Here is a 142,219-nt window from a genome sequence, read left to right as displayed (position 1 = left end):
TCTCTTTTTCAAATGGTTATTTAAAAAGAAAAAGAAAATTCACATCAGTACTCAAAAACTGAGAAAAGAATTGGGCAGGCAAGCAAGACACAAGTCCATGTTTTATAAAAAAGAACATCACGTTCCTCATCATAGCCCAAATATATGAATGAGAGCAACTATACAGAGTTATCCATAAGAGAAGATTCAAATGCTGAAGTGACTTTCAGAATCATTAATGGACCTTCTCATATATATATATATATATATATATATATATATATATATATATATATATATATACTGTAGTTTGTGATATATATACTGTAGTTTTCACATCACATGACCTGCATTCTCAGATATATATGACTCATGAAAATTGAACTAGTGTCTTTAAAAATTAACATGAGATCCACTACATGTTACCTGAGAACACATTTAACAGCAGCCTGACTTCTCTTTCTATGCTTGAAAACTTACATTGGGAGGACTACTAGCAGCAGAGAAGCAAGGGATTGCTTTTAATAGAGTGCACACATTATCTATCTGTCTATCTATCTATCTATCTATCTATCTATCTATCTATCTATCTATCTATCTATCTATCATATTTATATATCACCTGATATCTGTATCTCTAGGCAGTGTACATAATCCAAAATACAATATAAAAACAGAATAAAAACAATTAAAACAATTTCACAGAATAAAACAGTTCAAAATTATTTTTAATGAAAAGCCTGAGGAAACCAGTGTATCTTAAGGGTCTTTTAAAAATGAATTAGAGATGGAGAAGCTCTTATTTTGACTGGGAGTGCATTCCAAAGCAGAGAAGGCCCGGTCTGGAATCGCCATCAGACAAGCCAATGGCAACCATAACTGGACCTCCCCAGATGATCTTACTAGGCGGCAAGGTTCATGACAAAGGAGGCACTCTCTTCAGTACCCTGGACCCAAGCCATTTAGAGATTTATAGGTAATGACCAGCACTTTGTATTTTGCTCAGAAACCTATTGGCAGCCAGTGCAGTTCTTTTAAAATCAGTGTTATATTATTTCCTTCAGGTTGTTTCAGAGACCAGTCTGGCTGCCACATTCTGTACCAGTTGTAGTTTCCGGACCACATACAAAGGCAGCCCCACATAGTCATTACACTAGTCAAGCCTGGAGGTTACCAGCATATATATCACTGTTTTAAGGACATTTCCCTCCAGAAATGGGCATAGCTGATGTATCAGCCAAAGCTGATAAAAAGCACTCCTGTCCAATGCCTCAACCTGATGAACCAGAGAGAGTTTTGGATCCAGGAGTACTGCCAAGCTATGTACTTGTTCTTTTGCTGGGAATATAACCCCATCCAGAACAGGCAGATATAAACCATTTTTTTCAGGTCTTCACTCTCCACAATCAGTACCTCCATCTTATTTGGATTCAAGTTCCATTTGTTATCCCTCATCCAGCCCATTACCACCTCCAGCAGGCATTTAGGAATGTTATGCCATTTCCTGACGACGCTGATATGAAGAAATTGATTTTGATACCATCAGCATATTGATAAAGCCCTGCACCAGATCTCCTGATGACCTCTCCCAGCAGTTTCATGTAGATATTAAAGTGCATTGGAGGCAGTACAGAGTGCTGTGGAACTCATACAGTAACTCTCACTTTGCAGAGCAACAGTCTCCAAGTGACACCATCTGGAATCTACCCAAGGGGTATGGAGCGACTGTAAGACAGTTTCACCCAATCCCATCTCCCTCTGGTGACTGAGAAGGATACCATGGTTGATGGTATTGAAAGCTGCCAAGAGATCCAAGAATATCAGCAGAGTCACATTCCCTCTCCTAACTGGAGATCATCCATCAGGCCGACCAAAGCAATCTCAACTCCATAGCCTGCCCAAAAGCTAGTTTGAAACGGGTCTAGATAATAAGTTTCCTCTAAGACTGTCTGGGGCAGAGAGGCTTCCACCTTCTCAATCACCTTGCTCAACTATGGGACAGACTTATAGCTGCCTAACTCTGAAAAAATATAGGGTTTTTTCCCAAGTTTGGTCTAATGATAGCCTCCTTAAGCTACACATTTGAAAGCTGCACATTTGGGAAGGTGATTTAAAGCAGGGAAATGCTGAGTGGGAAAAGAGTTAAGCCCCCCTCCCACCATTATTTCTCCATTCCTCCCTCCTAAAGTGGCTTTTCAAGCAAAAAGGGAGCTGTGGGATGGGATTACCATTACATACATTTGCGTGTATTGTGTAGTTGGACCCAGCAAGCTACACCCAGCTGATATTTGGAAAGATATAGTCAGTTTTTGTTACCAGTGGGATGTGTGGAACTTAAAAGACTACACCAATTCCCAAAGTGGAAGGTTGATTCAAATGACAATTTTTACTTGGCGGTGTCACCCCAACGTAGTTATTCCAGGGGATTTTGTGGCAGTCAAATCTTATGAAGGTTTGGATGCCTGCCAGTATTACAACTGATCATCTCTGCATGGCAAGGAGGACAGGCCTATCAATGACTAATGGTCCTGAGGGCTATAAACTATCTCCAGGTTCAGAGGCAGGATGCCTCCCAGCTGCATGGGAGCAATGTCAGGAGAGAGGACATGACTTCATCTTCAGGTTGGAGGCTCCCCAGGGGCATCTGGTGGGCCACGACAAGAAACCGATGCTGGACTAAATAGGCCTTGGGCATGATGCAGCAGGTCTGCTCTTTTGTTCTTATTGGCAGACTTCTGAGCTGATTTCCAAAATGTAAAGGAAAGTATGCCATTGAGTAAGTGTCAACTCCTGGCACCCACAGAGACCTGTGGTTGTCTTTGGTAGAATACAGGAGGGGTTTACCATTGCCATCTCCCGTGTAGTATGAGATTATGCCTTTCAGCATCTTCCTATATAGCTGCTGCCTGATATAGGTACCAGTGGGGATTCGAACCGGCAACCTCATACTTGGTAGACAAGCCATTTCCTGCTGTGCCATTAGGTGGCTTTTCCAAATTGTACTTGGCCACAAATCAAACTCACTAATCCACCGTTCTCCCTAACCTTTTGAATCAGGCAGGACTCTAATTAGTTCCCATAGCAGATGGCTGAAGAGAGTCAAGAAAGGAGGTATCACCCATGGAAAACTAAATTCACCATCACACAATTAATTTCTCTTTTAAAAAAATTGCTTCTTTAAAAGAAATTGGGGTTAGAAATTGCTCTTTAACTGGTTAAAGAGTCTCTGTCTCTTAGGCTGTCTCTGCACAAGCATTTTAAAACAACACCCCCAAAAAGCCTTTTCAGTTGCCTATCCACAACTGACCAGGCCTTGGCAACTCTGGTCAGCAGTTTTTCTATCCTATCTGTTTGCCTTCACCAGCCGAGATGGGTAAGCGCCCAGATGTGCAAGTTCAGAATTAGGTGACACAGAGAGAATTCTCAAGAGTATTCACACAAAAAATTCTAGCGATCATATTTTAATTAGAAACCGCCCAGAGACCCAAGCTTTGGGCAGCGTGAAAATATGTTAAATAAAAACAAACAAACAAACAAACAAACAAACAAATAAATAAATAAATAAATTGAAGAGAAATAATTTGATGAGAACGTTTAGACAATATTTCCCAATAGCACCCAGAAGGCTAGTCTGTTGTGCTTTAAGTGGGAATGAGACTGGGATCTTCAGCCTTCACTTCTTCATGCCTCCTTCTGGTAATAATCATGCCTCATTCCCTCTTCTCCCCCTTCCCCATCAGAACCTCTGTCAAAACTGCCACATGCTACAAAACCCACACTTTGCCACTGGGACACATTCTACAAAGTTATTAAATTCCCATCATTGCTTTGCTGACATACGTTCTGCTAAATAAATAAAGTTATGTTGTGAAAGGAATGTACAGATGAGCCAATTCTCCGCTGAGACAACATTTTCCTTTAAACATGTTTAGTTTGCTGAATATATGCCCCATATCACCACAGGCACATATTGAACATTGCAGGCACATAGAGAACTCAGGGCCCATACCATCTATTCCCCTGATCCTTTGCCCAATATCCTTTAATGTAGGTGACCCCGAAAGGCATGATGGTACAAGAAAATTGCATCATCTTCAATGAAATGCTGGACTTACCCATTGTTGCCATGCCCACTGCAGTAGTGAGCAAGATGCAGGCACCCCAACTCTTCATAACAAAATGAAAGGCAGATTTTGCTTCCATGGTTCCCACAATTCTCCCACCACTACAGCCATACAGTTGTACGCCTAGCCACTGCTACAGTGAGCATCTTGCAGATGATTCCTTTCCAGCTAGCATCACTCCTCTTTCCACATCCCTAGCTTTTTGCACCAACTCTGTGTGTTCCTAGCTGATTAGCTCCTTTGGGTTGGGGAGGTTCCTCCTTCTGCCTTGTCACTCTACAGGGTTTCCTGTGCTCGCTGTCAAACTGACACTGAAGAAAGAGATCGAGACACTTTGCACATTGGTTCCCTGCAAAATAAGTCTTTGCGAAGAGAAGCGCCTCCAAGCTTCGTACCCCAGTTTTCCTTCAAATCTAAGCTTCCTGGCAAAAAGGCAGGCTTGAAGGAAACGTAATGTTGGTATAGTAAGCATTTCACAGAAGTTCATAGAAATAGTTAAGGAGGCCTCTTTCATGGAAGAAAAGCGAATCTAAGTTATAGCTTGAAGACGTATTTGTGGTATGATTCCAGCCGTGTCCACTATTAATACTTTTTATGTTCTCTTGAATCAAGAAAAAGTGTCGTGGTAAAAGTATGATTACTTCTTCTGCTTTGGGGCTTCCCCAGTGCTCTTGCTGGCAGCATTTATCAGTACTGGAGCGAAAGTGGAACATTCTGGAAAAAAGCAAAAAGCTGAGTGTACACACAGACAGGTGGGGGAGGCTGGTTCCATGCTTCACATTACTTTTCGTGGGTGTTCCAACTTCAGAGTTTTCTCACACAAAGAAAAAGGCTTTTTTCACTTCAAATGAAAAAACTCAACATTACATAGCAACCAAAGTATATTTTTAGAATGAAAACACAGCATTTGTTCCTGCATGCTCTTTGTCAGGATAAAACCGATTCATGTGATAAGTAGTAACTGTAAAAAATATGAACTAGGATTAGTTTTACTGTGCTTGCTGTACTATAACTTGCAGCTTATTGTTATACATTTTTGATCCTAACATGCGTTTACCTTTAAGTAAATTGTTTATGAGCATACAAAGCTGCCTTTTACTGAGTCAGCCAACAAGAAACAATAAGATCCCCACCAAACTATACACTAACCGTGCAATAAAAAGTAAGCAACAACTTGATCCAGTGTAGTTCTATAATCGAAGATATTTACAATCTAAGATAAGACCCAACATGAACGAGTGGAAATCATATCAATGAAACTAAATATGTAGCATTGGAGGAATGCAGAATAATGTAATCTGAAACAAAAGTCCACACATCCACAGCGGTGACCTGGTGACCTCCGTTTCAATGTTTGTCTTTCTCAAGTGGAGAATGGTGTTCAAAAAGTGACAACACTAATCCACATGCTCCAAAGTCTAATCTTCAGAGAGAGACAAAACTCAATTGTTATCTAGGTTTTAATCTTTTTTCAATGAGAATGTCTTCCAAAGTTTCTCCCAGTACAAGGGTACCAAGATATACACCCACCTCTACTACTTCTAGAAAATTCACTGAGAGAATCAAGTTCTTGTAAGGTACAAAACTTTGACCCTTATCAAAGCCTTTTAAGGTCATTGAAAAATGTTAGGGATAAGTGCTCCCTACCCAGGTTCTGTCCCCAGCAGCATTTTACTGAGGTCGGAGGGAAAGCTGTCCCACCCTGCTGCCGCCTTGCACACAATCATTCTCCCCACCTCCTACCTTAATTGTTGCAGGCGCACAACTGAAAATCGGGAGCACATCCAGCTCTCCTACCCAGTCATGGTGCTTCTCCTATGCTGTCAGCCCAGCAATCATGTGAACAAGCCTACTGTTCACTTTCACCAGCAGCTTGCCTTTCTAACATTGAAAGCTGATCTGAATAAAACAGCAACTATGTAAATATGCATATTCAGAGTAATCACAAGTATGTGCAGTTCTCTCCTGAATACCCTTTCTTTGGATACTTGCCTATGTGCAGAAAATGAATAAAATAAATATATATACATACATATATATATCTGGAAGAAGGGTGATCCTAAATATGTATGCAAACAAAACAAAATGAAGATGTAAGCTATCCTTTAAAACAGAAAAACTCAGATCTGAAAAATCCTTTTGTTGGGGTTATTTTCTGGACAACATAAATAATATAATTTTCTCATATAGGAAAAATTAAATATTTCACAAAGTATTCCTGGCTGATTGTCAAGTCCTCTTGTGCTCTCTCCCCGCCTCAGTGGGCTCCTCCTTCTTTTCCAATATTGGAATAGCTGCAGCAGGCATGGTTACAGAAGATGCAGTGACATCATCAGAAGCAGCTGGTACCTCCGAAAAGTGGGGATACTCCAATCACCCTGTCAAATCACTCCCGCAGCATCTTCGCTTAACTCCAGTCACCTAAAGTTGCTCCTATCTGCTCCATACCATCACGTTTTTTGAAGTCCGCTCAGTCAATTTTAGATCCCGCTCAGGTTGAATCAGGAAGGCCTCACTCTGAATATGTGCACATGCACACTGCCTTGATACTGCAGCCCAGAACAAAACTCATTCCACACACAGATGAAAAAAATGATAAGAGAACACTGCTCCCAAGCTACGTACCTGATCTTTCAGAGGGAGTGTAACCCCATCCAGAACAGGCTGATCTAAACCATTTCTTGGGTCTTGGCTCCCCACAGTCAGTACCTCCATCTTTTTTGGATTCAACTTCAGTTTGTTATCCCTCATCCAGCCCATTACTGCCTCCAGGCAGGCATTTAGGGAAGTTATGCCATTTCCTGATGAAGTCAGCATAGAGAAGTAAATCTGGGTGTCATTACCATATTGATAACACCCAGCACCAAACCTCCTGATGATCTTCCCCAGCAGTTTCATGTTGATGTTAAAAAGCATTGGAGACAGTATACAGTCTTGTGGCTCCATACTTCAACTCTCGCTTAGCAGAACAACAGTCTCCAAGCGACACCATCTGGAATCTGCCAGAGAGGTAGGAGCGGAACCACTGCCACCCAAAACAATGCCACGCAATCCCACCTCCCTCAGGCGGTCTAGAAGGATACCATGATTGATGGTATTGAAAGCTGCAGAGAGATCTAAAAGGATCAGCAGAGTCACATTCCCTCTGTCGATAGCCAGATGGAGGCCAGCCAAGGCAGTCTCAGCCCACATGAAAGCCAGTTTGAAATGGGTCTAGATAATCTGCATCATCCAAAACCGCCTGGAATACAAGAGAAATCTAAGGGAATCCAAGGGAGAGAGTTGTGGTATGCAAGGACAAGGCAGTGGAGTGGAATCAGGAATATGAATAGTTTAATGAAGTAGATATTATGTACAGAAAGGCAAGTGCAGATTGCTTTTCAGTGCTCTTGCTGCTGGCTGGTTCTTTTTTTTAGCCCCGTCTCTACGCCAGGACTGGAATACAAATAACTAAAGCCCCATTCAAAAGCTGGCCTGGATCGAGGAATGGATTAATAAAAAACACCACAACAGTCAAGTTATTAAATAAGGTAGCCAGGAAAGCTGGCCATAGGCAGAAACACCATGGTACCCAGGGGAACTGGCTGAGCCTGCCGGATGGCGGCCCATGACCTGCCCCACTGGTGGACCCACAAGTGACTCTGTGTGTGTGTGTGTGTGTGTGTGTGTGTGTGTGTGATGTTACGTGTACCTGGACATGCCAGGGCTCCAGAGAGCTCCAAGAGAGCTCTCCAAAGAGCTCCAAGACAGCGTTTGCTGGTTGGGTGCATTTATTTCACTTCCTTTTCCTCGCTTTCTGTACATATTGCATCCACAAGGGAGAACCAGCATGGCTTCTGCAAAGGTAAATCTTGCCTCACAAACCTTCTGGAGTTCTTTGAGAGTGTCAGCAAGTGTGTAGATAAAGGAGATCCAGTTGACATAGTATCCTTGGACTTCCAAAAAGCCTACGAAAAAGTTCTTCATCAAAGACTCTTGAGAAAACTTAGCAGTCATGGGATATGGGGACAAGTACATGTGTGGATTGCTAACTGGTTGAAGGACAGGAAACAGAGGGTAGGTATAACTGGAGAGTCTTTACAATGGAGGGAAGTAAGAAGTGGGGTCCCCCAGGGATCTGTACTGGGACAGGTGCTATTTAATTTATTCATAAATGATCTAGAGGTTGGGGTAAGCAGCGAGGTGGCCAGATTTGCAGATGATACCAAACTCTTTCAGGTAGTGAAATCCAAAACAGATTGTGAGGAACTCCAAAAGGATCTCTCCAAACTGGGTGACGACAAAATGGCAAATGCGGTTCATTGTTGGCAAGTGTAAAGTGATGCACATTGGGATGAAAAACCCCAACTTCAAGTATACGCTGATGTGCTGTCAGTGACTGACCAGGAGAGGGATCTTGGGGTTGTAGAGGACAGCTCATTGAAAATGTTGACTCAATGTGTGGCAGCTGTGAAAAAGGCCAATTCCATGCTAGGGATTATTAGGAAGGGAATTGAAAATAAAACTGCTAATATTATAATGCTCTTATACAAATCTATGGAGTGGCCACACCTGGAGTACTGCGTACAATTCTGGACATCACATCTCAAAAATGACATTGTAGAATTGGAAAAGGTGCAGAAGAGGGCAACCAAGATGACCAGGAGCCTAGACCACCTTCCTTATGAGGCAAGGCTACAACACCTGGGGCTTTTTAGTTTAGAAAAAAAATGACTTCAGGGAGACATGATAGAGGTATATAAAATCATGGATGGTATGGAGAAAGTGGATAGAGAGAAATTTCTCTCTGTCTCCCATAACACTAGAACCGGGGGTCATCCCATGAAATTGATTGCCAAGAAATTTAGGTCCAACAAACGGAAGTACCTTTTCACACAACACATAATCAACTTGTGGAATTCTCTGCCACAAGATGTGGTGTTGGCTACTAGTTTGGATGGCTTTAAGAGGGGTTTGGATAACTTCATGGAGGAGAGGTCTATCAACAGCAACTAGTCTGAGAGCTACAGGCCACCTCCAGCCTCAGAGGCAGGATGCCTCTGAGTACCAGTTGCAAGGGAATAACAGCAGGAGAGAGGGCATGCCCTCAACACCTGCCTGTGGCTTCCAGCAGCATTTGGTGGGCCACTGTGCGAAACAGGATGCTGGACTAGATGTGCCTTGGATCTGATCCAGCAGGGCTGTTCTTATGTCCTTATGTAAGCTCATGTAGGGCGGAGTTGTTCAGGGTTGTGAGGGGGGTTACTATACACCCCTCCTTACCTGAATCAGAATTTGGAATAATCAGTTATCCACTGTGATGTTTTTAATGAGTTATTTGTGGACAAAATATCTTGTATTCAGGCTGACTTAGACTTGGATCCCACATCACTGCAGTGTCTGATGTGGAGACACATTTCCAACAACTCATCTTATGTGGTTAGGCTGCATCAGATCCAGTTTGTGACTCCTGAGGAGGTGGACAAGCTGCTTGGAATGGTACAGCTTACCTGCTATTCTCTTGAGCCTTGTCCAACATGGCTTATATTATCTGACAGGGAGGCTGTTGTACAAGGACTGGTAGGTATTATAAACACTTCTCCAAGAGAGGGCAGGATGCCTCCTTGGCAATCATTCACTCTTCTGAAGAATCTTGCATTGGATCCCTCAGAATTAAGCGACTATAGGCCTGTCTCAAACCTTCCATGTCTGGGCAAGGTGATTGAGAGGGTGGTGGTCTCCCAGCTCCAGGCAATCTTGGTAGAAACTGATTATCTAGACCCATTTCAAAATGGCTTTTGGGCAGGCTATTGGGTGGAGACTGCTTTGGTCGGCCTGATGGATGATCTCCAATTGGGAATTGACAGAGAGATTGTGACTCTGTTGGACCTTTTGGATCTCTCAGCGGCTTTCAATACTATCAACCATAGTATCCTTCTGGAGTTTCTGTCTGAGAGAGTTGGGGGTGGGAGGCACTGCTTTACGGTGGTTCTGCTCCTACATCTCTGGCAGATTCCAGATGGTGTTGCTTGGAGACTGTTCTTCTAAATGTGAACTTTTGTATGGTGTCCCCCAGGGTTCGATGCTGTCTCCAAAGCTTTTAAACATCTTTTTAACATCTACATGAAACCACTGGGAGAGATCATCAGGAAACTGAGTGCGGGGTGTAATTAGTATGCTGATGACACCCAAATCTATTTCTCCATGTCAACATCATCAGGAGAAGGCATAACCTACCTAAATGCCTGCCTGGCTGGGATAGCAAACTAAGACTGAATCTAGATCAGGCGGAGGTTCTTATTGCGCGGGGTTGGAACTCGGGAGATGGTTTTGATCTGCCTGTTCTGGATAGGGTCATACTTCCCCACTAGGAACAGGTACCCAGTCTGGGAGTGCTTATGGATCCACATAGCTGCCTGGTATCCCAAGTGGAGGTGGTGGCCAGAGTTGCTTTCTATCAGCTTTGGCTCATTTGCCAGCTGCATCTGTTTCATGAGATGAACTACCTCGAAATAGTGGTATAGACTGGTAACCTCCAGAGCTGACTACTGCAATGCACTCATGTGGGGCTGCCTTTGTACATAGTCCAGAAACTTCAGTTGGTTCAGAATGCGGCAGCCAGGTTGGTTTCTGGGTCATCTCGGAGAGACCATATTACTCCTTTGCTGATGGAGATACACTGGCTGCCAATAGGTTTCCAGGCAAAATACAGAGTGCTAGGTTATCTCATAGAGAGCATATTACTCAGATTATCTAGCTGCTGACAGTTTTCCGGGCAAAATACAAGGTATTGGTTATAACCTATAAAGTGCTAAATAGCCCTTGATATTTAAGAGAATACTATGAACTCCACCACCCATTGAGATAATCCGCAGGGACAGGCATTCTCTGTTGCTGCCCTGAAAATCTGGAATGCACTCTCTGTTGAGACGAGAGCCTCCCCACCTCTGACAACCTTTTAAAAGTCTTAAAAGACTTTCCTTTTCACCCAAGCCTTTTAATTTAATTGTGGTTTTAAATTGTTTTAAGGTTTTTACTTTTGTGTTTTATCTTGTTTTATGTTGTTGTAAGCTCCTCAGAGACAGATGGATGGATGGACGGATGGACCAATGGATGGACGGATGGATAAATAACAGGACATGATGATCTCATAAGCTTCCTTTCCTTGGGAAAGTAGGCTAGAAATCTGCAACTGAATATTATCAAGAACCCCAAAGCTGTGAACTGCACAGATAATCTATATATAAGATATCACACTGTATACTAGTCACAAACAGATAATAATAACAGACATTTCTTGACCTTTCAATATGCCACCGCAAAGTTGGAGCCAAAGGCTGTATGCAAGCAAAAATATTACTCATAACTATGCAATAGTTGCAGAAAAGCTTGCTGTGTGGGAGCTGTGGCTGTAACCTACAATGACATGGTTAACCCAGCATTACCACAGACAACCCCCACTCAGAAAAGCAACCATATACCAAGTCAGGCCATTGGCCCATCTGGCTCAGTATTATCTACACAGACTGGCAGCGGCTTCTCCAAGGTTACAGGCAGGAGTCTCTTTGAGCTTTATCTTGGAGATGCTGCCAGGGACTTGGAATGTCAGATGCTCTTCCCAGAGCAGCCCCATCCCCTCAGGGGAATAACCCCCACTCAAAAATCCAGGGAAGTGGTGGGCGAAGAAACATTTTTAGTATTGTGGCTAATGGACCGAGCTATGAACCAAGAAGCTCCTAGTTTGATTCTTGCCTGTGTCACGGACATACTAGGTTGCTTACGGGAGGGGCTAAGTGAGCATATGCTTTGCATGCAGAACATCTGAGTTTCAATTTCTGGCATTCCCAGGTAGGGCTGGGAGAAACCCCTGTCTGATACCCTGGAGACCTGCTGCTAGTCAGTGGAGACAGTACTGAGCTAGATGGACCTATAGTTTAACTCAGGATAAGGCAGCTTCTTCAGGTTAAACAGGGTTCCCTTCCTGTACTATAGATGTACTCTAGACTATACTATAGATGTATAGACTATATTATAGATGTACTATAGACCTGTCCTATAGACTATAGATGACCAGCTCCACATATGCTTACAGATTCCAGCTTTTAAGTAGTTTAAAAGTGGTTCTTGCTAATCGATTTCTACCCTGCAACAACTGTTCTTTGAGCATCACTAGCGCATGGGAACTAGCAGATGTGGTTTGAATCTTCTTGGGCGGGTATGGATGATACTTTGCGCAATCAGTCCACTGCATGTGATAAAGATGTGAGCACACTGTGTGAGCATGCATGTTTTTCTTCCACCAGCCTGCTGTTCCTTCATCATGTGGAGCAGGGCGTAACTAATATTAGGCAAGGGGAGGCGGCTGTCTGGGGCCCCCCACACCTCAAGGGGCCCCCCAGAGGCAAGTCACATGACTATATATTGTGAAGTGTGTGTGTATCACCGAGGGGCCCATTTTAAAATTTTGTCTCTGGACCCACTCCAGCCTTGTTACGCCCCTGATGTGGAGATGCTGTTCATCCAAATTGCCCCTCTACACACAGTCCAAAAGTAGGGATGTGCATGAAACCAGTTGGCCCGGTTCAGTTTGAATCTGAACTGAAACCAAACTGGACCGGCCCAGCAGCAGGGTCAAGGGAGTGCTTGCTCTCTTAACCGTGGCTAATAGCCAGGCTTGGGAGTGGGGTTAGGTTGGGCAGGAGTGCTGGGATCCACACAGATCCCAGCGCTTCACACAAATGGCCTGGCCTGGGCTTGGCTGCTCGTGAGAACAGCTTCTTTGTGTTGATGAAGCTGAGGTTATTCAGCAGGAAAACAGTTTAGTTCATCATGCAGAAAGTGCATCTGTGAGATTCTACTGTGTAGTTTAAAATCCTGTGCAGCTGTATCTCATCCTAGACTAAAGCAGCGGCTTATGATGACTCACCACAGCATCCTGTGCAAGGTGAACTGTTGCAGGGGTGTTTGAAAGATTCGATTGCATTGCTTATTCTGAGAAACACCCACACAGCATAAAGCCTCAATGAGAATTTCCTTTTGTGTGATTCCTACGGAAGACACTTTCAAAAAGAGCTGAAACTCCTGATCTAATTCTGGACGGTGCTGCAGAACTTTAGTGATCATATTTGCAGTGTCATGCTTATGAATTCAGCTCCAAGCGGTGTGGCACTGATGATGAGAAGAGCTATAGATGTCAAGAAGGATTGGCTGGCTAATTCCTCTCATAGACATGTGTCAGCAAATTGAGTTTCTGTTCTCAAAATACCCCTGTACATCTGCTAGGCTATTTTAGCAAGATGGCTAATTCCACCTCCAACGCTACTACAAAATGAATTTTTCTTCCAGTGACCTGTGGTTAGAATTTTGCTCTTCTTAACACACTCCCAAAGAAAAGGAAGCATTCAGGGGCATAGCAAGATTGAAGTGGGCCCAGAGACAAGATTTTAAAATTCTATCCCCCTCCCTGAAGCTCAGCTCATGAAGTAAAGAAATGTAAATGAGGTTGAATAGCACTGTAAATTGTGGATGATGCAAGTCATTTAATGGTACTAGAGAAAGACATGCTGTTCTGGTAGCTCCGGGTCTTAACACTCACATCAGTTTCGGAGGATGAATACAACTGAAGGAAGCCCGGGCGGGTGTGTGGTTGGTGGAGTCAGTCATGTGACTTGCCTCTGGGGGGCCCCCCCAGGGAGTGGGCCCCCAGACAACTGCCTCCCTTTGCCCTATTATAGTTACGCCCCAGGAAGCATTGCGATCAACAGGGGCTTGGTTAACAAGACCAGAAATAAAACCCACGTACTGTCGGTTAGGATAGCTCAGCAGCTTAAAGTCAGCTCACACACTCACTAAAATGGAAACACCACCACATTTGACATCTATGATGTACATGGGCATATCCCAATTGATTTGTAGGATCTTTGCCCTGCTTTTGAGGTGGAAGGACTGGTAAGAATGCATACTACGGTTGACAATGCGGACTGAAGCATTTCTGGAGATCCCGCCCCCCGCCAACATTTCCCCAATATTTTTCACAATATCTAGCCTCTAAATCTCCAAGAGTGACCTGAAGATAGGAACATAGGAAACTGCCATATACTTAGTCAGACCATTGTCTATCTAGCTCAGTATTGTCTTCACAGACTGGCAGCAGCTTCTTCAAGGTTGCAGGCAGGGATTTCTCTCAGCCCTATCTTGGAGAAGCCAGGGAGGGAACTTGAAACTTTCTGCTCTTCCCAGAGCGGCTCCATCCCGAGGGGAATATCTTGCAGTGCTCACACATCAGGTCTCCCATTCATATACAACCAGGGCAGACCCTGCTTAGCTATGGGGACAAGTCATGCTTGCTACCACAAGACCAGCTCTCCTCTCCATAGATTGATATTGATTCCTGGAAACTTCAGGCTTATCCTGGAAGAGAAGTGGGGAGACATGATATTATTTATTTATTTATTTATTTATTTATTTATTTAGCACATTTTTATACTGCCCTAACCCAAGGTCTCAGGGCAGTTCACAACAAACAAATACTAAAAACAATTTAAAACAAATAATAAACAATCAAATTTTAAAAAGTTAAAAAGTTAAAAAGCCAAAAGTTAAAAAGCTAAAAAGCTAGGGTAAAATGATAAGTCTTTAGACCCCTTTTAAAAGCCACTAGAGATGGGGAGACTCTTATTCCCACGGGAAGTGCGTTCCAAAGTCTCGGGGCGACAACAGAGAAGGCCCATCCCTGGGTGGCCACCAAATGACATGAAGGTAGCCACAGACGAGCCTCCCCTGATGAACATAGTGGATGATGGGGATCATGCATAAGAAGACGCTCTCTTAAGTACCGTGGGCCTAAGCTGTTTAGGGCTTTATAGGTTATAACCAGCACTTTGTATTTTGCCCGGAAACTTATCAGCAGCCAGTGCAACTCCTGTAATATAGGAGTAATATGGTCTCTTCGAGATGACCCGGAGACCAACCTGGCTGCTGTATTTTGTACTAATTGTAGTTTCCGGACTACGTACAAAGGCAGCCCCACATAGAGCGCATTGCAGTAATCAAGTCCGGAGGTTACCAGCAAGTGTACTACTGTTTTGAGATCATGAACCTCAAAAAATGGACGCAGCTGGCGTATCAACCGAAGCTGATAGAAAGCGCTTCTGGCCACTGCCTCAACCTGGGAAACCAGGGAGAGGTGTGGATCCAGAAGCACTCCCAGACTGCGTACCTGTTCCTTCTGAGGAAGTGTGACCCCATCTAGAACAGGTAGATCAATATCGCTTCCCGAGTGACGACCGTACACAATAAGTAGTACCTCCGTCTTGTCTGGATTCAGTCTCAGTTTGTTATCCCTCATCCATCCCATTACTGCTTCCAAGCAGGCATTCAGGGAGGATATGCCTTCTCCTGATGATGTTGACATGAAGAAATAGATTTGGGTGTCATCAGCATACTGATAACACCCAGCACCAAATCTCCAGATGATCTCTCCCAATGGTTTCATGTAGATATTAAAAAGCATTGGAGACAGTATGGAGCCCTGAGGGACCCAATATAAAAGCTCAGATTTTGAAGAGCAGCAGTCTCCAAGCGACACCATCTGGAATCTGCCAAAAAGGTAGGAGCGGAACCACTGCAAAGCAGTGCCTCCCACCCCCAACACTCTCAGACGTTCCAGAAGGATACTATGGTCGATAGTATTGAAAGCTGCAGAGAGATCCAAAAGGACCAACAGAGTCACACTTCCTCTGTCCATTCCCAATTGGAGATCATCCATCAGGCCGACCAAGGCAGTCTCCACCCCATAGCCCGCCCGAAAACCAGTTTGAAATGCGTCTAGATAATCAGTTTCCTCCAAGACCGCCTGGAGCTGGGAGGCCACCACCCTCTCAGTCACCTTGCCCAACCATGGGAGGTTGGAGACAGGCCTGTAGCTATTAAACTCTGTGCGGTCCAAGGCAGGCTTCTTAAGAATAGGTCTAATAATTGCCTCCTTTAAACAAGGAGGCATCCTGCCCTCCCTCAGAGAGGTATTTATAATTGCCACCAGGCTCTCCACAACAACCCCCTTACCAGATAGTATAAGCCACGTTAGGGAAGGATCAAGCAGACAGGTGGTAGGACGCACCGTTCCGAGCAGCTTGTCCACATCCTCAGGAGTCACAAACTGAAATTGATCCAGTCTAACCACACAGGAGGAGTTGCTGGATACCTCTGCATCTTACACTGCGATAACTGTGGAGTCTAAATCTAGATCTAGATCGACCCGAATACGAGAGACTTTGTCCACAAAAAACTCATTAAAAGCATCACAGCAGGCAACTGATGGTTCCAAATTCGGATTCAGGGGAGTAGGGGGCCCTACTAGACCCTCACAACCCTGAATAGCTCCGCTGGATGAGAGCCTGCGGAAGCAATACGAGCAGAAAAGAAACATTTCTTTGCTGAACGTATAGCCAGAGCATAGATCTTTAAATGTGCTCTATGTCGTAATCTGTCGGATTCGAGTCGAGTCCTCCTCCACTTGCGCTCCAGTCGTCTACCTTGCCGCTTCAGCTCCTGTAGATCTTCCGTATACCAAGGAGCCATTTTTGAAGCGGGTCAGAGAGGACGCTTAGGAGAGATCATGTCTACTGCCCTGGTGAGCTGATTATTCCAATTCTCCACCAGGGCATCAACCGGATTGCCGACAGGGCCAACATTAAATCCTTCCAAGGCTTCTTGGAATCCTATTGGATCCAATAACCTTTTTGGATGAACCATTAGAACATAAGAACATAAGAACAGCCCTGCTGGATCAGACCCAAGGCCCATCTAGTCCAGCATCCTGTTTCTCACAGTGGCCCACCAGATGCCGCTGGAAGCCACAGACAGGAGTTGAGGCTTCTAATAGTTGAGGCTTCTAATAGGTCCCTCACCCCTGCAGAGGTGGGACGCAACTGTGAGTCCGACCTTAACCAGATGGTGGTCCATCCATGATAATGGGGAGATCACAGGAGTCCCCACCCACGGAACACCACCCTGATCAGAATGAAAGATCAAATCAAGAGTATGACCAGCAACATGTGTCGGTCCAGAGACCATTTGGGATAGGCCCATAGTTGTCATGGCCACTATGAACTCCTGAGCTGCACCAGACAACCCAGTCCCAAAGTGGATATTGGTCCCCCAGCACCATAAGCCTGGGGGATTCCAACACTAAACCCGAGACCAAGTCCATGAGCTCAGTTAGGGACTCTGTTGGGCAGCGGGGTGATTGGTACACCAACAGAAGACCCAATCTATCCCTGGTCCCCAAACGTACGTACACACATTCAATATGATCAGACACTCTGATAGGGATCCTGGTAAGGGAGATATTATCCTTAAAGACCACAGCTACTCCACCTCCCCGCCCACACTCCTTCTACCCTGGAGAGAAAAGCTGGGCCCAAACTGGGCCTCCAGCCTCCCCTAACCAAGTCTCTGTGATACACACCAGGTCAGCCCCTTCATCCCTGATCAAGTCATGGATTACTTCAGATTTGTTTTGGACTGACCTGGAGTTACAAAGGAACAAGGCAAGGTTCTGCGGGTTGTTGGCACTGCTCCCCAAGGTCAAAGAGCTGGTAGGGCAGCCAGAAGAGGAAACAGCTATTAGGTTTCTGATTTCCCTTCCCCTGCACCGGCCTGCTGACCTGCCAACGTAACTTCTTCTATTCCCCACCACCACTGGAATAACTGCACCTAGACCAATGTACACGCCCTCCGATCTCCCTATCTCCAGACAGGCTCCAAAACATTCAAAACAAATCTTACCCAAGCCTTATCTCAGACGCCCCCCCCCCCCCAATCCAAACAATACTGACTCAGGGGGGATGGCCCTTGCCGCTCCCCGAAGTGGCTCCCCAAAGCGGTGACCCCCTTTGGTGCTGCCCCTTTGGTGACGGCCCCGCCGGTGGCGGTCCCGCCGCTACTGGCAATCTCCTAAGTAGCCCAGGGGTGGGCAGATGGAAGCCCAGGACCCCAGTCCTGCCAACACTCAGCTGTAACAGAGCTGGCAGGCAGAAGTCCCACAGGCAGGCAGGCAGCAGCAGATGGCAAACAGATGACAAACAGCAGAGGAGCCACACCCAGCACAGGCTCTCACCCTGTGCCTCTTGCTGATAGATGGTCTTGCTCCTCTGCTGGGCATGGGGAACAGGCAGCAGGAAGGCATGATAGAGGTCTATAAAATCATGCATGGTGTGGAGAAAGTGGATAGAGAGAAATTCTTCTCCCTCTCACATAACACTAGAACCAGGGGTCATCCCATGAAATTGATTGCCAGGAAATATAAGACCAACAAACAGAAGTACTTTTTCATACAATGCATAATCAGCTTGTGGAATTCTCTGCCACAAGATGTGGTGACAGCCAACAACCTGGATGGCTTCAAGAGGGGTTTGGATAACTTCATGGAGGAGAGGTCTAGCAACAGCTACTGGTTGGAGGGCTATAGGCCACCTCCAGCCTCAGAGGCAGGATACCTCTGGAGCAGTTGCAGGGAAGTAACAGAGGAGAGAGGGCATGCCATCAACTCCTGCCTCTAGGCTCCCAGTGGCATCTGGTGGGCCACTGTGTGAAACAGGACGCTGGACTAGATGGGCCATGGGCCTGATCAAGCAGGGCTGTTCTTAAGATTGGCAACCCTAATGGAGACTGATGTCCTCACTTATCACCCAAAGCAGATATGATACTGTAACTGCATACTTGTCAACTATGGGGAAATAGAGACATGTTGGCAGGTATGTAGGTGTGGTGACAGAAGGCTCTACCTCCCATCTTCCATGATTTATTTTTTAGACTACTTTTGTTAAGGAAAGTAAACTTATGAGATCATCCAGCATTCTGTGTTTGTGTCCGTGTGCTTGTGTGTCCACCCCATCAACTTCGCAATGCATGGACTAATATGGACAAAATTTGGTGCAGTTGTAGGAACACATAGGGACACCTGAATGGCATAGTTTGTGATGATGTTGTCACCTACCCTGATTCAATATGGCAGACACATAAACATTTGAAGTACAAGTGGACTAACTTGTGGACCATCTAACTGATTTGAACCATATTTGGTACAGTTGTAGTGAGTGACACATAGGGATACCTCAGTGCCGTAGCTTGTGATGATGTCATCCACCCCATTCAAGATGGTGGATACATGACTGTCTGAGGCATAGCTGTGCTAACTTATGAATCACCTAACCAATTTGAACCAAATTTGCTACAGGTGTAGAAACACATAGGGACAGCTCAAGGGCATAGTTTGTAATGCTGTCCACTCCATTTCAAGATGGTGAACATGTGAACATTTCAGGCACAAGTGGGCTAACTTCTGAACTGCCTAACCAATTTGAACCAATTTGGAACAGCTGAAGGGACACATAGGGACGGTTCAAGGATGTAGTTTGTAATATCATCTGCCCTGATTCAAGATGGTGGATGCGTGAATGGTTGAGGCATAATTGGGCTAACTTGAGGACTGCCTAACCGATTTTAACCCAGTTTGGTAGAGTTGTAGTGAGTGACACATAGGGACATCACAACATTGTCGTTTGTAATGATGTCATCCACCCCATTCAAGAAGGTGGATGCATGAACATTTAAGGCTGAAGTGGCCTAACTTGTGAAGATGGTAATTTTCAATTAAAATTATAGTGAAAGGAAAGTAGGCAGATTATTTCTTACCAGAACAACTTGTTAATGAGTTGACTGGGTACTCTACTTACAGTGAAGCCCCTGCCCCCCACCCACCTCTACAGAGCATGCCTCAGTTGCTGCCCCAGAGTGTCAGAGTTCCCTGTGGCCAGAGCTCTGCTCCTTGTGGGGATGCTGCCCTTTTGAATCTCAAGGAACATTTACACACATGGCTTTGTGGTGCGGGGCATCTGAGGGGTGAGTGAGCGTCACATTAGAATCATGTCATTTACATTTGGGGGATTATTGGGGCTGTTCCCATAGTTGTTGTTCCTCTGTGCATTCCCTGCGGATATTTTTTCTGTGCATGGTCACACAGCTTGCTCCAGTTTTTTCTCCAGCCAACTGCTTCCTTGATGAGGCAGGATGCCACACCTCCCTTTTTTGGAATGGCACATGTGTGATGTGCTTTCATGCATTTTTGTTAAATTATGGAAGTCAGGATTCTGCAAGAATGACTACTCGGAGCAAAATCACATGATTCTCTATCTCCCCGCATTCTCAACCTTCTCTTGGCTGAACTTTTGCCTGCGGGGTGTGTGTGTGTGTGTGTGTGCGCGCGCATCTGTATTGGAGAGCCTCCCATCCCAGCTATCAGTCACCTGCTCTCCTCCCATGGTGTTTCTGAATCTCTCATTCCCTTCCATCTCCCTTTCTGCAACATGTGCACTGGAGTGGGGGAGGAAGAGAAGGAGGAGGCTCAAGGCTGGGCTGGGTCTTGAGAAAGGTTGTCCTTGCACAATGAACCCCTTTCTTGATTATCTTTTGTCTTGCTCTTTGTTGCCCCCTTTCCCTACTCAACCTCCACAGCCTTTCATTGTCCCCTCAAGCCTTTATCTGGCTGGCAATTTCCCTCTTGGGCTCCCCACCCTGCTCTCCAATCATCAAGCCTATTGTATTTTTTAAAAAAAATTATGAGAGTCAGGGTTCTGCAAGAACGACTAGTCTGAGCAATAGCATGTGATTCTCTTTCTCCCCCGATTCTTAACTTTAACCACTGATCCTGCATCTCTTGACTTGGTTGATTTCTGCTCCTGCCTCCTTTTAAATGAGTTTTTTGTAGGGATGTCCACGAATGGATTTTTAAAAATTCAATTCGAGTTTGAATAAAATCTGACAGATTCATTTGAGCCATAATCTGACCCCCCCTGAATCACCACTCATTCAGTTTGGATCCTAATTAATCCGAATCCGAATCTGAATCGATTTGGGGGGAAGGGATTCCGCGGGGCAGCAGAGTAGGTTGGGTACTAGTGCCCAATGGGTGGCAGCTACCACCGAAATTTCAAAGAAATTGGCCAAAGGAGTAATTTTGTAAAGAATTTTTTGAAGTTTGCACATTTAAATTATCTCCCCATAGAAAATAATGGGGATTTCAGCAGCCCCATAACTCCACGTGGATGGTGCCAGGGTGACCAAAAGTGGGTTGCAGTGTAGTACACATGGAGTGCCAACCACCCCCCCCCCCAAAAAAAAACTACTAGCCCATGGGGTACTGGGTTTTGTTATTATTTTCAATTGTTGAGATGTTCTGAGTGGATTCTTAGGTCATTCTTCATTCATTTTGTACCAAAAAGCATCAGAGACTCTTTACTTAGGAAAAGAGGCAACTAAGGGGAGACATGATTGAGGTGTATAAAATCATAAATGGCATGGAGAAAGTTGATAGAGACACATTTTTCTCCCTCTCACATAACACTAGAACCAGGGGTCATCCCATGAAATTGATTGCCAAGAAATTTCATTTTTGGAGCCATTTCTGAGCCATTTTTAGAAGGGCAGTATATGAATCAAATAAATAAATAAAATAAATTAGGACCAACAAAAGGGACCCTCCCCACCAACATTTCCCCAATATTTTTCTCAGTATCAAGCCTCTAAATCTCCAAGAGTGACTTGAAGATTGATATTAGTTCCTGGAAACTTCAGGCGTATCCTGGAAGAGAAGCGGGGAGACATGATAGAGGTCTATAAAATCATGCATGGTGTGGAGAAAGTGGATAGACAGAAATTCTTCTCCCTCTCATATAACACTAGAATCAGGGGTCACCCCATGAAATTGATTGCCAGGAAATCTAGGACCAACAAACGGAAGTACTTTTTCATACAATGCATAATCAACATGTGGAATTCTCTGCCACAAGATGTGGTGACAGCCAACAACCTGGATAACTTCGAGAGGGGTTTGGATAACTTCATGGAGGAGAGGACTATCATCTGCTACTGGATGGAGGGCTATAGGCCACCTCCAGTCTCAGAGGAAGGATCCCTCTGAACAGCAGTTGCAGGGGAGTAACAGCAAGAAAGAGGCATGCCCTCAGCTCCTGTCTGTGGGCTTCCCAGCAGTATCTGGTGGGCCACTGTGCGAAACAGGTTGCTGGACTAGATGGGTCTTGGGCCTGATCCAGGACGGCTGTTCTTATGAGAATGCTGGCTGGGGCATATCCGAAACCCTGGCTTATTAAAAAACCAGCTGTGGTAAATAGAGGATGCCGCCCCACCCCCATAATCCAGACGAAGTTAAGATTCACATCTCAAATTCAGGGGAAACCAGAATTGCTCGAATGGCCGATGTGCAAACGTGCACTCTCTATTCTGGAAGAGATGAGATCTAAAAGCCATGTGTGTAAAAGTTCCAGGCCCCATACTGCTCCTGCCCTCTAAGGCCAGTTAATGGCTTCCCGGAAGACAGGAAGAGGATAAGAAGCTTCCTGTCTGAAGCAGACTTTGCCTCCTTGATGCTGGTGTGGATATTTTTGTCTGCTCAGCTCTTGTGTACCCCTGCGGCTGCAGTTCGACTGTTGTTTAGTCTCTGATAATATGTTTGTATCTTTATTGCCACCTAGTGGTGAATCCAAGGGGTCATAGTTGTCTTCATGTGCTTGCTTACAGGTGCAAAGTAAACTGTGACATACTTCAAAAGAACCAACTGTGGATGTCAAGAATCATGCAGGCTTTAAAATTGCCAGAACGCTTTACAATGAAGAAATCAACTCTGCCATATTCTTGTACAGCAGTTGCTTAAAAGCAAGCTATTGCCTCCATTCCAATGTCTAGTATGAATAACTGGAGGCTCATCATCATCATACATAATTCTCATAGCCAGCCACCAGCCATGCATAGGGATGTGGCAAGTCTATGCTTGCCGGCGAGGGAGGCAACTGATTGGCTGGCCGCCGGTTGGCTGCTGTAGGCAGTGAGGAGAGGCAGGCGAGGCGTCCACGCGGCCACGTTGGTCTGGCGGCGGGCCCGGCCACGGAGGCGGGGAGATGGCGGCTGCGGCGGTGGGTCTAGCCACGGGGGCGGGGAGATGGCAGCTGCGGCAGTGGGCCTGGCTGCGGTGGTGGGGAGATGGCAGCGGTGAGGGTGGGCCCAGCCGCGGCCGTGGGGAGATGGTGGCGGTGGGGGCGGGCCGGCCACAGAGAGGAGGCAGCAGCGGGCCGGCCACCAGGGTGAGGAGGCAGCAGGAGAAGGGGAGGGGATGGGCCATCTTGAAAGCTGTCCAGAAACGGGGCGGGGGGAGCGGGACGGGCGTGTGTCAGAGAGGCCCGGGGGAAGAGGGCGCAGAGGCTCCAGGTCTGCTAGTTAGACTTAATTATCTTAGCCAGCCACCAGCCATGCGTAGGGATGTGGCAAGGTTATGCGTTCTGGCAAGGGAGGCACCTGATTGGATGGGCGCCGGTTGGCTGTTGTTGGCGGAGAGGAGAGGCAGGCAAGGCGGCGACGGGCTGGCCACGTTGGGGTGGTGGTGGGCCTGGCCGCGGGGGCGCGGAAATGGTGTCTGCGGCGGCTGGCCCGGCAGCTGTGGCAGGGAGATGGTGGCGGAGATGGTGGCTGCAGCGGCAGGGAGATGGCGGGGGGAGATGGAGGCTGCAGCAGCGAGGAGGCAGCAGTGGGCCGGCCGCCAGGGTGAGGAGGTGGCGGGAGAAGGGGAGGGGACGGGCCGGCTTGAAAGCCGGCCAGAAACGGGGCGAGGGGAGCGGGCTGGGCAGGCAGGCGTCAGAGACACCGGGGAAGAGGGCGCAGACGTTCTGCTAATAAATCCATAATCCTGTAAATCAGGCTTGTTCAACATTGGCCCCTCTGGGCTGCTTTTGGACTACAACTCCCATAATCCTCAACTACAGTGGCCAATTGCCAGGGATTATGGGAGTTGTAGACCACCCTCTGCAGGAGGGCAGAAGTTGAGCAGCCCTGCCATAAATAGATTGCGTGCATTTTAAATGAAAGGAGGCTGTGTACAGAGAGTTCACATGCGCCGAATCATCACATGTTGGCATTTAAACCGTCATGCCTAGTTCGAATGACCGCCCCGCAAATGCAGAAGCAAAGAACAGAGTCCATGCCATGCTCCCCTCCAACTCCACTTTACTTCTTGCGAGTGATAAACGTGTTGAATTTTAACTTGTGTTGTTCAGTGTGGCGCTCGCTAATGAATGGGTTGCTGTCCCTCGGGAGGGAAGGGGAGCACTGAGGGAGAGCCCTGCGTCGTTGTACCCACATTGCGGGCAGCGGGGAGGGCGACAGCTGCTCCTGCGAGTCCGCCGCTCTTCCCTGTCTAGGATCCCCCGCTTCCCCCGCGGGACTTCTGCCCAGGAAGTAGGCGAGTCCACTGCTCTGGCTTCCGGGTTAAAGAGAAAAGTTCGGATCTTGCTTGAGGGCGCTGCTGAGTCTCCACCGGGGGTGGGGAAGCGTGCCTTTTCAGGCACTGCTTTCCGTTTAGGTTGCACTTTTGCAGCGCCCGCCCGCCCGCCGGCACTTACTCAAAGGAAACCCCTGTGGAACTCAGCGTGAATTTGCTTCCGAGTACGCATGTATACGGTGGGTTTTCTCAAGCCTCCTTCTGCGTGCTTCCACGACCTTTCCCCACACGTGTTACCTGCTACCTCCCTCAGCATATTATCGAAGAGCCTGCTACCTGCTCTCCCGCAGTTTTTCTTAAGGCAGGTTTTGCATATACCTGGGTGTGTGCACCGCGGCTAGTACAATGGTTAGGGCCAGAACTGGCTTCAATTCCCCATTCAGCCCTGAAACTTACTGGGTGACCTTGGCCCAGGCACTCTCAGCCCAACCTACCTGGCAGGGTTGTTGTGAGAACAAAATGGGAGGAAAGAGAACCATGTGGGCTGTTCTGAATTCTTTGGAGAAAGGCAAGATAGAAGTGTAATGAATAAAATTAAAAACGTTTCTTTGTTTGGCCCTTGTTATGGTTTACAGCAAAACGTAACAAAATGTAGTTTCCTGGTTGGCAGACACTGAATGAATGTTAGCAATCTCACATAAGATTGGTGGGCCTTTTGGGATAGTGGTGTAGTTGACTAGAGAGTTAGTTTGGGATGTGGGGATTGGGGGGGGTGCAGAAAGTGGTTTATGAATAAAATTAAAAACGTGTTCTACTGTGTGTCAGCCCCATTGCTTGTTAAAAAGCAATCCAAATGAGCTACAAGCTCCTGACTAAAACCTCTGTTGGTAATTTGTTTAATTCATTTTTTTATTATTACATTTTTATATTGCCAGGTTTGTTTGTTTGACCCTCATGATGGTTTACTGCAAAATGCAACAAAATGTAGTTTTCCTGGCTGGCTGGCAGGCACTGAATGAATGTTAGCAATCTCACATAAGATTGGTAGGCATTTTGGGATAGCGATGTAGTTGACTGAAGAGTTAGTTTGGGATGTGGGGATTAGGGATGTGCAGAAGTGGTTTGAATCAAACCTGGTTCAATTCAGACCAGCCCAGTTCAACCAGTTCAAGCTCGAAACAGGCTGGCCCCCCCAAAAGAGGGGCTGGACAAAGTTTGAGCTTAGTTAGACCAGTTCAGGATACTTGTTAAGGGGAACTAAAAGGGGTTGAGAAGGGGGGGGGCAGGTGGAAAGTCACCTTGGGTGCAGTGGCTCCTCGGTGGCAGTGGTGGCGGGCAGAGTGGCAGCTCCTCTAGGCCCTGCCAGCTTGCGCTCCTTTAGGCCCCCTCTGGCACCCCACCCCCCGCCACAATCAGTGGGGTCCTGGCTTGCATGCACAGAGGCTGTTTGTGTGACCTCTGCAGAGTCTACACATGCACAGAGGCCTAAACCAGGCCACTGTTGGCCTGTGCTGATTGCGGGGGAGCACCGGTAGGGCCTAGAGGAACCACCACCACCAAGGTGCAGCCGCTCTTCTCAACCCCTTTTAGTTCTTAGGGACCCCCCCCCCCCATTGCTTGTAAAGGGGAATTCTCACCCCTTTAAAAGCATCCCAAACTGGTTTGAGAGCACGAACTGAACTGCCTGCCGGATCGAATGAAACGGTTCGCAGACTGGCAGTTTGGTTCAAATACTGTTCAAATTTGAACCGAATCGCTCAGAAAGGTTCCATGCACACCCCTAGTGGGTATGGGGCCATAGCTCAGTTGTAGAGCATCTGCTTCTTATACAGAAGGTCCCAGGTTCATTCCCTGGTATCTCTAGGTAGGGCTGGGGGAGACACCTGCTTGAAACCTTGGAGAGCCACTGCCAGTCAATGTAAACAATACTGAGCTAGGTCGACCAATGATCTGACTCAGTATAAGGCAGCTTCCAGTGTTCCTATGAAGGCTCACAATTCTGTTTAGCTAGGAAGCTCACCTGCATGCCTTTGGGCAAGTCCTTGTCTTGCAGCCTAACCTACTCTAGTCTACAAAGAGGGTGGTGTCAGGACAACAGTATGATCCTGTGCATGTTCCTCTAAAGCAGCCTCATAGAGCTCAAGGAGGCTTACTGCGTAGTAAGCATGCCTTAGTATTGCAGCCTAAAACACTACTTACTCTTGAGTTCCTTGGATGAGTGGGATATGAAAGAAGGAAACATAACACACTTTTCAGCATCTGAAAGGGCTAAGCGTTTAGGACTGGTTGAAAATTGATGTACTCACTTGTTTGTGGATTTTCTTTCTGGAGTGGGGGGGAGTCCTTCAGTTTTATCCACTCTTCTGATAATTAATTTACTGTTTCTAAATAGGTTGTGTCTTGTTGTCTCGAATTTTATGCCCAGCCCCACTTTAATGTTCTATCTGACATCCATACCAAAGTGGTGATAAAGTGCATTAATACCATGGGAGATGAATCTGTGATTGCTTGTCCTGCTAGCTGCTACAGGAACCCTCACCCCACTTTCTTCTCTTTGATCAGCCCTCTTTTTTTGGAAACCTGGAGCTAAAGTTCTTTAAAATACATGACAGTGCTGAAGTTAGCTGATGAAGGATTGTGCACAGCTGTTTAAAGTCCATGGGTGACAATGGCCCAGTTACCAAAAGCAAGAAGGTTTCTGATGATTAGCTGCCTGCTGCAGAGACACTTTGCAACCAGAAGCAAAACTCCTACCAAATATGCTTCATTTTCTGAAGTTCTGCAGTTACAGGAAAAACAGTTCACTGAGATCTCCTTTCCTCTCCAAGATCTGGCCAGATACCTAGCTCCTAATGTGGACAGATCGTGCTTTCAGATTTTTACTCCTAGCCATGATGATATTTACAGAGCAGAGATGTTTTTTGTTCCATCACGTGAACATGCTATTGATTATTTTACTTCTGCCATTCGGATGGATCATACCCCACAATCATCACTGCCTGAGGTGAGGTCAGTGGCTTTATTCTTAAGAAGTAATTCTCTTGTGATTGGGTATTCATGTGGAAAGATGATGTAGTATAACCAAAATTACGTTACTTGAAATGTAGGGGTGAGTGGAGAAAGTTACTAAGTGCACACAGAGATGTGGGTTTTTTTGAAAACTGAATTTGAAAATGTTCAGAAATTTTTCCCCAATACAAATTTTCCTTCATTTGCATACAATTTGCTTTTAAAATCTCAGAAAATGTAGCTATGCTAATTTGAGGGCCTGTGCCCCCTCAAAGACAGGGGAGGTACAAAAAAACCGTTTAAAGGTTCACTTTTAAAGTGAGCATGCATACAGTAATTCCCATAATGTATATAAAGAAATCAACATGAATGTCTGAATAGGGCTGTAAAAGTGCAATGATTTAAATTGAACTTCTTCCCCCAGGTTTGCTTTTTAGGAAAAAGCAACGTAGGAAAATCCTCCTTAATCAAAGCCTTGTTTTCACTGGCACCTGATGTTGAAGTCAGAGTTTCAAAAATTCCAGTAAGTGGCATTTGGGGAAGTATTACATTAATTTTGGAAATCCAGTTTAATTGTTGAACTAAAAGCTGTTCTGTGTAACATATTGTTTTTATTCTGTGTGACATATTCTTCAGTCAAAAAGGTTTCTATCACATGGAGAGAATTCAGCTTGGAGGGAAAGGATTGGGAAGAAAATTCACTATAGCTGATGAAGATTATGAGGGCTGGGGGGAAAAAAAGGACTTAATATGAGTTCAACCAAATAAGCACATAGAACAAAGAAGAACTCACCATGATATAGTGGTCTGAGAAGTTATGATTTAAAAGTATGCATGAGTCTTAAAAGGCTTCTAGGTAGTAGGAGTGTAAAACATCTCTCTGAACACCAGAACATAAAGAATTAATATAAAGAAAGTATTTAATATGATATCAATAAAAACATCATATAAAAGGTAATGAATATCCATATCAAAAACATAGGTTCAGAAGAAATACTGATTGCGTGAACATTCAAAATAAACCTCACTACTGAAGTCTCCAAAGTGAGTACACCAAGAATACTATGACTTGCAGTTCAGCCCTCCATAGGATGTTCTAAGTTTCTGAATATCTAATACAGATGGGTGAAAAGTCCAATCAACTCTGAATGATGTAAAAGTACAAATGTAAAATCCTGTGGGATGGTGGAGTCAACTGTAGGTCACAGAAGAGAAGTATCCTTCCGTATCCAATATAGCCATGCACGTTTTGGCCTCCACAGGGCCTTCTTCAGTATAGGATATTCAGAAACTTAGAAGTGCCTGATGTGATAATGGGCTGGAAGAGGGAGAACAAACTGAGGCTGAATCCAAGTAAGATGGAGGTACTCATTGTGGGAGGTCGAGACTTAGGAAGTGGTTTAGATCTGGGAGTATGTACTCCCAGTACGTAGTCTGGTAGTACTTCTGGACCCAAACCTCTCCCCAATTTCTCAGGTTGAGGCAGTGGTCTCAATCTGATAGTGCCTTCTATCAGCTTCGGCTAATTCGCCAGCTACGTCCATTTCTGGAGATAAACAACCTTAAAACAGTAGTGCAAGTGCTGGTAACATCCAAGCCTGACTACTGCAATGCGCTCTACGTTGGGCTGCCTTTGTATGTCATTCGGAAACTGTAGTTGGTACAGAATGCAGCAGCCAGGTTGGTCTCTGGGGTTGCCTAAAGAGATCATATTACACCCATTTTAAAAGAACTATACTGGCTGCCAATAGGTTTCTGGGTATAATGCAAAGTGCTGCTGGTTATTACCTATAAAGCCCTAAACAGCTTGGGTCCGAGTTTTTTAAGAGAGTGCCTTCTTCATCAACCCCACCGCCTGTTAAGATAATCTGGGGAGGTCTGGTTGCGGTTCCCAGCAGTTCGGTGGTGGCAACTTGAACCTGGGACTTTTCTAGAGTTGCCCCGGGACTTTGGAATGCTCTTCCTAATGAAATAAGAGTTTCCCCTTCTCTGAATGTTTTTAAGAAGGACCTAAAAACATAACTGTTTAGTTGGGTTTTTTAGTTTATAGTTTTAAAGCTTTGGTTTTAGAGTTTTTATTGTATTTTAAACTGTTTTAATTATGTTAATATTTTAATGGTTTTCTATTGTGAACTGCCCAGGGACTTTTTTGTATGGGGAGTATACAAATGTACTTACTAAATAAATAAATAACCCGAATAAGACAAACATCTCTCAATTCTTCTCCAGGGTCACACGAAGAAAATGAATTTCTTCAAAGTGGGAAAATTACTTACGTTAGTAGATATGCCAGGCTATGGCTACAGAGCACCCAAAGATTTTGCAGAGATGGTGGAGCCATATTTAAATCAACGTCAGAAGTAAGAGAACTCTTAGAATATAGCAGTACAATTGCAATTTCATCTTAACTTGATGATGTAGGTGAGCGAAACAAAATTGTCATTTTATAATGTTATCAGTAGGAAAGTATGGTAGGTAACATGATACCATATTTTGATACATCTACTTAATCTTTGACTAGACGCAGTACTTTACAAATAATCTTGCACCATTCCGTATAGCAGGACTGCACAACATCAGCCCTCCAACTCCCATCATCCCTGACTATTGGCTGGGGATGTAGTCCAGCAACTGCTGATTGGGCTGAAGTTGTGCAGACCTGCCTTACAGGCAGTGGTGCTCTTTGGACTGGACTTCTGGGCGGAGGTCCAGTCCCCCACAGGCCTGGAGGGGCCTCCAAATGCTGAGCTGCCTACTAATTTTAAGGTGGATTTAAGGATTGTCCATGCAAAATGTGGTATCTCTCCAAGTCAGTGAGAAGTATCTTATTGAGCCTCTCCCCACTGCAAAAAAATAAAATAAAAATAAAGTGGGTTTGTCCCCCAGCTTTCCCTGAGAATATTCTGGTGTAAAAAATAGTGCATTGCAGCTTATCTGGTGGGGGCAGGGGGCAAAATGCCTATAGGTCCAGGCTCCAAAATTACCTAGATGCACCTCTGCTTGCAGGATGAATTGGAGTCCTATCCATCTGGCTCTATCCATTTCCAGCACAGCATCCCTCCAGTGGCTGTTGCTGGTGTTTATCTTATGTTTCTTTTTTAGATTGTGAGACCTTTGGGGACAGGGAACCACTGTGTGTGTGTGTGCACGCGCATTATAGATATATAAACTGCTTTGGGAACTTTTGTTGAAAAGTGGTATATAAATATTCATCCTATATCATATTCCTTGCAAATGACTAGACTGCCCCAGAGTGAACTCACTCATCCTATAGTATCTTGGTAATCTGAATCATCCTGTCAAATCAGAAAAGGGATTTTACCACAGATTGGGTAGAAATATGGGCTCTTGGCTACATTTAAGATTTGTAAATGGAGAATACACATTTAAATTTTCAGGTAACTGCAATTGGTCCCCCCCTCCCCCCATTACTGCTAAGCATTATGGTGAGCTGTGTTTACTTTCTCTAGCTTGAAACGGACATTCTTGTTGGTGGATGGCCTAGAGGGAATTCAGGAAGAGGACAAGATTGCTGTAGATATGTTGGAAGAATTTGGGGTCCCCTATGTTGTGAGTTATCTTTCTTTAAAAATAAAGGTTGTTGAAGTGCAGTGTATTGAACTGGTTAGACTCCAAGGCATGCATATATATATATATATATATATATATATATATATATATATATATATATGGATTAGTTGTTATTCTTCCACATTTTTGTCTTAACATTTCAATAGGAGATTTAAACTCTTGTACAGTATTCTGTTTTTGCTAATATTACATTAGAATGGGTATGAAGAATTACTTGCAGATGTATATCTTATTTCCGGCTTCTAGAAGACTTTAAAATACTGTGAGGAAGCACCAACAATAGCACAGCCAAGATTTTCAGAAGTTGTTAACGTGTTAAGTGTGCACTTGGGAGAAATACACACTGGATATGTAATTCTATTAATGACAAGTAAATATACTATATCATAGGTTTGCTGCTGTCATCTCCCAAAGTTTTACAGTATAGTACACTTATTCTGGTAGTACCCTGGATGTCTCAGTTCAGACATAATACAAAATTTAGTGCAGACATAATACAAAACTTTGGTTTGTTTAGCAAAACTGTGGTTTCATGTAATGTCTGAATCAGAGCCTGCCAACAAATTTTGTTTGTCTGAGGTCAGCAAACCAGGATCTAAATCCTTGGGTTGATGCTGGTTTGCAAACCACAGTTTGTGCTAAGTGTGGCTCTCCATATATCTGAATTCATAGATTTTTGAAAAACCAGAGTTAGGACTGTTGCTCCACCTCAAGAGGTTGCTGCATAATGGAGACAGGAGTAACTGATGAAGCTGAGTCCTGAACAGATGGGAAACAGACAATGGATTGTAAAACATTGTTTCCCTATATAAATGGAAGATCTGTGGGTTCTGTTATGGCTTCACTTTCCCCCCTGAACCCAGTAACTGATTTAGAGGGTCCACTGGCATGACCCAGTTAGGTTGTTCCCCTCCCCAACATGTTCCATTTGAGACCTCAGACTTTTTTGAAGGAGGGCATTCTTAACAGAATTAAATGCTGTATTCTCCCTCAGTTCGGAGGAGTGCATCCAAGGATGGGCTATGCCCTCCTACTAGGAGTGTGCACAGACTGGTCCGGGGCCATACAAAAGGCCTCCGGACCGGTCCAGAATTTGGCCGGTTCGGTGGGATGTGTGTGTCTTTAAGGGGGGGGGAATAGCACTCCCCCCCTCGCTGCTCTTCCCCCTCCGGTGCTGGACTTTCTTAAAACGTTCTTGGGGCGGCAGAGTTCCTCCCTGCCGCCCCTGCCCCCGTTGTTAAAGTTAGCAAGCCGAAAAAGCTGGAGCCACGCATGTGCCCTTTGCGACACACTTGTTGTTGCCGCTGGCGCACGCGCACCACATACGTCATTGTGGCGTATGCGGCGCCGGCGGCAGCGACGAGCATGCACCACAAAGGGCGCATGCGTGGCTCCAGCTTTTTCGGCTTGCTAACTTTAAAGACGACGGGGGCAGAGGCGGCAGGGAGGAACTCTGCCGTCCCAAGAAAGTTTTAAGAAAGTCCAGCGCTGGAGGGGGAAGAGCAGTGGGGGGGTGGGGTAAGTGCTATCTCCCCCTTAAAGACACACTCCCCCCAGTGCCGGACCACACCTCCGTGGTTCCGTGCACTTCCCTACCTCCCAGTGCTAAGAGACAGGACCAATCAGGAGAAGACACATTGAGCCTAGTGGGAGAGATCGCCCTCTCAGATTCCAGTCTTTGCCCTGTCTTGCTCGGAGCAGGAGCTGTATTTCTTTATACTCAGTGGTGCTTGTTGTAAGCCTAAGAGTCCGTCTCCTTCCTGGCCATTTTTCCCTTTGTCTATCTCAGCCGTGAGCTAGGGAGGGGAGATGGTGGATGCTGCCTGTGCTACAGGTTGCTTCTACCGCGCACCGCCGCTATCATGGCTGCATGGGCTGGCAATATGGAAAGGGAGGTGTCTCCCTCTCTTTCCGAGGACACGGTAGCCGCCTCTGCGTTTGATGAGGCATGGGCTCGGGCAGTAGTGTCCGCTTCTGCCACCCAAACAGAATGCCCGGCGGGGGATCGATCACTCCACAAGGCTCACAAAGTGGCAGGGAAAGCCGTGGGCAAAAGCATTCTGCCCAAGAAGTGGCCCCGCCTCAGTGTTGGCCAGGCAGAGCAGCCTCAAGCCCCAGAGGGTGGCGGTGCTGCTGTTTCCCCCCCGGCTGAGCCCTTGCAAAAGTCTTCTCTGCTGGCCTCAGTGAGCCCTGGGACCCAAAGGTCGGTGCCTGCCGGGGAGGGCCCTGGGAAAATGGATTCTTGCGGCCAGTCCAGCATGAGTGTAGCCACTGCGGTGGGGAAGTGGAGAAGGAGGTCCCTGAGCGCCTGCAGGCCGTATTCAGGCACATTGTGGTGGAGGAGTTGGGCAAATTGCTCCCGCCAGATGTTCCCACCAATGGCGCCGAGGGCCCTGTGCCTCCAACAGGGCCTGTACAGGGGTGTAGTGCACCTAGGGGGCGCTCTAAGAGCAAAAATAAAAAGTCAAGGTCTCATGCCAGGCACTCTTCCAGTGGGTCAGGCCGGGATTCTCCCCCCTCTCATGCCCCTATGCGACAGCTGCCTAGCTTTGGAATGCGCTTCCTAATGAAATTAGAGTTTCCCTTTCTCTGAATGTTCTTAAGAAGGGTAAGTCGGGCACAGGTGGACCAAGTGGAGTGGTCTCTGAACTCTCAGACGTTCAGCCACATTGTGGAGAGGTTTAGAATGCCAGTCATGGATCTGTTCGCCTCTCCAATAATTGCAAAACTTCCATGTTTCATGTCCTGTTTTCGATATCAGGGTGCAGAGGACTTAAACGCCCTCACGGCAGTTTGGCCAAGGGGACTAGTTTACACCTTCCCCCAACGGTGGTCATTCCACAAACTGTCCGCTGGGCTTGCGCACTACATGCAGACATAATTCTGATAGCTCCCGACTGGCCTCATCGCCCTTGGTTTTCCGATCTGCTAGAGATGTCAGTGGATCCTCCCATGAGCTTGGGGGCAGACCCTCTTCTCTGTCAGGGGCCAGTCTTTCACACAGAACTGGGGTGGATGAATCTGTTCGCCTGGAGGTTGAGCAGGGATCTTTGATTCAGGATGGGTATCCTCAGGGAGTGTTGGATACTATGCTGGCCTCTCGTAGGCCTCCTACCAAGAGAATTTATCAGGCCACCTGGATGGTTTTTGTTCAGTGGTGTAAGTCTCAGGCTCTTCTTCCCTTAAGGCCTCTGTGGCTGATGTGTTGGCCTTCAGTCTGGTCTCAAGAGGGGGCTATGCCCCAGTACTCTGAAACATCAGGTTGCTGCTATAGCTTCAGTCCTGCACACGGTGGGGATCCATAGTCTTGCCTCTCATCCCCATGTTAAAAGTTTTCTTAAGGGTACGGTTAATATCTGTTCTCCTACAGTCCACCGGTTCCCTACATGGGATCTCAATGTGGTTCTCACGGCGTTAACAAAGGATTCCTTCGAACCACTCAGATCTGTTTCCTTGAGGTTTTTATTTTGTTCTTCGTCACTGTAACTTCAGCGAGTAGGGTGTCCGAATTGGGAGCCCTTTCTTTGCGTAAGGAGCTCTGTCCCCCCCGCCCCATTATGTGCTTCTAAGGACCGATCCCACCTTTGTTCCAAAGGGGAACTCCCTTTTTCATAGAGCCCAGGATCTTATGTTGCCTTCGTTTTGCCCTCATCCTGCATCTTCGAAGGAGAGGACATGCATTCCTTGGACTTGTGCAGGGCAATTAGAATTTATTTGAAACGTACCAAGGCCTTCCACTGTTCTGAGTCATTTTTTGTTTCATTTCGCAACTGTACCTTGGGACAGAAGGTGTCAAATTCCACCTTATCTAGGTGGATTTGCCAGTGTATTAATTTGGCCTATACATCTCAAGGTCAGGTTCCTTCTGTAGGAGTCCTGGCCCATTCTACCAGGAGCACGGCAACCTCGGCTGCCTTTTCCACCCTAGCGCCCTTGGCTGACATCTGCAGGGCGGCGACCTGGTCGTCCATATCTACCTATTTATTAAGCACTATAAGATCCATACCTTGGTGTCTGCTGATGCTTTGTTTGGGTGTAGAGTGCTGCAGCAGGTAGTGCCTTCTTAGGACCAGCCTCCTCTCCCACCCGGGAGGTTTCAGGGGCTCTGGTAGGTCACATCCTTGGATACACTCCTCCGAACTGAGAGAGAATATGTTGGCACTTACCTGAAAGGTCATTCTCCTTGGGAGGATGGAGTGTATCCACCCCGCCTGCGTTCGTCTGGTCATTTTTTTCTGTTACTCTGTTCTGTTGGGCAGTTTCCTTTCAAGGTGGTCCGTCTCCCTCGTGTTTTTGTGCTAGTGATAAGGCATATTCCTAGGGGTCTTTCCTTCCCCCTCAGTCTGCTACTGGCAGTTCGTTGGTTCTGGTGGTTTTTCGACCTTGTTTTCTATGTTGAGATTGAATCTGTTTGCACCTGAGCGTTCTTATTTTCAGGGCTTTGAATCCTGGAGTCTGAGGGGGTGATACCTCCCACTAGGCTCAATGTGTCTTCTTCTGATTGGCACTGTCTCTGAACAGTGGGAAGTGTTGTGAACTACACCTGGTTTCATACTCTGTACATGCTCAGAGGGAAAGTCACATCATACACAAACTGAATTGGTTCTCGGAGATGGTGACCATGTAGGATCTGGGTGCACAAACAGAGATAGAGACACACTCAGAAAGTTCAATGGGCTTTATTATAAAAAGTTGCTCATCAGGATAAAATAATCCACATTAAAAACATGTTTCCGATTCAAGGTGTAGTGTAATGTGCCTAACTAACATATGTGTGTGCAGTCAGTAATTACAGATATCTAATAATCTAACAAATCCTAAATAAAAACACTTAGAGAGAAGCAGAGAAGGAAGGGAGGTTAGGAAGGGGGTAGCAGTGATTAGTAGGAAGGAGGGAAGAGGGATCCAAGGCTTGTGAAGGCAGCATATTACCAGGATCAGAGGCTTGAGAATGATGGATCTTTCAGCTGAAAGAGAGAGGCTGTAGCTGGGAACAGCAACTTGGGAGCAGTGGTCTGGCTTCTGGTGGTCAAGCAGACAGTTTGCTCAGAGCGAGGCAGAGAGTGAAGGTACCATGGCTGGCGAAGTCCTGACTTCTTACTGTGCAGCAGAAGCCACAAACAGACAGTCCCTTCTCCCATGGAAAGAGTTCCTGCCTCTAGCCCTGCGGCTTGGGCAGCAAACTCTTGGATTACTCATGAGCAGACCTTGCTTGTAGGTACATGATTGCATGTAGGCAAAAGACTGCTGCTCTCTGTCCAGTAAGCCTCATTCTTTATAGTTGTATCTTCCTTTGATCTCCCATCATCTTTCCTGGGTCCCAAAAGGTGACAACTTGCTGTTACCTTCTGGATAATGTCTTTTTAATTATTCAGGCAGTCCAGGGAGATCTTAATCCCATCTTCTGTTAGCTGCTATCTTGGGGAGGGGACCAAAGCAAATCTGCATTCTGAGCTGCAAATGGGCCTCTTCTCTTGTCCCCAGATTTGGGCCTGGTCCCAGAAGGTGTTAGTAAAAGGACTAAATCTACAGGTGTTCTAGGGTGGAATTTCTATAGACAGCAACTGAGTAATCCCCTTTGGGCATAGCAGAGCAATCATTGACAAGGATTAGCATAGACTTCTTGCAACAGGAAAGGGGAGATCAGCCCCTGGCCTCTTCCACAGACATTATCTGATAGTGAGTTACATTTTAGCATATTGATTAGCTCAGGCCTAGCCCTTGTGTTTCTGTGAGTGCCCATTTCACAATACAATGCTGGGTTGCTTCCTCTTTCACAGAGCAGTACACGAGGCAGTCCTGAGATCTGGGTTTCAGTTCACCTTGAGTTCAGGCATTTAATTGAACTCTTATAAAATGGAATCAGACACAGGCCTGGGTTCCATATAATTCTGGGTTGGTGGCTCTGGGTTTAATGTTGGGGTCAGGGGAGTGTCCCCAACAGAAGGCATAACCCATCCTTGGATACACTCCATCCTCCTGAGGAGAATGACCTTTCAGGTAAGGCCAACGTATAATTTTATTTCCTACAAAAAATCTCCATCAGCATGTAAGTAGAATTGGCAAACCTTGGCAGAGATTAGATGACAGGATGTGTTCCAGAGGAGACAGGAATCTGAAACACATCAACAGTGTCAACATACTAAACATATTTTATTTGCATGTTAGTTTTTTAATATGTATTTATAAAGCAGTCAAAGCTTCTTTAAAAGCTGCTCTGAAAGATCATCTGCTTTTTTGCAGATTGTACTAACAAAGATTGACAAAGCACCCAAAGCCGTGATGGCCAGAAATGTGCTACAGATTTCCAATTTCATAGAGAAGAATACACAAGGGTGTTTTCCTCAAATCTTCCCAGTCAGGTAAAACTTTTTTAAAAAATCTTACTCAAGCAGAGGCAAAAAGGGGCAGAATGGAATAATTATGTTCTCTTTATACTCACACAGAATATTTATCTATCTTGTTTCTACAGTTCGTTGCATTATTCTGGAATCCATGTGCTGAGATGCTTTGTTGCAAATGTTACTGGATGTTTTCACTTATCCACTTGATAGCATATCGTCACGACTCATCATCATGTTGTATGTTCTTTCTCTAAAAGATACGCGATATACTGCTCTGCAGATTTCAAAGGCTTCTTAAAAATAATTTGTGTAAAATAAATTTCACTTCACGTAGCTTCAACTGGAACATTATTGTTCAGGGTACTTCTTTGCTGTGTCTTACTTTATTGAATCTGAGATGTAAAAGCAAAGTATCTTCTTTCTAGCCTAGTCTATTAGGTAAATAAACTTATATGAAACCCTAGGTTGTATCTCATGGGTGTGAATCTATTGTTAGCTTAACTTTGGCCACTCACTGATGCGCAATTGGACTCAGCAGTTGGTAGGGTTGCCATCTTTTCAGCCAGTTTTTGATGTGTGACTTTAACAGAAGCTTGAACAGGCAAGAAGTAGCAGGTCATAATGCTCATCCATGCCCTGAAATAGTTCACAGGCTAATTCTTGCAAATCAAGCTGCTGTTAAAGGCACAGCTACAGAGGCCAACTGAAAAGTTGGCAACCTGGATCAGTTGCAGTCACTGTACAAGCATGTTTATGGCTTCAGCTCAGCCCATGCCTCATGATATATCTGCAGCATTGTAAAACGTTCAGCCCTACTCTGGAGATTCTACTACATCTTAGCTGCAGGTCTGGATGAAGGACATATGAGAGTATAAAACTGACAAATGTGCATCCTCCAGGAATAGTACAATGTAATGCAATCAAATTGTGAATGTCTTTCTAATATATACTTCATATGGTAGTCCAAGTTCCAGTACTGAAGAGATACATGCAAGAGTAGTTCAGCCTGGGCCTCATTTGTTTTGTGGAGAATTTGCTCCCATCAGCTGCTGTACAAAGACAAAAGGAGGATGAAAACGTATTTGCAAACTTGGATAAAGGCATCTATCTCTTTGGTTGTTTTTAAATCTTTTGAAAACACACCTGTTTCATCAGGCTTTTAGTTTATGATGTTTTAAAGTTTTATTTATGGTAATGTTAATCTGTTTTATGTGATTTTTAGGTTTTAGTTGCTGTTTGTTTAAATTGTAAACCACCCTGAGGTTTTTATATAGGTGTATATATGTGTTAAATAAAATAAAATACAGATCTGCTGGCATATAGGCAGTAGCTCAAGGCTAGAGCATACGGCTTGTATGTGGAAGGATGAATCACTAGTATCTAAAGTAGCAATGTCTACTTTTGCCTGAGACACATACAGGTGAAACTCAAAAAATTAGAATATCGTGCAAAAGTTCATTAATTTCAGTAATGCAAATTAAAAGGTGAAACTGATATATGAGATAGACGCATTACATGCAAAGCGAGATAAGTCAAGCCTTAATTTGTTATAATTGTGATGATCATGGCGTACAGCTCATGAGAACCCCAAATCCACAATCCCAGAAAATTAGAATATTGTGAAAAGGTTCAACAGTAGGCTCCAGGTGTCCCACTCCAATCAGCTAATCAATCCATAACACCTGCAAAGGGTTCCTGAGCCTTTAAATGGTCTCTCAGTCTGGTTCATTAGGAATCACAATCATGGGAAAGACTGCTGACTTGACAGTTGTGCAGAAAACCATCATTGACACCCTCCATAAGGAGGGAAAGCCTCAAAAGGTAATTGCAAAAGAAGTTGGATGTTCCCAAAGTGCTGTATCAAAGCACATTAATAGAAAGTTATGTGGAAGGGAAAAGTGTGGAAGAAAAAGGTGCACAAGCAGCAGGGATGACCGCAGCCTGGAGAGGATTGTCAGGAAAAGGCCATTCAAAAGTGTTGGGGACTTTCACAAGGAGTGGACTGAGGCTGGAGTTAGTGCATCAAGAGCCACCACACACAGACGGATCCTGGACATGGGCTTCAAATGTATTCCTCTTGTCAAGCCGCTCCTGAACAACAAACAACGTCAGAAGCGTCTTACCTGGGCTCAAGAAAAAAAGAACTGATCTATTGCTCAGTGGTCCAAAGTCCTCTTTTCTGATGCGAGCAACTTTTGCATCTCATTTGGAAACCAAGGACCCAGAGTCTGGAGGAAGAAAGGAGAGGCACACAATGCAAGATGCTTGAAGTCCAGTGTGAAGTTTCCACAGTCTGTTGATTTGGGGAGCCATGTCATCGGCTGGTGTTGGTCCACTGTGCTTCATTAAGTCCAGGGTCAACGCAGCCGTCTATCAGGAGATTTTGGAGCACTTCATGCTTCCTTCTGCAGACGAGCTGTATGGGGATGCTGACTTCATTTTCCAGCAGGACTTGGCACCTGCCCACACTACCAAAAGTACCAAAACCTGGTTCAATGACCATGGGATTACTGTGCTTGATTGGCCAGCAAACTCGCCTGACCTGAACCCCATAGAGAATCTATGGGGCATTGCCAAGAGAAGGATGAGAGACATGAGACCAAACAATGCAGAAGAGCTGAAGGCCGCTAATGAAGCATCCTGGTCTTCCATAACACCTCAGCCACAGGCTGATAGCATCCATGCCACGCTGCATTGAGCCAGTAATTGCTACAAAAGGGGCCCAAACCAAGTACTGAATACATATGCATGCTTATACTTTTCAGAGGTCCGATATTGTTCTATTTACAATCCTTGTTTTATTGGTTTCGTGTAATATTCTAATTTTCTGGGATTGTGGATTTGGGGTTCTCATGAGCTGTACGCCATGATCATCACAATTATAACAAATTAAGGCTTGACTTATCTCGCTTTGCATGTAATGCGTCTGTCTCATATATCAGTTTCACCTTTTAATTTGCATTACTGAAATTAATGAACTTTTGCACGATATTCTAATTTTTCGAGTTTCACCTGTAAGTCACTGCTAGTTGAGGTTGCTAATGGAACTGTAGGAACCTGACTCTTTCTAACATGATTTATGTGGCTTCTTGAGTTTGGACAGGGATTCCCAGAAATCCTTGAAGATGCTTGTCAGATTCTGATGCCTGTGGACTCTGCAGGCCACTTGGTTCCACTTCAGGTTTTTTTTCTTTTTGCTTACAGTAAGTAAATGAATTTAGACAAACCTCAGTAATCCTGTTTCCTATCTTTACTGCACATAGAGGCGTCCCAGTCCTCCCTACAATCACCTGAGCTGCCTGGTTCTGTGTAGTTACTTGAAATTAAAATCCAAGAATGTGTGCATGGGATTTCACCCATGGTGTACCCTTGCTTTATGCTTTCGGTGATCTTAAGCATGCATAAAATCAGGTTGTAAGTTCCTTTTTAATGGCTAGAATAACTTAGCTGATGTATCTTCCAAACATTTTTTTTAAAATATCTGGAGAGGTGCATACTTCCAGACATAAGGGATACCATTACACTGGATTTGGAAGTGTTGAATTCACTGTCTTCCTATTCGCAAGAGGAGACAATATCTGGATACCTATCCTGCATTTTAATCACCCTTATATCAATCACATAATTTCAAATACAAGGTTTAATAGAAAGTTCAAAAAATGATGAAGCACTATAAGAGGAAAACTTATCTTGTAGCTGTCTGCTATTATTTAAATAAAACATTATACTAAAATTTAAAACATAAATCCTAATAAAGAATAAAATTTTATTCTTTCCAGTGACGTTGGGACAGAGGAGGCAACGGGGCAGCAGGGAGGTACGACAGTCCCTTACCAAATGGAGTGCCAGTGAGGGGAAAGCGTAGGGAGGGGTGTTCCCTCCCCCACACTGAAAGTCACCCCCTTGCCTTCAAACTTCTTCCACCCAGTTATGTGTACATCCCTAGTGCAGACTTCTTTTCAGTGCTCTTGCTGCTGGCTGTTAGGCTCAACTCTACTCCAGAATTGGAATGCAAGCAACAAAAGCCCCATTCAAAAGCTGGCCTGGGTCAAGGAATGGATTAACCAAAAAAACACACCATAAGGCCATCATGGGATTGTTCTGCTTCCCAATTCCCTCAAATGGTAGCAACTTCCAAAGCAGTCTTTTACGGGGTCAGGTGAGGGAATAGTAGTAGAGATACTAAGTTGTGATTATTTTTGATATTGTAGATACCTGTGTAAACCAAACCAAAACCAGTGTGATAATACCTTTATTACGACCAACCAAAATGACATAAAGTTGCGAGCAGCAAACTTTTAACTTCTCTCAACAGAAGACTTTAGAAGAATTAGCCTGAATTTTAAGCAGAGAGAAAAAGATTTCGGACATGGTAGCAGAGCTCAAAGGTTTGCTGTTTGTAACAGGTTTTTAAAATGAAGTGTAAGAGCCACAGTCACACACAACTTGATTTCTCTCCCTAGTTGCCAGACACTGATTTCAGGAGGCACCCAGGGGCCCTGGGCCAGGGCTACTGGGACAGATAGTGGTGGTGGTTTCTCCATCTATAAACTGATTTATAGTGTTTTTGCAGTCTTTGCTTGCTTACAAATATACAGATTGAGCAGTTGGGAATTAAACCGCTTTGATAACTTTTTACTGAAAAGCAGTTCATAATAATTAATAGTAGTAGTAATAATGATTTATAATTAATAATCAATTGCCAATGGGTAATGCTAGTCCTAGAGCAGCAATAGCAGCTCCCTGACGGCCGCTTACGTTTCTGAAATCTGAATGCTTCGCATTTTCGCAATCGCTTATTCCCATTGAGCATGCTCAGTAGTCCTTAATCGCCTTTCCTCCCTTTGTGCGTCTAATGAAAGCGCCGGAAAAGGGCAAAGTAAGGGCACATTGCTTCACTTGCTCTTAGGAAGCATTCTTGACGAAGTGAGCATGCCCAGAAGGACTGAGCGAAATGCCTAAACAGAGATAGAAAACAGAAACTGGGGGTCTCTGGTACGGGAAGGGCGCGGGACTCGTCGGAGAAGCGGACGACGTTGTCGCAGCGACCATGGCAGACGAGGAGGAGGACCCGCCTGTAAGTGAAGGAGCAGGCTGAATGGATGCCAACTAGCGAGAGGGTGGCCTTGTGCAGTGGGCGATTCCGGAGCGGCCTGGACTGTGTCCTAGCTGTCGGGTTTGCAAGACCAAGGCTGCAGTCCTGTCCACACTTACTAGGGAATAAGCCCCGTTGAAAGCAGTGGAACCTGCGAAAATATGCATAGGATTGTGCAGCAAGATTGGTGCTGGGGTAGCCTATTCAGAACCGAGGCATACTAAAACCAGTGTTAGAGAATGATTATTGACACGCGTCCGTTCCTTTCGAAGGGCCGTGGGAATGCACTGAGTTTCCGAATGCCCCTTGGAGTGCCTTTTATTGGGGACCAATGCATTTCCATGGCCATTCCCGAAAGACTTGCCATTCCGAATGGGTTTTGAAACGCATCAGGATGGGTTGGGTCTTTCTAAATGCTGCTTGGGTGGGTCAGCTTTTGAGCTAGAAGTACGGGGTATAAATATAAACACTCTGAATGATAATTGCAATGTACTGAGGTAGGTTCAGACCCAGCACCTGAAGCCTTAGAATAAAAAAAGAAATAGACTCCAAAATGGTCCCCTATGGATGTGAAAACCCTACTTTCTATTGTTGTTGTTAAAACATATGTTTTTAATTGACTTCTAAAACACCCCTGATTGATCAGGCTTTTAGTTTATGATGATTTATGTCCCCCAGGGCTCCATACTGTCTCCAGTGCTTTTTAACATCTACATGAAACTGCTGAGAGATATAAGGAGATTTGGTGCAGGGTCTTATCAGTATGTTGATGACACCCAAATCTATTTCTCCATGTCAATTTCTTCGCATCATGAGGCGAAGGCTAACCTCCCTAAATGCCTGCCTGGAGGCAGTGATGGGCTACATGAGGGATAACAAATTGAGACTGAATACAAATAAGACGGAGGTACTTATTGTGTGGGGTAGGAATTCCAGAGACTGTTTTGATCTGCCAGTTCTGGATGGGGTCACACTCCCCCAGGAGGAACAGGTACACAGTCTGAGAGTGCTTCTGGATCCAAACCTCTCCCTGGTGTCCCAGGTTGAGTCAGAGGCCTGAGGTACTTTCTATCAGCTCCAGCTGATATGCCAGCTGTGTCAGTTTCTTGAGATAAACAACCTCAGAACAGTGGTACATATGCTGGTAACCTTTTTTAGATTGTGAGCCCTTTGGGGGACAGGGTTCCATCTTATTTATTTATTATTTCTCTGTGTAAACCGCCCTGAGCCATTTTTGGAAGGGTGGCATAGAAATTGAATAAATAACAACAACCTCCAGACTTGACTACTGCAATGCGCTGTGTGTGAGGCTGCCTTTGTATGTAGTCCGGAAACTGCAGTTGGTACAAAATATGGCAGCCAGGTTGGTCTCTGGTCACCTTGGAGAGACCATATTACTGCTGTACTGAAGGAACAACACTAGCTACCAATAAATTTCTAGACAAAATACAAGGTGCTGGTTATAACCTATAAAACCCTAAACAGCTTAGTCCTGGGGTATTTAAGAGAACATCTTCACATGAGCCCCATCGCCCATTGAGATCATCCTGAGAGGTTTGTCTGTTTTTGCCACCAGCTCATCTGGTAGCTACACAGGGATGGACCTTCTCTGTTGCTGCCCCGAGACTCTGGAAATAAGGTGCTCCCTGCTGAAATAAGAGCCTCCCCATCTCTGACAACTTTTTAAAAGTCCTTAAATACTCTTTTTTTCCCCCACCCAAGCTTTTTAACTTGACTGTAGTTTTAAATTGTTTTAAGGTTTTCATTTTTTCCTTAATTTGTTTTATGCTGTTGTAAATTACCCAGAGATGGAAGATTGGGATGATCTACAAATTTGATAGATAGATAAATAAATAGTAAACTGCCGTGAGATTTTATATAGGGCAGTATATGTGACAAAGAAATAAATTTATTATTATTTTACTAATGAGATAATACCATTATGCATGGGACTTTACAGAGTGACAGCAACAATACAGGCTGTTCTCCTAAGGAACTCATCTATAGTTTGCCACTGAGGACCTTACATCTGTGTGGGTATTTGGCAGTAGAGGTGGTTCTTGGCACTGCCTCAAAGCCCTTGCCCCTCTGTTTCTTCTCAATTTTGGGTTGATCCCTGATATTACCAAGTTCTGGAACTGAGCCATGATTTAAATTAAACCCAGTTGTAGAGGGACAAGAGCAGTGCTGAGTATGCTGTGGAGAGGGGAGGATCTGAATGTGGAGGAGAGGAAAAATGAGGTTTATTGTGCAAATGAAGTGGCTTCATTTAACCTACCTGCTCACCTCTCAGGTGTTAGGATGTCTGGAAAACTCAGAATTGGTCAGTATTTCAGAGCTTTCTGGGGATTTTGTTGTGCTTTTGTTCTTATGGTTTGGTAATCTCATTTAGTTTAGTCTTGCTGTACACTGCCATTTCATCTTTGTCCTTGGTGTTGATCTCCTAGTTTGAAGAAGACACTGAGGAGGCTGGAGGAGGCCCAGATGGTGGACAGGGCAAAAGGAAGAGACTGTTCTCCAAAGAATGTAAGTTCCTGCTATGAAGTCTATTCACTTCACTTTCCTCCCCTTTCAAAAAAACCCCACTTCCCCTCACCCCCATTATAAGCTTTTTGAATGTTAGCATTACTATAGCCCTTTTCAGACTATCCTGCCCCATACTTGAAACATACACGCAGAGGGGGAAGTGTGACCTCATCTGCCACCAGCCCTGCTCCCAATACTGAACCTGCTTGCCCTAAAAGCTTTTTAGCAACATGTTAACCTCTTTCCCTTACAAATATTGAAACTTTCCCTTTATACTGGCCACCAGATCACAATTGAAAAGCATTTTAAATATGGGAAAATGCTTAAAACTGGTGAGAGTTAAAGAGAATGGCATTCTGCAGCAGAATTTCCATATTTCCATATTTGCTAATATGGATAATGTCCAACTATACTGAGGCTTACATATGCAGAAGAATATGAGCTTCCTTAAACTTAACTTGGGCAAAACAGAGTCCTATTCGCTCCATACCCATTTGGGGTATGGAGTCAGTCAAATAGCTTTCCATTTGTGTAACATGGCATTCTTTTTCAAAGTGTTAGCATTTCAGTTCCACTAAAAATAACTGGCCATCAAGTATTGTCATTAAAAGTATACATATAATTACCAGCACTATGGTGGCTGCTAGGGATGGGCCCGGACCGGTCCGGAGGCTAGTAGTGTGTCCGAACCGGTCCGGCGGCCATTCCAAAGAATGGCCGAACTGCCGGACCGGTCCGGCCCTGCCTGGTTCGGGTCTGGGTGGGGGGTATGCCTTTAAGGGCGGGAGGGCTTGCTTAGCCCTCCCGCCTCCTTGCCCCCGCCAGCGCCCGTATTTTCCAGTATAGGGGCGCTGGAAATCAGCCGCCCCCCCGCTGCCGCGGCGGCGAAAGAACTCCCAATTGTACTGCCAGCCCTCCCGCCCTCCCTCCCAGCTAGCTGCCCGCCCGCCCGCTCACCTGCTCACCGCTCACCCGATAGGAAACGAGAGGAGCTCCGGCACAGAGCTCCTCTCGTTTGGAAGGCCTCTGGCATAATGGTGTTTTGCGCGCGCGCGGAGGCCCGGTCTACCCAGCGATCGGAGGCCCGGTCTACCCGGCCCTTTCCCGGCGGGTAGACCGGGCCTCCGGCGAACGGCGTGCTTTGCGGCGGGCGCATGTGCCCGCGCGCCAAACACCATTATGCCGGAGGCCTTCCAAACGAGAGGAGCTCTGTGCCAGAGCTCCTCTCGTTTCCTATCGGGTGAGCGGTGAGCGGGTGAGCGGGCGGGCGGGCAGCTAGCTGGGAGGGAGGGCGGGAGGGCTGGCAGTACAATTGGGAGTTCTTTCGCCGCCGCCGCCGCGGCAGCGGGGGGGCGGCTGGTTTCCAGTGCCCCTATACTGTTAAATACGGGCGCTGGCGGGGGCAAGGAGGCGGGAGGGCTAAGCAAGCCCTCCCCGCCCTAAAAACAAGGCCCCCCTTCGGTGCCGGTCCGGACTTCTCCGGACCGTGCACATCACTACCGGAGGCCATTGAAAAGGCCTCCAGACCGGTCTGGACCTGGGTGGTTCGGATTGGGGGTGGGGGGTCGCTTTAAGAGCGGCGGGAGGGTTTACTTACCCCTCCTGCCGCTTTCCGCTGTGGTGCCGTAAATGCTAGAGTAATTGGGGCGGCAGGATACCTCCCTGCCGCCCCTTCCCCGCTGCTGCTCTGCAAAAACTCCCAGTAATGCTTTGCACACACGACGTGCGTGTGTGCAAAGCATTACTGGGAGTTTCTGCAGAGCAGCAGCGGGGAAGGGGCGGCAGGGAGGTATCCTGCCGCCCCAATTACCCTAGCATTTACGGCGCCACAGCGGAAAGCGGCGGGAGGGGTAAGTAAACCCTCCCGCCGCTCTTAAAGCGACCCCCCCACCCCAGTGCCGGACCGCAGTGTGGCGGTACCGTGCACACCCCTAGTGGCTGCTGATGTTTCAACCTAAGGGCCCTACAACAGTCAAAATATACTTCACCAGTGTATGATCTTTAGACCAGTTCTTCTGGAAACCAGTTTAAAAGCTTACACGGGCATGCTGGCTTCTGCCTGCTTGAACAGTTTGGGAAAATAAGACTGTTTAGTTTCACTTAGGAAGCAGTCAGTGAACAGTTCATAAATCTTCCACACAGGTTATTTGCATTTCGTATCACACTTTGCCACAAGATGTGGTGACAGCCAACAACCGGGATGGCTTTGAGGGGTTTGGATAACTTCATGGAGGAGAGGTCTATCATCGGCTACGAGTCAGAGGGCTATAGGCCACCTCCAGCCTCAAAGGCAGGATGCCTCTGAGTACCAGTTGCAGGGGAGTAACAGCAGAAGGGAGGCCATGCCCTCAACTCCTGCCTGTAGGCTTCAAGTGGCATCTGGTGGGCCACTGTGTGAAACAGGATCCTGGACTAGATGGGCCATGGGCCTGATCCAGCACGGCTCTTCTTATGTAAGGTTTTTTGGCTCCGCAGTGAGATGCATGATGTATGGATTTGGAGATGACCAGAACCCCTACACAGAGTCAGTGGATATTCTTGAAGACCTGGTCATAGAATTCATCACAGAAATGGTAAGTTCCACTGGTATGCTTGCACATGATCACAGATTGGGTGAGGCGTGTAGATGAGATTTGGACTCTAGGAACATAGGAAACTGCCATATACTGAGTCAGACCATTGGTCTATCTAGCTCAGTATTGTCCTCACAGACTGGCAGTGGCTTCTCCAAGGTTGCAGGCAGGAATCTCTCTCAGCCATATCTTGGAGAAGCCAGGGAGGGAACTTGAAACCTTCTGCTCTTCCCAGAGTGGCTTCATCCCCTGAGGGGAATATCTCGCAGTGCTCACACATCAAGTCTCCCATTCAGATGCAACCAGGGCAGACCCTGCTTAGCTATGGGGACAAGTCATGCTTGCTACCACAAGACCAGCTCTCCTCTCTCTTTTCCTGTGCTGCAGTTTGTATGGTACCTAAAGTCCAGAACTCTAAAGAGAAGGCTTATACAAAAGGCAGCTGTTGATCAGTTCACTGAGTTGAGTCTGTTGTTTGTTCTTGTGCTGTTTCATCACAATTAATTACAAGGTACAGGGAGCTGCCTGAGAGGAGATTCAGGCAGGAATATGGTAGTTCTCTTCTGCTTCTGCTTCTGCACCCCTTTCAGAATATATCTAGGCAATCATTTATTTGAAAACACCCCTAAAGCAGAATATTTCTAAGCTGGAAAGTTTTGTCAGGCAAACTTGTGTCCCAGTGTGCAAGTTCTCCATGTGCAGGTAGTGCAGTCTTGGGAGAGGACTATACCATTTGCAGTATTTCAACTGGCTTTTATACTAAACAGATCAATATTTCATAGCTGAGAAATATTTGAATCTAAGGAGCCATTAATGAAACCAGCTCCCTTGCCCACTGCAACACACGTGGCTGATTTGTCAAAGACATTACAATTTGGTGACTTCTCCAATGCTTGCATTAAAAATTCTAAACTTCTGCTCTCCTATATTTGTCTGCTATACCATATCCTATTGCTGCAACAAAAAATGCAAGACCACAAAACATGCCATCATATTCGCACAGTGACATCTACCCTAAGCACTTGAATTAGTTAACACAATAGTGAAGTTGAAGTAGTGGGAACTTTGAAGGAAAGTGACTATGGGAACTTTGAAGGAAAGTGACTATCTTGATCTTATGGGAAACTAAAGGAGAATGCAGTTGAACATGTGCCTTGGAATTTAGGAAGTGTGAGTGTCTGCTTCCAATTTAATTATAATAAACTGAAGTCCGCCATGATGAACACACCAACTGATCTTGGTTTATTTCTAACCTACTTACTTGAAATAATAAACTGCAATCTGTAACCAAAGTTCAGAGTAAGTTATGGATTGCAGTTTATTTCAACTCTTCTGTAGGACAGAAGAAAAGCATGCTTTTTCCAATCTTTGTTCCAATGGATTTTGTTTCTAATAGACCCACAAAGCAATGTCAATTGGACGACAAGGTCGGGTACAGGTTGAAGATATTGTCTTCTTGATCCGTAAAGATCCACGGAAATTTGCTCGGGTCAAAGACTTGTTGACAATGAATGAAGAACTGAAGCGGGCTAGGAAGGCATTCGATGAAGCAAACTATGGCTCTTGAGGCCTTTTGAGATGCAGACAGTTGCCATGTTCAGGAATAAATTTCATGATTCTTCTGACTCGTCCTGGGTAATGCCTTTCCTGGTGAATTCCTTCATCTGGACATCAAAAATTGAAGCTTTGCTCAGATGTAACTGCTTCCTGACTCTAAAATATACCATTGTATTTGTTGTATGTTTTAAGATTTCAAAAGCTTTAAAATAATGCTAGGAAGGATAAGCTTTTTCTTTTTGACACTGATCACATCAACTGAGGCCTAAGCAATTTTTAATAACTTAAAGGTGTTTATAGCTAACTGCATATTGCAAACTGTAACATTGAACAAGAACTGCTCCCGTTAACTTCATTTGTTCATGCATCTTTGATAGGAAACATACTCTTGTATAACTTTATGTACTACGTTAAACAGGCTGTCTGCTACAATACTTTATATTTAAACTCAAAATAATTTGTCAATATTTTGAGTTTTGTGAAACTTCAGGCAAAATTGTGTCAACATCTGGAAAATGTTGTTTACATATTTGATGTTGCTTCTGAAACTTACCCCATGAATCACAGCTATCCTCTCAAAACAGCAGCAACATATGCAGTACGTAATTAGGTGTTGCAGATAAACCAAAATGAACGATTTGCAACCTCCCCACCGTGCACTAATGCAGAAGTGCTTCACTTTCTAGAGCAAATCGTTACTGTTTGATAAGATGTGAATATATCCTTAGTGAAGCCAGCCATGTTTACATTTGGACAGATAGTAGAATGCCGACCTTCCTAAATACAGCTTAAAGGGTAATCTTATTTTTAGAGTGTGTGAAAGGTGGGAAGCACACTGATGTACATAGTTCTCCATTTAATCTATAGCAGAGCTGTGCAATTTGAGCTACAGCTCCAATCAGGTATTATATATAAACCAAAAATAGTTACAATCCCTGTAAAGATCTGCAGAAATATTTTGTCTGAATATTCTATATACTTGCTTCTGTCTGCTTTAAAATCAAATTGCATCACCTTCAGCATTAATCATGCTACATTTCAGTTGCTTAGCACTTCAGTCTATTTCATCTGCAGAGTTTCCTTTGTAGGTTTGTGTCACAGTGTATAAGAAATGCATGTGTCTATTTTGCTGGGCATGTACACCTATTTAACAGAGGTTTCCCACTAGATGCATACATGGCAAGATAAAAGTTGGTAGTAGATCTTCACTTCTTGAATACTGCCTGTAGTTCACCAGAGCACATTCTTAATGAAGCAGAGACAGACCTAAAAGGAATCAAAATCTGCTGCTACGGATGCAACAGTGTATAAGAGGTTAAGCATCCAGTGATGATAAACATCTGCTATGCCATTTGGGTGTTATTCTCATACTCTGGGGCAGATCTGGTAATACACACTCTCTTAATCATCTACAAGGGTAAATGTTTAAGTTAGTATAGCAGCATGTATAGCAAAATTGACATCGCAGAACCAACCAGAGAGATGGTGACTTTGGATTTAATCCTGAGTGATGCCCAGGACCTGGTGCAAGATGTCAGAGTTGCAGAATTATTGGGTAGCAGTGACCATAGTGTGATCCAATTCAGCATATACAGTATGCAAGTGGACAATTGCCAAGGAAGTCCAACACAGGTGCGTTGGACTTCAGAAGAGGAAACTTCTCAAAAATGAGGGGACTGGTAAGAAAGAAGTTGAAAGGGAAAGTCAGGAGGGTCAAATCACTCCAGAAAGCATGGAACTTATTTAAAACCAGAGTGCTAGAACCACAGTTGGAATGTATACCAAGAAGGAGGAAAGGTACCACCAAGTCCAGTGGGATGCCAGTGTGGCTAACAAGTAGAGTCGGGGAAGCTATAAAAGGGAAGAAGACTTCCTTCGGAAAAAGTCCTGCCCAAAGAAAGAGAACAGGAACAAACTCTGGCAAAAGAAATGCATGGAAACAATAAGGGATCCAAAGAGAGATTTTGAGCTAGATGTGTCAAGGGGAATAACAAACTTTAAATATATCAGAAGTAGAAAATCTGCCAGGGAGGCAGTTGGCCCTTTAGATGACGAGAGTGTGAAAGAGATTAGTAAGAAGAATAAGGAGATTGCAGAGAAGCTGAATGAGTTCTTTGCATCTGTCTTCATGGCAGAGGATACTGACCATAAACCCTCTCCGTTATTGAGCTTTTCAAGTTTAGAGGCTAAAGAACTGGGCCAATTCGAGGATGTTCTAGTCTTGAAAAACTAAAAATTAACGAATTGCCAGGGCCAGATGGCACCCAAGAGTTCTGAAGGAGCTCAAATGTGTAATTGCTGATTTCCTAGCAAAAATATATAACTTATCCCTACAATCAGGCTCTGTACCAGAGGCCTGGAAAGTAGCCAGTGTGACTCCGATATCAGGGCAGTTTACAGAGAAATAATAAATCAGAAGGATCCCTGTCCCCAAAGGGCTCACAATCTAAAAAGAAACACAAGATAGACACCAGCAGGGTGGAAAGGGCCAGTTACTCTCCCCCTGCTAAATAAAGAGAATCACCACATTAAAAGGTGCCTCTTTGCCAAGTTAGCAGGGGTTGAACAGGCTTTGCTGAAAGAGAACCAGCATGGCTTCTGCAAGGGAAAGTCTTGCCTCACTAACCTTTTGGAGTTTTTGAGTGTCAACAGGCATATGGATAAAGGTGATCTGGTTGACATGGACTTCCAAAAAGCTGCTGATAAAGTTCACCAAAGGCTCTTGAGTAAACTTAGCAGTCATGGAATAAGGGTACAGGTTCAAGTGGGGATTGGTAACGGGATGAAGGACAGGCAACAGAGAGTAGGAATAAATAGACAGTTTTCACAATGGCGGTAGGTAGGAAGCGTAGTCCCCCAGGGATTGGTTCTGGGACCAGTGCTCTTTAACTTGTTCATAAACAACCTAGAAGTTGGGGTGAGAAGCAAAGTGGCCAGATTTACAGACAACACTAAAATATTTAGGGTAGTGAAATCCACAATGGATTGTGAGGAGCTCAAAAAAGACCTCTCCAAACTGGGTGAGTGGGCAACAAACTGGCAAATCCAGTTCAATGTAGGCAAGTGTAAAGTGATGCACATTGGGGCAAAAAACCCAACTTCATATACAGTGATGGGATCTGAGCTGTCAGTGACTGACCAGGAGAGAGATCGTGGGGTTGTAGTTGACAGCTCATTGAAAGTGTTGACTCGGTGCATGGCAGCTGTGAAAAAGCCAATTCCATGCTAGGAATCAGGAGATTGAAAATAAAAATGCTAGTATTATAATGCCCTTATACAAATCTATGGCGCGACCACATCTGGAGTACTACATACAGCTTTGGTCACCGTATCTTAAGGATAGTGTAGAACTGGGAAAGGTGCAGAAGAGGGCAAGCAAAATAATCAGGGGCCTGGAGCACCTTCCTTATGAGGAAAAGAGGCAACTGAGGAGAGACATGATCAAGGTGTATAAAATTATGCATGGAGTGGAGAGGGTAGACAGAGAAAATTCTTCTCCCTCTCTCACAGCACTGGAACCAGGGGTCACCCCATGAAACTGAAGGTCAGGAAATTTAGGACCAACAAGAAGAAATACTTTTTCACACAGCACTTAATCTATAGTATTCCTATGGGATGTGGTGATGGCCACCAGCTTGGACATCTTTAAAGGGGGCTTAGACAGATTATGGTGGACAGGTCTATCAATGGCTACTAGTCTGGTGGCCATGGACCACCTCCAACCTCAGAGGCACGATGCCTCTCAGTACCAGTGGAAGGTGAGCAACAGCGGCAACAGCAGGAGAGAAGGCATGCACATACCTCTTGCCTGTGGGCTCGCCCCAGGTATCTCATGGGCCACTGTGTTAGACTAGATGGGCCTTCGGCCTGATCCAGCAGGGTTATTCTTATCCCTTGAATTTGTATATAGTGCTTGCATTTGCCACAATATGAGTGTTTGACTGAGAAACTAGGGACAAAGACTTTCCTTTGCTAGTACAAAAGCATCTGAACACAGTTTATATCTAATTTAATACAGCATTTATAAACCTATTGCTCCAAAAATGTCATCTATATCATCTTTGCTCTCGAGAGCTTCCTTCTGTATAGAGGCAGGCAACACCAGAGGTCTAGAAGCATCCCTCTCTTCTTCAGGTTTAGCAATTGTAGTAGAACCGATATCAATTTTCCTCGCTTTAGACAAGTGTTCAGACCTCTGAGGAAGGGCAGTCCTGCAGTTTGCATCTCTGTTTACGCACGTATTTCTCTGTATTCTCTTTGAAACGCATCCTGGGAGTTTGATCCGTCTCTGTTTGCAGGGTCTAAGTACTTTGTGTGGCCTCCGTCTGCAGCTTGAGATCCTGAGGTACTTACAGATAGTAGCTTTAACACAGCCTAGTTTTCTCTGCAACCTTCAAGGGAAAAAGAAGGGGTGTTAAATCACCTGTTGCCTTCTGTGCGAACAGTTGCTTAATACATTTTTGAATGGCCTGAAGTTGATTATTCCGTTCAACCAGAGACCTAATTAATAGCAGGGAAGCTCTCAGCCTAAGCCTGAAATAAACTGCACACAGGCTGAATAATAGACCCTCAACCAACATCTCCTCCTTCCCCTGTACCCACCACACTTTTCTTTAGGGGGTTATTGTGGCAAAACAGATCATCTAAATCAGCAGTGGCTGGTCAGTAAAGGCAGGAGGGGCTACACCCCCCTTCTCCTGCCAAGTAAACAAAATCCTGGAGAGACAGATGACTTCCTGGACTCAGAGGAGAAGGAAGCTTGCCTCAAGCCCTCCTCCCCACTGCTGTAACCTTTACAGGGCCCTTTTCGACTGGCCAGAATGGCTAACAGCTAATGTATTTTGAAAGCTTGCGGGCAGTTACATCACTGCTGCCCCAGAGCAACAACAAAAGGGGAAAGAATTCATGCCACAGCACATCCCTAATAATCCTTATTTCTTCCCAATTTAGTTAAGCTTGCAGGGCTATAATCTTTAGCAAGGCTTTATTTGTTGTTCTTAGAAGCCAAGCACAGTTATGTAAAGCACAGGTAACAGAAACTGCAAGCGCAATAATAAACTGACCTCCAACCCTGTGCTTCCACATGCTGCAGTCGCCTGGTTTTCAAAAGCTTCATTCCCAGGAAAAAAGCTTCTGGTCCAAGCTTATTGCTTTTGCACCAAAGAATTGTTGTTCTGAGTGCATCAGACAGATCTCCAAATGAGTGTGCTTCTCGAAAACTGGACACAAACGTTTTAAGATGCTGAAGTCTCTGCGATTTAGGGGGAACGGATGTGGATCTCTTTGATTCAGAAAGCTTTCCCCGAAATTGGGAACTCTGATATTAAAACCAAAAAAAGGAAATTAGTACTGGAAAACACCAATGGAGAAGATGCTTAAATATATAAGAAGCTGAGAAGTCAAATAGGTCTCTGTTCAGTTTTATTACTAGCTTGTGGGGGTGGGGAGTGGGAGAGTGTATCTTTGCTTCATGCCCTTGATCCTAAGCATATTGGCCCAGAGTATTGACGGAGAAATTCTGGGAATTCTGGGTTCGTTTAATGAGCAGAGGCCCTCACCGTCCATCAGGTTCAAGCTTTATTGATTACAGCATGCCGGGTGTCTCTCTTCCAAGAGCACACACTCAGGCTTTTGGCAAGAGCCTTTTATACTGTTTGCCTACAGGACTGAGTACAGAGCCTATCAGAGGCCACAGTTTCATGGTATACACCAACGATCCTAGTACAAGCACAATAAAGCTTAGTCATTGGTACACAAAGTGAACCAATTACAGGGCAGAAACCAGCAATAATGCACCAATCAGCTTTAGCGATGCTTATGCCTAGTCAGGGCAGGGCAAGCTGTGGTCAACAGGTGTCTATTTCTACTCAGGCGGGGTAGAGTATTGTTTCCAAGAAAATGGGCCCTTGTAACAGCAAGGTGCAGAAACTTGTGACCTTTAGGATTTATGTAGGTTACTTACAGGTGAAAGGGGATAGTGGAATTTTCTTTCATCAGTATATAATGTTTTCCCCTATACCCATACATGAATTTCTATAAAACATCATAGGAACATAGGAAGCTGCCATAAACTGACCATAGGTGCATCTAGCTCAGTATTGTCTACACCAGGCCTGCACAACATATGGCCCATGAGGTCTTTTTTCTGGGCCTGCAGGGCTATTCTGCTTGCCCCCACTCCCACCCCCACCCCACCGCCTGACCTGAACCTCTGTGTATTTTTTGGAAAATTCTTTACATTTCTGCCACCGCGTGGCTGAGGGACAGCTGCCGAGGGATGAGCCAGGTGTACTCCTCTCCTGACCCACCCCACACTGGCAGCAGGTGTGGCTCCTCCCACTCCCAGAGTAACACAGGGTCTGCCGTTTGGCCCTACATCTCTTCCCAACTGCAAGGTGCGCCTGCGCAGTGGAAAGATTGTTGCAGTTATGAAGCAACTAAAAGGGTACTAGTGCATTCGACCAAAATGAAGACTGGTCTGTGTCCACCAACATACCATGTACAGGTAATTTATAGGCATGTGCCCGAAACATTTCGGAGGCCATTATAAAGGCCTCCGAAACGTTTCAGCGCTGGGGCGGGATTCGGTTTTTCGGCATGGCGGGGGTAGCACTTTAAAGGCGGGGGAGAGTGTACTCACCCCCCCGCCGCGTTTCCCCCGCCAGCACTCTTCAAATTCCAAGCCCCTCGGGGCGGCAGCATTCCTCCCTGCCGCCCCGTTCCTCCCATCGGCCGGAAGTGGCCGGAAGTTGCGAGCGTGTGTGCGCCTGTCATGCGCGCGTGCTGGCGCACGCACACTCGCAACTTCCGGCCACTTCTGGCCGACGGGAGGGACGGGGCGGCAGGGAGGAACGCTGCCGCCCCGAGGGGCTTGGAATTTGAAGAGCGCCGGCGGGGGAAACGCGGCTGGGGTGGTGGTGAGTACAATCTCCCCCACCTTTAAAGTACTACCCCTGCCGGTGCCGAAGAGTCTTCGGGCACATCCCTAGTAATTTAACAGGTAAGCATATCAAGCAGTTTGATGAGTTATATTGTGGAGCATGACTTTTGCAGTATATTCATGCCATGGCAGGTGGTCAACAGCAACACCAGAAAAATACAAAGCAGTACACCAGAACCCACTGTCTTCAAAAAAAGTATGAAATAGTACAAACCTCCTGTGATGCAGGATTAGGAGACCTAAATAAGGTTTTGACATCAAACTTCCACTCCTTTCCAAGATCTAAAAGAGAGGGTAAAAATGAATTCATGGCTTGGAACCTGCCTAGCAGAAGAACCACTGTCTACCACATGTGCTTTCCCAAAACCTAATTTTTTCAAAGGCCTTCAGGGTCAGGTTTTTGTCCACCATTGTGCCTCACTTATGGAACACCACCAGAGAAACTTGCCTAGCCCCGATTCTGATGCCTTTTCAAAGCCAGGCAAGTGTCCATGCATTCCAACACATTTTTAGCTGGCTAGCTGTGTTTTTATAGCTTCTGCTGAATTTTACTGTTTTTATGGCTGCTGTTTCTGCAATACGTTTTTTATATTGCATTTTACTGCCTTCTTGTTACTGGTTTTCATTGTATGCCACCTTTGAGTGTGTTGTTTTAAAGAACATCCTGTATAACTATCTAATAAACCAATAGCTTAACAAGTCATTACAGCAAAGCTAAAATCATCATAATCAAAATGAAACACAGTTACTTGAGACAAAATAGTATGAAATCAATGGACTAAATGCATGATATATGTTCTTATTCAGGATAAGGAAATCAGTTTTGTCTGTAGGTTTGGAGTTTTCTGGCACAATGTGCCTTGATCCTTTCACAGTCAAAGCCATGAAAGTAACAAGGTGCATCTTGCAAGTGTAGGGAGCCAGTCATAAGAACAACTCTGCTGGATCAGGCCCAGAGCCCATCATCCTGTTTCACACAGTGGCCCAACACATGCCTCTGGGAAGCCTACAGGCAAGAGATAAAGGCATGCCCGCTCTCTGCTGTAGCTCCCCTGCAACTGGTATTTAAAGGCATCCTGCCTCTCTGAGTCTGGAGGTAGCCTATGGCCTAAGACTAATAGCTATTAATATACTTGTCCTCTATGAATTTGTCTAAGCCCCTTTTCCAAGTGGGGGCCATCACCACATCCCATGGCAGAGAGTTCCACAGTTTAATTGTGCACTGTGTGAAAAGAGTACCTTTTGTCAGTCCTAAATTTTGTGGCAATCAGTTTCACGGGATGACCCCTGCTTCTAGTGTTGTGAAAGCGGGGGCGCAGGAGGGGGGGGATTTCTCTCTCTACACTTTCTCCAAACCATGCATAATTTTAAAGATCTCTATCAAAGCTCCCCTTAGTTTCCTTTTTTCCTCAACTAAGAAGCCCCAGGCATTGTAGCCTTGTCTCATAAAACCCTAAACAGCTTGGGCCCAGGGTATTTAAGAGAATGTCTTCATTATGATCCCCATCACCAATCAAGATCATCTGGAGAGGTCTGTCTGCAATTGCCAGCAGCTCATCTGTGGGCTTCTCAAGGACAGGCCTTCTCCGTTGCTGCCCCGATGTTCTGGAATGTGCTCCCTGCTGAAATAAGAGCCTCCCATCTCTGCCAGCTTTTAAAGAGTCCTTAAAAATGCATTTATTCACCCAAGCTTTTTAACTAGCATTGTGGTTTTAAATTGCTTTGTTTTATGTTGTGGTAAGCCACCCAGAGACAGAAGTCTGGGGTGGTGTACAAATATAATTTTAAAAAACAAAGGAAACTGGGCCTCTTAATTCCTCATTCCCATCCAAATAAAGAGGCTGTCATTTCTTACCTTGGTTAGTTCTCTTTGCCAGAACTGGCTTCCCAATATCAGTGATGTTCCGGGCACTCATTGTCTTCTTTCTGGCTCTAGTAGGAGCTGCAGTCCTCACCAAAGCCCGCGTCTGCAATGTGGTCTTGCCTCCTGGGAACAGTTTATTCATCCACTCGGCCTTTTTTGTTACAAATGCCTTGGGCATTTTCTCCTTGATCTCTGAATAAGTGGTTCCCAGAAATTCATTTATTTCAGAAGGAAAGGCAAATCCTTTAATATAAGGCCGTGGTTCAATCTTTGAAACTTCCTGGAGCAATTCAAACAGGCTCTCATATAAAGAGCTAAGGCTTTTTAACACACCTCTATAGAGAATCCTAAAATAATTTTAAAAGGGAAAAAATGAAACACTTATCTCCTAAGTAGTACCCATTTCCCCATATCTGGTTTACTCTTAAGAGGTGCCCATCACTAAGATTTTCTAAAGCATATTTCAACCTCACAAACTCACAATCATGACCTAACATATCTTTTCCCATAATGACAATATTTTTTTTTTTAAAAAAAGAACAACAGAGGACTATTAAGACTTGAAAGATTTCTCCAAAAACCTTTCCTTCTTTCTTGTACAACTGCTGAGAATTTTTCAAAATCTCCAAGTTTAATCATTTTATCCACTCAGAACTCATCTATTAGCAATTCTTGCACTTGTGAAATCATCTTGCTGACCTTCGGCATGACTATGATAATTTGTCCTTGTTTTGACAAATTACTGTAATTCTAGTTGCTTTTAAACTTTTAATAGAACTTTGTATGCTGCCTTGTAAGCCAGTGAAGCTCGAAAGAGAAGATGTAGATGCTTTAAACTAACACACTTCCCTGCCTCCTTTCTCTCCCCCACTGCCCCGTCCGACAGCAACTGCAAAGGTTTTTCAGCATCTGTTTCGAAACAAGATCAAATAAGGTATCAAGTGCACAGTCCTTATAGCTGTATTACTTGCACCTGAAACAGTTGTACCACTTCCATCCTACTAAGACCACCAGAAAGGGGGAAATCAGCCAGATTACATCCCTGTAAGCTGGGATGCCAGCAACTCACCTCTTTGTTCCAACTATTCCCTACATTTTCCTTCCACTCACCTTCCTTCGGGTCATCTTTTAGTTTGAAAACTTGAGGACAAGGCCTACATTTTATTTTTATTCACGTACAGGGACTGCCACAAGCACCAGGTCCATTCTATTAGATATCCGTTCTATTTCCAGAGAAATGATGGAGTCTTGACTAGTAACTGTATTGCTACTATTAGCAGGAAACAAATTAAGCAGACACCCTGCTTGATAAAACCAAAAGAACTAGAAATGAAACAACAAGAGTGTTTTCTCAAATATACACACCATAATCGGCTCAGCAATCCCAGGACCACGGTATTAAACAGAATGTATTCTTCCAAACACAGGTGTTTAACAGTCAGACTGAGGAGCCCATCGATTAAGGTTGGACAACAAATTGAACGTAGAGGCCGGAAATCCAAATTAAACACTTTTTGCACAAATTTACAGTGGCCTTCAGTGAGTATAGATCTTTAAGACAGCTAAGAGTGTAACACACAGCACTATGTAGGCTACATTATGGAGTCACAGAGGGCTGCAGACATTTACACCAAAAACTGACATGCATAACAGGATACTACTCTGACAATTACAAAAACTGTTTAATCAAATCTTATCTTCTTTAACAGAAGATAACATGTGTATCATTTTGCATTTCTAAAAAAGAACTGTAAAGAAAATGCAGACCAGTTTTGGAAGGATACAGAAAAGCTGTGCAGCAACATTCAAACAGACGTAGCAAGAGCTTGCAGCCACCCAAAATCTTCACCAGTACCACTTCTATCACAGGTTGGCTGGGAACCAAGGACTCCTTGAGATTTTCAGATTTCAGTTTCCTATTAGAACAAAAAAGAGAAAAGGCCATATGGGTATGTAGGCCTGACAGATTCCCTCAATAAGTGGTCCGCTAGCAGAATGTTTTGCCATAAGCTGTTCCTGTAATAAACATTAACAACTTTGTGGTATACTCATTCAAGTCTAATTAAAGATTCTGCCTTAGGTTTTTAAGTTTTCCTCAAACATGTCTACATTCTGCAATTTGACAGAAATATCTGTGGACGTTCCATGATGGTCACACCATGATGAGGATCAAAAAGAAAAGTGCCACCTCCTGTTAGAATGGTATCCATTAATGTTTAGAATTATGCAGATCTCTTTATTCTCTACTGAACAGTTCAGTGTAGCATGAAACCTTCCACAGAGTTACCACAGCATAACACTGAGGTAGTTATTGGTCCAACAAAAGAGACTATTGCCCCCCAAGTGCTAGAATTTCAGCTGATATAGTCCAAGATTTATGTAGAACTGTGGCTTTCCTGAGACACTGCATAAAGTTTTACCCAATCACAGAATCACATTAGCTTTTGCTACTTACATGGGGTCCAACTGAACAAGATTTTGAACTGACTTCTCCAGATTCATTAGATGTAAATGCTTCAAACACTGTTCTACCTGAAATAAAACACACACACACACACACACACACACACACACACACACACACACACACAGAGTAATTTCAGACAAGCTTGTAACCCTTTAATAACTGGCAGTCCAGCATCTGCATAAGATGTTGCTCAAATGGCACTTTGTCACTCAAATGACAAAACAATTAGCATACTTAAAATGAATGACAGAAGCTTTGGAACATTTACTGCAGTAATACTGGTAAAAAGCCCATATTTATTATGAAAGGGAATAGGGAAGGAAAGAGGAACCCTGTATTCTGCTGAAGCACATTGTACCCCCACCCACCCCCATAGGATCCCTGAGAGAAGAGGCCAGGGAATCCAGTGCTGAGATAGAAGGCAGGTTTTGCCCTTACTGCAGTAGTATTTCTAAGTGTACTATTGTATCCTTCTAAGTGTACCTTTACTTTACAGTACACCTATGGTAGGAAATCAATTATGGAGGTAGCGGCAGGCTTCGCCCCCTCAGTTGTTTACTTGTCCTGTAGAATTCAAAAGAAGGCTGGTGGGGAGGGGGCAGGGGAAGGACCCTGAGCCTTTTCCTTTCTGCATAGCCCAGTCCCTTGGGTCAAATTTTTGGTCATGGTAGAGTGTGACGGAATCCAGCAGCTGCCTTTTTGTGGGCAGATAACATATTTGCAGACTGTTTAGACTTCTTTCTATTCAATAAATGGTGCACAAACATCTCCAATTCATGTGGTTTCAATTCTGACTTAAACTCACTGGGGTTCAAAAGAAAGTCTCCCACCAATAACAAACCAGCAGAGCTACAGCTAGACCCCAGGAAACTCCTCCTAGGCCCTAAAAACATCCCTGCCTGCTTACTGGGAAAAATATGAGACACGTGTTTCAAAACTTCATATGAATGCTAAGTTATTTATTGTTAGACACAAAGCCATTGGGAACTCATGCTTCTTTTAATACAAATACTATTAAACCAAAACCAGAAACTTGGCTTACTTCCAAGTGAATATGTTTAGGCTTTGGATAATAAGCTTGGTGTGTTATAGCATCTACGGCAGGGTAGGCAATCCTGGCTCTCCAGCTCTTGGTGAACTACAATGCCCATCATCCCCAGCTACAATAAATTGTGGCTTGAGATGATGGGTGCTGTAGTTCAGAGACAGCTAGAGAACCAAGGTTGCCTACCTCTGGTCTACAGCATCATGACAGCAAACCAATTTTTTATCTATATTGAAATGAAGTGTAGGTTCTTCTTTGAACAGTCCAAGAACTTTTAGGAGACACATTAAGAGGAAATACATTGTTATCACGTGCTTTTTTTTTCCTTTTCCAAACATAAATATCAGCTGACAAAAGCCACACTTCTAGAGATGAGACAATAAATATCTACAGTTAACAATAATTTATCATCACCTCAGCACAGTAAGAAAAAAAATGGCAATTGACAACTAGAGTTTCAATCATAAAACTGTGCTAATCACTAGGCAACTTCCCAACTAATGCTGCCCCTCGCATTAAATTGTTTCATGTGCACAACGACTTTTGTCAATCCATCATCCCTCTGAGGTCCCCGCTGTATATCCCTGAGGGTCCCCCAATCTAGACCAAAATATTTGGGGAGAGCATTAAGGGCAGAAGTGGAAGCTGGCAAAAATATTTGGGCACATGAAATATTCTGATGTGGAGGCAATATCAGTCTTTATGTTCTGCACTGTTTCTACATAACAAATCCCAGGAAATTTCTTTCTTCTGACCTGTTTGAGAGAGCGATAAGGACGATGACTCCTCATCTGATAGTGAAAGCTATATAATATTGAATGCAGGAGTCTCTGTTCTGCAGTAACAGCTTTGCTTTTTAGAATGTTTCTGACAACATGACACCCCTTCATTACAGCTGAAAGGCATCTCACTGGAAACAAATCAAGACATAAGAAACACCAAAGTTCATTATCATCATCATCATCATCACAATCAACAAATCATTTTATCTGTGGATCCCAGATATTGCTGGGGTGTTTTGGGGCTGAGGGACCTAGGTGTGAGGAGAGGGGTCAGTCTGTGCAGCACCTTGCAGTTCTGCACAAGAGAGTTGATATTCTGAACATTGGCTTAAGATTGTTCTTTGACACTGGTGGGCAGGTTTCCAAGACAAAGGTGAGATGCAAAGAAAAGTACTGGTTCCCAAACACATTTGTACTTCCAGAAGTTACAAAAGTAAGCTCTTGAGAAGGTTAAAAGGGTCAGGGTATAATGGGCCATCCAGGACTTGCGGGTCCTGCCTACAGAACCTACGCCTATCAGCCATGAAAAAGAAGTTATTCATTCAAGAGCACTTCTGCAAGTTATTTAATTGCCTACCTTAGTTATCAAGACAGCTTACTGCCCCATATCCTATGTATGCTTACTCAAAAATGCATCCTATGAAATTAAGTACATCTTTGTCTTCAGCCCATGTCTTTACAAACAGCGAATGGAAAGGCTCCTACCCTACAGAACCAACGAGCTGCCAGACCCAATTTCAACTCATTGATTCTTTCATTTTTGTTTCCTTTTCTCAACGAGGTGTGTCTGCGCACGCGCGCCAATTAAGATCAATCGGATTGGATTTTAAAGCGCCTGATGGCAGCGAAACATGCACAAACTCCTCCTCCCCCAATTAAAAATCGATGGTACTTTAAAGCACTTACTATGGCCAGATCATATACATCCCCAAAATATGTAGGGCCAAACGCCAGAGACAGGGGCCAGCCACAAATCCAGCACGTGTGGCTTGCCGACTCGTACAGAACTAGCCAGCACATGAGCCTAACCTGAAGGGCAAAGATTTTGCTTCAACACCAACACTTTGCTCGACATGTCGGTTATCGACTCTTCAGGCCGATGGCTCGTCCTCCGCCTCCCTTCAGCTGCGCACTCTCCTCGTCACTCACCTGAACCGTGTTGGGCTGGCACGGCTACCGTAGCGCTGCATGCGGGCCACGGCACATCCAGTCGATTCCATACGGCTTCCTCGACTGTAGGCGCCGCCATCTTTCCCGCTAGCCCTAGACTGACTGAACCAAACGACGAGAGCAAAGAGGGTGGGCGGGAAGGAGAGTGAAGGACGCAACCAACCCACCATTAGGGAGAGGAAGGACACGCCCCTGAACCGCCCACCGCCTCCGGAGGCGGAGACAAGGTTGGGGGCGCGGCTTCTTCTCACATAAGGGGCGACAGCTTTGTAAGAAGTTTGCAGTGCAGTGGCGCTTTCTGCAGGGGATGTTCGCTTAAGACTAAATTTGCCACTAAAACTGCTTTCTAGCCTCCTTCCTGTTGTTGGTGTGTACGTGTGAAAGACAAAAATACAATTTTGAATGCTCTTTTTCCAGTCTGCTTACAATTATTGGTAGTTATGCAGTACAGCCAATTTGTATTTTCATTTTCTTGGGAGGGTGGTGTTGGTCGCTAGGGTTACTTAGTGGTTCTAGCTGAAGCTCTTCCTGGATATTATTTTGTCCAATATTTTATTACAATATCAAAGCCATTAAAATCTCCAGCAGGATTGTTTTCAGTAGTTATCTGGAGACCCTTGAGTCAAAGGAGAGGAGAGCTGGTCTTGCGGTAGCAAGCATGACTTGTCCCCATAGCTAAGCAGGGTCTGCCCTGGTTGCATCTGAATGGGAGACTTGACGTGTGAGCACTGCAAGATATTTCCCTCAGGGGATGAAGCTGCTCTGGGAAGAGCAGAAGGTTTCAAGTTCCCTCCCTGGCTTCTCCAAAATAGGGCTGAGAGAGATTCCCGCCTGCAACCTTGGAGAAGCCGCTGCCAGTCTGTGAAGACAATACTGAGCTACATAGACCAATGGTCTGACTCAGTATATGGCAGTTTCCTATGTTCCTAATCCTGAGTGCAATCCTGGTGCTGCGTGGGCAACCCTGTAATGGTTCTATTGGTCACTTGTGAACAGATCTGAAGTATCTGGTAGGTTCAAAGGACAGCTGTTGGTACTCTCAACCACCTGGAGAAAAAACATGGGTGCGCATATCTACCCCATGACACCAAGGGTTGGTTTGTCCACACTGTCCCTCACTTGCCCACATGCAATAAGGTAGCAGCAGGATGGTGCACTGGATGTGGAGGAGACATTCATGCCTAATCCTCAAACCTGCCCCATGGAGAGCCAACCTACTCGTGATGCGAGAATCTGTCGTATCCCCTGATGTTTAATGACTTAAAAACAGCCGTGAGGAGGTGGAAGCGTGTTTTTTCAGTACTGGGTCAAATAACAGCTGGGATGCATTTAGGGGAAATGGCACATGGAAAGGGCTAAATGCCCCTTCTCCCAGTACTGCTGTTCAAAGCGGGCGGCGGGCAAGCCGCAACTAAATCAAGACAAGATCTCCAGAATGAGAGATCTCCCCAGCCGTGGAAATGTCCATTAAGAGGCACAACATATCAGTTTCCATACTTAGTCCCTCCTCCTTCTCATTGACTGTGGACAATGGTCACATGGACCTTTCCTTCACTACTCCCTATGATCCCTTCACCACTCCTTGGTAAAGCTGACATGGGCATTGTCACTTTCACAAGTCCCTCCCCCTTTTAATTTTCTTCAAAAGAGCCTGTATAGCCGGCACTGTGAAACTGACAGGATTTTACCCTTACCTTGTCAATTTCACTGAAGACTGGAGGAGATGGGAATAACTGCTGTGGCGGGAAAAGTGTGTGTGTCCATCATCATCAAGTCATAACAGGGTTGCCTCTTGGTCTAACCATACAGCAGTACAGGCAGATCTCATGGACTGGAAGCTTGGGGAGTTTCTTTCCCCAAACTAACTGGAGTTGGTGTGTTGACATGCCAAGTTGGGGAAGCATAACTGAGCACTATAAGAAATTTCCCTCAGGGGATGGAGCTGTTCTGTGGAAGAACTCAACTGCCACAGGTGATAGTGATCTGAACTAGATGCAACTTAAAGCAATGGATGTATCTCCTGCCAGTTAATTTTTTTTGAAACCCAAAAACATTTCAAGAAGTTCTTCTGAGTTCTAATGCACATGGGCTGCCATGTGGTACATGGCTCTGTAAGTGAAACAGCTGCTAAAACTGTCATTGTTGGTTGCTACAGAAGTATTGGCAGTATAAAGGAAGGCTTATTTAAGCAATGCAAACTTTCCATTGTGTATCTTCAGTCTGAATATGGGGAATGCTTATTGTATTTGAGGAGGCCTTTAATCTGGCCCCCAGTACATAAACAAATAGCTTGACAGAGGTATGTGTGAGTTTTACATTCTTGTGAATTTGATACCTGGATGAATTTGACAAAGAGACTGCTCACAAGTGCACTTAAAGGGGCCCTGCACATAAGAAGCTAGGTAAACCTAACATAAAACCCTTCCCCCATGATCTAGTTTTCTATATGCAGGGAATTTTTGATATGGAAGAGTAATCATGTGGCTACTCTGAACGAATACAGCATAGCAGACATTGATTCACCTCTGCAGTGAGAACTGGGTTGAGCAGTTCAATCCTGTGTATGACAGCGTCCTCTTGTTGAGCTAATATTATGGTAAAGACAAGATATCTGAAAGATGGGTGTCAGATGTTGGGGGGGGGGCGCAATTTCAGTACTTGCCCTAGGCGCCTTTTCCCCTAGATACGCCTCTGCGGGAATGGTGGCAATGTGCATTAGCTGAAGTGATCGGGAGATTCCCAAGTGACCATTAAGGCATCTGAACATGTATTTGCATTGGCACCAATGAAAACTTTTCACCTGGGAAAAAAAAGCAACTGCATGGGTCTGAGGTATATTCGGGAGCATGACCACAGCAGGGGAAAGGGGTTAAAGCGCGCGCGCACACACACACACACACACACACACACACACACACACACACACACACTTTAACCCTGAACACTACAGACTTCCTTGTGCTTCACACTGCTGGAACAAAGTGAATGTTTCCCATGGATCTTGCTTTATGTCTTATGTTTCTGCCAGTACAGGTCTATTCATGTTGAAGATAGTGACTCACCTGAGCCCAGATCAATACAATAGGAGACTGTTGTGATTATATCTGATTCATACAAGCAAACGTAATTATCTTCAATAAGAAATTGTGTAACTATATGGGATGAAGGAGCTACTTTCCCTTTTAGAAAAGACATCCACTTTCCCACTTTAAAAGAACACCTGAAGGAACCATAATAGTAATGAACATATAAAAGTGCTTCAGTAATCACTTTTCTTATTCACTTGTGAAGCATTTATATTTTTTAAAAAAATAGGAAGAGGGAAGAAGCCAAGAAACACCATGATGTATACAAAAGAGCTCATGAAAATATCACTAGCTGAGTTTCTGAGATATTATGAGCAGCCTATAAGTGAGGAACAAGCATGGGCTATTTGTTTCCAATGTTGCTGTAAAATGAAACAGATAGTAGCTCAGGATTCTGCATTACAGATGATAGTCTTAGATGTTGATAATGTCTACATCCATTCTGACGGCAGTGTGTCCTTTACCATAAAACATAACTCTGATGGTAAGAATTAAAATGGTGGATACTTGACTTGTTCTGTCAAGCTTACAAGTATATTTCTTCTTCTTTGGCAATATCTTTACATTTTATCTCCTTATTTTAAGGACTTTATTTCTAAATATGCTTATCTGGTAGCAACTTCTGTTAAAATTGAATGGATTTCTGAATAAGAAATGTATAAGATTAGGGAGTTGGATTATTTCCTTTAAAGCTAAGGTGATATTTAGAAAGTGCAACTTCAGAGCTGGGTATCATTTATAAATTCATATATCTTGGGGCTGTAAGTCTCTACCCATTTACCTTGGAGTAAGCACACTCAACACAAGGGCTTCTCTCTGAGTAAGCATGCATTGGATTATGTTGTCAGACTTTTAACTAAAGATAGCACTGTTGTTACAGAAAGTAATAGTGCAGCCTATCTGTTATATCTTTGCCTTTCTCTGCAATTTTACAGAAGCATAATTCCATTAAAAGCCTTTGGGGAACAAAAGTTAAAACTATGCTAATTCCAACTGCAATTTTTTTTTTTTAAAGTAACCTGCTGCTGGTTTGTAATTTGCTCTGAGTCACTACTTCAAAATAAGTTCAGTGTGGTAAACTTGGTAGTAAGTGTGTAAATATATAGCCAAGTCAGTGATTGATTGTGCAGCTGCATATTATTTCATACAAAATTCCTGTGACAATAGTGGAAGCAATTGATTGAATACCAGACCTAACTAGAAGCAGCAGGGCAAATAAGATTAAAAAGCTTATGGTAGCAAAGCTCAATTTCCAATTTTCAACTTTTCTTGGAATGATATGCTTCTGAAGGCAGTTAGCGGTTATTTTTAGGATTAATGAGTATCAAGCAACTTTTTCTAATAATGCAAATCTCGCTACATTTGGAAACTTGAATTTACTGGTAATGACAACTCAATCCATGTTTACTCAGGAGTAAGTGACACATTGATATCAAAGCTACATGCTCTGTGTTAAACTTCAGAAGGAGAAGAGAGATTTCCTATATTATAAACAGTAACCTGGGAGTGGGACCAGTACTATTTCTGGTCTGTGCTGTAAGCAATTGGTGAAACTGAATCATCTTTAGCTTCCTACTTCTAGAGGCTCTTCTGTTGAGAAACCTACATCTCTATTAATTGTCTCTTCCCCTACCACTTTTTAACAAAAAATAATCTGAGTGAATTTTGTCCCAGATAGTCATACAAATCAACAACCACCACCACCAAGTGATTGGCTGGAAGATAAGGTAAGACTTTGGCACAGTTCTTCTTGACATCACTTAGGTGTTGAGATCTATTCTTGCTGCTTTGTATCTTTGTATTTTTGCTGGATGTATTCTTTGTCTTTTGTTGTGTTCACTAACTTTGTTAACCACTTTGAAAAGCAGGCAATGCCATTTCTAAAACACTTTACACAGATTACAATGTATTTCTCCATTAACAGGCAAACTTGCTAATACTAATCTTGGGGGATTGAAGTGAATAACTTGTGGGGTGGGGGAGCCACAGTGAAGTCCTATGCAGCTTGATTGAGAAGAGGGAGATAATGGGGCACCTACATACTTGAATAAATGGGACTGCTATTTGCCAGAGTTTTCATGGGCTTTGGTCAATGGAAGCCTGACTGCACCCTAAAGATTTGGATAACCGAGCTCTAATATTCTTGGGTATGTCCACTTTGTATAAACATAATGGAGTTCCCTCTTCAGACTGCTTAGAGGTTCGAAGACCATGTAAACAGTTTAATAGAAAAGTTCTAAATAACTTTACATTTAACTTAACAATAACTTTAAAACTTGCTGCTCAAGGTGGAACATAGGAAACTGCCATATACTGAGTCAGACCATTGGTCTATGTAGCTCAGTATTGTCTTCACAGACTGGCAGCGGCTTCTCCAAGGTTGCAGGCGGGAATCTCTCTCAGCCCTATCTTGGAGAAGCCAGGGAGGGAACTTGAAACCTTCTGCTCTTCCCAGAGCAGCTTCATCCCCTGAGGGGAATATCTTGCAGTGCTCACACATCAAGTCTCCCATTCATATTCAACCAGGGCAGACCCTGCTTAGCTATGGGGACAAGTCATGCTTGCTACCACAAGACCAGCTCTCCTCTCCTAATTACAAGAGGAGCAAGAACAATAGAACACAACAAAAATCAACACAAAAACAAGAGAAACACAGAACTAAAAGCAATGCTGCAGAGGCTAAAATGGTTTAAACTGGGAACTTGATTAAAACTACACTTAAAACTTCTCTTGGAAGAGGAGGATTTTTAATAATATGAGGAGGGTATATATGATGGGGAAGTACAATGCTGATCCTGTGCCAAGCAGTGTATACAGGACTGCTCACTTCCGTAGGACAATGTGTGAATAACTGAGTGCAGGATTGCATCCCTAGAGGAAGTGTTGGTTTGTGGCAAGGAATGTAAACAAATGGGGAAGAAGCCCTAAAAGGTGGAAATTTAGTTTCTTTAAAAGTGGAATAATACTTCCTAATGGTGCTGAGCAACATGACTTCATTCAACAGCACAGAATTTTAGGGTTGGAAAGAACCTTAGAGGTCTTCTATTCCAACCACCTGCTCAGAGCAGGAAATTGCTGTAGCATCCCTGGTGGACAGCCATCCGGACTCTCTACAGCAAGGTGCCTAGGAGCATACAAATACCTGCCATAATAAATGTTTGTTTTGCAACACAATGCGTGTTTACTCCTATGCGTGTTTACTCAGAAATAAATCCCATTAAGTTCAATATAAGTGTGCATAGGCTTGCAGCTTTAATGTCTAACAACTGGCTGTGTATGCTGGTTGAGGCTATCCCGAAGGAGAAAATATTGGCAGCTTCCTGTTGGAATAAATAGAATAGAATGTTGCTATTGGTCCTGGAAGGCAACCAATAGAAGTGGCTTGGTAAAAAAACTAATTTTAACTTCCAAGCCTGTTCATCCCAAGCCAACATTTGCAACAAGCAGTTACTTGCGTGGAGATTAGTTTACGTTCTGAAGTTGCCTTGTCCTGCTAATTGATGCCATCTAGGGCATTTTTATGTAGGTCAGTGTGAGAAGGGGGCCAAGTGTAATTGGAAAGCATTGCATCAGAGGAGTTCTATTTAAAAAAACCTGGTTGCTTAGACAACAATTTGCCTATTGCACAGAATAAACCTGACTTTGGTAGTCTGAACTAAAATGGTCTGTGGGGCTTCCTTTGTAGCTGACAGAACTGTTGGGAAAGCTGATCTATAAAGCTCTGGACTGGGGAATTGAGAGCCACATGGAACGGGAGCTGAGCGAGTCCCTGGAGAAGCTCATATGCCTTATGCTAAAGCTGAACATAGAGACAGTGAAACCAGCAGTCTCCTTCCAAGATGTCATCAAGGTTTCACTTTCCCTCTTACTCTTTTCACAGCATGCCTATGTTGCTGGGCGTTCATTCTTGCCATGGTGCTGACCAGGGTTCCCTCTAATTTTTTTCATCTGTGCATAGAATGAGTTTTACCCTGGGCAGCAGTAGCAAGATAGATGTGCACGTGCATTCAGAATGGAGCCTTCCTGATTCAACCTGAGCAGGATCTAAAATTAACTGAGGAGAAGTAAAACAACAACTTGTGAGCATGTGCATGCCTTATAGAGACTGCTGTATAAGGACCTTTCTGTGTATTCTGTGCATACAAAGTATGTTTTGAGTGTATTTAAAACCTAATAGCCTCAGATGGAAACAATCTGTGGTAAATGAATAAAATTGTTTTTTTGTTCTTTTCTTTTTTCAAGGCTCTCAGAATTGGTTTTTAACACAAGAAAAAGGGAGGGTTGAAAGGGGATTTATCTGGTGCAAAAGCATCCTCAAGCACTCAGCAGCTATCAGTTTTCTCATCACGTGTAGACCTACACGTGGAAGTTTTTTTGTACAATTTCCTATTTTCCAATAGGCAAAGAGTTTTTCCTGGGATTCCATCCCAAGTCCAGGGAAGTTCAAGCTCCGTCAATAAGAGGGGTGGCGGTGGCAGCATTTTAATTCTACCAGAAATATAGATTAGTTTTATGAGAAGTCCAGCAAGGCAGCTTGCCAGGGATGGTTAAGCATTCCCTCCCCTCATGTGAGCTGCTATAAGAACAGACCTGCTGGATCAGGCCCAAGACCCATCTAGTCCAGTATCCTGTTTCACACATTGGTCCACTAGATGCCTCTGGGGAGCCCACAGGCAAGAGGTATGTCCTCTTTCCTGCTGTTGCTCCCCTGCAACTGGCATTGAGAGGCATTGTGCCTCTGAGGCTGGAGGTGGCCCACAGCCACCAGACTAGTAGCTATTGCTAGACCTGTCCACCATGAATCTGTCTAAGCCCCTTTTAAAGCCATCCAAGCTGGTGGCCATCACCACATCCCAAGGCAAAGAATTCTATAGATTAATTATGCTCTGTGTGAAAAAGTACTTCCTCTTGTTGGTCCTAAATTTCCCAACCTTCAATTTCATGGGGTGACCCCTGATTCTAGTGTTGTGAGAGTGGGAGAAAAATCTCTCTCTGTCCACCCTCTCCACTCCATGCATAATTTTATACACCCCGATCATGTCTCCCCTTAGTTGCCTCTTTTCCAAGGTAAAGAGCCCCAGATGCAGTAGCCTAGCCTCATAAGGAAGGTTTTCTAGGCCCCTGATAATTTTGGTTGGCTTCTTCTGCACTTTTCCCAGTTCTACAATATCCTTCTTAAGCTACAGTGACCAAAGCTATACATAGTATTCCAGATGTGGCTGCACCATAGATTTGTATAAGGGCATTATAATATTAGCATTTTTTAAAATTTTCAATCCTCTTCCTAATTATTCCTAGCATGGAATTTGCCTTTTTGACAGCAGCCGCACACTGAAACGACACTTTCAATGAGCTGTCCACATCCCCCCACCCAAGATCTCTCTCCTGGTCTGTCACTGACAGCTCAGATCCCATCAGTGTGTACGTGAAGTTGGTGTTTTTTGCCCCAATGTGCATCACTTTACACTTGCTTACATTGAACCGCATTTGCCATTTTGTCACCCACTCTGAGACAAAGGCTTTAATCTGTTACACTTGGATGGAGAGGTGACAACTTGAACTGTATGTGATTGGCAGGATGGATAATTATGTGTGTGTGTAGATCTTGCATCTATTTCTATGGATTGGGGTATCAGAACAGCCAATTTGATATATCAGGATCTTCTCAGGTCAAAATTGCTCAGAGGCAGTGTTCCCTCTAAGGTGTGTACATGCTCACACATTTTTTTGATGTCCGCTCAGTTAATTTTGATACTGCCACCCAGAACAAATCTAATTCCACACACCGAAAATTAGAGAGAACACTGCTCAGAGCTGTTACCTTTTGGACAAAGGGAGTCTGAGAATGAGTTGGGCCTCTGGCCTGAGCTCCAACCCTAATTTTAAACTGCATTGTCCCCTACCCATCTCTGGTTCTGTAAATCTGGATCTTAGCTCCTGTTTGGACATGAGAGACTAGAAAGAGAGTGATCTTCATACTCAAAATCTTGAAGACATGCAGCAGTAGAAGCAGAGCTGACATGTAGAGGTCTGTTCTTCAAAAGCAGAAAGCGGAGTAGGGATAGTTTCTTTGTTTGTTCTGTTTTGGCATGCAGCACTGCAGATATGGCCAAGCAATAAATGTATATTCTGTCTCCCTACAGCAGGCGTTCTCAAACCCGAGTCCCCAGATATTGTTGGACTTCAATTCCCATCATCCCCAGTCACAATGGCCTTTGGCTGGGGATGATGGGAGTTGGAGTCCAACAGCATTTGAGACCCCCTGTCCTATAGGCTCTGCCTTGTCCTTTCCCCAGCATTCAACAGATATACTGCCCCCTCTACTTTCCTTACTTTTAAAAGCAGACTAACTTTAAAAACTCAGTCTCTTGTTCTAATGCTAAAATCTTTTCATACGTGAAAGATGTACGACTGACTGCTACGTTTCCATTTTAGATCTGTGAGGATCACTTCCTCAAGCCTTCCGAAGCTGCCAGTCATTATACAGTGATCTGCAGAGTGCTCTTTGCTGAATACATTGAGCTTCAGAAACTCATGTTCACTATTCAGAGCTGCAAAGAGGTACTGGGGGGAGCATCCCTGGAAGAAGAAGTGTGGAGGAGGCTGAGGAGGCAGGTAATCTAACCGCTACATGTGGAGCAAACAAATGGCAAAGGTATTCTTTTATATCTTTCAGTATTTGGGGAGAATGGACGTGAAAGAAGATTCTCGGAGGCAGAAGCCTGATAACAGGGTATGGGTAGCTTTTTGACTCTCTCATGCCCAGTTTTTCAGGGGCAGTCATTTCATGAGGTGGGGTGGTTGCTGGTACCCCATATATGCTATCTGAGGCAGAGTGGCAAGATGCTCTCCTCCCCCCCCCCGCTCTCTACTGCCATCAGAGCAGCTCTTTAGGACTGATCTGACCTCTTGCAAGCGTTGCAAACACTCCTTTCCAAGCTTGCAAGAAGCACAAGGAGAGAAGAGGAGGTTGCTGGCAACCTTTTATCTCCAGCCTCCATGCTGCTTACATGGATTGGTCTTAAAAGGGGTCTGTGGGGCAAGGCAACGTTTGGTACCTTGCCTCAGGTGCTGCAATACGGGGCCGCCCCGCAGTTTTCCAAGCAAAAGGATGAGAACTTGTAGGCCAATCTCTGTAAGCAGGTGCACTAATTTGAGAGGTGCTTGGTTCGAAAGGCTTGCATACTTGCAGTAGCTGGCCAAGCTAGATGCCACCCTACCTATTAGGCTTGTGACCCAGGAACTGGGGAGATGTCAGACCAGGCTGAACATCCTGTCACAGTAATTTGCAGTGAACAATGGAATTGTCTGCAGCTCTAGTCTCCTTTGGTTGAGAGAGCACTGGAGACTTGGAAGATGTAAGAAGAATGGTAGAGGAGGCTGGGAAGGCAGGCAGTCTGCCAGCTATAGGGGGAGCAAACAAATGACAAAGGTATCCCTTTATATCTTTCAGGATTTGGGGAGAATGGATATGAAAGAAGACTCTCAGAGGCAGAAGCCTAATAACAGGGTATGGGTAGCTTTTTGACTTTGTAAGATTTGCTCTGTTTACAAATATACAACCAGAGCATAGTGAAGGCAAACACACACTCCCATAAGCAGACAGCACAATCAGTGCTCAGGTTCCCCGAGAGCAACTTCTGCAGTCCATCCCTACCCCATCCCCCATGACTGCACCCTGGTGTTTAGCTTGAAGATGCTCAATCTGATCTCTCTGCCTCTTGTCACTGTTGTTTGAAGCTGGAAGTTGCATGTTTAGCAGTTTCTCTCTCTGGCCTATTCCCTTCAGCTAGATGGGAGCCAGCGTGGTGTAGTGGTTAGAATGCTGGACTAGGACCGGGGAGACCCGAGTTCAAATCCCCATTCATCCATTATATCTCCTGGGTGACTCTGGGCCAGTCACTTCTCTCTCAGCCTAACCTACTTTACAGGGTTGTTGTGAAGAGAAACTTAAGCATGTAGTACACTGCTCTGGGCTCTTTGGAGGAAGAGCGGGATATAAATGTAAAATAATCATAATGTCTTACCTGGAAAGCTGAAGAGTAACTCCTACTTATCAGGGGACTATCTCCTAGCACACTGGCTCGCTTGAATCAACGATCTGCTAGTTGGCAATTGGTCTTACAAAAGGATGGTCAGTTAGCATCTGCAACACTATGCAAATAGCTGCCTATTTTGAGATCCTTCTGTGAGGTCTTCCAGTAACTTTCTTTCAATTCTAGAGTGTTGTATATGAATGCTGCATATCCACCATGCTCACCCCATAGTTTTAAAAGTGTGCAGTGTCCAGCTCCTGCTCAAAGCAATTCATATATTCATTACTACTCTTTCTGACCAGGAAGGGAGAGGAGTACATTTGTGCCTCTTGGATTAGATTTTTGCCTGGAACTGGTTTCTACTGTATCCTATATCTAATGGCTCTTTTCCTGTGGATCAACCATTGGATTTCAAGTAGACTCGTAAATAAACTTTGGGTGAATACTAGTTTTCAAATCATAGTGAAATTAAAGCAAATGCTGTGCCATAAACCCAGTGCATATTTTAGATCAGGTCTCCATTAAGCATATTGTATCAATTAGAGATGTGCACAAATCAATTTCTGTGACAAATTTGAGGTCAAATTTCAATTCAAACTTGAATCTGCAAACTTGAATCCAATCAGATTTGATTAGAGCTGGATTAGGTTGGATTCAGATTCAAATTGATTCAACCCACTATTAAAGGTCCTGGGTGCACCGAAGTGGGGTGGTGAGTAGGGCCTTATGGGTGCCACCTACCACCCAGATTTCAAGGTGGTGGGGCACTTGGTTGATTTTTTAAATTCTTTAGTTTTAATTGATTTTGTATATTTCCACCATAAGGAATAATAGGGATTCAGAGCAGACCCATAACTCCCCGTGGGTTGTGTCAAGGTGGTCAAAAGTGTGTTGGGGGGTAGGGCACATTGGGTGCTAACTACCCCCCAACCAGCAAGGCAGTGGGGTACTCAGTTTATTTTAATAGGGATTTTTGAAGTGTTTAGACTCTTTGGTGTGTTATGACTTTATGACCATGAATTCCTTCTGCTCTTTTTAAAGCCCATAGTCATTTTGGTGTTACATTTTATCTCAGGATGTAAATGGTGACCATGACACATCTTAAGCATGACAGCCTTAATCCCTAGTTCTAGTTTTTTAAGGGTCAATTGTAGAATTTAGTGGAAATGAAAGTGCATCACCATAGGGAATAATGGGGATACAAAGAGGCCCCATTACTCCCCATGGGTAGCACGAAGGTGGTCCAAAGTGGGTTGGGGGGTAGGGCACATTGGGTGCCAATCACCCCCCAACCTGCAAGCCAGTTGGGTACTTGGGACTTTTAAAGGAATTTCTGAAGCATTTAGACTCTTTGGTGTTCAATGAATACTCATAGGGATTCACTATGCGGAAAAGACATAACACACCGAAGAGTCTAAAGACTTCAAAAATTGTAGCAGTTGAGCAGAATAGTGACCACATATTTTTGTTCCATAACTCCACTTCTAAAAGGGCTAGAGTTTAGCTTTAAAAAGAAAGAAAAGAAAACTAGGAATCTGGGGTAAATGAATAAGGGAAACCTGAATCTATTAGAATCAAATCTGTGGAGATTCGATTCAAGCTCGAATTTGGCCCGTGTGACTGGGCAGATTTGTTTCAAGGTGGAATCACTTGAATAGACCAGATCAGAGTGGAAAAATTCAACCTTGAAACAATTTGCACCTCCCTAATATCAATAATAGTACTGAGCAACTTGGTCTGTTTGAGAAGTACAGCAAGAATCTTTGAGCAAATATCTCTGACTCTTCAGAACTTCCATTTCAGTAGTCATTTGCCATATTAAATGCAAGATATCCTCTGTAGGGTATGACACTTGCTTTAGTGTGGGCTGCTTTTTTCCTACTTTTCTTCCTCCTCCCTCCTTTTCCCCCTTCTCCTTTTTTGCAGGCTGGCTTGTGGCAAGATGTGCTTGGTGACTTGCAGAAGGGTGTGAGGCTGCACAAGCCTAGGGCTCCTCCAGAAAAGTGTACCCGCTACCCATATAACACAGTGGTGGATGATATCAAAAACAAGCGCTATGCTCTCCGCAAAGTAAGTGTTATTCAGCCAGCTGGCAGAATTTTGCATCTGCAACAGTATCTGAACAATAGCCTTGCTAAATTGGTTTGGTCTCCACCTTTGGAACTATTTTCAGCGTGTCTGCTCTTTGGACTGGCAACAATTCATAGGCTCCAGTTTTCTTTATTGTTGCTTAATACATAGAGGCCTCATTCGCACAAAACAGGAAACCAGAGTTAAACTGGGCAGAGGTTGGATTTCTTGTACATCTGAATGCATGAAACCTCTGCCCCACTGGAAAAGTGACCCAAGGTTTCATGCCCCAAATTCCAGTTTGAACCCTCAGTCTGTTGTGAGTTCTGCTGCTCCTACCTGAATTCCAAATTCAGAAAAGGAGGCTGGATTCTTCTAAACTGGAGTGGAGGGAGGAAGCTCCTCCCTCTCTCCATTCTGATTGGCTGTTGCGGCTATCCTTCATTCAAAGGAGGAAGCCCAGCAGCCAGTTCCCCCTCCTGTGCAGCCAGCCCCCCCTCCCCCACCTGCAGTCTCGCTGACTGCTGTTCAGGTCCTGGCCCTTACATCTGAATGAGGACAGGTAAATACACGGGGTGGGCCGTGGGTCCATTGGACCCTTGGTTCTATGTTGCATGTGAATGCAGCATGTGCTCTGAAGCACTCAGTGTGACCTTGTGTGAAGTAGAAGTCAAAACTGTCTTGCTAGCTTCCCAGCTCATCTCTTTTAAAACATGAATAGGTCTCCACACAAAGTGACTGACCAGTTATCTTCTTGTGAGGTGGTTCCATGTTTATGAGGAATCTTTTGAAAGCGATGAGACAACACTGTTTAGCAAAGGTACCTGACACTTCAGCCTACTTCAATTATTTAAAGCCAGCAATATCTTAATTTTCAAAAAAGGATTTCAGAGAGAGAACTAATGTCCCCATGTTTCCTTAGGCAAACTAAGGTATCAGTTTACACAAAGGCAAATGATCTTGCCCCAAAATGGACCATGCAAACAGTTGTTTGCATTTCAGACTGAAATAACCCAGTAAACTCTCAAAGATATGATGAGTTTGGTTCTTATTTCCCTAACCTAATTGCATTTTGTTTGGCAGGTTTCAGCACGGGAAGTGAAAGAGAGAGTCTGCCAAGAGCCAAGTCTGCATGAGCGGCTCATGATGGAAGTGAAAAATCCGCCCAAGCTTCGACCCACCTTTACAGGGAAAAGTAGGATCAACCACAAAAGTATGTCCCAACTAGATCTAGGGTAACTGATGGTTCAAAAAATGTTGGGATGCAGGGTGAGGTGTAAAGGTCCCAAGCAAGAAACCCACTTACAAGTATGTCGGACTAAGAGTGCAATGTTGTGGTCATAAGCAGGAATTGACACTACAATCCTGCAGTGGTTAGGGTTATCCCTCTTGCATGTGCAAAGGGATTTTTAGCAGACTTGTAGATGATACACAACTGGGAGAAATGATCTGGATCTGATAGGATTAGGTTCTAATGCAATTAGTGGATGTCATTTAACCGTTCACAGCTCTCCAAAGCAAAATATGGAAGACTAACAAAGATGAAGCTGCACAAAATGGCTAAGGCATTGTTCAAGGAGACATGAGTGGAGGAAGGGAAGGCTAGAGTAGTTGACACTCAGAATATTGGAGGTATGTTCCAAAATGAACAAAAATCAGTGTCCAAAATATGGGAGGTAGTATCTCCTTGGGATAGAGCCTTGTGGAAGGTTTTTAAGGAAGAGAAAACACTTAAACCAGACATATATTACGTGGACTGTAAGTTATGGAGCCAATAACCTCTCTTGTATCACTAACTCTAGGAAAACACAACACACTATCAGTATCATATTTTTGTCTCGTGTGTGTGCTTTCAGAAGACTCTCAGAAGTTCTCAATGAATAACATTTTCTCTGACCAAAACATCAGTATGGACACCTCAAAGACGAAAAAACGACGGCTGAATTGCATCCAGTCTGACCCAGAAATTAAGGTAAGGCACTGGGAAGGGGAAACTATAGACAAGCCCAAATGACCAAACGCCTCTCTTCAAAAGTCATAAGTACTTGTGAAATTTTCATTTAATATAAGCATGACTAACTCTGCTTGTCAATTTTCCAAGGGAAACTAATAAAATGCCATAAGTCTGTCTGATTCCTATCTAAGCTAGCAAAAGAGGTATTGTTTGGCTATGTATGACAGCAGTCTTAAATATACAGATGAACTTAAGATGCTATCCAGACTGTTTCTTATGCACATGGCTTGGGTGGACCTTTTTATAAGTAACATCCTTCCCTTGCTCATAAACTAGAATATTTGTAGTTTTGGTTATTGCTTCAGAGACCATTACTGTCAAAATACGTAGCTCTGTTATTGTAAAATAAAGAAGAAGAAAAATCAAGAGGACTGACTGCTCTCAAGGATTTCTGCCTGCCCAACAAGGTCATTGGAGGGGGGCCTTTGCTCCATGTGCTGACTACTGTTCCCTCTAACAGAGATTCCCAGATGTGAACTAAAACTCCCAGCATCCCCAGCTGCAATGGCCTTTGGCTGGGGATTATGGGAGTTGTAGTCAACAACATCTGGGAATCCCTGTTAGAGGGAACACTGACATTGAGAGAGGCTAAATTGTTGTGCACATGGGACAGGGCCTTCTCTGTTGTTACCCCCAAGCTCTGGAATGTTCTCCCAGTGAATGTCTGCTCTTTGGCATCTGTGGCTCCTTTTAAAAAACAACTAAAGACCTTTTTATTTGTTCAGGCTTTTACCCCTTAGGGGCTGCTAGGTTTTTCAGCTTTCCTGCTTCTGTTTGTCTTTTTTTTACGGTGGTGGTTTTTTTGGTGTGTGTTGGCTTTTACTGTTTAACTGAGTTTAATGTTTTACATGTGATGTTTATGAAATTTTACTTTAACCTTTGTAAACCACCTTGGGATGCCTTATGAAAGGTGGCATAAAAACAAAACAATAAATAGGAGCCAAGCTGGTCACTTGGGGTCCTTTAAAGGTAATCTGCAGGCAAGCTGATTTCCCTAAACTTAATTTCCCAGCTTGATCAAATAATTTGAGAATTCAAGGAATATTGCAGATAACTTTACATGGAAGTAAAATGAGAACTTCTGGTGCACATTCTTATAATGGAGAACTTCTTTAAGACTTGGTTGCTTCACGCTTATGTGGGGAAACAGTACTTTGAATTTGGAATATATTTTGACACTTCATTAATCTGAGCACAACCCATCTTATGCTTTTGACTCCCATTATGTTGCTCAATTAAGCTCTAAAGCACTTGCTAAACTCTTCTCCCACTGAATTCAATGAAAGCAAATACTTAACTTTGAATTGTGCCCAGTGTCTGAAGGAGATGTTACGAATTACCTCACTCTTCCACTGCTGTCCTAATGGTGCCTCTCTAGGGACTTGTGTAAGTGTTCTTAGTTTAGTACATGTACTCTGGGTGAGGGAAACCTAGCACCCCACCTCTCATCTATCTCCTTTTCTCTCATCCCTCTACTCAGTACTAACAGACTTCTTGTAGGTCCAAGGGTGTAGCTATAATTGAGTAGATGCCTCCTCTGCCTCCGCACTAATCTGCCATTGATCGGCAGCCATGAAGTGAAAGGAATTCAGAGCCGCAGCAAGAACAAAACTCTGGTGCCTCCTGTCTTGAAGGTCATTGTCCTCTTCCAGAGTTTGTTCAAATACTGTATCTACAGGATGTTCAAGGTGTTGGAACCTTCAAGCTGTGTTCCACATTGAGAGGCTAAAAAATATGTAGGTAGCCCTCTTAGCAGAAGTGGGACATCTCAAAAGACTGCATACCAAGACTCTGTAGACACACACAATACATACTGGCCTTTAACCATGAAAGTGTACAACACTTAAAAAAAAAAAACCATTAAGTGGCCATTTTGGGTATGCTACTGTTGGTTTCCAGGACTCTAATTTGGAGGGAACACAGCAATTGGTCCAAGATCCAAAGATCTCTGCCTCCTGAGTTTACAGAAAGTTGATAATATATCTTCCAGAATGGCTTGCTTTAAATTCTACATTTAAGCCATTCTAAATGAAAACTTGTCATTCATATTATCTGTTACCACTAGTATGGATTTCAGTTTTACTCTAGGGAAGAAATATAACAAATGACAAATGTTTAATTCCTAGCTGTTGTCCAACTGCAATCAGATGCCTACAAGATGGTCACTGCCAACTATTGCAGATTTGATGAGGACACAATATGCTGAGTATATTACTGAAATGAAGGATTCCTGTCAAAAAGCCAGTTGCAGTATATCTTCAAGAACCCAGGTATTCACTAAGTTTTAGTCATTCTTCTAGTTCATATTCACTATGAACTAGTAATTCTTTTGGTTTCAACGTATCCTGTAGCATAGCAATGCTCTCTATGTTTCCAAGTGGTTGACAGTGCATTTTGTTTGTTTTGTGTCTCTTGGTGGTCCTAGATCTTAAAATGCCAGTATATGCTGGCTTTTCAATCCTGTTGAAACAGCACTGAGCCTTGGTTCACTGCTGCCAAACCAAGCCTAAAGGGCCATTCCTAGGAGTTGCTGTGCTGACCAACAAAGTTGCTGGCATGGGATGGAATGGCTCTTGTGCCCATCATGGAAACACCACAGCCAGCGCCATGGTGCTGCTGTTAATCAACCACTTGCTGTTGTGCTTGCAAGGGGGTGGGTCACAGTAGCCATGGCTAGTAGTAATTAAACCTATAAGAGGGACAACTGTCATGGTTTATGCAACTCTTGATATCGAAGAACCTTTTCAGACTATAAAAACTTCAGACAAATTAAGAGACTGGCTTATTCCACAGTTTAGAGCTTCTGTTTTCATTGACCAATCTGCAAGTGAGGCCAAATGGAGTACTGTTCACAACTTGTGTTTGTAAACAAGCAAAACAAAAAAAACACCACCCTAGGTCTGGCATTTCAGGTCTGGCCCTGCACACTGGAAGAATGCAAAGCCAAAAGGAAGGAAGAGAAAATATTTACAATTAAGATTTCAGAAGGGGGTCTTCCTCTACCCTGTGATGATATTAAGGTGCCATTACTTTGAGCAATTGTTATATTTGAGAAAGAAACATCCTGGTATGCAGGAGGGGAAGGGAACAAAGTGGGATATAGAGAAGGGTTTGAGAGTAGTATGTTAGTCTGCAGGTAACCAGCAGAGACACAACAAACTGTTTAAAAAAAGTGTAAATATACAGACATATTCTGAGGCTGGTTGTTTTGAGCAGAAGCAACAGGCACCATACCAAGAAATCCATGGGATTGAACCTGGGGCTTTCGGCATGCTGGGCTCTACCACCGAGCTATGTCTCTTCTCCCCATTCCCAACTTCTACTGTACATGACTTGTAAGTTCTAGTGTGTGCATGTATAAATATAGAAAGCAGAAGTTATTGGAATGTACATTCTAGCTTTTTGATTCAAGCTACAAATACAGGATATGTAGACCATCACCTGTGAAAACGCTGAGCCTCTTGTCTTAGGCCTAAGGCAATGCCAATCAGATTGACACGTTACCTTGGTTGTCCTCATGTTTGTGTGTTCTGCCTGCTTTACACTTGTACAGACTTGATCTCATGATAGCATGTATGTCTTGTAGCATTAGGATGGACGGCCTCTACAGATTTACCATCATGGGGGAACCTGTAGCTTCAATCCTAACTTCTAACCTGCTAGTATCCAAATTATGTCTCTAGTGTAAAAATATTAGGATTTGGTGTGGCTTGTATCATTTCATAGTATTAAAACATTTTTTAAGAAACACATTTAGCACACAGGCAATTTTCTCCCTATAGGTGTGTGCCTTTTGTCAGAACCAGTTCTTCATCTGGCCTTACCTGTGTCATCTCTGTAGTAGGTAAGCTGACTTGAGCCTCTGTAACTGGAAGGGCAAAGCTACTGTAAACCCCACTATCAAACCTTATACCCACAATAAGTAAAGTTGTGATGTCGAGTCAGTGTCAACTCCTGGCGACTACAGAGCCCATGGTTATCTTTGGTAGAATACAGGTGGGGTTTACCATTGCCATCTCCCATGCAGTATGAGATGATGCCTTTCAGCATCTTCCTATATCGCTGCTGCCCAATATAAGTGTTTCCCATAGTCTGGGAAACATACCAGCGGGGATTCGAACCAACAACCTCATGCTTGCTAGGCAAGTCATTTCCCGCTGTGCAATTAGGTGGCTTTTGCAAATCATACAGAGAGCAAATTTAGAAAAGCAACTTCATATGGGCAACCTCTTGTTCCCTAGGCAAGTTACTTCCCCACTGCGCCATTAGGTGGCTGTACACCCACAATAGTTAGCAACTATTGTAGGTGTAACATTGCATCTCAATAGGCATAGTGATGAATGCTGCAATGTAGCCCATCTTATGAGTGGATTACCCTGTAACCCAGTCAAGTGTTTCCCCTAAACTGACTAGCTAAGAGGGGGAAATCTTGACCTGGTCTCGCAAATCAGCTATAGAATTGCTGAACTTTAGTTGCTGCTGCTGAGACATCATTCACATGATACAAGAGAGTGTTTATAGGGCTGATCAGTGCAGGGAAGTGAAGACCACTTGCTCTCTGTAACGCTGCTCTGTAATGCATTTCACTACAGAAATCTTCAATAGAAAGGTCACCAGAAAATTTGTCTCTTCTTATTGAAGCACTGAGTTGAGGCAGCTGATCAGACGTAGTGAAGAAAGCAATGGGATAATGTACCGGAGGCTCCTGCACAAATACATTTCCTCAGTAATTAAGCTTTTCAAGAAAGCTGCTTTTTCCTAGGTGATTTATTCTAACCTGCTGGTATCCACATTATGTTTCTAGTGTAAAACTATTAGGATTTCGTATGGGGAAGCTACCAGCCATTAAAGTGTGCCATCGAGTCAGTGTCGACTCCTGGCAACCACAGAGTCCTGTGGCTGTCTTTGGTAGAATACAGGAGGGGGTTTACCATTGCCGCTTCCGTATGTCAGTATGAGATGATGCCTTTCAGCATCTTCCTATATTGCTGCTGCCCGATATAGGTGTTTCCCATAGTCTGGGAAACATACCAGCTGGGATTCAAACTGGCAACCTCTGGCTTGCTAGTCAAGTCATTAGAACCAGCCATTACTTCAGTAGAAATGCATAGTATTACAAGTATGTACAGTTCCTACGGGGTAAACATGGCTTCTTCCCAAGGCGGTAGTGGCTCATCCTGATAAGCCAGGGGGGCACCAAAGGAGGCAACCCCATCTGAAGGATGTCCAGCCTGCAGGCAGCACAGCTCTTGGGAGTGGCAGGAGAGAGAGGAGCAACCCAAGCTGCCTCCTTTGGTACCCCCCTGGGCTCTACAGGATGAGCCGCTACTGCTCCAAGATTCACAAATGAGATGACAAGGGGTACTTGCCACCAAAACGAATGCTGACTTGCTTATCCTTTGCCCCTCTCGTGCAAATGCTGACTTGTTATCCGTTTTGCCTCTCCCATGCCCGCTTCAGGTGGGATGTCTGCCATTTAATTTTAAAGATCCCAGCAGAAACACTTGTGTGTGCCTAATTTTGTTCTTTAAAGACACTTAAGGGCAGAACTGTGCCATCTATTTGTGGGGGGAGGAGGGGAGACATGGAGAGGCCAGCCAGCCAATCAATCTGGGCAGCTGGCTTCTGCTTCACACCTGCAGAACTGTGTTTTGCTCAGAACTTAACCCTGGGATGAAAGGTACATTTAGTCTGAAGGCACTAATCCAGAGCATTGCAGTGCCTTGCCCTTGAACCTAGTGGAGGTTCAGCCCCCTCTCAAAATGAACACAGGCAGGCTTTGAAAGTGATGTAGGGCAGCAAGGAGGGAAGGTTGCCAGCCGCCGCCTCCTGTCCTTGTACTTCTTTGCAAACTTGGCAAGGAATATGGGGAGAGGCATACCTTGCAAAGTTTGCATGTGCAGAGGCCAGGTGCATGCCAGCATCACACAGGAGCAGTTGGGAGACACCCCACTTGTGTACGGTCATAGCTGGGGGGAGTGCCACCATTACAGAAGTAGTGGCAAGGCAAGGAGCAGCAGGTATGGACCTCTTCTCCTCCATTTTAAAGGGATTGTGTAAACCCTCAGTTTTAAACCCTGCAGTTTGACACATCCCTAGCACCTACTGTAGGTTCCAAGTTCCCTCCCTGGCATCTCCAGATAGGGCTAAGAGAGACACCTGTAACCTTGGAGAAACTGCTGCCAGTCTGTGTAGACAATACTGAGCTAGATGGACCAATAGTTTGACTCGGTAGAAGACCGCTTCCTATGTTCCTAAGAGGCATCTTCTGTTTTTCTTTCAGTGTGATCTGCAAGGACTGCTGCATTAAGGTACATTTTCCTTTCAAAAACAACTTTCATTTGTGTAACGATATTAACCCAGAAGAGGCCCTGTACTCTTGTTCACTTGAGAGCCTTTAGGAGTTCCACTGAAGGCTTTTTAAAAAGCCAAGTGTAAAATGTCTATTGGATTGCTTGCCAGTTGCTTGGTTTCTCACTGGTGTGTTCTCTTAGTAGATGCTTCTTGCTCTGACTTACTATAGCTTCACGAGTACACTTGGTTAGCTGGAGTCACCCAACAACCCTTTGAGCTCATTGTTGGGTGACTTTTTAAAGAACCTCAAACTCCTGCTATAATTTTAAGGCAATGCTTATAAAGTTTTTTTTTTTTTACACAAAGGTAAATGAGAATTGTCTGCATTGTTATGTTGGTATAATGTTAGTGTCATGGTTGTCCTGTCTAGATGTCCATGCCGGTCAGACCCTGTATACGTCTTCCACTTAACTTCTTTAAGGTAGTAAAACTGAGCAAAGAAGACAACCTGGTCCCGCAGGATCAGAAAACTGCACAGCTCTTATATGAAGTAGAACACTGGGATTCTTCGAGGTCAGAGTTTTAAACAGTTTTAAGTTTGTTTGTTGTAAACCACTCAAGAAGCAAGTTTGGGGTGGCATACAAACATAACAAATAAGAGTTCAAACATCTTTCACTGTACATTTAGAGAGCAAGATTTGAACCGTGTTAACACATGTATACTCTCTCTTTCTCCTCAAAATGGCTAATAGGAACTGCCCTAAATAACTATGAGAATAGATAGACTAGGAGGTCATTCACCCAATCAAAAAAATGTGTTCTACCTGGGTTTGGGAGCTGTGTGTGCTCCCAGTTCTCAGTTGTGTGCAAACAAGGTAAGATCAAAAGCTACCCGGGTTTTCCTCTAACCTCGCTTCCACACAACCAAAAACTGAGAGCACACACAGCTCTCAAACCCAGGTGGAGCACGGTTTTTGATTGTCTGAATGACCTCTACGTTGAATAGAGAGAGAGCTATTCATATCTCATGGGCTTTTCTGCCTTGTACATTGAACATGAGAACAATTCTCAGAATTTGAGTCCTCTGTATTTGTAAAACCTTTGAAAAAGATAGCCTAAAGGGTCTTGTCAATTCCTTGAAGAAAAGCACAAAGGCCCAAGTTTAGGGACAGTGTTTGTTTTCTTTCAGACCTCAGCAGTAGGGAAGTGCAAATCGAATTTGAATTGATTCATTTCTAATCTGGCTGAACCAAATCACCCCTAAAAAGCGTAATTCAATTTGAATCAAATCGGCCAGATTCAAACTTGGATTGATTTGACAACTTTTAAAGGACATTTTGGCACCACCTTAAAACAAGGCACAAAAATAGGTTGCACAGGTTCAAATTTGAATCTGCCTGTTTTGGGCCAGTTTGATTCAAAATCAAATTGGCCAGTTTAAATCTGAATTCAAATTGAATCTGAAAACATGATTCATGCACATCTCTACTTAATGGGTGATAAGTTTCAGTCTGATCCAACAGGAGATATTTCAGAGTCTCACTCCACTCTTGAAGATGATACCAATAAGGATCAAGAGGAGAGACAAAAAGATCATAGATCACAAATAAATTATCTCCCCGCCTCCAATTAGGGTTATTATAGGAATGACTTGCATGTGTCCCTATTGCCCTTTCCTGAAGTTTTTCTAGGATTTTTGGCCACTCAAGAATAGCAGTCTTCCGTATGAAATCCTCAGCACTTACAAGCTACTAACACTTCCAATAATGGAAGTCATAGCAAGATCGTATTTAAAAAATTAAGTGGGAGGTTTGCAGAGGAAATTAGTTCTGACTCCACTGACATTTCACCTAGCAGACTCTACAGAGAGGACGTAGGAGAATACAAATGTCGGGAAATTGTCTGAATTGTTTCTCCTTGTAACTTCCAGAGTGCCTCTTGTGTTTGAGCCCCACCGTTTATCGTTACCCCTTGCTTGTCGTGCAAAAATCATGACAGATTGGCCTTCTGTGGACATCTGTAACAAATGTGAGCAATACCTTCTGGAGATCATCTCACATCAGCCTCCTTCCAGGAAAAGACCTTTGTCATGGACGGAAATGGAATAATATCCTACCCTTACCTCCACACTTCCAAGTATGAGAAATGTAAATCAGTGACACAAAGGCCTAAACAGAAGAACCCATGCTAGATTGTGTTTTCTCTTCTAGTGCTGAAGGGCCAGATACTGCTCACTTGACTGATTTGGAAAGCTGCACCTTAAAAAAATAAATAAAAATAAAATAAAATTATATATATATATATATATATATATATATATATATATATATATATATATATATATTTTTTTTTTTTTGAAGCACTTTCATAAGCCATGCCTCTAACATTCTATCATTTCACACTGCCACCTTTTAAAAGAGAGACAGCTTGAATGTCCTGACCTGAAGCTCACTCCAGTATTTTAACAATGTGCTTAGAAGAATGATGGAACATAGGTTGTCAACCCTATTCAGAGTCTTACTCAGCATTTACATGCCCAAGGGGAAATGGGATTCTGTCACCACACTAAACCCTCAACTTCACTATCCCGCTGAGCACGCCATGAAACCAGAGTCCTTTAAGAGGGGCTGTAGAGATTCATCCTGTATAGGATTTTAATTCATAAATTGTGTAATGCCTGTTGTTCTCCTCTTCTCTCTTCTATTGCACTTATCTCGTAGCTGGCAAACTCCATAACTAAGCCTAAGAAAGCTTATTTTTTATGTGGGTATTTTCAGTTCTTGGCCTTAAAACATGTATTTTCCTACTAACATTCAGAGTTAAAGTCATGTTGCTATTGTAAATATGGATTTGAAAAAAGGAATAAAGAGCATTTGGTTACAAAGTGGTGGAAATGGCTGCAAGGGTTAGGGTTTGTGTGTTAAATTTTCTCTCTCTACTGAGTCCACTTCCCTGTGCATCACTGCCTATGGGTACAATGCTGAGCTTCTCTTCCAGCTTGGGGAGGCAACGCTCTTTAAAGTTGCCTGCTTGCATTGATTCCAGAAAAACATCCCTGTTTGACACCGTTGAGAAACAGAAAGGATTGGGAATCAGCAGAGTTGGAGAGTTTCCAGCTAGTAGGAGCTAGAAATGCTAGATAAAGGGTTGCACAATATACAGGTCTAAAAAGCTCTCATTGCAGCTTTGAATATCTACCTTGTGCTGCAACACTTAACTCATGATAATAGAAAGTACATCTTTTCCAATAAATCTCTAGGATATACTGATGAGTGGATACTCCAGCAGCCAGAGAAATGACTGCAGTGCTGGAATTTACAGGTACTGAATGTCCTTCTCTATTATTATTATTATTATTATTATTATTTACATTTATATCCCACTCTTCATCCAAGGAACCCAGAGCGGTGTACCACATACTTGAGTTTCTCTTTCACAACAACCCTGTGAAGTAGGTTAGGCCGAGAGAGAAGTGACTGGCCCAGAGTCACCCAGCTAGTTTCATGGCTGAATGGGGATTTGAACTCGGGTCTCCCCGGTCCTAGTCCAGCACTCTAACCACTACACCACGCTGGCTCACTAGAGGATGTAGGTGAACTACCTGGGGGGAAAACATGTTTTGTGAATTACTCAAGTGGAATGTGCTTCGTTGGAGATACTGGGCTGTCTGCCATCTTATTCTAAGGGAATGGTAAGAACTGCTGCTACGTCTCATTCGCAAGCAAGCACTTTCTCTCTTAGAATTAAGAACTGCCGGCACTCTACTGCTGTGCATGAAAGGCATGGCATTACTACACTGTAATACATGAACATAAAAGCAGGCCCCGTAGCCAGCTGGTGACACCAAAAAATTCTCTTTCCTCCCCAGCCAGCCTCACTGACTGTTTTCACTGAACAGTTCATAATCTGCCTCCGCTGACTTCTGCACGCCCCCCCCCGCCCCCGCAATTTTTTTTTGAGGCTGGTTACAGGCCTGCATAAAAGCAGCCTATAAATCTATCTATCTATAAATAGGAAAAGGTATTTTTTTGGGGGGGTCCCCTTAATATGTCAATTCTACACACTAAAAAACCCCATTAGTCAACTCACTAAGCTTTATTCCAAAAAGGGTGTATTCTGTCTCAAGCAGCCAGATGTGTCCTCAGGCTTTAACCCTAGGCTAGGTCTACTTACTTGTTTCCTCCAAAAACCTATGCTTTGGTGCTGTTGTTTGTTGCAGGCGTGACAAAGGAACATGGGAAGCTGCCTTCTACTGAGTCAGACCCTTTGTCCATCTAGCTCAGTACTGTCTACAAAGACTGGCAATGGCTTCTCCAAGGTTACAGGCAAGAGTCCCTCTCAGCCCTTTCTTGGAGATGCCAGGGAGGGAACTTGAAGCCTTCTGCATGCAGGTGCTCCTTCTGGAGAGGCCCCACCCTCTGAGGGGAATAACTTACAGTGCTCACAAGTGTAGTCTCCCATTCAAATGCAAACCAGGGCAGACCCTGCTTAGCAAAGAGGGACAGTTCATGCTTGCTACTGTAAGACCAGCTCTCTTCCAAGATATTGTGGCGTTTGAGGCACAGCACCAAAGGCTGCCTTGCCCTGTGACCCTGCTGTACATCAGCTTCCTTTCAACATTGACCCTTGCAAACTTTGAAAGTTGGGGGAGGCAAACGTGTGTGTGTGTGTATGTGTGTGTGCGCACGTGGCGGGGGGGAGGGAAGGTTGCCAGTGGACTCTTCTCTCCTCATGCGTTTTGCAAGAAGCGTGAGGAGAGGCACTCTTTGCAAATCTTGCAGGGGTCAGAGTGGTCCCAAAGAGGTACTCCAATGGTAATGGTGGAATGGCACCATCCTTCACTGCTGGTACCCCACTAATCTACTGCCTGAGGCAACGGCCTTTGCCTCATAAAAAGATTGCTCCTGTATTGTTGACTAGATGTGGGGGGAGCTCACTATAACCCATTTCTCTGATTCAGAATCCAGCCCATCGCCATTGTATTCTTTCCAAGAAAACTGCTGTCCTCTCCCAAACCAGAGTTCTGCTTTCTGCAGCCTATGAACAGTGGTAGCTCGCATGAACCCCACTCAGCAGCTGAGCAAACCATAATCTGTTCCATGATCCAGTGACAACAGTAGCACTAAATAACCAACTGCCAAGCAGTGGTGTGAATAGTGAGATTTTGGTTGAGGCAAACAACTTTATAGACGGGAGAAAAACATGGGTGGTGACAGATGCGTAACTATAGGGGGGGCAGGGGGGGCACATGCCCCGGGCGCCATCTTTTCTGGTCACGTGGGGGGCGCCGCCATGACCAAATTTTAAATTTTTTTTTAATTTTTTGTTAATACAAATGTTTCCTGCTCAGTGCAGCAGCGCTGCAGCAGTCAAGGGAGCACATCGGTGCCCCCTTCCCCACGAGAGGTCCCTTCCGCGCCGCCTGCGCCCCCCCATTGCTTTGCTAGCGCCTGGCGGCCAGTCGATGGCCTGACTTAGCAATAGCAATAGCAATAGCACTTACATTTATATACTGCTCTATAGCCGGAGCTCTCTAAGCGGTTTACAATGATTTAGCATATTGCCCCCAACATTCTGGGTACTCATTTTACCGACCTCGGAAGGATGGAAGGCTGAGTCAACCTTGAGCCCCTGGTCAGGATCGAACTTGTAACCTTCTGGTTACAGGGCAGCAGTTTTACCACTGTGCCACCAGGGACTTGGCGGCGGCGGCGGGCGCTTGTGAGGAAAAACCTAAGTATAATGTAGTATGTTGGGGGGGGTGCGGTGGGGGGGCGCCATTTCAGTGCTTGCCCCGGGCGCCGTTTTCCCTAGTTACGCCTCTGGTTGGTGATCTCCCCGCCTCCCTTCTTAAATTATCTCAAGAGGTGGGGCTGGACCTCCCTTCTGTTAGTTCTGCCTACCATTAGGTCTAACTATTGTTACCACTGATTCTGCCCCACCAGTCCCAAAAGGCATGAGCCACTACTGAAAGAGGCCACTGTGATGGTGTGAAGGCCCAGAAGAAGCCCGTCTGTAACTTGCTGAAAGACCCAAGTCACTTTGTAAAATCACATCATTAAGGAGTGTGTGCATATTAAGGTATTAAGCTCTGTGCATGTGTGCACACACACCAGAGTGGATGGGAGGTGAGGGCAAGGGAGGTCATGTTGGTCGTGAGTTTGATTCTCATGCTGAAAGCTTTTTGGAAAAGTGGCTCCCACTTGAAAAATAATGAAGATCATTGGCTCAAACAAACACAGTTGTGTGCCCATATGAAGTTGCTTTTCTAAATTTGTTCTCTGTATGATTTGCAAAAGCCACCTAATTGCACAGCGGGAAATGACTTGCCTAGCAAGCATGAGGTGGTCGGTTTGAATCCCCACTGGTATGTTTCCCAGACTATGGGAAACACTTACATTGGGCAGCAGCGATAGAGGAAGATGCTGAAAGGCATCATCTCATACTGCATGAGAGCAGGCATTGGTAAACCCCTCCTGTATTCTACCAAAGAAAAACCACAGGGCTCTGTGGGCGCCAGGAATCAACACCGACTTGACGGGCACGCTTTACTCTACTATGATTTGCAAAGCTGCCCTACAAGGAGTTTGCCTCAAGGTGGCAGCAAATACTGTAATATTTAAGTTCATTATTTAAGGGCTTCCGTTCTAGTGCACTGGTGGGATTTGCTCTTCCAAAGCCCTGAACTAACAGTGATTCTTAAATCAAAGCAAAATAGGTTGGATCCAGTCCCATAAAGGACTTGCATGACCCAAAAGGTGAATTTTTACAGAAAGTTGTGTGCACTTCTGTCCTAACAGAGGACTATAATTTAAAACATGTCTGCTGCAATACATAGTCTTCACTACATCTTGCATATGACATCTTAGGATATGGGTTTTTTTCTCTGTTCTCCAGTAACTTTCTCAACTATTTTCATGGCAAATGGATGAAGCAGTCCTTGACCACTTGAGCTTCTCCTACAAAGGAAATAGAGTAACTCTGGAGTAACAAAATAAAATCTAGTCAGGTTTTCCTTAAGTATTTGTCTGCAAAGTTTGCTTATGTGACCATATGAGTAGAGTATGCATTTGTCTTTTCTGTCATACCATGCCCCTGCCCCCAATTTATGCCTATAAATCATCTTCTCTGCCAGTTGGGCCTTAGTCCTAAAGAATGTGTAATACTATAGCGATGTGTGTCTTTCTCTCAGTGCTAACCTAAAGGCCCTAAAACGTTTGGGGAGAAAGATGGAGACTGCCAGAAAGGGGTTCCTAGCTCCTCTTCATTTTCCACTGCTGATGTTCCATGAATTAGGTGGGGGAATAAAACAATTGGAAAACTTTTCTTGTATCTGTCCTCACCCTTTTTCCTGCTATGTATACACACAACAAAGTTAGCTTTCTTGTTAATAAAGGGATCACAATCCAGTTCTTGCCAATTGGAAGCTTATCTTTTTCTTCCTCCCTTATTTTGTTCCTGCCATTCTTATCTTCTTCAACACTCTTGGGTGTGTGGAGCGGGGTGGGTGGGGGAGCTTCTGTCTGTCTGTTTCCAGCTTTGCACGCTCTTTAGGGCAGGAGTCCCCAGCCTTGGATTCCCAGCTGTTCTTGGACTATAGCTCCCATCATCCCTAGTCACAATTGCCCTTTCTGGGGATGATGGGAATTGTAGTCCAACAACCTCTGGGGATCCAAAATTGGGAATCCCTTGGGGCAAAATGAAATTGTACTCGCAGTTCCGGAATGCACTGTTGGAATGCTTGGGAAATGTTGCATCCCCACAACAGAAGCATCACCTCAGTCGATGATGTCTGGTTGGGTGGCAACAAATGGATAACATGTGTGCGTTTGTTGCTCTATAAACTGATCATGTGGAAGAAGCCAAGCTGAACCTAAAAGGATCCTGCCCTAACTGTGCCTATGGGCTTACTTTCTCTTAACTGATAGCAAGACAGTAGCATTCAGTGGTTTCATCATACAGTAGCAGCATTGCCAAGTGGAAGGCAATGCTGTCCTGACTGAAGTGGAGCCTTTCTTGTGCTATATGAAGTAAGCCTCACTGGGTACACCATGGAACATATTTTGGAGGAAACATGCATAGGATGGCACTATAAGTCAGTCTCCAGCTCCTGTAACACTGCAGGATACCTAGGGCCAGTAAAACAGTCCCTGCAGGCCGAATCCTGCCCCTGGGCCTTATGTTGTACAGGCCTGGACTACACTGACTGGCGACAGCTCTCCAAGGTTTCAGGTTGGAGTCTCTCCCAGCCCTACCTGGAGATGCCAGGGATTGAACCTTGGACCTTCTGCATGCTAAGCAGATGCTCTACCGCTGAGGTACAGTTCCACCCCCCAAAAGTGGCATACATGGGTCTCCCATCCAGGCACTGACCACACCAAGACCTGCTTAGTTTCAGCAAGATGGCTGTCTCCTGTGCCCTAAGACCATGCTCTGGGACATGTGACTTCTTAGTCATTTAGATATTTTGAAAAACAAAAGCTCACTACTGGGATTTGTTTCCCAGCAGTTATCTGGCATTATGAGTCTTAGTGCTTGCAGTTCTCAATTGTCCAGTCCCATGAATTCCTTAACTATCACTAGAAAATACCTGCCAGAGAATCTGTGGGCATGCAGTATGCTCTGAAACGCCAGGGAGAGGAGCAATATCCTTAGACTACAACTATGTGTGCCACTATTTTCGTAATTAGACTTGGTCCAGCCCTACCACAAATATGATGAATATTTATATACCGTTTTCCAACAAAAGTTCTCAAAGTGGTTTACATAGATCTAAATAAATAAACAAAACTGATCCCTGCCCCAAAGGGCTCACAATCTAAAAAAGAAACATAGGATAGACATCAGCAACAGTCACTGGAGGGATGATGTCTTGGGGATGAATAGGGCCAGTTGCTCTCTCTCTGCTCAATAAAGAGACTCACCACTTTTAAAAGGAGCCTATTTGCTCAATTAGCAGAGGTTAGAGTTAAAGCAGGGCAAAGTGAGCTGCTTCAGCTGGGAGGTTGTGGGCCAGGTCTTGTTGGGGGGGGCATCACAGCAGCCCACTCAGCACTCTCCTCATGGGGGTGGGGGCCTGGGTGCTTTCCAGACTAGACCCTACAATGGGGTTGGGACATATCTCGGAAGTGCTCTTCCATACTTCCTGCATTGTTGTGGCACCACAGTCTCTACACAGACAGCAGGGTACCGTTCACATTGCCAAAGCTTTGTCTCAAATTTAATCGCTGCAATTTAGAGCTAGGATGTCATATATCCGGCATGACAAAGTTGGTGTTTTTCCCCAAGCAGTTAGTTGCCGGGAGACTGCTCCCCCTGCTGTTTACACTTTGAATGAGACTTGCCCGAACGGAGGCATTTTGCTGCTGATGAACAGCTAATCTGGAAAGCGCCCTGCAGAAGAGGGAAAGAAACATGACCACACAGTGCTGCCTCTTAAAAGAAAGGGCCGAGCTCTGAAAGAAGGCAGTAAGAAAGAGTGTGATTTTAACTGGAATAAAGAAACAGGGGCTGCACCAAATTGCAAAGGAACGCTTTGCTTACACCACTTCAGACAGCAAACTGACACAGCCCAGCCCAGAATAAAGCCCTCTTCCTGCAGAAACAGGCCGCCCACTACCCGCCACCCATCAAAGCAGCGAGAGAGGTTTCACTAAGCCTCCAGAAGCACAGAGCATTGATGACTCAAAGCTCCACAACAGAGCTTCTGAGGACGCATTCCGCTCTGACCTCAGTGCTGGTCATAATTACTTAGCTCATAACAAGCGCTCCTCGAATGGCAGTAGGCTCTTTTGTTCTCTTGAGTTTTTATGAGACAATATCTGTCAAACTAATCTATGAAGATAAATCAAACACACACAGCCACGGCTGTTAAGAGCTGCAAGTGGCTTCCTCCCACCACCATTGATTGTGGCGAGTTATAAAAGGAGGCCTAGAAATATGGGGTGGGAGGTAAGGTAGGGAGTTGGCAGAGAAGTGTATCCAGAAGAAGCAGCCGCCGCTCCTTAACACCCATAGAAGTCGAAAGCTGCCGTGTCAAAAAGATTAAGCTGACACAAAATGCGCCGTCTGCATGAAGATGCTTCTGAGGGCAATAGCTGTGAATGTGTTAACAATTCCCACTCCACACCAAACATTTATTTGCAACACAGGACTCTGAACTGTAACACTCTCCTAAGCTGTGGAAGGGGAAGGTGCCGCTGTGCAACTGCAGAAATATGGAGAGACTTACTAACTGGGAGTTTGTAGTACTGTTTATAAAGACTGGGAACTATTGAGCCAGATTTATGCACCTTCAAGTTGTTTTATAACTACCTCCCTTGTAAACACGAAGAAATATTATGCTGGTGTAACGAAGGCTTTATTCAGAAGCAACTCCATTTTTTCTCCTCTTTTTTCCTCCCTTTTCTTTCTGGCCCCATCCCCTACACTCTCTACAGGATCCCCACTGGGATAAACATTCAAACAACAAAACACAAAAGATTACTAGATAGAATACAACACAAGTCTCATTGATTTCAGTGGGAGATAGGGTTGCCAGGTCCAGGTGGTGAAAAAAGTCTATATCCCTCACCAAAAAAGTGGAAATAGAGGATGCTTTCACACACACACAAAAAACAAGTAGCCACTTTGCATACAATTTGCATATTTTTTTGGTATAATATACGCATCTTTTGATAAAAATTGGATAATTCGTGAATAAATACAACTCACCACTGTGGATCACCAGGTTTCCTGTGCTCAGTCTGCTGTCTAGGTGTCCTCAAGGCCCATGCTGCTTAATCATATATTCATCTCCTGGATACTTTCCAGACTGTACGGGAGGAAGTGGTATAAAATCCGACAGCAAACTCTAATGTTTTGAAGCCTTAGTCATGTCAGATTTTATACCACTTCCTCCCACATTGAGGCTTTGAGGGGAGAGGAGGGGCGGGGGTCGTGATTGCTTTCCCTCCCCTCCCCCCCCCTTGGTGAATTTGTGCAAGAACACTGGGGGCTTGGGGGGAAATGTGATTTTTTTTTTTTTTTTGCCAATACCACTGGCATTGGCAAATTACCATTGTGTGCTTTTTCACTTTTAATACATCCATACAACTGACCATTGTGAAAATTATCACAGATGTGTAAGGAACTTGTTTGTATGGCAATTTTTTGGATACAATGGTTTCTGGCAATATGATATTGATTTATGGTGTGTAATTTTTCAATAGATTACTATGCACGGTTTATATACATGTTCTTATGTATATGGTTTCCTTCCTGCCCCCTTTAAAGGAAGTATTAGGATTGCACAATACAAGCAGTTGTGCAAGTAGCGCTTCTGCAGATTTCCCCATTGTCTTGAGTGGGGGAATCATCACATCGCATGACAGATAATTCCATAGATTACTTAAATGCTGTGTGGAAAAAAGTATTTCCAAGTTGCCAGTTTTAACCTAGAAAGTACTGAACAACATCTGTCCTGTATACTTTGGAGATTTCGCAGCAGAGAACCTTCTCCATTGTCTTGAATGGGGGAATCTGCAGACATGCTGCTTCTGCAGTCCCCCCATTTTGCACAACCCTGACACTGCCTGAACAGCAGCCCCCTTTTGCAGTGTTACAGAGATGCTATGCTGGGTGTTGGCCACCATAATAGTTACAAGACAAATTGCATGTTGATTCATCTTTATTGCATTTCTGTTTCACTTGTGTCTGTTCAGAGCAGACCTCAAATCCTGGGCCTAAATCTTGTTTCTGCAGTGTGACATTTAAAGCTGCTATGTTGGGAATCTGGATGAAAAGGAGGTATTTTGTTTTCCAGGGTTGCTAAACACTTATTAAAATGTGGCCCATAACAAATATGTCTAGAAGTTCTTGGAGTCTGGGTGGGATCTCATTAACCATATTTTCCATTTGCATTTTGTATTTGCATTATGTTTGCTCAGGTGCAATATCTTGGGAAAGGGGACAATTCCAGACCCTTTACAGAAAAATAGTGTTTGTTTGCCATATTAAAATCAATGTTCCTCTCCCAGTACAGACATACCTCCAGGACTGTACATGGTTTTCTGTTTCCTTTCAGCTTCTTGGAGCATATATTATTGTCCTAGTACACAGAGGCCTTCTTTACCCATTCCTTGCTTTGCATAAAGTTTCATTGAGTGTTAATAGTTCTCTCCTGTAGCAACTATTAAATGTCATTCCTGTTTCTCCCACTGTAAATGTTGGTGTTACTATGTTGAGGTCATAGAAACAACTCAGGTTAACATGATGATGTTTCTTACTGGCCAATCTGATGCTGAGAGCATCAAATAAGCTTCCTAGCTTTCCAGAACTCTTCTTTAGGCACACAGATCAATAAGGTCTTCAATACTATGGTACTGCAGTGGGTTCTCTGTTGGTTTGTCAACAAAGATTGTCAGGGAACTTGAGCTGGTGAAGAACACAGTAAGCTCCATCTGATATGGTATAGGGAACTGGGAGTAGGGGAACTAGAAGCATATTGTAACCCTGCTTCAACATCTGTACCAGCTTCTCACAATTCCCCCGAGACAATCGTTAAGAACAGTCTTGCAGGATCAGGCCCAAGGCCTATCTAGTCCGGCATTCTGATTCCCACGGTGGTCCACCAGATGTCCCTGGGAAGCCCACAGGCATGAGGTGAGGGCATGCCCTCTCATACTCCTGCTGTTGCTCCCCTGCAACTGGTATTTAGAGGCATCTTGCCTCTGAGGCTGGAAGTGGCCTGTAGCCACCAGACTAGTAGCCATTGATAGACCTGTCCTCCATGAAATTGGCTAGGCCCCTTTTAAAGCCATCCAAGCTTGTGGCCATCATTACATCCCATGGCAGAGAATTCCATAGATTAATTAAATGCTGTGTGTGTAAAAAGTATTTCCAAGTTGCCAGTTTTAACCAAGAAAGTCTTGAACAGCATCTGTCCTGTATACTTTAGAGACTGCTCAGCAGTGATTGTCCTCTTGATTTCATCTGCATTCCTAGCCCTGTCAAGGAAAGCACATAGAAAGGCCATCTTGAAAACAACTGTAAAATTCCCTTCCAAGCCCAGGCTTGAATCTCTGTTGGAATCTGCAACATTTAGTCAATTCATTTAACTAATCAATTAATCAGGAGCAGTCAGGTGCTCCTGATTAATTTGAAAGCAGACTTTAAACAAAACTCTAATCATTTTAATACAACCATTGTCCTAGATCATTTAATGTTCTCTTGAAGGGTCAGGGTGCAGCTCACACCTGTTTTTCCCTCCTTCAGAGCTATTGTATCAATACCAAAGACACACAGATTAACTGGTTGGTTGAGCAAAAAATACAATTAGTTAACTGACTGATCATGCAATTAATGTTTACAAAGGTGTTTTTCAGCTGATGACAGGCCTAATTTGGGATGGCTCTGAGAAGCCATGAATTAGATGATGTTAAGCCTATGTATGAATCTGTGTAGTTGTTTGGGTTTTTAAAATGATAAACACACAGGCTTGCATATCATTCAGCCACCCGCCAATGGAAACAGGCGGTGTGTGAGCTTCCTCTCTGCTTCTGTAAACTGCATGGCACTCTATGCAAATGGCGCGCCGCATCAGAGCAGTGCTTCCTGATTCCCAGCATTCCCAATGGGAGTCCAGTGGGGCTGCTCTGACACAGAGTGCCGTATGCACGGAGTCCTCTGTGCAGGTGCTAAGAGTACCAATGCACTTTGCAGAAGGAGGGGGATTGAGGCAGTGCAAACTTCCATTGGCCAATGGCTGCACTGTATGTAAGCCACGTATTTTATGTGTGTTCATAATGCAATCCGCCCTTCATTGCAGGAAGACAGAGAATTTGAAGTTCAGGCAAGAAATGATGAAAGAGCCCAACCTGAATCTGCAGCCAAACAAGCAAAGCTCAGTTGACAGAGATGAGGAAGCACGTGTTCCATGTCTGACCGAAACCATAGCCAGAAAAGAGCCAGTGAAGAATGGCTCTTCGTTCTTTTCTCTGCTGTGAGAGTTTCTCCCAGGGCTTTTGGGTGGCCTCTTTTCCATACATCTCAGCCATTTGATTAGGCCATTATTTCCCTGCTCAGCTCTCAGATTATTCCACCAGTTCTGTGTAGGAATGTTATTGTAATATGTCCCGCCAGTAGGAGGCACTAGCATTTGCTAGTAGTGATCCTAATTGGGGGCAGAGTCCTTTCCTGCTTCCTGCCTGTACTCCTTGTTGAACGTGTCTCTTCCTGTAACGCAATAAAAGAAGTCTTATCCTCTAATGGCTGCTGTCATCTGAACTCCCATGACAAACCCTTATTCATCACCCTGGCAACAGATATTTTCTTCACCAGGGATCTCTGCTCATTGAAAAGAAATGAGCCTAGTCTGATAAGTTTATGTTGTATTTTATGTTATATTGGATTGGAAGACTGAGGTTGTTACAGATGGAACAAACTCAGCATAGCAAAGTGGTTAGAGTGTTGGACTAGGATGGGGAAGACCTGAGTTCAAATCCCCATTCAACCACGAAACTCACTGGGTGACTCTGGGCCAGTCAAGTATCTCTCAGTCTAACTTACCTCACAGGGTTGTGAGGAAGAGCAGGATATAAATGTAAATAATACATAAATAAATAAATAAGAAGTGCCAAGCAGAGGTGTAGCTATAATTGAATTGGGGGGGGGGTGCACACACACACAAATGGAGGGGCACACACAAAAACGTACCTGGGCCCCTGAGGGAGGGGAATGGAGGCCCACCCCCACCCCCCACTGGCTAGGTGACCACCTGCTTTTTGCTCTTCACTATTGCTGTTGTATAAATATATGAGAGAACTATAGTAGGTATATATGTTTAAAGTGTTTTTCTCAGCCAGAGGAAGGTGTGTGTACAAGCATGTGTACAAAAGTGTCTGAGTGCATAGGGAGTGTATGATATTATCTGCATAGAAGCAGGAGAAAAGGCATGGGTGTGGGGACACTTCGCTTCATGTCCCAGGGCCCACTACAACCTTGCCACACCCCCGGTGTCAAGTGCATAGCACCAAGACATTGTCCAAAAGTACAAGTAAGTCACTCAGGTACCACAACCAAACGATATTTATTGTTGATCTTGAGTTCTGTCTGCAGAATCCCATGCGGGTCTCTTAGCATCCATCAGTACAGATAATCTCCAGCATCTGCTTTTATTAAATAAAAGCATAAATACATAAATCTGAAAACAAACCAGTCAATAAAACCTGTCTGACCGTGTAAATAAATAAATAAATAAATAAATAATGATAAATGTGTCTTCTATCAAGAAATCTAGACAATCTATATGGTGGCATCTATGCTTGAGCTTCAGGACCCTGCCACCCCCAAATTTTCATGCAAACTCTTTCCCCCAAATTGGGACCTCTAAATGCTGATCAGCTTTTTGACTTTTTGTTTTGTATTGTCACTATAAAATATTTTAAAAACCTCAATAAAATTGTTATTTTAAAAAGAATGTGACCTCTAGTAATTTCAATTTTAACTGCTAAGCATGCTGTGTTAAAGATATTGTACAGAGGGTCCCCATCGCCCCCCACCTCATCAGAGATGGAGCAGAGTGGTCATGGTTCAAAAAATATTTGCCCACATTCAGTAAGCTATTCTTCATAATTTTTGTAAGCAAGCTTGTCTAAGATCTTGGATTTTATAGCTGGCTTTGGGGAACTTGAATAGGAGAAGATCTGAGGGAGAGCTTAGTGCTCATCTCTTTGGAGTATGGGGTATTGCAATTCTCAGGTGTCATCTATTGGTTGCACAGCTATGGCTCTCTATTACATCCAGGAAAGTAAAAAATAAATGAGGTAAGCATGTATCTTCTATTAATGGTGTGTGTGCGCGGGGGGGGGGGGGCGGGAGAGTGCAGATGTGCGTGTTTGTGTACATGATGATACTAAGAAAGTCCTTCAGTTTATGAAGTGAGGTCCCCAAGCAACCACAACATAAATGAAAATTTGCAATAATATTTTCTTTGGATTTTTTTTCCTCACTCAAGTTAATCAAGAGTGAGCTGTATAAAAGCACTGGGACTATGCTCTCACTTTTTCCTTGTCTCCCACAATGTCAAAAAGCCCATTAAATCCTATTTATACAGATCGTTTTCAGTGCTGTGTTTACATTAGGGGGGGAAATGGAAAAAATGAAATCTCAGTCCAGAAAGTGTCTGGCAGGGGATAAAAAAGATTTCACTTTGGAAAAAGAACACTGCAAGAGAGAGAGAGAGAGAGAGAGAGAGAACAAACCAAAAAAGCAGCCTCACACCAGCGTGTTGAGACCCAAGTCTGGAACATGGAAACTCTATCAGTACCAACAGCCAAGCAGAAAGATGTTTATTAAATTGGTAATTTCAGCAGCAGCAGCACAAGAGAGGAAAATTGCTGCTGGAGCCTGCGTCTGATTTGTCTTTTATGACCTTTCATTCCCTCAAGTAAAGCTCTTTCTTATTTTCTACAGATCTCCATGTATGGCTAGGATTCCATGATGGGGAGACACCGATTAATTAGAGGCAGACAATTCTTGGAGGGTTTTGGCCCTTGCTGAGAGTTTCTGCTGCAAAAAAAAGTTCAGATTCAAGTGGTTTCTTTCATTCCAGGATGCAGACAAGGCACTTGGAGTTTGTCAACAAGTGGCTGATTTGGTTGACAGGAGAATCAAGCTCACCAAAGAGAAAGGAGTGCATGGTTATGTTAGCTGAGATCATTAGATGGTGGTGGGAAACCACATAAGCCAAGAACTTGAGTGGAAGCTGTTATCATTCATCGTTATAGAGAAATGTTAATATTGTACGATGCTTTACAAATGGTCACAGAAGCAAATGAGTACCTTAAAACTATGGACTTTTGGTGATCAACAGCTCAATTTGGGAAAAGAAGGAAATTCCTCTGATTAAATTACAAGAAAATAAATGTTGGTCCATAATTAGCTGACTTAAATTAATGGCTTCTATTCCTCAGTGTAACACAAGTGGTTCTGTACTATGAGTGTCTAAAATATATGCCCAGGTTGCTGTGCAATAAGGTTGCAATATCAATAGCCAATAAAACTATATATGAAGTGTCCGGAGGGAGCCCCTGCCGGCCTTACCGGCTCCAACATTTCCTCGGCGGTCAAGGCCAGAGAGGCCCCAGACAAGGCGGGCCGGGGGAAGGATGAGGGTGAGTGAGGGAGGAGGCAGCAGCAGACATAGGCACAGCTGAAGGGGATAAGAGTGAGAGCAGCCTGATATGGCAGGGCAGAGGCCCAATTAGTAGGGGCATGGGATGCATCAGTTGTCAGGAGGGATTTAGAGCAGGCTCGGCCAGTGATGGGGGGCAGTTGGAGGGCGAGTGATGGAGGCCTCTGGAGAGAGACTGCCACAGTGACCTCAAGGAGCCTGAAGGAGGAGGACTTGGGTGAGCCAAACCCTCAAAAACTCTGAGGTCCTGCCTAAGGGAGGTAAGAAGGAGAAGTAAACAAGAGAACAGCCGTGGAGAGGCCAGTGTAGTGACATGAAGGTAGAATGCCAGCAGGGGAGAGAGTGCTTCCCAGTGTCTTGCAAGGAGTTTTGCATGTATAACTACTTGCCTGAGGGGCAGAAGTCGTGGGTGTGCACTTGGTGCAAAGAGCTCCCGGCTCTCAGGCAACAAGTTTGTTCCCTCAGAGCCTAGGTGGCTGAGCTGGAGAAGCTCAGGGAGGCAGAGAGGTATGTGGATAAGACCCTCAGGGATATAATAAAGGCATTCCACTCCCAGGGTGACAGCTCCTCTGCTTTCTCCATCCTTCCAAAAATGAAAGTACTGCCTGAGCAGAAAGGAACATAAATTCTGGCAAAAGAAATGTAAAGAGGCAATAAACAATGCAAAAACAGAGTTTGAGGAGCATATCTAGTCTGAGGGCTAGAAGCCCTGCAGCACTGGGAGAGACCACCAGCTTCCCAGACAACTCCCCAGGGTGACAGACTGGTGTGGGCTGTCTGTTGCTGCTGCTGCATTGAACATCTGCCTGCAGGAGAGGGAGAGGGAGAAAGCGAGTCCACCTGCCGGTCCCCTGCCTGACCTGTAGAACTGTGGCCTTTGGCAGTGGCTGCTCTGCAGAATCGGGGCCAGGAGTGAGTCAGCAGTTCCTGTCCATCAGCTGACCAGAGGGGCTCTCTCTGGCCCTATATAGGAGCGCTGCCTGTGGCGGCGGGCCCGCCATCGGTGGGGTCTGCCACCAAAGGGGCAACACCAAAGGGGGTCACCCCTTTGGTGGAGTCACTTCAGGGGACAGCGAGGGCCAGGGCCAGGCCTCTTGGCCAACGTATTTGTATGTGGTGGGCATTTAATAATGGGGCTTCTGTTTTAATTAGTCCTGGGTGAGGATCTTTTAGAATGTGTCTGGGTTTACCTGGAGATGGGGAGACAGGGGGCGTGTCCACTGACTGTGGGGCAGCCATCCCGGTGGTGGTGGTAAACAGAAGAAGTAATGTTGGCAGATCAGCGGGCCATTACAGGGGACATAGAAATCTAATAGCTGTTTCCCCTTCTGGCTGTCCTGCCAGCTCTTTGACCTTGGGGAGCAGTGCCAATCACCCTTGGAACCTCATCTTGCTCCTCTGTAATGCCAGGTTGGTCCAGAATAAATCAGAAACCATCCATGATTTGATTCTGGATGAAGGTGCCGACCTGGTATGTATTACAGAGACCTGGCTGGGGGCCCAGTGTGGTCCCAGCTTCTCCCTCCAGGGTACTCTGTTGAGGAGCAGGTGAGGGACCACGGGCAGGGAGGTGCAGTGGCTGTGGTCTATAAGAATAATATCTCCCTTACCAGGATCCCTGTTAGAGTGTCAGACCATGTTTAATGTGTGTACTTAAGTTTGGGGACCAGGGATAGACTGGGGCTTCTGTTGGTGTACCGATCGCCCCACGGCTCAACAGAGTCCCTAACTGAGCTGACGGACTTGGTCTTGGGTTTGGTGTTGGTCCCCCAGGCTTGTGGTGCTGGGGGACTTCAATGTTCATTTTGGGACCAATTTGTCCGAGGCGGCTCAGGAGTTCATAGCGGCCATGACGACTATGGGCCTATCTCAGGTGGTCTCGGGACCAATGCACATTGCAGGTCACACACTTAATTTGGTCTTTCACTCTGATCAGGGTGGTGTTCCGTGGGTGGGGACTCCTGTGATTTCCCCACTGTCATGGATGGACCACCATCTGGTTAAGGTTGGACTCACAGTCACACCCCACCTTAACAGGGGTGAGGGACCTATTAGGATGGTCCGCCCAAGAAGGTTATTGGATCCCATAGGATGCCCTGGTGGAGAATTGGAACAGCAAACTCACCGGGGCAGTAGACATGATTGCTCCTAAGCATCGTCTCCGACCCGCTTTAAAACTGGCCCCTTGGTATACGGAAGAACTACGGGGGCTGAAGAGGTGAGGTAGACAACCGGAGCACAGGTGAAGAAAGACTTGGCTTGAATCCGACAGATTGCAACATAGAGCTCACGTGAAGACCTATGCTCAGGGAATATGTGCGGCAAAGAAGCAATTCTTTTCTGCCCGTATTGCATCCGCAAGTTCATGTCCAGTGGAGTTGTTTAGGGTTGTGAGAGGGCTAGTATGTGCCCTTCCTTCATTGAATCAGAATCTGGAACCATCTACTACCCGCTGTGATGTGTTTAATGAATTCTTTGTGGGGAAAATCTCTCGTATTTGGGCTGACTTAGACTCCATCTCCAGAATTACTTCAGTGTCTGATGTAGAGGTATTGAGCGACTGCTCTTATGTGGTTAGGTTGGATCAGTTCCAGTTTGTGACTCCTGAGGATGTGGACAAGCTGATTGGAACAGAGCGGCCCACCACCTGTCCTCTTGACACCTGGCCAACATGGCTTATACTATCTGGCAGGGGGGTTATTGTAGAAGGCATGGTAGAGATTATAAATGCGTCTCTGAAGGAAGGTAGGATGCCTCCTAGTCTTAAGGAGACAATTATTAGACCGCTTCTGAAGAAGCCTACCTTGGATCCCTCAGAGCTGAGTAACTACAGACTGGTCTCCAACATTCCGTGGCTGAGCAAGGTAATTGAGAGGGTGGTGGCCTCCCAGCTCCAGACAGTCTTGGAGGAAACTGATTATCTAGACCAATTTCAAACTAGCTTCCGGGCTGGCTATGGGGTGGAGACTGCCTTGGTCGGCCTGATGGATGATCTCCAACTGGGAATTGACATAGGAAGTGTGGCTCTGTTGGTCCTTTGGGACCTCTTGACAGCTTTCGATACTATCAACCATAGTATCCTTCTGGAGCATCTGAGGGGGTTGGGAGTGAGAGGCACTGCTCTGCAGTGGTTCCACTCCTACCTCTCGGGCAGGTTCCAGATGGAGACTGTTGTTCTTCAAAATCTGAACTTTTGAATGGTGTCCCTCAGGGCTCCGTATTGTCTCCGATGTTGTTTAACATCTACATGAAACTGCTGGGAGCGATTATCAGGAGATTTGGTGCAGAGTGTTATCAGTATGCTGATGACACCCAAATCTATTTCTCCATGTCAGCATCAACGGGAGAGGGCATAACCTCCCTAAATGCCTGTCTGGAGGCGGTAATGGGCTGGATGATAACAAACTGAGACTGAATCTAGATAAGAAAGAGGTACTCAATGTGAGCGGTTGAAACTTGGGAGATGATTTTGATCTGCCTGTTCTGAATGGGGCCACACTTCCCCAGAAGGAACAGGTACACAGTGTAGGGGTGCTTCTGGATCCAAGTCTCTCCCTGGTGTCCCAGGTTGAGGCAGTCGCCAGAAGTGCCTTCTATCAGCTTCGGCTGATACGCCAGCTGCACCCGTTTCTTGAGATGAATGACCTCAAAACAGTGGTACATCTGCTGGTAACCTCCAGACTGGATTACTGCAATGTGCTCTATGTGGGGCTGCCCTTGTACGTAGTCCAGAAACTACAGTTAGTCCGGAATGCGGCAGCCAGGCTGGTCTCTGGGTCATCTAGGAGAGACCATATTACTCCCGTATTGAAGGAGTTACACTGGCTGCCAATATGTTTCCGGGCAAAATACAAGGTGTTGGTCATAACCTATAAAGCCCTAAACAGCTTGGGCCCTGGGTATTTAAGAGAACGTCTTCTTCATCATGAACCCCACCGCCCATTGAGATCATCAGGAGAAGTCCATCTGCATTTGCTACTGGCTCGTCTGGCGGCTACTCTGGGACAGGCCTTCTCCGTTGCTGCCCCGAGGCTTTGGAATGTGCTCCCTAGTGAAATAAGAGCCTCCTCATCTCTGACAACTTTTAAAAAGTCTTTAAGGACGCATCTGTTCACCCAGGCTTGTAACTGATATTGTTTTGATTGTTTTAATGTTGTTTTTCGAATAATGTTTTACAAATTTTAAATTGTGTTTTAAATTTTTTGTTTTGTTTTGTTTTTAACTAATGTTTTACTTTTGTTTCTATCTTCTTGTAAACCACCCAGAGACGTCAGACTTGGGCGGTATAAAAATATGTTAAACAATAAATAAATAAATATTGCTAGAAGTTTCAAGGGGAATAACAAAAACGTCTTTAAATATATCAGAAGCAGAAAACCTGCCAGAAGCAATTCGACCCTTAGATGATGAAGATGTGAAAGGGATTATTAAGGAGGGTAAGGAGATTTCAGAAAAGCTGCATCTTTGCATCCGTCTTCAGGCCGGAGGATACTGACCATATACCTGCTCTGGAACTAAGGCTTGGAGGCTGAAGAACTGGGCCAATTTGAGGTGATGAGAGAGGGTGTTCTAAACTGTCTTGAAAAACTATAAATTAACAAATCGTCAGGGCCAGAAGGCATCTACCCAAGAGTTCTGAAGGAACTCAGATGTGAATTTGCTGATCAATCAGGCCCTGTACCAGAGGAGTAGAAAGTAGCTGATGGAACTCCAGTTTTCAAAAAGGGATCCAAGGGGGATCCAGGAAACTATAGGCAAGGTAAGCTTAATTTCTGTGCCAGGTAAATTGATGGAACGCATACAAGGACAAAATTGTTAAACAAATAGAATAGGCCTTGTTGAAGGAGAACCAGCATGGCTTCTGCAAGGGCAAATCTTGCCTCATTAACCTTTTGGAGTACTTTGAGAGTATCAACAGGCATGTGGATATAGATGATTCGGTTGACATTGTATACTTCAGCTTCCAAAAAGCTTTTGACAAAGTTCCCCACCAAAGCCTCTTGAGTAAACTTAGCAGTCATGGAATAAGGGGACAGGTTCATGTGTGGATACTGGTTGAAGGACAAGAAACAAAATAAATGGACAGTTATCACCATGGAGGGAAGCAAGAAGTGGGGTCTCCCAGGGATTTGTATTGGGACCAGTGCTGTTTAATTTGTTCATACATGATCTAGAAATTGGGATAAGCAGCGAAGTGGCCAAATTTGCAGATGACACAAAACTATTTAGAGTAGTAAAATCCAAAACTGTTTGTGAGGAGCTCCAAAAGATCTCTCCAGGCTGGGTGAGTCGGTGACAAAATGGCAAATGTGGTTCAATGTAAGCAAGTGTCAAGTGATGCATAATGGGGCAAAAAACCCACCCAACTTCACATATACACTGATGGGGTCTGAGCTGTCAGTGACTGATCAGAGGAGGGATATTGGGGTTGCAGTGGATAGCTTGTTGAAAGTGTCAACTCGGTGCAAGGCAACTGTGAAAAAGGCTAATTCCATGCTACGGATCATTAGAAAGGGGATTAAAAATAAACATGCTAATATTACAATTCTCTTATATAAATCTATGGCGTGGCCAAATTTGGAGTACTGGGTACAGTTCCGGTCACTATATCTTAAGAAGGACATTGCAGAACTGAAAAAGGTGCAGAAAAGAGCAACCAATATGAGCAGGGGACTCGAACACCTTTCTTATGAGGCAAGGTTACAGCATCTGGGGCATTTTGCTTTGGAAAGGAGGTCTACTCTCTACTATGGGGAGACATGATAGAGGTATATAAAATTATGCATGGAGTACAGAGAGTGGGCAGAAAGAAATTTTTCTCCCTCTCTCCCAACACTAAGACCAGGGGTAATCCTAAATAAAGGCTGGGGACCAACAAACAGAAGGGTTTTTTTTTTACACAGTGCATAATTAAGCTTTGGGATTCTCTGCCGCGGGATGTGGTGATGGTCACTAGCTTGGATGGCTTTAAAGGGGGCTTAGACAGGTCTATCAATGGCTACTAGTCTGGTGTCTATAGGCCACCTCCAGCCTCAGAGGCAAGATGCCCCTAAATACCAGTTGCAGGGGAGCAACAGCAAGAGAGAGGGCATGCCGAGAGAAAGAGAGAGAGAGAGTGCAACAGCAAGAGAGAGGGCATACATGCGAGGAGAGAATCACCAAGGATGTCTAACACAGACATTTTGAATATCAGTAGAGGAAACTTCTCCAAAATGAGGAATATGGTGAAAAGAAAGCTCAAAGGGAAAATCAGGAGAGTCACTTCACTCCAGAATGCATGGAATTTACTTAAAACCACAATACTAGAAGCCCAGTTAGATTGTATACCCAAAAGGAGAAAAGGTCCAGGAGGATGCCAGCATGGCTAACAGGTACAGTCAAAGAAACGATAAAAGGGGAGACTTCCTTCCAAAATTGGAAGACCTGTCCAAATGAAGAGAACATAAAGGAACACAAACTCTGGCAAAAAAATGCATGGTGACAATAAGGGAGGCAAAAAGAGAGTTTGAGGAACATTTAGCTAAAAGCATCAAGGGGAATAACAAAAACTTATTTAAATACATCAGAAGCAGGAAGCCTGCCAGGGAGGCGGTTGGACCATTAGACAATGAAGGAGTGAAATGGACTATTAAGGAGGATATGGAGGCTGCAGAGAAGCTAAATGAGTGCTTTGTGTCCGTCTTCATGGCATAGGATACTGAGCATATACCTGTTCCTGAACCAGGCTTTTTGGGGATGGAGGCTAAAGAACTGAGTTAGATAGCAGTGACAAGAGATGATGTTCTAAACTGTCTGTAAAAACTAACAAATCATCAGGGCCAGATAGCATCCATCCAAGAGTCCTCAAAGAACTCAAATGTGAAATTGTCAACCTCCTTGCTAAAATATATAACGTATCCCTGAAATCGGGCTCTGTACCAGAGGATTGGAAAGTAGCAAATGTAACACTGATTTTCAAAAAGGGATCCAGGGGTGATCCAGGAAATTACAGGCCAGTTAGCTTAACGTCCGTTCCAGGCAAATTGATGGAAAGCATCCTGAAAGATAAAACCGTAAAGCGCATAGAAGAACAGGCCCTGTTGGGAGAGAACCAGCATGGCTTCTGCAAAGGTAAATCTTGCCTCACAAACCCTTTGGAGTTCTTTGAGTGTGTCAACAAGTGTGTGGATAAAGGTGATGCAGTTAACATAGTATACCTGGACTTCCAAAAAGCTTTTGACAAAGTTCCTCATCAAAGACTCCTGAGGAAACTTAGCAGTCATGGGATAAGGGGACAAATACTGTACATGTGTGGATTGCTAACTGGCTGAAAGACAGGAAAGAGAAGGTAGGTATAACCTTCTCAAGTACTGTCATTAATGCCAGTCTAGCTATAGTCTTTCTGTTGGAGATGGAATTCCAGTGCAACAACCTTTTGCACCAACTATCCTAATGACCACTAGAGGCATTGGGAATAGAGGTAGCTAGTGAGGGTCTCCTTACCCGTCCCTGCTTGCCGCTATTCTATGACCCCTGGTTTGACTCCTCCAGTACTTCCTGTAATGAGTCAGACATCTTCCTTTCCTCCTAGAGAGAAGATATCTCACTCTCTCCCTACCTATTCACTGAGACTCTCCACATGGGCAGTGTGGAGAACCTAACCAGGATCTGTGGGGAGAGCAGGCAGATAAGCAGGGAGCTTGCCTTGGGCGGCCGGATCAGCCGCCCACACAACTACCAGCTCCATCATGGAACTGGTAGGAGTGGCGGAGACTGGGAGCCGCCCGGCCCCCAGAAGTCCCAGAACGCCCTGCACAAGTGCGTGGGAAATTCTGGGGAGACCCCTGTGGCTTGGAGGCTTGTTGGAGCCTCCTGGTCAGGGGTCTTCTCATGAGTCACCATGGTACGGAGCCGCACCGTGGCGACTCAGGGTCACCAAAATGGGATTAGTGGAGCACTCGCTCTGCTAACCTACTTTAAGGGGACGGGTACTTTGGGAGATTTGCTGCCAGGAGCCGCGAGGCTTCTGTTGCAGCACATGACCTCCCAAAAGTGGGCTGGGCTCCCTTAGCCCACTTTTGGGAGGTTGTGAGAATATCTTCACTATGTAGCCAATAGATAAGATAGGTCTTTCCTATCTCAAATGTACTTCACCAATAAATCAATTAAGTTTAGACTCTACAGTGATCTCCACGTGTGTTCCTTAAATAGGTGCAACTACTAAACTCTGCACTCTGTAACTGAAGTGGTAGTTTCCTTGGACTTTGCTAAATAATCACAAACCCCAACACTTTCTCTGTAACCTTAAAAGAAATATGCAATTTACAGCACAATCCTATGCATGTTGACTCAGAAACAATGCACTCAATGGGAGGTAATCAATCCCAGGTACGTGAGTATAGGACTGAAGTATTAATATTTAAATATGGTATCTCTGGATAAAAGAACACCTGCAATATATTTGTCTCATTGAGATTACACTGCTTGACAACATGCTTGCTCAGTTCAAAAGGATATTATTTTGGTTGCCCTCCATTTTATGTGAACACATTTCATCCAACCACTGGTCCATCTAGCCCAGTATGTTTTTCCTCTCTGACTGTGGATCTCCAGATTCCTGGGCAGAGGTCTCTTCTGGAGCTTTCCCGGACAGCTGGTTTTACTGTGGGTTTTCTGAGGCTTTACTGCGAGTTCAAAGTTACCCCCTAAAAACCAACACAAAAAGTGGATTTTTTAAACCCCATTTATAAATTGGGCTACACTAACGCATGATGAAAAACCCAAATTGTATGTGAAGTGCTCCCTAACAGCTCTCAGGGACTTTGGGGTTGATTTGGTCAATATGTGAACAAACATCTCTATTCCGGAGATGCGAACTAAAAGCCAGTTGTGAAAAACCTCCTGGCCGTGCCTGAACATTTTTACTGGAAACGTGGTATCTTTTGGCCAGAGTTCTATTTGTAGGACCAGCCAGGACCAGCATTGTTGGGCAGCTTCCAAGAGCCCACTGCTGTTCCTGGAAATAGCCCCTGTGGCCAGAGTCATGTGGTGAAGATGGCAGAGCAATTCTCTTGGAGCTCACCCAAGTAGGAAGGGACCCATGGAAGGTAGCATACCCTCCAACATTTCACCAATAAAAATAGGGGCATGACTGTAAATGTTTAGGGGGTGTGGCCAAGCAACATGGGGGGCACAGCTTCATCTCCCTTCCCCTTTCCTCTCCCCCCCATATGGGGTACTGCTTCTTCCCTCTTCCCAGTAGCGGCTGGTGGGCACTGGAGCAGGGGAGAACCTGGTCACCGAGGCAGAAGTCTACCCTGCTCCGGCTTTCCTCTATGCCAGCCCAAGCCTGCCAGCATTGAGGAAAACAGAAAGACATAAAAAGCAGATAAGCAGGGGCAAATGTGAAAAACAGAATTTGGGGGGGGGTGAGGAAGAAGGCAGAAAGCAAAAAAAAAAAAAAAAAAAGTCAGGGGGGAAAGAAGGGAGAAAGGCAGAAAGCACAAAGCAGAAAGAAAGAGCAAAAGGCAGAAAGAGGGACAGAAGGGAGAAAGTAGGGATTGCATTCCCCCTCTCACCAAGCTAGTAAAACAAATAAACAAGCTAGTAAAAGATTAGACTTACTCACAGCCAGGGAATCCTCCAGAGCAGAGACCTTCCTCCCACCCCTCCTCCCCTGCCTGCAATTTCTTACTGGATGGAACAGCTGCTACTCAAGCTGCTCCAGCCAATCTGATTCATAAAGGACGACTCCTGGCACTGCCCCCAGAAAGAAGGGGGAAATGTATTGCAAATATACTCCCTGAAGCAACCAGGAAGTGCATTTTTAATGTATTATTTTAGTCCTTCCTGCGGGGCAGTGCCTGGAGGAGCTCCCTAGGAATCAGAATGGCTGGAGCAGCTTGAGTAGCAGCTATTCCAGCCAGTAAGACCAAAACAAGAAATTACAGGCAGGTGGGGCAGAGTTGGAAGAAGCTCCCTGCTCTGAAGTTTTCCCTGGCTGCTGGTAAGCCTGATCCTTTATTAGCTTGTTTGTGTTTGTTGGGGGGCAGGCACTGCCTCTCCTGCCCTTCCTGACCAGCCACCACTGCCAATTCCTCCTCCTTCCAGTGTCAGTGGCAGCACGCTTCCCTGTCGTTTTCTTCCAGCAGAGGAAGAAACTGGAAGAGAAGACAAGTACTGGGGATTCTCTAGCTAGAGCTAGAGAATGACTTCACTGACTTCCTCTTCTGGGAGGAGGAGGAGATGGCGGGAAGCTGGCCAGCTGCTGCTGTGGCAGAGAGGGGAAAGGTGATGTGCACCCCAAAAGGGGCAGCAGCAGGCCCCCTGCTGACAACGGGCCCAGCAGCCCATATCCATCATACTTCTAGGTGAGTTATCCAGGATTGTCATCTGATGGTTGTGATAATCCCAGGTAAATTGGGATGGCTGGAGGGCATGGGAAGTTTGCTGGCACTCCCCTGAAACCCAGAGCTGGCCCTTGGCACTGACATGTCTTCTATATTATTGGCCTTCTAAAAATCATTTCAGACTGCTGTATGATTCCACACCAGCCCCATGGCTGCTCCAGGGTAATGCAGTAGTTAAGATAAAGACATACTAATTGTCAGTATTGGTTCCCCACCGCCTTTGCTTGTTCACGCCTCAGGGAAGAGTGGCAATCCAAGACTTCTCCTCGTCTGAGAAAGGGTAAACATAAGAAAAGCCCTGCTGGATCAGGCCAAAGGCCTAACCAGTAGGGATAAGTGAGCCAGTTTGAATTTGAACTGGCTTGACATCGAACAGGCCCGGTTTGAGGGCTCAGCGTTGAGTTGGCCTCGAACCGAACCTGTCCCAGTTAGGCTTGCGATCGAACCAAACACCCCTGGCCAGTTTGGGGGTTCTTAAAATTTTTTTTAAAAAAACAAACAAACTGGAATCAGTCAGGTGTCCATTGCACATGCACAGGGCCTTCCAAAATGTCCACAACTATACAGAGGCTGGAAATGGGCCGAAAACTGCCCGAAATGGGCCATTATGATACTGGAGAAGGCCAGCAGGGGGAAGAGGGGAAACCTCTGGAGCCCCCCTCCCACAGCCACAGCAGCAGCCCCAAAGACAGTGAGTTTGAGAGAGACACACACACACACACACACACACACACACACACAGAGTGTATGTATGTATGTGTGTATATATATATATATATATATATATATATATATATATATATATATATTGTTCTGGGGTGCACAAAACTGAACATGCCCAGTCCAGCTCGAGTCCAGATCAGACTCGAACTGAACCAGGCAAACTGGTTTTATGCACACCCCTGCCAAATAGTCTAGCATCCTGCCTCACACAGTAGCCAAACAGGTACATAAGAACAGCCCTGCTGAATCAGGCCCAAGGCCCATCTAGTCCAGCATCCTGTTTCGCACAGTGGACCAGCAGATGCTGCTGGAAGCCACAGGCAGGAGTTGAGAGCATGCCCTCTCTCCTGCTGTTACTTCCCTGCAACTGGTATTCAGAGGCATCCTGCCTTTGAGGCTGGCCTGTAGCCCCCCGACTAGTAGCCGATGATAGACCTCTCCTCCATGAAGTTATCCAAGCCCCTCTTAAAGTCATACAGGTTGTTGGCTGTCACCAGATCTTGTGGCAGAGAATTCCACAAGTTGATTATGCGTTTGTGTGAAAAAGTACCTACATTTGTTGGTCCTAAATTTCGTGGCAATTAATTTCAAGGGATGACCTGATGACCCTGGTTCTGGTGTTATGGGAGAGGGAGAATAATGTCTCTCGATCCACTTTCTCCACACCATGCATGATTTTATAGACCTCTACTGTATCATGTCTCCCCGCAGTCGTCTCTTTTTCTAAACTAAAAAGCCCCAGGTGTTGTAGCACCCCACAAGTGAGGGAAAGAAGGTGACTGCTGTGCTTCTTGCCTCCCCTGCCTCCCCTTTCTCTTTTTGTAAAATGGGAGAATGTTGGAGGGCATCTTGCTGCTCTGCTGCCACCCCCAAAATTCGCTGCCTCAGGCAACCGCCCCACCTTGTTGTCAGTCATGTTTGTACAGCAAACTCCACTTAAAAGGTGACAGGTACCCATGTTATTCTGTTACAGCAAAAACAAAAATGTATTTTGGGGCACCTTAAAGACCAAGGACCTAATCCCACTTTATTAGATGCATGAAATGTGGGCCCAAAAGCCACGATTTGCAAGTGGTAAAGTCATTGCTGTTGTGAATGGTCACTCCTTATCTCATGAATTTGAGTTTTGCATTCAAAAGACTCCATGTGCCATTTGTATTTCATGGCCTTTTGGCTCCACTGTTTACAATCTTCTGCTATATGTGTATGTGCACGTGCACGCATGTGTATGTGTGCATGCATGTGCATGTGTGCATGTGCAGTTATAAAGGAGTTGTTTTTAAAAACAACTGAAGACCTTTTTATTTGTTCAGGCGTTTAGCCCTTAAGGGCTACCGGGTCTCTCAGCTTACCTGCTTCTGTTTGCCGTGTGTGTGTGTGTGTGTGTGTGTGTGTGTGTGTGTGTGTGTGTAAATAAATATGCCGGCGGGGGGAAGGGGACATATGTCTCTGGGCCCCCGAGGGAGGGCCCTCCCGGGGGGGGCATCATCTGGGTGACAGCTCACTCCTTGCTCTCCCCTCCTGCCTCCCTGACTCATTGGCATGCTGCTGGTTTCTGATTGGAGGACTTGGCTTCAAGCATGATTTCTCCCCAGGAGGGGAGGAAGTAGGAGTGTCAGGTAGCATCCCTCACTCCATCTGACTGACTAGCTACTGCTAGTGTTGATTTTGTATGGATATACGAGATGATTGTAGTTTAGTATATAGCACTTAGCAATAGCACTTACATTTATATACTGCTCTATAGCCGGAGCTCTCTAAGCGGTTTACAATGATTTTAGCATATTGCCCCCAACATTCTGGGTACTCATTTTACCGACCTCGGAAGGATGGAAGGCTGAGTCAACCTTAAGCCCCTGGTCAGGCTTGAACTTGTAACCTTCTGGTTACAGGGCAGCAGTTTTATCACTGCGCCACCAGGGGCTATATACATTTTAAAAACGTTTCTGAATCAGAGGAGTGCACAGACACACACAACAATGTGTGTGAGAACGTCTGTGTGCATGGGGAGGGTGTGCTCTTATTTGCCTAGGAGTGAGAGAAAGGGTATGCTGTGAGCATGTTTTGTTTTTCACTATGTCCTTATGGTTTTTCTGCAGCAAAGAAGCAGCAGTGAAGAAGGCAGGGGCCGAGGGGCTCATATTCTTATTCCAGGGTTTAACCCAACTTTGCTATGCCCCTGTCTTTATGTAACACTCCGTTATCATATATAATTGGCACAGACACACAGACAAACACACTATATACACACAAACATAAAGACAAACAGACATAGATTGTGTGTATGTGTGTGTCCACTTAGGAGGACTGTTTAGGTAAGAAAATCTTGCACTTGCTTGCCAAGGAGCATTGTCTTATCAAGTAATTGTGTATTCAGTACATGTGACTCAGTGGAAACCAGACAGTTATTTAATTTTAGCAGGCCAGAACCTGATTTGGTTGAGGCTGGAGCTCAGGAGGATATGTTTTGTTTGGCACAGAAGCATCATAGCTTCAAGCATGGTATGGCACCAGTGCCACAGAGAAGAGCAAAGCGCTCAGTGCAGTGTTGATGCAGTCCATTAACTAAGCTGGCCTTGTTTTCTTTTCTTTTAGGCCACCCCATGTATTTCCCTCCTTATCCCCTCTGTTGTTTCAGTAAGCCTCCTCCCCACCCCACTCCACCCCCCACTCCCGCCCACCATAAAACTTCAGCACTCTGGTTCCCTGATGTTGCATTTACCAGAGCTTCTCTTGGGCACATGGACAGTATCCAGATGTAAAAAGGATGACGACTTCTCATGACCAAAATCTTAACAGTGATGTAAAAGAGAGTAGCAAATAGGAGGCAGAAGGCACCATATTTAGAGTGCACACTTGTTAACTGGCGGGGGGGGGGGGGGGCGATAAAGAAAGGAGGAAAAGAGACTGGAAATAGAAGCAGCAACAGCAGGAGCCATTGGGAGGGAGGGAGTCCTTCTGCAGGATCCATCAATTATACGGCTGGGTTTTTGTTGTGTTTCTTGTTTTGTGGGTTCTGAACTGAAGCTCAGCTGATGAGGGCAAATTGGAGGAGGTGGTGAATAAGGGATTTTACCCAATCCACTGACTCTGAATGGAAGTTTCAAACTAAATTGAGGGGCCTGAGGCAGTGCAAGTTTGGAAAAAGGAATTCTGGGACTTACAAGGGAAAAGGGGGGCGGGCAGGGCCCAGAGGGTGGGGAGGAAGAGTAAGGACTTGCGGGAGAAGGGGTGTGTGAATAGCACAATAATGGGAAAGGGGAGGCCAGGCTCTGGAGCTCTCCTTTCAAACAATGATTCCCATGTGGTTCTCTTTATCTCTGCTATTCAGGAGTCAATAGAAGGGAGCTTTTTTATTTCAACTTTAAGTATGCAATCTCCCCCACCCCCACCCCGCGCGCTCCAATCCCCCACATCCCTTTCTCCCCCCCTTCACTCCTGTAATAAAAAGGGGGAGAGGAAAATTCTTAACATCATCCAAAAATAAAGAACGCAACAGCTTGAAAGAACTTGGAGAACAGTTCAGTCAACAAGTGTTTTCTTTGGATTTATCTGGATTCAAAGTAATCAGATGGAACTGAACTTAAGGGTGGCATTGTTATTTCATCACCATTTCTTCCTCCTCTGCCTGTCGCATACCAGGACTTAGTTCTTCAATGCTTAGCATTCCCTACGATTCACCTACTCCAAGCCTGTTTTTCTTTTTATAGCGATTTTACTTTTGTATGACATAAACAGCATGCTCTCTGGCTTTCCTATAGGCTCCAGCATCTGCCAGTGGAAATTGGTGCATTTGTCTTGGGTAAAAAGACAAACATGTAAAAGGGTACTTTCTTATTTAGGGGAGTCTGATGGCTGACCCTCTCCCTTAAATAGATTTAGAAATTTCAACTTTAAACTGTACACATTTGTATTGCATCAGCATTTTTACCCTGGGGAGCTTTCCCAAAAAATCCCTAGATTTTTTTCATTTGCTCTCAGTATTCCACTCCCCACATCTAACACCAGTAGCATGATATTCCATTGACAATATAACGGATGGCAGTGTAGCCTTGTTATAGGTAGTAGTCATGCTCCTGGTTTAAAAAAAGAAAACTAAAAGGGGAATTTCTGTTGATTTATGATATTTTAAGCAACTCTTCAAAGAGTTCAGATGGTGTACATAGTCCTCCAGCCCCATTTTATCCCCACAACTCTGCAAGGTAGAGTAGGCTGAGATACTGACTTTTCCACTGCTCCCTAGAATTGAAGAGAGGAAGAACACTGCATTTCTCAAGAACTACCTTTTAGCAAGCTCCTGTTTAAAAAAACCACCGCCACCCCTAAAAGATAGCATGGCATCACTGAGAAGAATAAAGAATTATACATTTCCACTGTCCCAACTGCAGAGAAATTTAGCTTCTTTTAGGATGAGAGAACCCTGGATACCTGGCATTTTGTGGCATCTTTGTGACAAGTTTATCATGGAGAAGCAGACAGGCATCCAGACAGAAAGCACTCATCTGTAAAGCACCAGCAGGTTCCCCAAAAGCAAGTAGCATCCTTTGGCTCCTCTTATTCCTCTTCATTAGTTAAATCCTCTACGGAAATAAATATGACATGGAAGCCTGAGCCAATCATACTTACTTAGAAATCAGTCCCACTCTATGGCGGATTAACATAGTAGCAAATGTAGGGCCCCACATGCCCGGCTTCCAACTGGGAATTAAAGTTAAAACTTGACCTTTTTTATTTGGTCCATGTTAGATAAAACATCCCTTTTCTGCTAAATGTGCCTTTTAAGAGAAGGCCCAGCACAGCATTTGTCCAGTGGCTGTTGCTGGTGCCTACCACATTTTTCTTTTTAGAGTGTGAGCCCTTTGGAGGCAGAGAATCATCTATCCACTCTTTATTTTTCTGTGTAAACCACTTTGAGAATTTTGATTGAAAAACGGTATATGTTCACTACTGTTGTAGTAAGTGTGAGTTTGTGGCTTGGTCTCCCATACTCCAAAATATGGCAAATGAAAAAACTGAATTACTTTACTATGCAAGTAAATAATGTTTTAATATTTATGTGCATTTTTAAAAAAATAAGGGCCCCTTTATAACATATGCTACAGGTTCCACACTAGCTTAATCCGGCCTTCACTAACTTCAACAGAGCTTACTCTGTAGTAAATGTGTATAGAATTGCAGTAAGACATGTGCACAGTTATTATTATTATTCTTATGACGACAAATATTTTGTACTGCTTTTCAAAAAAAGAAAGTTCTCAGTGTAGTTTACATAGCAAATACAAAGAAAATAAATTAAAAGATGGTTCTCTGTCCCAAAGGGCTCTCAATTTAAACAGAGACACATGGAAGACACCAGCAGAGCAAACTGGAGAGATGCTCTGCTGGGTCAAATAAGGACAGTGACTGCTCTCTTCCTCTGCTAATTGTAAGAGAAGCACTACTTTGAAAGGAGTCTCTTTGTCCAGGAAGTTTTTCATACCCAGCTTTAAGTTCACATCTCCTCCAGAAAAGAGGTGTGCATTCACATATTGGCCAAATTTACCCTGAAGTCCCTGTGAGCCAGGGGCGTAGCAAGGTTGGAGTGGGCCCAGAGACAAGATTTTAAAATGCCCCCCCCCCGATGCTCAGCTCATGAAGCAAAGAAATCTTAAATGAGGCTGAATAGTGGTAACAAAAAGCATAGTAAACTTTATATTTATATTTATTTTATATATATATATATATATATATATATAACCTATGTGCCACAATATGTTATATGTGCCACATATAACCTATGTGCCACAATAGAACATCATCCTAAATTATTTTTAAAAAGGTTTTGTAAATTGTGGACAATGCAAGTCATTTAATGGTTCTAGAGAAAAAGATGCTGTTCTGGTAGCTCCAGGTCTTAACACTCACATCAGTTTCGGAGGATGAATACAACTGAAGGAAGCCCAGGCGGGTGCACAGCTGGGGGAGTCAGTCATGTGACTTGCCTCTGGGGGGGCCCCCAAGATATTGGGCCCCCAGACAACTGTCTCCCCTTGCCCTGTTATAGTTACGTCCCTGCTGTGAGCTATCAGGGAGCACTTCACACACAATTCGGGCTTTTCATCGCACATTAGAATGTAGTCCGATTTATATCCGGGGTAAAAAAATCCACTTTTTGCATTGGTTTTTTCGGGGGCAACTTTGAACTCACAGTAAAGCCTTGCAGAAAACCCAGGGTAAAGTCTGCTGGTAAAGTCTGGGAAATCTCCCTGAATAGAGAATAATTTGGCTGGATTGCACTCAAAATTTGTTGAGGACTATCATGTTGTGAAGCTCAGTCTAATTCACTCAATCCCACTGGGCAGCTTTACACATAATAGCAGCAAGTAAGAGAGACAGTGTAGTGTAGGGGCTAGAGTAATAGACTATAATAGGCGAGACCCAAGTTCAAATCTCCATTTAGCCATGAAACTCACTGGCTGACTCAGGGTCAGTAATATCTCTCAGCCTAACCTACTTCACAAGGTTGTTGTGCAAATAAACATAACCATGTAAAACCACTCTGGGCTCCTCGGAGGAAAAGTGGGATATAAACAAGTAGGAGAAAACCGCCGGTTCCTTGGGCTTTTCCAGACAGCAGGCTTTAATGTGGGTTTTCTGTGAGGCTTTACTGCGAGCTTCAAGTTGCCCCAAAAAACTGACACAAAAAGTGGTTTTTAAAAATCCTGGATATAAATCCGGCTACATGAGGAAAAACCCGACTTGTGTGTGAAGTTTTCCCTGTTCGCTCGCAGGGACTTCGGGGTAAATTTGGCTGATATGTGAATGCACACCCTCCATTCAGGAGGAGATGAGAACTAAAATCAGGGTCTGAAAAACTTCCAGGGGAGTGTGTGCTCCTGGTATTGCTGCCTCTTCCATTTCATCTGAGTGCACCAATGATGGGTGGAACTTTCACTCCCCTTTACCACGCTTTACATATATTAATACGAACACGACAAATAATTATATACCGCTTTTCATTAACAGTTCCCAAAGTGGTTACCCTGTCCCCAAAGGGCTCACAGTCTAACATATGCAGATGTTGTTGAAAGATGCCTGGAAACTTAACAATTGAGACTACAGGTTCAATGTAATCTGAGCCCTTTGTGTCTGAGCTGATTCCATGTGGCCGCATTTTTCTTCATCACAGAGAGAAAGCAATGATTTCTACTTTAAATTTCCATGGCCTCTTAAATGATCGGGGTGGGGGGCAGGCATGAGGTGATGAAGGCAGTCACAAAGACAAGCTCATTTTAAAAATCAGCAAAGATTTGGGTCAGATTCGGCAGGTTCGGGTTAAGTGTTCTGTTCTTTTGACTAGTCAATCTTGCGGAATGCCAACCGTCAAACTATAAATAATAATAATAATTGTAATTGTAATTATTAATTAATAATGAAGTGAGATATCTCTTGCCTCCTCCTGGGATATGATTGGTTGGAGAAAAAACTTGGAGCAAGCACAAAGGAAAAAGAATGCGGAGAGGAACCAACCCTATGTGAATGGCCCATCTAATCACCCGAATTAAACAGCTGCAAATCTGCTGTGAAACAGTTTCGCTCTTTGGATACCCCACAGCATGAAGCCATTCTGCATAACTCCCATATGATATTCTCAGCCCAACTTCAAATGTAGGTTATGAATATAGGGTGAATATCAGGCAGCAGTGGGGACCCAACATTGCCCATCCAAAATAGGGGTGGTCGTTTTCAGAAAACACAGAAGAGGCAGCAGTAGTCGGAGCACGCGCTCAGCATTTTTTTCCTACTTTTTTTGCCTCCGTTATGTACGAAGCTGCCCACTATGTCCAGTGTGGCTTCCTTCCAAGCAATTATGCCTGGGATTGCAGTCATTGTGCCATCAGGTGCATTTGGATTCTATAGAAACGTGAACATGAAAATTATTATTTGCAGATAATGCTACTCCTGTTGCTAAATAAAGAATGAACTAGGATAGGATCCAGTACATTATTCCATTAGGCATGCTGCTTTACTATTTCATACACTTAAAACCTCTAACATGTTTTGTTTAAGAAAAGTTGGAGGCATTTTAAGCCTCTCTCTCCTACATGACATGGAGAAAGGGGAACATTAAGAAATGCATTCGTGTCCCCCTCTAGTTGTCCCTTCAGTAACTCTAGGGTGAATCAGAGATTCATCCATTCCCCTGAAATTAGTTTGTGTGAATAAACAAGATGGTAGTGAGGTTCATGAAGTCAGACTTAAGCCCTTTTCACAAATGATCACACATACAGTGAATGTGTATGTGGGGATGGGATAGTGGTGCCCAACCCACACATTGCCATTCACATGGTCTTTAAACTGTATGTGCATACTAGGCTCTGCACATGCCATTAGGAATCTTGCTTTTTGAAGGATCCACAAAGCCATACATACATTCAGCAATACACACACACATATAGTTTGTGCATCCATGCAGATGACTGAGTAAATGTGTACAAGTCAGAGCCAGTGTTTGCCACTGAAACCCTGCTCCACTCCCACCTGTGCTTACACTGTATGTGTGATTGTCATGCTGCTCCTACAGGGCTCACAGTCACGGTAACTGTGCACTGTCCCCTTAAGTACAACCCAGCTTCCTCACCTCTCTCTTATCTTGGACTAGGGGGGAAATGGTGTGGGCCACATTTTTCTGCCCCCAGTAAAATTTGCCATTTGGGTGCCTTGTGTGTGTGTGTGGGGGGGTATATTTACACTTTCATGAGGGGAACCACAAACATTTTAGGGTTGGGGAAGTGGCTTACCTCCAGCAGCAGAACAGTAGTATATTTTAAAAACAACTGAAAAACAGTGCCATCTCTCTACAGTAGGGAAGGATGTGCACAAATTGAGATTCGTGCACTGATTTGAAGCACAGATAGGCACCATTAAAAGTGAGGAGAGCAGGTCTGTACCTGATCCTCTGCCCCTCCACACAGCTTCCTACTGTGGCAGTGTGCCTCCCAGAACCGCTCAGGTCGTGGTAGTGGCACATGAGGGGTGCTGGAGGTATGTGCTGCTGCTGCTGCAGGAAACTGCATGGAACAGAGGAGAAGCAGGTACAGACTTGCTCTCCTCACTTTTAATGGTGCCCAATCTGTGCTCTGAATCAGTATACAAATCTTGATTCACAGCTGCAACAGTGCATGAGTGCAGGAGTATTGCAGCAGTGCAGGAATATTGCTCCCCATCCTCCTGATGATTGTCATCCATCATTTCCTTCTTTGGAATGTTCCGGCCAATGACATTCTGAGAAAGAAATCCAGCAGCCTCTAGGAGGGTAAGCAGCTCTGCTGCAGCCACCACCTCCAGATTGTGATATTTTCAGGGTTGCTTTTTAAAAAAGAATTCCTGCCATCCCACCACCACAGGAGCTTTCTCAGACAGCAGGGAAATTTACCATGAATTTAGTTCAAGGCTTTAGTGGCCTAGTATGCACATACAGTTTAAAGACCATGTGAATGGCAATGTGTGGGTTGGGCACCACTGTCCCATCCCCACATACACATTCACTGTATGTGTGATCATTTGTGAAAAGGGTTTAAGTCTGACTTCATGAACCTCACTACCATCTTGTTTATTCACAAAAACTAATTTTTTGTGCCCTGCAGCAATTTGGAAGTGATAAAGAGTCCCAAAAAGGGACAGGAATGCTGTACTAGCACACAGCATCCCAAAAACATGCCAGCAAGCCTTGCCGTGACACTGATGAGCAGAGAAGCTTCACACCAGCACTTTCTGCAGCACTTTCTGCATTTACAGCATTTGTCTGAAGAGGCAAACACCATAAGCATAATTGTGGGTGTCTCTGTGATCAGAAGGCAGGAGCACCCCAGCCTCCCAATCACAGAAGCAACTACTATCATGCTTACGGCATTTGCACCAGGACAGGACTTCCAAGTATGTACTTTACAAGTACAGCGTCCCGTATTTTAGCAAGTCTGAAAGTTTATCTCCATGCCTTGGAAAGCTTCATCTGTTGGTTTTCTGCTAATCAAGATAACATTAAAAGGTTTTGCTTTTTGCCCATGACAGCTTTTTTGTGGCCTCTACGCATGCAGTCTGTTCATCAGAAACAATTTTTGCTGAAAGAAAATAACAGCAAACCACATGCTCAGTTATTATGTGAACTATATATTCTGTGAATATAGCTTAATTTGGAAAATGAAGTGTCTACCAGGGTTGTGTTTCTGTCAAGGGGCTGGTGTTTTCAGATGACACACCAACAGTTCAGATATGAACTATGACTGCCCTATTGCATTAACTAGCTTTGGTCAATTTTGTGTTGAAGGATTGTTTCCACTATCTGCTTAAAACAAGCTAATACAATAGGTAGAGTGATGTATTTTATTAGACTAATTCCTCCTGGTCTTGGAGGTCAGGTAAAATGAAAGAGTACAGTGGCTAATGAAGGGCTGGGTTCAACTCAAAATGGTCCAGGCTTCCCCTGCACCACCAGAAATTGTGCTGGGAAAATCTGCTGCCTCCCTGATGAATAACAGGGAACAAAAGCACTTCAACATGATAACAACTTTGTATACCAAGCAGTATTTGCTACACAGTGAGCCTCTTCTCACGATCCATGAGAAGGGCTCCAGAGCGGGCTGCGGGGAAGGTGAGCTAAACCTACCTTGCCTGCAGATGACCGCAGCAGCATTGCTGGGAGCATTCCCCACACACCCAGACAGTTACCCAAGCATTGAGGAAGCAGGGAGCAGGGGCATAGCTATAATTGAGTGGAAGGGTTCGAAGAACATGGGCCCCCAGCTCCTGAGGGCCCTCGAGCTCCACCCCTCCCCATTTTCTTCATTATCTCCCTCACTTGGGGGGGGGGGGCGCCAGGGAGAGGGATGAACACGGGCCCCCTCTCCCCTAGCTACGCCCCTGGCAGGGAGGGTCAGGGGCTGGAATGTGTCATCCTGGCCCCTGGAAGTACCGTGATCATGGAGATCCCCCCTCCCCTCCCCAGGCTCCCCACAGTCTAGCAGCTGCCGCTGCCAGATGAGCAAAAAAACAAGGTTAAGGGAGCGCTTGCTCCCTTAACCTCGTTTTACTAGGTGGGTATTTAGGCAGGTTTGCTGCTGTATTGCTGCCAGGATCGGCCTGATTCCAGCAGTTCACATGCATGTGCAAAACTGGGCTCCCTTAGCCCAGTTTTGCATGTGCATGTGAATAGCCTCAGTATTTGGCATCAGTATTTGGGGTAAGGGGTTCCCAACCTTTTAAAACCAGCATAGGGAGTCAGGAAGACTCTGGGGCTATTCTGACGATCGGAAAAAATTGGGCTAGGAAAGCCTAGCCCGATTTTTCCCGATCGTGAGAACCACCGGGCTCGGCTATGAGCCTGATGGTTCTCGAGTGGTTAACCCGCTCAAGTACCCCTGCCCTTAGCCTGGGTTTGCGGAGCGAGCGCTCTGCAAACCCGGGCTCTTTGGTCGTTAGTAGCCGTGGCTACTCACGAGTAGATCCCTGGAGGGGAGACGAAAAGCCGCCTCCTGGCTCTGGGGGTCTCCCCAGTATGCCCTGCGCGCTCGCGTAGGGCACACTGGGGCTTCCGGGGGCCACGCGGCCCCTGAGCTCCCCAGCCCGCGCCGGTTCCATCACAGAGCCAGCAATTGTGTGGGTGGCCGATCTAGCTGCCCAGGGCTCCCTGCCCGATCGTCTGCAGGGAGAGCCCGCTCTCCCCGCAGTTTGGGGAAAAGCGGGTCTCATGGATCGTGAGATCCACCTCTGAGTACCCCTTGGAAGCCCTTGGGGTATTAGTAACCCCTGTTGTGAACTCCTGGGTTAAATTACCACAACAGGTTAAAGGAGTTAGAGTTCATAAAGACCAAACATTGGTTGAGGCTAAACACAATCTGAATTTGCTGGAAACATTAACTATCAGCTATTAAGCAGGGCTGCCATCAGGGGTCAGACAATTCTGGCACTTGCCAAGAGTGCAGGGCCATCAAATGACCCAGTGTAAATCCCTAGGTTCCGCTGAATAAAGATGGCAGTGCCAGAGCAGCTGCCAAGGTGAGCTCCATCATAAAGCTCTTCCAAACCCTTGAGGGGCTTACGTTAATGGGAGGCAGTAGCTCAACATGTTCTTCGTCAGCTGCACTGGCAGCCACCACCTTCCTTTAGCTACTGCAATGCCATGCCATGCCCTCACTGTTGTATCTGGTGACACAATGGTGGGAGTGGGGGACATTGCATTATAGGAATGCAAAAAATGCAGCCACCACTGCAGCTGCCTCCCACCCTTTTAAGGCAACTCATAAAAAGGCACTTGGCTGAGCACCCTCACAAACATGATGCCAACACTTGCTACTAAGATGTATGACAGAAAGGAAGCTTTGAGTAAAAAATAAGGAACACCAGACGTTATCTTCATATAGGCCCAGTTCGGATAATGCTTCCCTCACCCATGCAGTTATAAAGGGGATGCACCAAGAGCACACACATTGTAATGTCTTCTGCAAACAAGCCAACGCCCTGCTTGCACATCTCCTTATCGCATAGAGGAGCTGATGGTCTATGTGTGTGAGGGTCTATATATGTGTATTGTGGCTATTTGAAAGAATGGCCACTGTACACATGATAAAAGGATGCACCAGGAGGGTGTTGGACATCCACAAAAGACATCACAAAGGGTGCGCTCTCACCACATCTTCCTCTTGATTGCATGGCCCAGGGAAGTACTGGAACCAAATTCCTGAACCAACCCCTGAAAGTAGTTTGTGGAGTGCCTAAAAATTACTCACCAAAACAACAACTACTACTATTACTACTACACCACTTTTCAAAGTGGTGTAGGATAAAAACTAGAACAAGAAATACAAGGTATCCAAACGAACACTTCACCATAACCAGAATCAAACTTGTAGAATCTATGTCATCACTCCACTTTAATTTATCACCTTACAAGCCATTAAAACAGTATTGCTGAGGACACTGAAAATCTTGTCTCAAAGGGGTTGATATTCCTGGCCACTGAAAAGTGAAGGAAGAATTTGTTCCTACAAGATTAAATTTATCTTCCCTGGGCCCCGTTCGTTCCCCCCAATCTTGGCAATAGTCCACACACAGAAACAAAGCCTGCTGTATGATAGGGACACACATGTTAGTTACACTCTTGCCTTGAGAAAAAAGCACAATAGGTTGCCTGCGCATTTTTCACACTACGTCACGTGCTAATAGCACCGGCAAATTGACATTGCTGCTGTGGGAACATTTCACGCTAAATAATATCTTACATTCCCTTCTCCCACTCTCCTACAATTTGCCGGCTGTGTTTGCAGCCGGCGTTCCCGGGCAATTAGTTACCCAACCCACTCCCAAAAGCAGGGAGTGCAGGGGCCCTTGACCCCATCAGTGATATATTTATAATCAGCGATAAAAGTCTGTCCCTTTTTTAAAAGAACCTTTGGTATGGCGGTGGGGGGGATATGATGGGATTGAGAAAAGAAGTGGTTGGCTTCTGTTCTGGACTGGTGAAAAGGGGATAATTAAAGTTGTCATTTTGCCTTTTCATGCCCTGACATTCCTGTCAACTTTTTTTCCAGGAGTTTGGAAACCATGGGACTAAGGTTTCATCGTTTATCCTCACCACCACCCACAAGCATGCTGTGAGATAAATGGTCCATCTTGTTGCTCTTCTCCAGAGAGAAACTCCACAACACATTTTCATTATTTATGAGAAATGTCCTAGACAAGAGCCTTGCAAATGTATCCTTTCTTCCCGCTTTTGCTGATTTTCTACTAGTCTGTTGCTTAGAAATCAGAGAGAGGTTAAACCTTGAAACACAGAGAGAGCCTGTCAGTCACAGCTTGAGCTGCTGCTTTTCTCCCTTTACATACTGTATACTATAGCAGGAGGAAATTCAACAGGTGGAGTTTTCCCCATCATTGCATCCCTGCTTTAGACACTTTATTGCAGAAAATAACAATTAAAATTTGCCTGTGAATAATAATGCTAATATTTCTCAATAAAGATCTGTCTGTGAATGTATCAGATCTAAGAGTTGTCATGACTCCTGTACTTTTCAGAACCACATGACAAACATCCAGTAGGTGCCAGTGACATTAATACAATCATCTTCCACACTGCAAAAGATGACAAGGTAACAGTTTTGCTTGTTGGGGCAAGAAACACAATTAATCAGCAAATGGAGTTGGTGATTTGAATGCTAAATGGCAATTCCCCCACTACTCTCCCCCGCAAAAAAAGCTTGTGAGGGCAAAGTCTACAGTGTGGCTATGGGGGAGTTGTGCCTTAAGGGAGAACACTGTGGTGAAAATAACATAATAGGTAGGGCTAGCCCAAGGATTTTTGGTACCCCAGGTGAAGCCTGGCTTTGATGTGCCCCTGCTCCCACCCTACCCCCAATCCCTCTGAGAAAGCAGAAGACAAGGAGATGCCTATCCCTGTGGAATGCCCACTTGCTTGCCTGCCCACAGCCCCTGCCTCCTGCCCACAGCCCCTGCCTCCTGCCTGCCCGCTCAATCGACTGCCCACCTTTGCGGATGCCATGCCCACGGAGCTGCTGCTGGCCTGGGCCTTTCCCGGGACTTGACGTGCTTTGACACATAATGACATCACTGTGACAGATGACTATAATGTGTTGTGGTGCATGGTGATGTCATTTTAACTCACCATGCTCTTGGAGGCCTAGCAAAGGCCTGGCTGGTGGTGCCAACAGTGGATGCAGCCGATGCAACCGATGCAGCAGCCACAGGTGATCGAGTGGGCAGGTGATTACAGACAGGCGATCAAGCGGGCAGGCAGGAAGCAGTGGTGGAGCCAGAGATGAAAGCAGCCACACGGTGGGCACAATGATGGCCCCCTCAGCTTGGTGCCCTATGCAACTGCCTAGGTATACCTCATAGCTGGGTGGGCTCCGCTAACACAGCTACAGTAAACTATGTCCCCATGTATTTCTCCCCCAACAAGTCCTTGATTTAAAGGGCTTAAATATAATCACCAAAGCTTTAAAATGGCCTTGTAAAAACATATAGATTGACAGCAAACACTCATGCCAGCTTTAGAATAGCTGGGCAAGCCTAATGAATAGAAGGCATCTCCAGCTGGTATATTCAAATTGTGCAAAAAGGACTATTAGTGCGCATCCATGTAAATACATGCTCGTGAGCAATAAGACATGCAGATGCCAGAGTCAAGTGGCATCTGTCTCATATTCCTAAGAGATGTAACTTCAAGAGAAAGGATATAACAATGACAACTCCGATGCACACATGTGCACATTAGAAAAATTTAAATACCCATCTCCAAATATAAAACACAATAGTGGTTTACCAGGGCAGATGCCAGAAAATAAGAATAATTAAAGATATACATATATTTAATTCAATAATTCCCAAACTGTGCACTAAGGTGGAATAGTGTGCCATACACAGTCAAGTTTCACAAAGTTAAAAGTTCCCAAAGGATCTGCATTGGCAATTTTGTTATTTAACTTATTCATCAATGATCTGGAGTCAGTGAGGTAGCCAAGCTTAATAACATAAGACAGCCTTGCTGAATCAGGACCAAGGCCCATCCATTCCAGCATCCTCTTACGCACACTGGCCACCAGTTGCTTCCGAGAAGCCCACAGGCAAGAGGTGAGGGCATGACACCAAATTATCTGAATCAGTACAAGGGAACTGTGAAGAGCTCCAGAAGGATCTCTCCAGACTGGGTGAATGATGCACACTGAGTCAAAATATTCTAACTTTACATGTACCCTGATGAAGGTGTAAACTGGCTGTGACTGGCAAGTATTCTTGGGGGTCCTAAAGGTAAAGTAAAGTTGTGCTGTCAAGTCGATGTCGACTCCTGATGACCACAGAGCCCTGTGGTTTTCTTTAGTAGAATACAGGAGGGGTTTACCATTGGCATCTCCCGTACAGTATGAGATGATGCCTTTCAGCACCTTCCTATATCGCTGCTGCCTGATATAGGTGTTTCCCATAGTTTCCCTATGTGTGTTTCCCATAGTCTGGGAAACATACCAGCGGGGATTCAAACCGGCAACCTCTTGCTCCCTAGGCAAATTACTCCTCCACTGTGCCATTAGGTGGCTAGGGGACAAAAAATGTCTACTCAGTGTTCAGCAGCTTCGAAAAAAGCAAATTTCTGCTAGGGATTATTAGGAAAGGGATTGAAAATAAAATGGCTAGTATTGTAATGCTTTCATATGCATTTCTGTTGTGGCCATATTGGAATATTGTCCATAGTTCTGGTCACCTCATCTCCAAAAATGATATAAAACTGGAAAATCCGAGAAAAGAGCAATCAGAATGATCAACAGGGTAGAACATCTTCCCTGTGAGGAAGGGCTAAAGTGCTTGGAGCTTTTAATTTCAGAAAAAAATATGACTAAGTAGGGGACATTATAGAGGTTTTTAAAATTATGCATGGTGTGGATAAAGTAGATGTTTTTCACACACACACACACACACACACACACACACACACACACAACCTCATAAGACTATAACTCAGAGTCATCCAATTAAACTGAATGGCACTATATTCAAGAAAAACAAAAGGAATGTTGTATTCTTCAAACAACATGTCATTAACTATGGAACGCACTGCCACATGATGCAATAGTGGTAGTGATCAGTAGACTAGATGGCTTTAAAATACTGGATATTATACACAGATCTGGAGGCTATCAGAGGCTATTAGCCATTACCACCATATGGTATGTCCATGTTCAGAGATATTATACTAGGGGTTGGTAAACAATTAGAGGGGGTTGTCACCAATATGTCCTCCTTGGGAGCTTCCTAAAACATGTGGCTGGCCATGAAAACAGAATGCTGGACTACATAGTTCCTCAGTCTGATCTAGCTGGGCTCTTTTTATGTTCTTACTAGTGCCTGTTAAGCCCGTTACATGAATGGGCGCTAGAGTTGCCCGCAGCTCCGGCCGGGCCCACCACCCACTGCCGCCCGCGGCTCCGGCCAGGCCCACCGCAGCTCCGGCCGGGCCCACCGCCACCGCCCGCGGCTCCGGCTCGGCCCACCACCCACCGCGGCTCCGGCCGGGCCCACTGCCGCCTCGCCCAGCTTCCCCCGCCGCCTCCTCACCTTGCCCGGCCAGGGCCGCCGCCTCGGCTCCGCAGCCACCATGGCCGCCCACAGCCTGGCCCGCTGGTTCTCCTCACGGACGCCTTTATGCGTGCGCCACGCATGCGCAGAACACCTTCAAGAGACACGGACGCAGGACACGGACGCAGGTACCTTAGGGTTTTATTATATAGGATGAGAGAAATGCTAGTGCAATGTATGGAAATGAAGAGAGAAACTTCCACAGAGTGGAGTCATTGTGTCTCTGAATGATTCGTTTCTCTGGTCTTGCCTCCTTCCAGTCACCATTGTGGATATGTAATACTGCCTCTTCTCTGCACTGAGTGTGATTGGATCATTCAGGTATGCAATAATGTAGGAGACTGGATTGATCTCAGAAGTTGTCTGTTGCATTTCTTTATGAGTCACTGATCTGGGCTTGCCTCCTTTCAATCAGCGGACACTCTCAGGGTGCAACCTGATATGAGGGAAAGCCTGCATCAATCAGTGGTAGTGCATTAGCTTGACAGGCAGAAGGTGCCAGGTTAAATTTTATTTATTTATTTATTTATTTATTTATTTATTTTATTCATCACATTTATATACCGTCAAACTTTCGTCTCTGGGCACTTAACATAAAACAATTAAAACACATATAAAAAGTTAAAACAATTCAACAATTTAAAATCAATCACAAAATTAAAACCAACAAATTTTAAAAGGCTGAGAAAGCTTGATTTAAAAGATGGGTTTTTAGATGTTTTTAAAAAATTGCCAGAGATAGGGAGGATCATATCTTAGTGGGGAGTGCATTCCACAATCTTGGGGCAGCAACCTAGAAGGCCCATCTCTGTGCAGCCATCAGACGAGTTGGCGGTAACTGGAGACGGACCTCCTCAGATGACCTCAATGGGCGGTGGGGCTCATAGTGAAGAAGACACTCTCTTAAAAACCCAGGGCCTAAGTCATTTAGGGCTCTATAAGTTATAACTAGCACTCTGTATTTTGCCTGGAAACCTATTGGCAGCCAGTGTAACTCCATCAGCAAAGGAGTAATATGGTCTCTCCAAGATGACCCAGAAACCAACCTGGCTGCCGCATTCTGAACCAACTGAAGTTTCCGGACTATGTTCAAAGGCAGCCCCACGTAGAGCGCATTACAAAAGTCAAGTCTGGAGGTCACCAACAGATGTATCACTGTTCTGAGGTAATTGATCTTGAGAAACGGGCGCAGCTGGCATATCAGCCAGAGCTGATAGAAAGCACCCCTGGCCACCACCTCAACCTGAGAAACCAGAGAGAGGTGTGGATCCAGAAGTACTCCCAGATTGTGAACCTGTTCCATTTGAGGAAGTGTGACCCCATCTAGAACAGGTAGATCAAAATCGTCTCTGGAGTTCTGACCCCGCACAATAAGTACCTCCATCTTATCTGGATTCAGCTTCAGTTTATTCTCCCTCATCCAGCCCATTACCGCTTCCAGACAGGCATTTAGGGAGGATATGCCAGCTCCTGAAGAAGTTGACATGGAGATGTAGATCTGGGTGTCATCAGCGTACTGGTAACACTCAGCTCCAAATCCTCTGATGATCTCTCCCAGTGGTTTCATGTAGATGTTAAAGAGCATTGGAGAGAGTATGGGGCCTTGAGGGACACCATACTTAAGCTCAGATTTTGAAGAACAACTATCTCCAATCGACACCATCCGAAATCTGTCCTAGAGGTAGGAGTGGAACCACTGTAAAACAGTGTCTCCCACCCCCAACACCCACAGACATTCCAGAAGGATACTATGGTCAATGGTACTGAAAGCCGCCAAGAGATCCAAAAGGACCAACAGAGACACACATCCTCTGTCAATTCCCAATTGGAGATCATCCATCAGGCCAACCAAGGCAGTCTCCACCCCATAGCCCGCCTGAAAGCCAGTTTGAAATGGGTCTAGATAATCAGTTTCCTCCAAGACCACGTCTCCAGATAAAGCTGGAAATATGACACCCTGGAGAGCCAGTCAGTAGACAGTACTGACCTCGTTGGACCAAGGGTCTGACTCAGTATAAGGCAGCTTCATATGGGACATGATGGGAGATCTGTGATCAGGATGGCTTAAAGAAACAGCATGAACTGGCAGAATGGGGTTTAATGGGAATTGCAGTGGTGGAAGAGGCAGCTATACAATTTTCCAGTTTGCGCCCCCTCCACCCCACTGGAAGCTGTTGTTTGCCCAGCAGAGAGGATTCTGAATGTACCCTTATGGTATCTGTACATTTTTGCCTGCCAAGCAAACAACTTCTTCAGTGTCATGGTGGTTTTTCACAGAGAAAATGGCATGGGAGAGGAATTAAACTCCTTCCCGGTGTCATAGCCCTAGATTCAGCTGCTCCTCACTGACCTGTTTTGTTTTTTTTAAATCATGAGATCTTAATCATAGATTGCAGCCCCCCTCAAATACAGGGTACAGATAGGAAGTGTACTTCTGTATGTGCACTGAACATCATGTGTGAAAAACTGTACATGTGTATGGATCTATACATGCATATATTGTACACAGATTGCACGTGAGTGGAACATAACGTATGAATAGGGCTAGTGACTCATACAGAGCATGGAGGTGAACTCCACTGAAAACAAGCCATTTTAATACTCTGTTCATGTGTATGACTAAAGTGTGCCTCCAATTTTAGTACAGAACAAAGTGTGTTTCTGCTATTAGAAGTTTGGAAAGCGCTGCTTTATTAGCTGCATAGAAGTGAGAACTTCATCAATTGCAACTTGTCACACTGTATTAAGAGATGGTGTGCCCATCTGGTGAAATTCCTTCTTCTTCATGACCACTAATAGCTCAGAAGTCCTATCCTCCTTTTTGCCTTGTCATCAGACACATTAATAGTCTTAGCATTTGTGTAATTATCATGGCTTCTCTCAAAGCAACCTCATGTGAGGCAGGAGTTCTGCAATCAGAGCTCCCAATTTTTTAAAAAAGGTTTAGACAGGGGAGGGCAGGGGGATTTAAGTGGATTGGCGCAGCAGTGCTGGGAAGTGGATGTTCAACCGTCCTTCCCACCAGGCTGTTCCCCCAGTCTCAATTGGCTCTCAAAGCTATTGGCTTTGTGAAGGAAAAATGAAGGAAATTGCATTTTGTCCTTGTGCAGGTTTGGGGTGGGGTGGGGTAGATCGTGGTGGGGTGGGGGGGGAGGTTAGCCCCCCTCTCCTTGTGCCAAGAGCACAAAGAGTGTACAACTCTGCTCTGATCAGCTTCAGACCCCCCTGCACCTGCGTTAAAGTTTTTTAGTTTTGCTTTTTATAACCTCCTACATCATGTGTGGTTTGGCCCCAAGTAACTGTTGTTTTGTAAGAGTGCTGAGAATTGAGAATTAGCTGGTTGATGCCCTAACCTCCTCATCACATCCCTAAACTTACTAGCAGAGAGGTAAACTGCTTCACCTTTGGGATACATACATTCCCTACAACACAAGATAGCCAATGATGCATTCCAGATGTTAGAAATCAGGACTGAGATTGTCTTCTTTAGCCAAAATAACACCGGAGTGCTCCCAATACACAGGGGATGGGGCTAGAAGGGCTCTGTGGATTCCTGCCAACAGAGGATGTGGGGCCTGTGTCTGCAAAACTCTTCCAACATCCAAACAAGGCGAAGTGGCATGGCATGGGGCTTTGCATTAAGGGGCTTTGTATGGTTTTATATATAGATAGATAGATAGATATAGATATAGATATAGATATAGATATAGATATAGATATAGATATAGATATAAAATAATAGCATGATAGAAGGTGGGAAGCTGAGCACTTGCAAAATAAGTTACAAGATTGTTGCAAATCCTTGCTGTAGGATTTGGGGAGCATCATCATGCTTTGGGTGGGTTTTGAACTGCATCCTGTTCAAAAAGGAAAAGGCTCCAAAGAGTGCAGATCTGCAAGAAATCGGTTTTGCTGCATCTCCTGCCAGAAAGCTGCTCTCTCCACCCCCAGACAACTTGGCGCAGATCATAGTCACTCTCTCTGTCTCTCACTTTTCCTTTTGGAAAAGAGGCATGGAAACTTAAGGAGAGAAATATTATACACCCAAGTAATTTAGGATGAAGTATTTGGAGCAAGAGCTCTTTATTACGAGGGTGGCCGCAGAGAGAAAAATGCAAGGCTTTAAAGCACTTTTATTTAAGCCCATCAACTTTTTGGAGTCTCCTGTACTGAGAGTTCTCACAATCAAGCACAATATGCACACACACACACACACACATGTGTATGGATGTGCGTAGATGGGGGGCAGGGATGGCCATTAAAAAGCTTTGCTGAGAAAGGTATTTCTTGTGGAAGAAAAAAAGGCAGGCCCCTTGCTCCCTACTGAGCCCATTTCTCCTGCTTTGCCAGAGCTGTCAGGCATGAATCCCAGTAGCATTCCGTAACTAATTGACAGTAATGGGGGCCATTGGGAGTCTAAGAATACATGGCATTACCCAGCATGCACTGGAGCAAGGAGGGGGCTCAGAGGGCAGCTGTGGGGGAAATAAAGAATGTCCTAACTTTTTTTTTTTTTTGGCAGTTTTGTTGCAGAAATAGGGGTGAGAGGCATAAGAAGCAAATGATTTCTGGGAAACTTTATTTCTCTAAGATTTTGAAAGAATACATGATGCACACTTTTTGTCTCTTACCCGTAGTGGCTCAGTGTACAGCGCTGGGACCCTAAGGAAGAAACAGATAGAATTTCTATTTCAAGTTAGGAAGATCTGAAGAAAACATCTCTTGCTGGTATTCTCTTCTCTCTCCCTCTTGCTCCACTTCCAGTTTACAAAACAGTCTGCATTAGAGGAAATTCTGCAGGCACTCCTGTTGAATCTCATTTTCTAACAGACCTCACCACTTTAAATCCCCTCCAGGTGAAGAGCTTTCACTTCAGACATTTAAAAAAATCAGCAACCCAGGTTTTAGGGGATGGGGGACAGCAGTTTTCCTTACCTGTATGGTAACTATTTCAGTGGATTGTTCCACGTTTGTGAACAACACTTTTGGCCTGAAGACACATTTTATTCCCAATGTAGAAGATTAATCAAATTCAGAATAAAATGTGCTGAGATAATTAGCTCAACACACCAAAAAAGAGTTCTGTTTTCACACAGAAAGATGGGAAGTCCTGTTAGGATCCCAACGTGCAGGTGATTTGTTCACGATGCTACGTGAGAAAGAGAAACATGGTTTACATGAACAACTGACTTGGAGGCTATTCTCACGATTTCAGAAAATTGGGTAGCCTCCACTAGCCCGATTTTCTGTAATCGTGAGAACCGCCGGACTCAGTTGCGAGACCAATGGTTCTAGAGTGGGTAACCCATTCAAGTACCCCTCCCCTAAAACCAGGTTTGCGGAGCGAGCGCTCCGCAAACCTGGTTTTCAAGATTGTGAGTAGCCGCGGTACGGCTCTGCGCTGTGCCTACACACGAGGAGACCCCCGGAGGGAAGGTGAAAAGCCGCCTCCCGGCTCTGGGGGTCTTCTCAGTATGCCCTGTACGCTCATGCAGGGCATACTGGAGCTTCTGGGGGCCGCACGGCCCCCAAGCTCCCCAGCCCCCACCAGCTCCATCATGGAGCCAGCAATCGTGTGGGCGGCCGATCCGGCTGCCTAGGGCTCCTGCTTGCTTGTGTGTGGAGTTCCCTGCTCAACTTCGCAAACCGGGTCTCACTGATCGTGAGACCCGCCTCCATATCTTATGAAAGCCAATGCTACCACAAAAGAAGTTCACGTGACAATTGGAACTTTTATCCATTATCCCAGGGCTACGGTGGCATCCCACTTCAGGCGATAATGCATTTAAATAAAAAGTACTTTAAAACCTTGCTTCGCATAGGCACCCATCAATGCTTATCAGAAAGATTATTTACACACTATGAGCCAACACATTGCAAACAAACCTACAAGTACACCTGGCATTTCTAGGGATACAAGATAATTACTCATAAGTAAAACCACAAATACGCAGGGTTAGCTTTGGAGTGAGCAAATACACTCTATAGTTCTATCTCAGGGTTCAACAGTTAGCAAACAGGAATGGATGAACTGTGAGTTGCCTCCATCCTTTATTTGAAGAGCTACACATTTCTTGCAGCTACATACCACTCTACGTCAATGAAGAGAACTAGAGCCTCTCCTTGTAATGTGACAAGAGATAGGCCTGGTTCACACAATCATGTGAATCTAGGTTTAATGTGGATTACCATTAACATGAGTGTGTGAATCCATGCGAAGGCAGGAATCTTGGGCAATAGACCACGTTGGCATGGATTTACACAGTTGTGTCAATGCCTTGCCTCACTAACCTTCTGGAATTCTTTGAGAGTGTCAACAGATGTGTGGATAAAGGTGATCCAATTGACATAGTATACCTAAACCACCCAGAGACGTAAGTTTTGGGCGGTGTAAAAATATGATAGATAGATAGATAAAGTTCCTCATCAAAACATCAAAGACGCTTGAGAAAACTTAGCAGTCATGGGATAAGGGGACAAGTATATGTGTGGATTGCTAACTGGTTGAAGGACAGGAAACAGAGGGCAGATATAAATGGAGAGTTTTCACAATGGAGGGAAATAAGAAATGGGTTCCCCCAGGGATCTGTACTGGGACTGGTGCTTTTTAATTTAGTCAAATGATCTAGAAGTAGGGATAAGCAGTGAGGTGGCCAGATTTGCAGATGATACCAAACTCTTTCAGGCAGTGAAATCCAAAATGGATTGCGAGGAGCTCCAAAAGGATCTCTCCAAACTGGGTGAGTGGGTGAAAAAATGGCATATGCGGTTCAATGTTAGCAAGTATAAAGTGATGCACATTGGGACGAAAAATCCCAAATTCACATATACGCTGATGAGATCTGAGCTGTCAGTGACTGACCAGGAGAGGGATCTTGGGGTCGTGGTGGACAGCTCATTGAAAGTGTTGACTCAATGTGATGTAGCTGTGAAAAAGGCCAATTCCATGCTAGGGATCATTAGGAAGGGGATTGAAAATAAAACTGCTAATATTATAATGCCCTTATACAGAATGATGGTGCAGCCAAACTTGGAGTACTACATACAGTTCTAGTCACGACATCTAAAGAAGGACATTGTAGAACTGGGAAAGGTGCAGAAGAGGGCAACCAAGAGGATCAGGGGCCTAGAGCACCTTCCTTATGAGGCAAGGCTATAATACCTGGGGCTTTTTAGTTTAGACTGCAGGGAGACATGATAGCAATAGCAATAGCACTTACATTTATATACCGCTCTATAGCCGAAGCTCTCTAAGCGGTTTACAGTGATTTAGCATATTGCCCCCAACATTCTGGGTACTCATTTTACCGACCTCGGAAGGATGGAAGGCTGAGTCAACCTTGAGATCTATAAAACCATGCATGGTGTGGATAAAGTGGAATGAGAGAAATTTTTCTCCCTCTCACATAACACTAGAACCAGGGGTCATCCCATGAAATTGGATAATGAACAAACGGAAGTACTTTTTCACACAACACATAATCAACTTGTGGAATTCTCTGCCACGGAATGTGGTGACGGCCAACATCCTGGATGGCTTTAAGAGGAGTTTAGATAACTTCATGGAGAGGTCTATCAGCAGCTACTAGTTGGAGGACTATAGGCCACCTCCAGCCAGCCTCAGAGGTAGGATGCCTCTAAGTACTAGTTGCACGAGAATAACAGTAGGAGAGAGGGCATGTCCTCAACTCCTGCCTGTAGGCTTCCAGCAACGTCTGGTGGACCACTTTGTGAAACAGGATGCTGAACTAGGTGGGCCTTGGGCCTGATCCAGCAGAGCTGTTCTTATGTTAGATTCAAATAATTGTGTGAACCAGGCCACAGAGTTTAGAGAGATATGATGGAAGCAAATCAGTACTCCTATCCCTTTAATAATTGGGTACAAGATAGTATTTGAGTACAGGTGGCACTCTTAATTCAGGAAGGTTCTGTTCCCACCAGTTTCCACAGATAACAAATCTGTGGATATGAAATCCTTAACCCTATGGAGACTGCGGGGTTAGCGTCCTAGTGTTAGCACACTGAAATGTGCTGAAAATCACAAGAAAAAGCAGAGGGGAGCAGAAATAAGCACAGTACCTTGCTCTTCAGCTTTCCAACAATGCCCCCAAAACTTCCAAATGCTCTGATTTTTGTTCCTTTTAAGGGTTTTTTTTTTAAAAGGGTAAACAGAAAAGAGCCACAAAATGGCTCAGCATTTTACAAAAAAACAAAGGACAGCAGGAAATGACATCAGACATCATTTCCAACTACTCAAGAACCATGGACAGGTAGAAATAACTCTGTTTTCACCCTGCAAATAAAGAAACTGGGTTTCTACTATGACCCAACTGCAGATACAAGAAACCATGGGTAGCAAGGGCCACTTGTAGATGCAGTTTGTCTTTCATGGGTGGGAAAAGCTACACCTGCTCTAATTCTCTGTTACGTTCAACTCTTAAAGGGACAGAAGTCCTGTCTTCCCTTGTATGCAGTTACTCTGTGGGTCTTTGTCTATAAATTGATATTGGCTGCACAAACCTCCCTTGTCCACTCTGAAAACATCTGAAAGTCAGTGAAACTTCACAGACACAGCCTCTGGCCTAATTTCTGCAAACAGCAGAGGAGCTGGTTGAATCTGTTCCTGGAGTGGATGAATGTTCCCTAAGAAAACAAATTCCACCCATAAGGAAAAACTTGATATCAGAGGGAATGGTACTAGCTTAATCTTCTCCATGATACCATTTTTGTGCATACAGGAGTTTTTCTTCATAGGGACATATTCTGCAGTGCTGTCTACAACCTGCAGACTAAGGTGGTACAGTCCATGAACAGTTTTGCCATTTCAACTGCCTTTTGCAATGAATGTTTGTGTGCATGCTGTGTGTGGGTCAAGCTTGTATCCGTTGTGCCATGTTTTGCTAGAGCTGTATTGTCTATCCATTTCATCCGGTATAGGAGGTGATTGCGTGCTATTTTTAATTTGGTTTCAAAGTTTGCATCTCTGTGTGTGTTCTGCTCATGATGCACTACATCATGAGTAAAGGTAAAGTGTGCCATCGAGTTGGTGTCAACTCCTGGCGATGACAGAGCCCTGTGGTTGTCTTTGGTAGAATACAGGAGGGGTTTACCATTGCCTCCTCCCGTGCAGTATGAGATGATGCCTTTCAGCATCTTCCTGTATCGCTGCTGCCCGATATAGGTGTTTCCTATAGTCTAGGAAACATACCAGTGGGGATTCGAACCGGCAACCTCTGGCTTGCTAGTCAAGTCATTTCCCCACTGCGCCATTAAGTGCATGCAGTTAATTGAGCTGCTTCAGTGTGGCAAACACAAGAGCCTTGTTGTGATACCTTAAAGATCAAACCATTATGTAAAAACTACACGCCACTTCATCAGATGCATGAAGAGCCCTCCTCCGCTGGCAGCTGTATACAGGGATCTAAAGAAAGAAAAACAAATTATAGGAGGCCAAAGGTCTGTGGAATGCGAAAGGTACACTTAGTGGCCATTTTTATGTAAAGTTTAAATGTAAAGGGTAAGTACTGTGATGGTTCACCACAACAGGAATTCTTGAGAAGGCAGTGCTCCTGCAGAGACTGTTTCTAACCTGCCAGCAGTTCAAGAAGTAGCCCTCTGAGCAGGGTGTCTTGCCTGTATAACACCTGGCACTATTACACATGCAAGAACTGTAGTAGTTTGGGTGGGGGGAGGGAGGTGTCTTTTCTGACACACACACACACACACACACACACACACACACACACACACTTTTAAAATGTTCCCATTTCATAAATTAGTCAGGATGCACACACACCTCGTACCATGCCTCTCCTTCCTTCCTTTTTTCCTTTTGCACTGAGTGCAGCACCTTAAAGTAGCAGGCAATTCAATGAAGCAAAGGTTGGCTAACAGGGATGGGGATGGGAAGCATCTTTTAAATAAAAAATGATAAGTGATGAATAGAACGGCTAATCCCGGGAAGCTCTGAGAATATAGAGCAATGCCTGTGGGGCCTCTCTTTTTTCTTTTCTCCCCCCCGCCCCGCTTTTTTTTTTTTTTTTTTTTTACATTTTTCTTTTCTTTAATTTTGCTGCAGCACATATAATCAATTATGGCCTGAATCGGGGATAAGGGGTGGAGAAGCACTTCAATTCATAAATCAATTTTATACGGTCATCAGTCAGGTTGTGAATGCAAATACCTCTGTCGGTTTAGGTTATTCAGAATTAATTGACTCCCACCGGGCTGGGCTGCAGATGGAGAGGAGCTTTCTCACAAAGTCTACTTGAGCTCAGCATGGGGGCGGGTGAGCAGCCTTCCTCTTCTCTTTTCCCTGCTCTCTTGTATTATACTATAGTATAGAAAATGGAGGGAGGGGTGTGTGCATGTGTGTGTATGAGTGAGAGAGAGAGAGAGAGAGAAAGAGAGAAAGATGCTTGAAGAAAGAAAAGGATATGCAAAGATTAAAGTGTCTGTTCCTCTTCAGCTCATAGACACTTTTATGTGATTAAAAATGCATTGCTTTCAAGGGCTGGCTCTTAAGCCTTGAGCTTCTCAAGGAAGAAAACAAACAGAAATGCCAAAACCCAGTGCTCAGAGTTTCAGCTGAGTCTCATGTCGTTAAAAGGCGCACTTTCTATGGGCACGTTCACATCTGGGTTACTGTTTCAAAGTCAAGCCAAGGTCAGCACTGGCCATAAGTCACTGACATCTGTGTGGGTGTGATGGTGGCAGTGTATGACCAGGCTAGGTAGACAGAAACCTGTCTTTGTGTGGAAATACCGCCTTTTTAACGTCTGATCTCCATTTGCTGGAGCTATCAACAGAGATGGCTTAGGGTGGATTTACATGTCCACTTAATACACCAAATCTCCTTATTTTCCTACCGCATGTACTCAGCATCATGTACTGATGTCTGTATGTGTCACGTGGTGCTAGATAGATGTAGGTAACACTCTGCCACAAAACACAAATGAGGTTGGTCTGAACTTTTAGTACATTGCCAGTACCACCACAACCCCGCCCACCTGACACATGCAGAAGTGTGCATCAGTGCATGCTTATTGAGTAACATGCACAGGGCAGACAAACAGATCTGGCAAGTTTTAGGAAGACAGAGGTAATATAAGGTTGCCAAGTAAGGAAGGATAAATAAAAAGAGCCCAGTAAAAAAAGAGGCTGTAGAACAGAATGAGCCCTTTCTCATGACTGGAGAAAGGGCTCAAAAGGGGCAAGGGGAGGAAGCCTTAAAAGGCTTACCTCTCCTGCAGACGATCCACTCAAAGAGTCTGGGCACAGAAATTGCGCTCCCTCCTCAGGCGGCCTGCGGGCTGGGAGTGTCTCCCTGCTACCCAGAACTCCCATAGTGCCCCACATGAGTGCATGGGGCATTATAGGGATTCCGCCGATGCCAGCCAGGAGCCCCACAGTCTCCTAGCCCTGGCTGTAAGCAGCCGGGGCTGTCAGACAACCAAAAAATGAGGTTGAGAGTGCACGTCCTCTCTTAACCTCATTTCGAAGGAGGGCTCCTCAGGCAGGCTTGCCACCACTAACAAGATGGGCCAATATGGCAACAAGCTCCATTCATAAACTCCTACCCTTAAATCAGCCTGCTCCCTTCTGGGCCAAAATGTCCAAGCAAAACCATGATGAACAAAGGCAAGAAAAGAACCAGGAACAGCCCGAATGGCGACCACCATGGTGACCACCACTCAGCCAAGGCAGGGAAGCAGGTGAGAATTGACTCCTATTTCCCTCCCACTGAGCCAAAAGGAGCCGTGAGTACTTTCTCTGCAATCTGCACTAAGAACAGATTTACAGTCCTAAGAACAGATTTAGCCCCCCCTCTTCCCCAAGGAACTTGCTATAAGGGAGACAGCATTACATCAGGCTGCTCTCTCACCATCTTCCAGCCCAAGAAATGCCCCCAGAACAGAGAAACAGGACACAAAAGTCACAGACATGCCCCCCTCCCCTGCAATGATGGCACCTTATATGCAC

At 44.7% G+C, this 142,219-nt stretch overlaps 5 protein-coding genes and 3 long non-coding RNA genes across 24 annotated transcripts in view; 4 read left to right on the top strand and 4 right to left on the bottom strand.

Annotated features, from left to right (window-relative positions):
- Window positions 1–4,416, bottom strand: part of CD200R1 (CD200 receptor 1) — a 25,559-nt gene extending 21,143 nt beyond the window's left edge. For all 3 annotated transcript variants that reach the window (XR_008318536.1, XM_053304966.1, XM_053304968.1), the window contains exon 1: window positions 4,095–4,416. Coding sequence is in view for 1 of the 3 variants with exons in the window: in XM_053304966.1 (XP_053160941.1) it covers window positions 4,095–4,182 (88 nt within the window). In the remaining 2 variants the exon portion in view is untranslated. The remainder of the gene's footprint in view (window positions 1–4,094) is intronic.
- An 18,589-nt stretch (window positions 4,417–23,005) lies between these two features.
- On the top strand, window positions 23,006–37,776 carry GTPBP8 (GTP binding protein 8 (putative)). 5 transcript variants are annotated; one of them, XM_053306311.1, is made up of 7 exons: window positions 23,006–23,071; window positions 26,762–27,373; window positions 27,803–27,901; window positions 29,608–29,738; window positions 30,849–30,948; window positions 37,213–37,331; window positions 37,442–37,776. In XM_053306311.1, the coding sequence occupies exons 2-7, from the start codon at window positions 27,038–27,040 to the stop codon at window positions 37,518–37,520; spliced, it is 864 nt and encodes a 287-aa protein (XP_053162286.1). In that variant the 5' UTR covers window positions 23,006–23,071; window positions 26,762–27,037; the 3' UTR covers window positions 37,521–37,776. The 5 variants fall into 5 exon arrangements, with proteins under 5 accessions (XP_053162286.1, XP_053162287.1, XP_053162284.1 ...); XM_053306312.1 differs by having other exon boundaries at window positions 23,014–23,071; window positions 26,932–27,373; XM_053306309.1 differs by lacking the exon at window positions 23,006–23,071 and adding an exon at window positions 24,099–24,608.
- A 4,410-nt stretch (window positions 37,777–42,186) lies between these two features.
- Window positions 42,187–50,272, top strand: TAF13 (TATA-box binding protein associated factor 13). Its single transcript, XM_053306313.1, has 4 exons — window positions 42,187–42,390; window positions 44,856–44,934; window positions 47,410–47,507; window positions 48,904–50,272. Exons 1-4 carry the CDS (start codon window positions 42,364–42,366, stop codon window positions 49,072–49,074), a joined length of 375 nt encoding a protein of 124 aa, XP_053162288.1. The 5' UTR covers window positions 42,187–42,363; the 3' UTR covers window positions 49,075–50,272.
- Window positions 50,273–53,056: 2,784 nt separating this feature from the next.
- On the bottom strand, window positions 53,057–65,200 carry NEPRO (nucleolus and neural progenitor protein). 7 transcript variants are annotated; one of them, XM_053306301.1, is made up of 10 exons: window positions 65,027–65,200; window positions 63,312–63,434; window positions 62,136–62,290; window positions 60,324–60,400; window positions 59,653–59,784; window positions 59,234–59,311; window positions 57,860–58,215; window positions 56,219–56,286; window positions 54,128–54,381; window positions 53,057–53,455 (listed from the first exon to the last, which is right to left on the bottom strand). In XM_053306301.1, the coding sequence occupies exons 2-10, from the start codon at window positions 63,409–63,411 to the stop codon at window positions 53,086–53,088; spliced, it is 1,590 nt and encodes a 529-aa protein (XP_053162276.1). In that variant the 5' UTR covers window positions 63,412–63,434; window positions 65,027–65,200; the 3' UTR covers window positions 53,057–53,085. The 7 variants fall into 7 exon arrangements, with proteins under 7 accessions (XP_053162276.1, XP_053162275.1, XP_053162277.1 ...); XM_053306300.1 differs by lacking the exon at window positions 65,027–65,200 and having other exon boundaries at window positions 63,312–63,487; XM_053306302.1 differs by lacking the exon at window positions 65,027–65,200 and having other exon boundaries at window positions 63,192–63,314.
- Window positions 65,201–66,601: 1,401 nt separating this feature from the next.
- Window positions 66,602–87,114, top strand: LOC128349651 (protein spire homolog 1-like). Of its 4 annotated transcripts, none has more exons than XM_053306296.1 (14): window positions 66,602–66,902; window positions 68,093–68,145; window positions 70,104–70,268; window positions 72,854–72,979; window positions 73,095–73,151; window positions 73,872–73,928; window positions 76,381–76,524; window positions 77,608–77,737; window positions 78,384–78,496; window positions 80,665–80,808; window positions 82,321–82,382; window positions 84,822–84,849; window positions 85,263–85,405; window positions 86,763–87,114. In XM_053306296.1, the coding sequence occupies exons 1-14, from the start codon at window positions 66,674–66,676 to the stop codon at window positions 86,938–86,940; spliced, it is 1,629 nt and encodes a 542-aa protein (XP_053162271.1). In that variant the 5' UTR covers window positions 66,602–66,673; the 3' UTR covers window positions 86,941–87,114. The 4 variants fall into 4 exon arrangements, with proteins under 4 accessions (XP_053162271.1, XP_053162273.1, XP_053162270.1 ...); XM_053306298.1 differs by having other exon boundaries at window positions 78,381–78,496; window positions 85,314–85,405; XM_053306295.1 differs by having other exon boundaries at window positions 78,381–78,496.
- Window positions 87,115–110,419: 23,305 nt separating this feature from the next.
- LOC128351579 (uncharacterized) lies at window positions 110,420–112,701 on the bottom strand. The gene is made up of 2 exons (XR_008319883.1): window positions 112,585–112,701; window positions 110,420–110,689 (listed from the first exon to the last, which is right to left on the bottom strand). It is a non-coding gene; the product is annotated as an uncharacterized LOC128351579 (long non-coding RNA).
- On the top strand, window positions 111,763–127,137 carry LOC128351578 (uncharacterized). Of its 2 annotated transcripts, none has more exons than XR_008319882.1 (3): window positions 111,763–111,990; window positions 112,136–112,354; window positions 126,682–127,137. It is a non-coding gene; the product is annotated as an uncharacterized LOC128351578 (long non-coding RNA). The 2 variants fall into 2 exon arrangements; XR_008319881.1 differs by having other exon boundaries at window positions 112,133–112,354.
- A 3,254-nt stretch (window positions 127,138–130,391) lies between these two features.
- LOC128349024 (uncharacterized) lies at window positions 130,392–138,551 on the bottom strand. The gene is made up of 3 exons (XR_008318501.1): window positions 138,317–138,551; window positions 134,869–134,899; window positions 130,392–130,673 (listed from the first exon to the last, which is right to left on the bottom strand). It is a non-coding gene; the product is annotated as an uncharacterized LOC128349024 (long non-coding RNA).
- Between the last annotated feature and the right edge of the window lie 3,668 nt (window positions 138,552–142,219).

The sequence above is a fragment of the Hemicordylus capensis genome, chromosome 3 (genome assembly GCF_027244095.1).
Source record: "Hemicordylus capensis ecotype Gifberg chromosome 3, rHemCap1.1.pri, whole genome shotgun sequence".
NCBI classification, from domain to species: domain Eukaryota; kingdom Metazoa; phylum Chordata; class Lepidosauria; order Squamata; family Cordylidae; genus Hemicordylus; species Hemicordylus capensis.
This window is presented reverse-complemented; position numbering and strand designations above follow the sequence as displayed.

What these genes read in the sequence shown, in the direction of transcription:
- LOC128349651 (XM_053306295.1), top strand. Translation starts at nt 66,674, where the DNA reads ATGATGTATACAAAAGAGCTCATGAAAATATCACTAGCTGAGTTTCTG. An exon ending in GGCAGAAGCCTGATAACAGG is followed by an intron (nt 73,152 to 73,871) that starts GTATGGGTAGCT and finishes TATATCTTTCAG; the next exon opens with GATTTGGGGAGAATGGATAT. An exon ending in GTATATCTTCAAGAACCCAG is followed by an intron (nt 80,809 to 82,320) that starts GTATTCACTAAG and finishes TTCTCCCTATAG; the next exon opens with GTGTGTGCCTTTTGTCAGAA.
- NEPRO (XM_053306301.1), bottom strand. Translation starts at nt 63,411, where the DNA reads ATGGCGGCGCCTACAGTCGAGGAAGCCGTATGGAATCGACTGGATGTG. An exon ending in CTAATCCTGCATCACAGGAG is followed by an intron (nt 54,382 to 56,218) that starts GTTTGTACTATT and finishes TTTTAATATCAG; the next exon opens with AGTTCCCAATTTCGGGGAAA. An exon ending in GTGGAAGCACAGGGTTGGAG is followed by an intron (nt 53,456 to 54,127) that starts GTCAGTTTATTA and finishes TTTCCCTTGAAG; the next exon opens with GTTGCAGAGAAAACTAGGCT.
- GTPBP8 (XM_053306311.1), top strand. Translation starts at nt 27,038, where the DNA reads ATGGCCCAGTTACCAAAAGCAAGAAGGTTTCTGATGATTAGCTGCCTG. An exon ending in CACAATCATCACTGCCTGAG is followed by an intron (nt 27,374 to 27,802) that starts GTGAGGTCAGTG and finishes TTCTTCCCCCAG; the next exon opens with GTTTGCTTTTTAGGAAAAAG. An exon ending in TCAGAGTTTCAAAAATTCCA is followed by an intron (nt 27,902 to 29,607) that starts GTAAGTGGCATT and finishes ATTCTTCTCCAG; the next exon opens with GGTCACACGAAGAAAATGAA.
- TAF13 (XM_053306313.1), top strand. Translation starts at nt 42,364, where the DNA reads ATGGCAGACGAGGAGGAGGACCCGCCT. An exon ending in ACGAGGAGGAGGACCCGCCT is followed by an intron (nt 42,391 to 44,855) that starts GTAAGTGAAGGA and finishes TTGATCTCCTAG; the next exon opens with TTTGAAGAAGACACTGAGGA. An exon ending in GAGACTGTTCTCCAAAGAAT is followed by an intron (nt 44,935 to 47,409) that starts GTAAGTTCCTGC and finishes TTGGCTCCGCAG; the next exon opens with TGAGATGCATGATGTATGGA.